The sequence below is a fragment of the Haliotis cracherodii genome, unplaced genomic scaffold (genome assembly GCF_022045235.1).
Source record: "Haliotis cracherodii isolate W230 unplaced genomic scaffold, xgHalCrac1.p SCAF_19, whole genome shotgun sequence".
In the NCBI taxonomy this organism is placed as follows: Eukaryota; Metazoa; Mollusca; class Gastropoda; order Lepetellida; family Haliotidae; genus Haliotis; species Haliotis cracherodii.
Window position 1 is genome coordinate 6,952,059 of NW_027266274.1, and position 144,179 is coordinate 7,096,237.

A 144,179-nucleotide genomic window follows, 5' to 3' on the forward strand; every position below is an offset into this window, starting at 1 on the left:
CAGTGGTAGTAGTAGTAGCAGTAGTAGAAGCAGTAGTGGTAGCAGTAGCAGCAGCAGCAGCAGTAGTAGTAGTCGTAGCAGTAGTAGCAGTAGTAGTAGTAGTAGTAGCAGTAGTAGTAGTAGTAGTAGTAGTAGTAGTAGCAACAGTAGTGGCAGTAGTAGTAGCAGTAGTAGTAGTAGTAGTAGTCGTAACAGTAGTAGAAATATCAATTGTGTGCAGTAGTAGTAGTAGTAGTAGCAGTAGCAGTAGTGTGGTGGTGGTAGTAGTAGTAGTAGTGGTGGTAATAGTAGCGGTAGTAGTAGTAACAGTAGCAGTAGTGTTGTAGTAGTGGTAATAGTAGTAGTAGTAGTAGTAGCAGTAGTAGTAGTAGCAGCAGTAGTGTTGTAGTAGTAGTAGTAGTAGCAGTATTGTTGTAGTAATAGTAGTAGTAGTAGTAGTAGTAGTAGTAACAGTTGTAGTAGTAGTAGTAGTAGTAGTAGTAGTAGTAGTAGTAGTAGTAGTAGTGTTGTAGTATGGTTATAGCAAAGGCGTATATCTATTTGTGTCTATATTTACTAAACAGAAAGAGAGTAAATGAAGGTTGTTTGTGCAAAAATCAGCTCTATTTGCATTGTTTACCTGGTAAAACGTGAAGAACGAGCAGATGGAATGTCTCTGGCCTGCCCACGTAACAAGTAAATCCTACTTTCTGTTCATTCCATTCGTGACCAACTCGTGTTATTCCGGGACAAGCCGAATGAAGATTCGTCCCCCGCCCCACAAATCGTCACCACTCGCCCCTTTCCGTGACCTGCAAGAAGACGCTATTCGGCTTGTCCCGGAATAACACGAGTTGGTCACGAATGGAATGCCACCCAACTACTTCAAACATGAACGATAACTCTTATTCTTACCACATCGTATAGTAAAATTGATGGTTGGCGGTATAGCAGCACTCGCTTATTCCTGTTGTAAAAGTATTGACCTCTCTGATATAAATACTCGTATAATCTTTTGTACAAAAGTATATTGGGCAAACCATTCAACTCATTCATTCTCAGCTGTTCATCTTTTATTTGTAAATTATTATTTTTTAAATGAGATATTAAAATTAGTTGAGGAAAACTGACAAGACGAAGGTGTTTTAAGTATTTTCAGCAATGGATTTCTCTGACATATTCAGTTAAGGTAGTCAATTTGACATTGCCCTTTCAATGCTTGAAACGACATTTTTAAACCTAATTTATTTCATGTTTGTTTATGTATATGAAGGCGGTCTGTAAATAATCGAGTCTGGACCACACAATCCAGTGATTGACATCATGAGCATCGATCCACGCAATTGGGATACGATGACATCCATCAACCAGCGAGCCTGACCTCCTCATCCCGTTAGTCGCCTTTTACGACAAGCTTAGTCGCCTTTTAGGACAAGAATGGGTTGCTGAAGACCTATTCTACCCTGGATCTTCACGGGTGAATTTATTTCATGATTGAATCTGTCCATGCATATCATGGACAGCATTCACAAATAGTACACACATTTTATTTGAATTAATTACAATAAAATTATGAAGGAATGCCATATCCACCATGTCTAAGAGATGTATTGAAGTATTTCTAAACACATATCAACAACATAGTGAGACTACGTTGATATTTAAACTACTACTAGTAGTAGTAGTAGTAGTAGCAGCAGCAGTAGTGTTGTAGTCGTAGTAGTAGTAGTAGTAGTAGTAGTAGTAGTAGTAGCAGTAGCAGTATTGTTGTAGTAGTGGTAGTAGTAGTAGTAGTAGCAACAGTAGTAGTAGTAGTAGCAGTAGTAGTAGTAGTAGTAGTAGTAGTAGCAGTAGTAGTAGTGTTGTAGTATGGTTATAGCAAAGGCGTATATCTATTTGTGTCTGTATTTACTAAACAGAAAAATGAGTAAATGAAGGTTGTTTGTGCAAAAATCAGCTCTATTTGCATTGTTTACCTGGTAAAACGTGAAGAACGAGCAGATGGAATGTCTCTGGCCTGCCCACGTAACAAGTAAATCCTACTTTCTGTTCATTCCATTCGTGACCAACTCGTGTTATTCCGGGACAAGCCGAATGAAGATTCGTCCCCCACCCCACCAATCGTCACCACTCGCCCCTTTCCGTGACCTGCACGAAGACGCTATTCGGCTTGTCCCGGAATAACACGAGTTGGTCACGAATGGAATGCCACCCCAACTACTTCAAACAAGAACGATAACTCTTATTCTTACCACATCGTATAGTAAAATTGATGGTTGGCGGTATAGCAGCACTCGCTTATTCCTGTTGTAAAAGTATTGACCTCTCTGATATAAATACTCGTACAATCTTTTGTACAAAAGTATATTGGGCAAACCATTCAACTCATTCATTCTCAGCTGTTCATCTTTTATTTGTAAATTTATTTTTTTTAAATGAGATATTAAAATTAGTTGAGGAAAACTGACAAGACGAAGGTGTTTTAAGTATTTTCAGCGATGAATTTCTCGGACATATTCAGTTAAGGTAGTCAATTTGACATTGCCCTTTCAATGCTTGAAACGACATTTTTAAACCTAATTTATTTCATGTTTGTTTGTTTGTATATTTGTTGTTTAACGCCGCACTCAGCAACATTCCATCTATATGAAGGTTGTCTGTAAATAATCGAGTCTGGACCACACAATCCAGTGATTGACATCACGAGCATCGATCCACGCAATTGGGATACGATGACATTCATCAACCAGCGAGCCTGACCTCCTGATCCCGCTAGTCGCCTTTTACAACAAGCATGGATTGCTGAAGACCTATTCTACCCTGGATCTTCACGGGTGAATTTATTTCATGATTGAATCTGTCCATGCATATCATGGGCAGCGTTCACAAATAGTACACACATTTTATTTGAATTAATTACAATAAAATTATGAAGGAATGCCATATCCACCATGTCTAAGAGATGTATTGAAGTATTTCTAAACACTTATCAACAACATAGTGAGACTATGTTGATATTCAAACTACTAGTAGTAGTAGTAGTAGTAGTAGTAGTAGTAGTAGTAGTAGTAGTAGTAGCAACAATAGTAATAGTCGCGGTACCGGTAATAGAAGCAACAACAGCAACAGTATTAGTTGCAGTGGTAGTAGTAGTAGCATAAGTGGTAGCAGTAGCAGCAGCAGTAGTAGTAGTCGTAGCAGTAGTAGTAGTAGCAGTAATAGCAGTAGTAGTAGTAGTAGTAGTAGTAGTAGTAGTAGTAGCAGCAGCAGCAGCAGCAGCAGCAACAGTAGTGGTAGTAGTAGTAGCAACAGTAGTGGTAGTAGTAGTAGCAGTAGTAGTAGTAGTCGTAACAGTAGTAGAAGTATCAATTGTGTGTAGTAGTAGTAGTAGTAGTAGTAGTAGTAGTAGTAGTAGTAGTAGTAGTAGTATCAGTATCAGTAGTGTGGTGGTGGTAGTAGTAGTAGTGGAGGTAGTAGTTTGTTGTTTAACGCTGCACTCAGCAACATTCCATCTATATGAAGGCGGTCTGTAAATAATCGAGTCTGGACCACACAATCCAGTGATTGACATCATGAGCATCGATCCACGCAATTGGGATACGATGACATCCATCAACCAGCGAGCCTGACCTCCTGATCCCGTTAGTCGCCTTTTACGACAAGCATAGTCGCCTTTTACGACAAGCATGGGTTGCTGAAGACCTATTCTACCCTGGATCTTCACGGGTGAATTTATTTCATGATTGAATCTGTCCATGCATATCATGGACGGCGTTCACAAATAGTACACACATTTTATTTGAATTAATTACAATAAAATTATGAAGGAATGCCATATCCACCATGTCTAAGAGATGTATTGAAGTATTTCTGAACACATACCAGCAACATAGTGAGACTATGATGATATTCAAACCCCGTGAGGATTCCCAAGTAGCGCAATGCTTGTCATACGAGGTGGCTTAATGGCTGGGTTGGTCACACTTGTTTGTAACTTGGTTGACCCGTGCCATCGTACCTCGACCGCGTGGATCGTTGCTTACAATGTTATTTACTGGTTCACCTGATGATGTCTCGATTAAATACGAGCAGCCGTCATATAGGCGGAATATTGCTTAGTTTAACAACAAACAAGTTTTGATATTCAAAGCTCGTTCACATTTAAGATCTGACATCACACAGAGGTATTTGTGTGGGGGTAGCTTAGAAACCAAATAATCACCCAAATATTTAATTATACGAAGTATATCCGTTTACAATATATAAAACAACCCTAAATTTTATATTTATAATCCATCTACACGAAATTGATCGAAGTACCCATATCCTGACGCGCCTTCTGATTGGCTTGCGCCGTTTCGACGCATGGCGGCCTTCGAGACGGGGCCTTGTTGTTGGTTACGGAAACATGCGAATGGTGGCGAATGCTTTCTGGTTAAGGGGCATTCACACGGTACAACTAGTTGTATACAATTTGTTGTATGCAATTAGTTGTACGAACTGAAGTTGTATACAACTCGGCATTCACACGGCGGCGAGTTGCATACAACTCGGGTCTCGCGAGATCTCTGACAAAATGCTTGTAATTCACGACATTACCGATGGAATCCTGGTTGCCGAGTAATGTTCAGACGCATAGTTTTGAAAAATCAACGCTTTGCGAGAATTGCGGTCGCTGGTTTCTAGGCCAACCTCTGACTCTGACAATTTATTGAATGTTTCAAACGCGCACCTGATGCAATCTTTAGCTGTCAATGTTCCGCCAATTAAACGATAAAATGGAAAAAAATAGCTGTGCAGACATGAGTTAGACAGTAATAAAAATATAACGTGACGAATTTCCTTCAGGTATAATACATTTACTTTAATTTAGGAAAAGAAGTGCATGTTTTATTCAACCTATCTATATAAATATGCCACAATGAATGTTTCACAATTCTCCAAAAGCATCATTCACAAAGCATCTTATATAGGAAGAATAACACGATGAATGTCAATTTCTATGTTCAAACGAACAGCTTATTATTAAGAGTTTCATAAATTCTTTGGCATATTAGATTATATTTGTAACAGTACCACATACATGTAGATCTACCCATTTTGCAGCAGTGTATTATTTTACGGGGTGAAAATATATTGAAGAGATATTCAAATTATGATTCAAGATTGAAACAGTAAACTACTTAATGAACTGAATGCGTTGTGTACCAGTTCACCCGCACCTCAAAGAAAGTAACAAATATGTACAACGATGTTGATGTTGATGTTGACGTATACTAATATGACATCACTTCCGGTAACCCCCCGTCACAACATCGCGAGTTCACTGATAGCAGTACGCGGAATGTTTGGAGTAGGTTTTACCGTGATGCTTGAATCACATAAATGAGTCATTTAAGTTAGGTAATCAGAATCAATCTGAAATCAACAAGTTCTGTTTGTTTTTATGTTCCCATTTTCGCCTTGATACTACGTGGAAAGGCAGGCCAATATACCGTCGTCAGTGTGCCATCTTCCCGAGGCAAGAGAGTCAACTGACTATTAAAGTCCAGTTTCCACCCTTGCCGAACTAGGCTTCTATTATGGAGTTACATTTTGGCTGGACTAACGAGTCTTTTTTTTTTCCATAGTCCAATCAAAATCGCGCACCAAAATCGAAATCCGGTTCGTAAACTGTCGTGCAGATTTCGGTCGATTGCAGGATTTGCAAAGCATGTGCACCGCCAACTCGTTGTCAGCAGATATTTTCCAAATCTTTTCCTGTTTTTAAACAAAGGTGCTCACGTGATTTGATGCATTTCGCGATGTAAGACGCGTTTTATCACAGTATAGATCTTGATTATCGATCAGATCGTCCTGACTCGGCGCCACCATTTTGTGTGAAGCAAACGCAAGTGATACGAGAGGTGGAATCTGATTGGTCCATAGGAGAGGTTTAAAGGGACGTAACTGGTAATAGCCACTGGTGGCGCTACGATCGAGACCAGTAATTTCAGCCTAGTTCGGCAAGGGTGTAAACTGGACTTTCATAGTCAGTTAACTCCCTTGCCTCGGGAAGATGTCAGTGTGCGTGTTTTTGCGTCAATCATGGCGTCACGTGGAACGATTTCTGTTGACTTTTCCAAATAAGTATCTAGACTAAGACTCTAATTATTAATTCCCCAATTCTTGCAACGATTATCGACCCATGCATATTCGATTAATCTAATGTATGCAACAAATTGACGACGGAACAGTAGAAAATGTTAAGTAAAACTCGAAGTTTGCTGAGTCTACATTTTCAAATCAGAAGGCCCACTGGTAGGTTTCAGAGCACAGGGTTTGGTTTCACACTTAAATATTTCGGTTGATTTCATTTGGACCGTTTTTATTAGTGACCTAGACTTGATTGTTAATGGTATGATGAATTCAGAAATGTATGTATCGTAGCTGAGTGTGAAATACATGTGATGTGACAGGCATCTCGCCTGACGCGAAAAGAACCGTGATTTTGCAACGCTATCCAACATGGAGGTTGGGTCCAGAGTTTTTATGTTTCGAAAACGAATATAGGGTTTAGGGCTGGGACGAGTCCACAATTACTACCTGAGTACCCGACACCCTATTACCCGGCCCTATCCGGATACCCGCTATAGGTCTCAAGAGTTGGGTACAAAATGTCTGAATGGAATTTGTTTTACCGCAGCCCTGGCAAAAACTATTTAGATACACGTACAAAACGATCTGATCATGCATACACTGAAGTTGATAGACGCTTTATCCTTACTCGAACATATTGAAGACAGAACGAATGTTTGCGTTGTCAGAAAGAAATGTGAACGTTAGCTATACTTGTAGTGTAACCATTAGGGCCGGGACGGTTAACTCGGGTACTCGGGTCGGGTGGGTACTGAGTAGGACCCGGGTACCCACAGGACTACCCGGAGCCGTGGTTAGTCACGTGATATATTGTTTAATGACAAATATTATCTAGAACTCTATGGTTACACTACAAGTCGCTAATGTTCGCATTTCTTTCTGACTATGCACTCATACCTTCTGATTTTTTCTTATGGTTGAATGAAATAGATTGTTTAATACATGTATCTGAATATATTTTGCCAGGGCTATTCTACAAATGTTCCGAATCGGATATTTTGAGACATCTCCTGTGACCTACAAGGGGTACCCGGGTAGGGTCAGGTAATAGGTGTGTGGGTACCTGGGTAGTAAATCTGGACTCGTCCAAGCCCTAGTAAGAAAGACTTTTATTGTTGATGTCATTTAACAGTATATCACGTGACAAACCAAGGGTCCGGGTAGTTGTGTGGGTACCTATTGGTCAGTAGGAGGGACATTGAAGGGACGTAACTCGTAATAACCACTTTAATTTGAAGCAAATGCTAGTGATATGGGGGATGGAATCTGATTGGTCAATAGGAGGGTTGGTTAACTCGCTTGCCTCGGAAAGATGCACGCACAAGACCCATTCATAACAACTCATGTCATTAAGGCAAGTCGAGTTCAGTTACCCAAAGGGGCAAGTTGTTTTGAATGGCACACGATCCTTCCAGCACAGGAATTAGTTCAGTAAATAAAAATATATACCCCCTACTGACCAATAACAAGTTCCTGTGCCTTCCAGCCATTCAATTCCAAAGGTTTGGCAACTGATACGTTGTTCAGTGAGTCCGCTGTTATGACAACCATGGAGTATTGAGGATCTATTTTGCCCCTGAATCCCTTCTTTGAGTACAGCAGATAAATAATCCTGGTAAACTGGTCCATAAGTAGTTGAGCTCTACACATCATACATCATGTTTGTCCTGACACACTGTCTTTTGACAGACCCGTGAAGATCCGGGGTAGAATAGGTCTTCAGAAACCCATGCTAGCTGTAAAAGGCGACTATGCTTGTCGTAAGAAGCGATTAACGGGATCGGGTGATCAGGCTTGCTGACTTGGTTGATCCATGTCATCGTATCCAAATTGTGTGGATCAATGCTCATGATGTCAATCACTGGATTGTCTGGTCCAGACTCGATTATTTAAAGACTGCCGTCATATAGCTCGAATATTGCCGAGTGCGGTGTTATACACCAAACAAATACAAACAAACCTTTTGACAACACAACATTCATATCTGGTGAGTTAAAATCCACTTTATTCTACATATCTATTATCATTCTTGCACAGGGGTATTCCAGAATGAAGGCCATGAAAAATAATACAAATGTTTCTCATTATAAGCTCATAAGCAGTTATTCAAACAAACTTGTTCGCAACCATGGTGGCACAGCTTATTTCATTCTATACTATACACGATAAGGACAATTTTACTAGTCAAAATAACAGACAATAGAAAAGAAAAAAAATACCAGATAAAGTTAAACAATTATCATGCACACTGTTTTTAATGTTCTGTATAATGACAAGAAACATATTTTCAACTTTTCCTGGTCTTAAATGTGCACTGATTTATAGGTGAGTGAGTTGGGTTTAACGCCGCTTTTAACAGTATTCCAGTTATATCACAGCGTGTCAGCTTAATGTGGGAGGAAAGCCCAAAGTGATGCAGGTCTCAGACATTTACCACTTCGGAGAAACCCACGAGCACGGGTATGGTGCTGACAAACCTAGAAACATAATCGGGGTGAACCGGAATTCAAACCCACAATCATAGGTTTCTGGCGTGCCCAAAGGACGCAACTCTGCACAGCGAATTGCGGGGCCTTAGACCTGTGCCCCCTCACTGATTCATAAATGTACATCTCAGTTACACATATAACATAATATCCTCGCATGAAAAATGTCATAAATACTTGGGATTATATGCAGTGATCAAATAAATAGTAAACACGTATCAGTGCTCATCATTACAATATACAGGCAAACTTAACAAGAATAGTTGTCACTCTGCATACCACACATACACACTAATATTCAGGAATATGCCGCACATTTTCTCAATTCAACTTTTGAGACCATTTCCATAACATTCGTTTTCCTGTAAATCAGTTTGGACATAAAAACCCTACTAATGACTAAAGGGAGTCAACCTGATCTACAAATAACTCTTTAATGGTACATTTAGATAAAATATTGTAAACATGATGTTAATGATGAAAAACTGAGTGTGGAGTGCTCGCATTAATATTGTGACACACTTGTATCTCTACTAGGTTGTTGTCACACCAGGTTCATTGCACATACAAGAACTGAATACAATGTAGGGCTGGGACAAGTCCAGACTTACTACCCGGTACCCGCTGTTGGTCTCAAGAGATAGGTACAAAATGTCCGATTGGCAATAGTTTGACTGCAGCCCTGGTAAAAAGTATTTAGATACACATATTAACCAATCTGGTCATGCATACACTGAAGTTGACTGAGGTTAAATCTTTATTCAAACACATTAATATCAGAAGGAATGGGTGTATAGTCAGAAAGAAATGCGAACAATAGTCACTTATAGTGTAACCATAGAGTTAAGATAATTTTTGTCGTTAAACAATATATCACATGACTAACCATAGGTCCGGGTAGTCCTGTGGGTACCTAGGTCCTACTCGGTACCCACTCTGAGTACCCAAGTTAAATATTAGACCAGTTCCCATTAATATCAACTTACATTTTCATCTATAGATTGATACCATCTTTAATTTGATTTTGCTTTAATTTCATGATCTTGAGTAATATCTTGTCAAAATTTGTGTGAATGTGATTGTATGTTTTACCCTCAATTAGCAATAGTCCCCCTATCACAACATCTACAGCATTGTTTGATAATAACAGGAACTTCAAGCCTCACTACACTACTTGGAGGATCAAAGAGAAAATTTATGTTTTCATTTCAGTTGTTTTGGCATTATGTTTGTTGATTGTTGTGTTCATATACAGATTATCATTATCAGTGAGTTTACCAGAATAAAAGTGTTGTTCACTGATTGTGTTGCATGAATTCTGCCAAACACGAAAAATGAAGAACAATTGAGGTGAGGTGAAATGGGGTTTAATGTCACGTCTAAGACTATTGCACTTCTATAGCGACGCGCATGCACATGTAAGTGTGTGGCTGCTTGTACTCGTCCGGACGAATACCGATTTTATAGTGCTAGCCCACTGAGATACCATGCTGCAGTTTAACATAAATACACCACTCAGACAGTATACTGACTCCGTGCCGACCAATCCTTGTTTTAGCCCCTTAATGCCGAGCGCCAGACAGGGTAACAACAAGTACCAACTTTAAACGTCCTTTGGTATGACCTTCCTGGGATCGAACCCTGGACCTTCCTCTCTTCGGGCGGACGCTTTACCACTGGACCAGAGGCGATCGAAGAACAATTGAAAGATGACTGGATATGACTTATTTACCAGTTTCATCAGTCAAAAACTAAATCAACATGGAACAAATACTGTCTCAAAAGTTCATTTGCAAACTATAAATTCTGGAGTGAGTGAGTGATTGAGTTGGGCTTAACACCGTTTTTAACAGTATTCCATTTTTTTCACGACGTGTCAGCTAAATGTGGGAGGAAAGCCCAAAGTGATGCAGGTCTCAGTTTACTACTTCGGTGAAACCCACGAGCACGGGTATGTTGCTGACAAACCTACAAACATATTTGGGGCAAAACGGGATTCAAACCCACAATCATAGGTTTCTGGTGTGCCCAAGGGACGCAACTCTGCACAGCGAATCGCGTCTCCTTAGATGAGTGGGCCACCCGTGCCCCCATAAATTGTGGAGTTAAGCACAAGTTGATATCTATGATATATTGTCAGGGAGTTCCTGTTAAATGCCTAAATAAATACAATTGACATAAGATCATTACCACGCACAAGATATTGTGACACTCCTTTCAAAAACAGTTCTTGGTTCATATAAAGATGTTGATGGAAGATGAACCTTTACTGGCTCAATAACTATGGAGACTAGTTTGATGTAAAAAGATTTATGACGGTTTGCCAACTGTACAACTGAAATATTTACCCCTTTTTCAACAGAATGGACGCCGAGAGTAGTGAGTTTTAGCAACCTTCCAGCAATATCACAGCAGGGACACCAGAAAATACACAGTGTATCCATGTGGGGAATCGAACCCAGGTCTTTGGCACGACAAGTGAACACCTTAACAATGCAGCTACCCCATCGCCCCTCTAGAGAAAGTAAGTTAGGTTTAATGCCGCTGTGAACAGCAGTGTTTGAACTGCAAAATGTATCATAAGCATGGTTACTTGGTCTTTCTTTCTTTAAAAAAACATTTTTAAAACATTGAATATTAATATCAGAACATATCCGCCTTAGTAAAGGTTCTTTTATTGGGATATATAATAGAATGCTTTGAAATTCAAGTCTTCATAATCATATGTACAGAACATAGCTCACATAATGCAACAAAGGCCTTTTCTTTTCACAAGTTGGTTTACAGATTTCTTCTCTCAAAACTTCAGTCAGTGGTCAAAAATAAGAAAAGAAAAAACATCACTTTCAAATATATTTTATTGTCTTTTGTGTAAACATATGGTCGGTAGGATTTTTTTTTAAAATGTATATATATGTCATGATCGCCAAGATCCTGATAAATTAATTAAACATTAATCTTGGACATGCATGAAAACATTTTGTAATGTTTTTTATTGCTAAATGGGCTTTTCATACTTGGCAGTAATGTTAAAAACTAAATAAAAACATTTTTTTCTAATTTCCTGATTATTACATTCGGCAGATCCATAAACCAATCAATAACAAAAACCTGCCTAAACAGCCGTTCACATCAAACGTCATGAGTTGCTTTTCACAATATCACATCACATTAAGTTGTACAAATATTTACACATTTCAAAGACATGTCTTGATTTTTGTTGGGTATAGGTCAGTATCACAATATAGTCCATCTACCTAGACTTGCAATGAAGAGTGAGTGAGTTGGGTTTTACGCCACTTTTAACAGTTTTCAGACATTTACCACTTCGGAGAAACCCACGAGCACGGGTATGGTGCTGACAAACCTAGAAACATAATCGGGGAGAACTGGGATTCGAACCCACAATCATAGGTTTCTGGCCTGCCCAAGGGACGCAACTCTGCACAGCGAATCGCGGCGCCTTAGATGACTGGGCCACCCGTGTCCCCTGCAATGAAGATGGTTCTCTGCATATCACAAAAAGCCAAATTATAATTACTGTATTAGAAACTCATGCCCACTAGCCTCACTAACAAACACAATGCCACATCAATGTCTTAACACTATGTATCCAGACAAAGAAGTCACCACACGTTCCCTTCTTTCTCTACTTGATGAAATACACTAAACATATATAATCCTACCCAAAGTTCCTGCTTTGTGTGAATCACATCGATGGAGATGTCTTGAATATTTTGTTCGTAAAAACAACAAATAAGAAATGAACACCCTCTACTAACATTGTATAAAAAATTGGATGAAAGCATTATTATTAATTTGTGATGGCATAATTTGTGTTAGCAAATAGAAGGGGCCTGATTTAGGGTGCTGTATTTTGATCTCAAGATCCTAAAATCTTAAAACTTTATTGAACACCCAAGGGTAGCCAAAAATGTCCAAGGTCATAGATACTCGCTACTCTGGTGAAATCCATGATCATGGTGCTGACAGACTACGGATCATAATTAAGTCAAATGGAATATGAACCAATGACTAGTAGATCCTGCCATGGCTAAGGGATGCAACTCTGTCAAGCATCAGAACAAAATACCACTCAAAGGCATACAAGGATTAGTTCAATTTGAAACCTGATTCTGTGCAATGTGGCACTCACACATCCAGCTCCAGGCTTGTGTAACAGTGTGGGCTAGCTTAACTTATGTAGGCGAGTCTGCTGGGTTAACCACCTGATTGAACAATATTCCAGTTATATCATGGCATTTTAGCTTCAGTGAAGCAGGTCTTAGATGCCTATCATCACAGGTATGGTGATAACAAACCGAGAATCATCATACGGGCAAAACTGGTATTCAAGCCCACTCTCATCAGATCCTGTCAACCTAAAGGGAAGCAACCCTACAGAGCAAATTGAGATCCCCAAAATCACCCCCAGTACAAATAAAACTATCACAATGGGTTTACCGGAAAGTTATTGTTCGAGTTCAATAAAAGAAATTAACCAGAAGAACATCTTTCATTTTTCACTAAAAAGTCATTCTCTTGCTGAATCAAAAATTTCTTTCCCAGAGGGGACACCTGTTATTGGTAAGTTTCACTGATTGGCTTGTGCAAGACCATTGTTCATTTATATTGAATGTCTGAGATATGACCCTCATCAACATGGTGACTTGTCAGTGTATTGTCACAAGTAATTGAGGAGGACTTTATCCATTATCCACTCATCCACTCTGTCAATACACTGACCTAGGTTATACCTCTTTAGTGTTCGGGAAACACATATTTTCTAATATTCCTGATTATATGTAATACATAGAATAACCTACTGTCAACTCAGAATTACATACTAACTATTCCAAGTTGTTAATGTTTCACGCCAAAGCTCAGGTCTTAATTTATCCACACTGGAAAGATATTCCATGGTGCCTCATACCTCATGCTCTAAATACATGGATAGATACAGAACAATCTTGGGCTGCCTGTCTTGTACATGTTGTCAAATCACTGAAGGACCAGTGACTCTCCGTCTACAAGTAACCAGCCTTGTACAATACAATAAATACATGAAAAGCGAAGTTGTTGTGTGATTATCCAGTCTGTTGTCGATGTTCCAGCTCCTCCTCGATCTCCTGCTGTCTGATCAGCTCCCAGTACAGGCCCCTCTTCTCCTTCAGCTTGCTGTGGGAGCCCATCTGGGGACAAGGAAAGTGAGTGAGTGAGTGAGTATGGTTTTACGCCGCTTTGAGCAATATTACAGCAATATCACGGCGGGGGACACCACAAATGGGCTTCACACATTGTACCCATGTCGGGAATCGAACCCAGGTCTTCTCCGTGAAGAGCGAATGCTTTAACCACTGGGCTACCCGACCGACCCGGGACAAGGAAAGATACTGGGGAACTAGGATGGGTCAAATTCGAGTCCTTGGAAGGCAGATTCAAGTCTCTCTAACACTGTTTGATTTGCAAGGAAGAGAATCTTTGGATGTCAATTTTTTTATGAGGAACACAAAATTTGGGAGTATTTCAGGTGATGAAGGAGTAAGTATATACTCCGAAAAGTGAGAAAGTGGGTATGGTTTTACGCCTCTTTTAGCATTATTCCAGCAATATCACGGCAGGGGACACCAGAAATGGGCTTCACACATTGTACCCATGTGGGGAATCGAACCCAGGCTCGGCGTGATGAGTGAAAGCTTTCACCTCTAGGCTACCCCACCGCCCTCTTCATAATAAAGAAGTTGACATCTATTAAAATTCTTTTCCTTGTGTTTCACTTCTAAATGCTATTCAAAGTCTGTTCTTTGTGTTGGAAAAATTAAATTGTATGTCTAACAGTTAATGATAGTCCTAATTGTACAGACACAAGTCAAGTTCCACACAGGACACAAATTACATCCAGAATGAGAAAGGAAATGGGCACCAGACCCTGGAGTAGTCTCCCTTTAATCTAGTCCTTCGCGATGACTGACGCAATACACTGAATTAATACCAGTGTAGATGACAAAATAGGTAAATCCAGCTAGCTATATTCCAGAGCATTAGAAAAACTATCCCAGTTTTCTATCGGTTTAATCAGCACTCATTTTATCTAACAAGGAAAATAATGGTGTATTGGGCCCAGCTTGATAGAGTGTAACAATACACTGTCACATCCATGTATTGCAATATGATTTCCCTGTTTGTTTTACACCAAGCAATATATCAAAGACAATCCAGCAATGGATATTTTGGTCAACGACCCATGCCATCATGCAGATCAGCTAGTCTGAACATGGGCACATCTAAACACCTTCATTAAAAAAATTATTTCCATCCCAGACTACCCCTTGTGAGTCCTTACAATTTCAGTCCTACAACCATTGTGATTGACTGACTGACAAAAAATAGTTTAATTCCCATGATGCTATCACTCATCTATTTATCACTCTATTGTTTTTTTCCCAAAATTAGTGAACATTTTAAGATTTAAAAAAAAATGAAATAATGTTTAAGATGTATATAACTGTTCTAAACATATAGGCTTGACTTGTAAAGTAAATTAGCTCGTAATTATGTCTCAGAAATTAGGTCCTTTGTACACATGCTGAAAAAGCTTCATTTGGTATTTACACGTGCTGTTTGAGATTTTCATTTAATGCATGCGTTTCTGTACGCAAGTTACTTGAAAGTAATTGGGTTTTTAATATTTTGGGGGGTATTTTACGCTGCTTATTTGTAGTTGTGTTTAAGTGAGGCTAGACTCAATTAGCAGTGCTAGCAAGATGGTTCAGGTCAATCAAACAACACTTTCCTGTTTTGCTTATTCCATTTTATGTGTCCTGTATCTATTCAGTAAAATATATAACCCTAATCACAAAGACAATGTTCAATTGCACACTAGTCATTAATTTACAACATCTCGCACTGTACAGCATTAAATACTACACACAACAACGATGAAATAAATAGAGTCAAGTGCAAGACTTCCTACCTCATCTTAAGTTTATTGGAATATTTTGAAAAATACATGTAGATAAAAACTATCCTAACAAAGAGGTAAACAACAGACACAAAAGCAAGTAACTAAACTTTAGATTGGTTCAGTGATGAGCAAAAATGAAGGCTGACTTTGTTTGAAATCAGATCGTAATTCTCTTAGAAATTTTCAGAGACACCATCGCTGGGACTAAACAAAATTTTAACTTCACAGGCCAGAGATCTAAGAAGGGATGTTGTAAATTCAGGAAATATATCTAAATGAGATATTTTATGGTAATTCCCTTTTTTACATGCTTCCGTAATACCACTGAGTTATCTCAACATATACGAGGAAGGTGGAAACACTGGTCAAAAAGTTTAGAATAACAATCCATCAGAGAAACGAGGCACAACTTTGTAAGTCACCACCTGACAGCAGCCATGTTCCTCTCCATCTACAAACTGCCCAAATAGAATTCTAGCCATGGGACAGAACACTTACTCTCAACAATCCCCATCACATATCATCTGGGGATTCTAATGGTCAGGTGTCAAAGCGACTCTACTAAGGATAGATGCCAGGTGTCTTTGCTCTCCCTAGCACCAGTTTGGCGTAAAAATGAGAAAAGCTAGTCTGACGACCCTAATCTGTTGTTTTGAAGATGGACAACGGACGACAGACAGTGCGTCACAAGAAAAGCTCACTTTGATTTTTGTTTCTATGTGCTGAAAATCTCAACTTATTTGAGAACCCACCTCAACTATCTTTCCATGAGAAACAACTGCTATGACATCTGCATCTCGTATCGTGCTGAGCCTATGAGCAATCACCAACACTGTTCGCCCTGAAACAGGAAGTATGTACAGAAAATAGGAAGTATGTGCAGGAAACAGGAAGTATTTTCTGGCTTCATGTTCAACCATGTCCTAACAAATAATGAAGGAAATCAGTGTGATGAAGAAATGTTAAACCTGTTTCCATCACTTTACTGACATGTTTTTCAAAAACCATAAGTTAGTTGGTCCACACCTATTTCTAAAAACATGTATTTTTTCAAAACAATGATCTCAAACAATAATTGCCCACCAGGTGAAATAAAAAAATACATTAAAAATGTTATCCAGGTACCTGAAAGACAAATGCTTCAGAAATCAAGAATACATAACATATTCGACGTAATAAGCACCCTGCTCTAATAAACGCACAGGGCGATATTTGCTGATATATTGGCTTGTGAACAATCCCAATTAGCACCCCTTCCGATTGATCAATGTACACAAGACTTATTTATTCGTGTATAATACGCACTCATGCGTTATATGCACCCTTAATTATGGGCAATTAAATTCTGGAAAATATATCTGTCGTGTATGATACGCACATAATTTTCTTTTGTATCATTTCAGGCTGTCAGCATAAACTATGAAATTCACAATCTTTCAACTCTGTTGTATTTCTCACCAAAATTGTATTCTAATAAGAGCCCCCTATTTCTAATTTTGAGAGCGCCCTGGATGCTTATTACGTTGTATACGGTAATAAATGAAAAGGTACATCCTTTTTGTAACCTGTCACTGTACTATTGGCCTCAAGGCCAAAACATATGAATAGAATGTCTGTCTGTCTCTGTGTCTGTCTGTTAGTCAGTCTGTCTGTCTGTCTGTCTGTGAGAAAGGGACAATTGTTTGCTTGTTGTTTAACTCAGCAATATTCCAGGTATATGAACCCAGCCTGGTAATAATTTAGTCAGGACCAGACAATCCATTGACTGATACCTTGAGTACCAATCCGGACCAGCGTGGTATGATGACACACAATCAACAAAGTAACATCAACATAATTCATTTTTCTCCAACCGGTTTTGTCATATCCACATATATATATGATGACGTACCTTTAATGACTTTATCCAAAGCTTCCTGAACAATTCTCTCAGATTCAGCATCAAGAGCACTGAAAACAAAGCGAGAAAAAGATTTACAGAAAGTGTTGATGAACTTAGTGCTGACTGTATACCAGGAGTTGTCTCCCCTTTGACCACAACCCTAAAAGGACTCTGGCGACATTACAGGTTGATATTGGGTGAAAACCATTGTAAATGATGCAAAGTAGGAGTAAAATGTCCCCATCCTCATCTCATACTTTTATAATACATTAAACAACTGCACTAATGTTTCATAATACATTCAGCTACAAAACAAATTGGTTTTTTTACTTGTGCAAGTTTGGGAGGTGAAACCACTTATTGAATTGGTCTCCTTGGAGTTCATTAAAATATTTCCTTTCACATCTCCTGTTTCAGTTTTCTCAAATTGCACTACAAGCTGCTCTGACTTCATAAATTCTGGAGTGAGTGTGTGAGTGAGTGAGTTGGGTTTAACACAGCTTTTAACAGTATTCCAGTTATATCACAGCATGTCAGCTTAATGTGAGAGGAAATCCCAAAGTGATGCAGGTATCAGACGTTAACGACTTCGATGACACCCACGAGCATGGGTTTGCCACTGACAAACCTAGAAACATAATCGGGGCGAAGCGGGATTCGAACCCACAATCATAGGTTTCTGGCGTGCCCAAGGGACGCAACTCTGCACAGCGAATCGCTGTGCTTAGACAACTGGGCCACCCGTGCCCCCAAGTGACACTGTGAGTAAATCTTTTTGTATTTGACCCTTTATATTTGACTCCTTTCATCTTAAAATGAATCAGCTGAATTAATCAATTTGATCTATGAATGTGTCCTGCCTGCATTGTCTCATTTAACAAATGGTCAGTTGGCAATGACCTTGTTAGCATTCAGATAAATCAGATAAAGAAATCATTCATCACCACTCGCTCTTTCCGTAACCAACTCGATGAATGTTATGAGTGAAAATATGACAAACTAAAGCTTAAAAAATTAAAAGAATTGGTTCTCAGGTGATGGTTTTTTTAAAAATAGTCTCTTTTTTGGGGGGGGGGGCTGTGTTCAAACTAGTATGTAACCAATAAACAGTTGTGTAATCAATAAACAATTGTGTACAATCAACCTGGGAAAGGGCCTCCCCACATAAATGTATCCCTTGATGAGTAAAATACTGGAATACAGTATTTGACTATCGTTGGACTTATTTTTTAATTTTTTTTAAATGGAAATAAAAACAAAACATGCAGCGAACTTGATGATGATGTGGGCGGTGCCTGAGAACCAAGACCTTTATATTTTAGCCTAATCATAATGAGTGTACGTTTTAAGTTACTTTGATAACAATAATCTTAAAATAGTTATGCCATTATGTCATCAATCAATAAAAAAATTATTTTCATTATTACTAGTGGACTCAAAGAGAACTTGAGTTATTGTTCTTGATTGAAATAGTTCTTATGTCCATATGCCAATATGAAGTCCTTCTAAAGGGGCACACATCGCGATTCAGCTTGTCCCAGAATGACACAAATTAGTCACAAATGATAAAGAAATACCCAGAGTTATCTCCCCTTTGACCATAACCCTCATGGACCTGTTAAGTTAATCTTGAAAATTGCCCTCTTACCCCATATGTGGTAACGTTGATACTTTTGTTTATGTCTTTGGGAATGCCATCATATATCATTTTGAAAAGGTTTACGACTGACCATGTTTTCCAGATGAATTTACTTTGTTGTTTGTATAATCAGATCAGTTCTAGATTGCAGACTAACGGAAAAACAACCAACTTCTCCTTTACATTCTTACTATATCAATTAAAGATGATAGTTTTAATTAAATAGAAATTCAAATTGACAAACAAAGATGGTAATTTATCATCAGTAGGTGTATACGGCGTCAAGACAATCGTCAATTGTTTGTAAACATAACGGTCATTCGGTTGCGAGTTCAACTCCAAACATGGTTGGGGTTACCTATCACAGTGGTGAGTTTTGACTGGTGGCAGCGATAGTACAGAGAGCTCCGCGAACGGGCTACGGCTGCGAGGAGCTTGCATAACCCTCAATGACAAAGTTACAGATTGATATTGGCATGCGCTGTTTGGTTTAACAAATGGTCAGTTAGTGGAGCTGATTATCATACAGATAAGTCAGATAAATAAATAACCAGAGTTATCTCCCCTTTGACCATAACCCTGAAGGACCTGGGCAAAGTTACAGATTGATTTTGGCATGCGCTGTTTGGTTTAACAAATGGTCAGTTAGTGGAGCTGATTATCATACAGATAAGTCAGATAAATAAATAACCAGAGTTATCTCCCCTTTGACCATAACCCTGAAGGACCTGGGCAAAGTTACAAATTGATTTTGGCATGCGCTGTTTGGTTTAACAAATGGTCAGTTAGTGGAGCTGATTATCATACAGACAAGTCAGACAAATAAATAACCAGAGTTATCTCCCCTTTGACCATAACCCTCAAGGACCTGGGCAAAGTTACAGATTGATTTTGGCATGCGCTGTTTGGTTTAACAAATGGTCAGTTAGCGGAGCTGATTATCACATAGATAGGTCAGATAAAGACATACCTAGAGTTATCTCCCCTCTGATTGGTTGGTTGGTTGTTTGGTTTGCTATATGACGGCGGTTGGTAAATAATCGAGTCTGGACCAGACAATCCAGTGATTAATATCATGAGCATCGATCCATGCAATTGGGATAAATGACATGCATCAACCAAGTCAGCGAGCCTGACCACTCGATCCTGTTAAGTCACCTTTTACAACAAGCATAGTCACCTTTTACGGCAAGTATGGGTTTGCGTCTACACGGGCCTATCTCCCCTTTGACCACAACCCTCATGGACAAAGTTACATACTGATATTGGTATGTGCTGTTTGGTTTAACAAATGGTTTGTTAAGCTAAAGAAAAAAAATAATAGTCTTGGTTCTCAGGCACTGCCCACATTCTCATTTAGTTCATTACAAGTTTTGTTTTTGGTTCCTTTTTACTTTTTATTTTGTGCATCGTGTTTAAGTATTAGGATTTTTATATTTTTTTGAAAATGGAAATAAAAACAAGACGTGTGGCAGACTTTATGATGATGTGGGTGGTGCCAGAGAACCAAGACTATTATATTTTTAGCCTTAGCTGAGCTTGTTATCAGACAGATAAGTCAGATAAAGAAATACCCAGAGTTATCTCCCCTTTGACCATAACCCTCATGGACCTTGGCAAAGTTACAGACTGATATTGGCATGCGCTGTTTGGTTTAACAAATGGTCAGTTAGCGGAGCTGATTATCATACAGATAAGTCAGATGAATAAATACCCAGAGTTATCTCCCCTTTGACCATAAAGCTCATGGACCTGGGCAAACTTACAGAAACATTGGCCTGCATCGGTTGGTTTAACAAATGGTCAATTAGCTGAGCTGATTATCACAGATAGGTCAGATAAATAAATCCCCAGAGGTATCTCCACTTTGACTCTAACCCACCAAGCTCCTTCCCAGCGCGTGACACCCTCGTTACACTCTCGGTAACATCGCTGCCACCAGTGTGGGCGCGGCCATTACAAAAATCTTGAAAATTGCCCTCTTACCCCATATGTAGTAACGTTTATACTTTTGTTTATGTCTTTGGAAATGCCATCAAAATTCATTTTGAAAAGGTTTACGACTGACCATGTTTTCCAGATGAATTTAAAGATAAAGACTAACGGAAAAACAACCAACTTCTCCTTTACATTCTTACTATATCAATTAAAGATGATAGTTTCAATGAAATAGAAATTCAAATTGACAAACAAAGAAAGTAATTTATCATCGGTAGGTGTATACGGCGTCAAGACAATCGTCAATTGTTTGTAAACATAACGGTCATTCGGTTGCGAGTTCAACTCCAAACATGGTTGGGGTTACCTATCACAGTGGTGAGTTTTGACTGGTGGCAGCAATAGTACAGAGAGCTCCGCGAACGGGCTACGGCTGCGAGGAGCTTGCATAACCCTCAATGACAAAGTTACAGATTGATATTGGCATGCGCTGTTTGGTTCAACAAATGGTCAGTTAGTGGAGCTGATTATCATACAGATAAGTCAGATAAATAAATAACCAGAGTTATCTCCCCTTTGACCATAACCCTGAAGGACCTGGGCAAAGTTACAAATTGATTTTGGCATGCGCTGTTTGGTTTAACAAATGGTCAGTTAGTGGAACTGATTATCATACAGACAAGTCAGACAAATAAATAACCAGAGTTATCTCCCCTTTGACCATAACCCTGAAGGACCTGGGCAAAGTTACAAATTGATTTTGGCATGCGCTGTTTGGTTTAACAAATGGTCAGTTAGTGGAGCTGATTATCATACAGACAAGTCAGACAAATAAATAACCAGAGTTATCTCCCCTTTGACCATAACCCTCAAGGGCCTGGGCAAAGTTACAGATTGATTTTGGCATGCGCTGTTTGGTTTAACAAATGGTCAGTTAGCGGAGCTGATTATCACACAGATAGGTCAGATAAAGACATACCTAGAGTTATCTCCCCTCTGATTGGTTGGTTGGTTGTTTGGTTTGCTATATGACGGCGGTTGGTAAATAATCGAGTCTGGACCAGACAATCCAGTGATTAATATCATGAGCATCGATCCATGCAATTGGGATAAATGACATGCATCAACCAAGTCAGCGAGCCTGACCACTCGATCCTGTTATGTCACCTTTTACAACAAGCATAGTCACCTTTTACGGCAAGTATGGGTTTGCGTCTACACGGGCCTATCTCCCCTTTGACCACAACCCTCATGGACAAAGTTACATACTGATATTGGTATGTGCTGTTTGGTTTAACAAATGGTTTGTTAAGCTAAAGAAAAAAAATAATAGTCTTGGTTCTCAGGCACTGCCCACATTCTCATTTAGTTCATTACAAGTTTTGTTTTTGGTTCCTTTTTACTTTTTATTTTGTGCATCGTGTTTAAGTATTAGGATTTTTATATTTTTTTGAAAATGGAAATAAAAACAAGACGTGTGGCAGACTTTATGATGATGTGGGTGGTGCCAGAGAACCAAGACTATTATATTTTTAGCCTTAGCTGAGCTTGTTATCAGACAGATAAGTCAGATAAAGAAATACCCAGAGTTATCTCCCCTTTGACCATAACCCTCATGGACCTTGGCAAAGTTACAGACTGATATTGGCATGCGCTGTTTGGTTTAACAAATGGTCAGTTAGCGGAGCTGATTATCATACAGATAAGTCAGATGAATAAATACCCAGAGTTATCTCCCCTTTGACCATAAAGCTCATGGACCTGGGCAAACTTACAGAAACATTGGCCTGCATCGGTTGGTTTAACAAATGGTCAATTAGCTGAGCTGATTATCACAGATAGGTCAGATAAATAAATCCCCAGAGGTATCTCCACTTTGACTCTAACCCACCAAGCTCCTTCCCAGCGCGTGACACCCTCGTTACACTCTCAGTAACATCGCTGCCACCAGTGTGGGCGCGGCCATTACAAAAATCTTGAAAATTGCCCTCTTACCCCATATGTAGTAACGTTTATACTTTTGTTTATGTCTTTGGAAATGCCATCAAAATTCATTTTGAAAAGGTTTACGACTGACCATGTTTTCCAGATGAATTTAAAGATAAAGACTAACGGAAAAACAACCAACTTCTCCTTTACATTCTTACTATATCAATTAAAGATGATAGTTTCAATGAAATAGAAATTCAAATTGACAAACAAAGAAAGTAATTTATCATCGGTAGGTGTATACGGCGTCAAGACAATCGTCAATTGTTTGTAAACATAACGGTCATTCGGTTGCGAGTTCAACTCCAAACATGGTTGGGGTTACCTATCACAGTGGTGAGTTTTGACTGGTGGCAGCAATAGTACAGAGAGCTCCGCGAACGGGCTACGGCTGCGAGGAGCTTGCATAACCCTCAATGACAAAGTTACAGATTGATATTGGCATGCGCTGTTTGGTTCAACAAATGGTCAGTTAGTGGAGCTGATTATCATACAGATAAGTCAGATAAATAAATAACCAGAGTTATCTCCCCTTTGACCATAACCCTGAAGGACCTGGGCAAAGTTACAAATTGATTTTGGCATGCGCTGTTTGGTTTAACAAATGGTCAGTTAGTGGAGCTGATTATCATACAGACAAGTCAGACAAATAAATAACCAGAGTTATCTCCCCTTTGACCATAACCCTCAAGGACCTGGGCAAAGTTACAGATTGATTTTGGCATGCGCTGTTTGGTTTAACAAATGGTCAGTTAGCGGAGCTGATTATCACACAGATAGGTCAGATAAAGACATACCTAGAGTTATCTCCCCTCTGATTGGTTGGTTGGTTGTTTGGTTTGCTATATGACGGCGGTTGGTAAATAATCGAGTCTGGACCAGACAATCCAGTGATTAATATCATGAGCATCGATCCATGCAATTGGGATAAATGACATGCATCAACCAAGTCAGCGAGCCTGACCACTCGATCCTGTTAAGTCACCTTTTACAACAAGCATAGTCACCTTTTACGGCAAGTATGGGTTTGCGTCTACACGGGCCTATCTCCCCTTTGACCACAACCCTCATGGACAAAGTTACATACTGATATTGGTATGTGCTGTTTGGTTTAACAAATGGTTTGTTAAGCTAAAGAAAAAAAATAATAGTCTTGGTTCTCAGGCACTGCCCACATTCTCATTTAGTTCATTACAAGTTTTGTTTTTGGTTCCTTTTTACTTTTTATTTTGTGCATCGTGTTTAAGTATTAGGATTTTTATATTTTTTTGAAAATGGAAATAAAAACAAGACGTGTGGCAGACTTTATGATGATGTGGGTGGTGCCAGAGAACCAAGACTATTATATTTTTAGCCTTAGCTGAGCTTGTTATCAGACAGATAAGTCAGATAAAGAAATACCCAGAGTTATCTCCCCTTTGACCATAACCCTCATGGACCTTGGCAAAGTTACAGACTGATATTGGCATGCGCTGTTTGGTTTAACAAATGGTCAGTTAGCGGAGCTGATTATCATACAGATAAGTCAGATGAATAAATACCCAGAGTTATCTCCCCTTTGACCATAAAGCTCATGGACCTGGGCAAACTTACAGAAACATTGGCCTGCATCGGTTGGTTTAACAAATGGTCAATTAGCTGAGCTGATTATCACAGATAGGTCAGATAAATAAATCCCCAGAGGTATCTCCACTTTGACTCTAACCCACCAAGCTCCTTCCCAGCGCGTGACACCCTCGTTACACTCTCGGTAACATCGCTGCCACCAGTGTGGGCGCGGCCATTACAAAAATCTTGAAAATTGCCCTCTTACCCCATATGTAGTAACGTTTATACTTTTGTTTATGTCTTTGGAAATGCCATCAAAATTCATTTTGAAAAGGTTTACGACTGACCATGTTTTCCAGATGAATTTAAAGATAAAGACTAACGGAAAAACAACCAACTTCTCCTTTACATTCTTACTATATCAATTAAAGATGATAGTTTCAATGAAATAGAAATTCAAATTGACAAACAAAGATGGTAATTTATCATCGGTAGGTGTATACGGCGTCAAGACAATCGTCAATTGTTTGTAAACATAACGGTCATTCGGTTGCGAGTTCAACTCCAAACATGGTTGGGGTTACCTATCACAGTGGTGAGTTTTGACTGGTGGCAGCAATAGTACAGAGAGCTCCGCGAACGGGCTACGGCTGCGAGGAGCTTGCATAACCCTCAATGACAAAGTTACAGATTGATATTGGCATGCGCTGTTTGGTTCAACAAATGGTCAGTTAGTGGAGCTGATTATCATACAGATAAGTCAGACAAATAAATAACCAGAGTTATCTCCCCTTTGACCATAACCCTCAAGGACCTGGGCAAAGTTACAGATTGATTTTGGCATGCGCTGTTTGGTTTAACAAATGGTCAGTTAGCGGAGCTGATTATCACACAGATAGGTCAGATAAAGACATACCTAGAGTTATCTCCCCTCTATGACGGCACTGCCCACATTCTCATTTAGTTCATTGCAAGTTTTGTTTTTGGTTCCTTTTTACATTTTATTTTGTGGATTGTGTTTAAGTATTAGGATTTTTATATTTTTTTGAAAATGGAAATAAAAATAAGACGTGTGGCAGACTTTATGATGATGTGAGTGGTGCCCAAGAACCAAGACTATCATATTTTTAAGCCTTAGCTGAGCTTGTTATCAGACAGATAAGTCAGATGAATAAATACCTAGAGTTATCTCCCCTTTGACCATAACCCTCATGGACCTTGGCAAAGTTACAGATTGATATTGGCATGCGCTGTTTGGTTAAACAAATGGTCAGTTGGCAGAGCTGATTATCATACAGATAAGTCAGATAAATAAATACCCAGAGTTATCTCCCCTTTGACCATAACCCTCATGCACCTAGCCAAAGTTACAGATTGATACTGTGTGTAAACGTATTTATAACCAAATCTGATCTTATGACCTTATTAATAAACTGATTGGAAAGGCTAACAAACCTGTTTAGGATTCCCTCTATAAACCAAACACATTAACATGGGCGAAGGATGTGTAAGTGATTGGGTGAGTGAGTGAATGTTGTTCAAACACTGCGACATCAATATTCCAGCCACATCAGAGGATGCTGTTAATGATTTAGCTAACAAAGAGTAATTCACAGCACAGTACTAACCCACGATCGCCATGTTGGGAATCAAACCCAGGTCTTTGACCTGAGACCCCGAATACTATAACCACTAGGCTACCCCATCACCCCACAGGCTTAGGACCCTCGGAACTGAGGCTTTGTAACCTAGGATGTGTGTACCTTGTGGCCTCATCCAGTATGAGCACAGAGGGGTTCTTGATGAGAGCTCGGGCTATAGCTATTCTCTGTTTCTGTCCCCCAGACACTGTCACGCCTCTCTCTCCCAGTACAGTTCGGTAGCCCTCAGGGAACTTGGAGATAAAGTTGTGTGCGTTAGCCTGCTTAGCAGCCTCTATCACCTGAAATAGCAGCATGAAGACAAGGAGATATATGACATACACAGGATCACACCCAGATCTTATAAGAGAGGAGCATTAATCCAGCCATATCACAGAAATAAATGTCTTCAACATGATACAGGTCTATTACATGGGAAGAGAGTGAGTGAGTGAGTGAGTTGGGTTTAACACCGCTTTTAACAGTATTCCAGTTATATCATGGCGTGTCAGCTTAATGTGGGAGGAAAGCCCGAAGTGATGCAGGTCTCAGACGTTTACCACTTTGGTGAAACCCACGAGTACGGGTATGATGCTGACAAAACTATGTACTAGAGATCAATGTACTGGAGACCTATGTACTGGAGACCTATGTACAAGAGAGTACTGGAGACCTATGTACTGGAGACCTATGTACAAGAGAGTACTGGAGACCTATGTACTGGAGACCTGTGTACTTGATACCTATGTACTGGAGACCTGTGTACTTGATACCTATGTACAAGAGAGTACTGGAGACCTATGTACTGGAGACCTATGTACAAGAGAGTACTGGAGACCTATGTACTGGAGACCTATGTACAAGAGAGTACTGGAGACCTATGTACATGAGACCTTATGTACAAGAGAGTACTGGAGACCTATGTACTGGAGAACTATGTACTTGTGACCTATGTACTGGAGACCTATGTACTGGAGACCTATGTACAAGAGAGTACTGGAGACCTATGTACAAGAGAGTACTGGAGACCTATGTACAAGAGAGTACTGGAGACCTATGTACTGAAGACTATGTACTTGTGACCTATGTACAAGAGAGTACTGGAGACCTATGTACTGAAGACTATGTACTTGTGACCTATGTACAAGAGAGTACTGGAGACCTATGTACTGAAGACTATGTACTTGTGACCTATGTACAAGAGAGTACTGGAGACCTATGTACAAGAGAGAACTGGAGACCTATGTACTGGAGACCTATGTTCTAGAGACTGTAAGTACAAGAGACCTAGGCCACATTCCTACAAGTGGGCTACCAGCATACCTCTTGGTCACTTGCATCAGGTCGTCCATATCGGATGTTCTCCATCACAGATGTAGCAAACAATATCGGTTCCTGAAGGAAATTCAAATACACACTGTCATATCACCATGGTTACAAGATGTAACATTTTCATTGGTCACTTTTAGGGATAGCACAGCAAGTAAATAATTATGAAGAGGGTGGGTGATCTAAACATTTTCCTGTCAGGAAAGCAGACATCGGCTGCAGTTTAAACTTCCTGATTCCTGAGGAAAGATTTGTCTCTGCTATAAAACACAATATATATCTGACATCAGCAGCACGTCTTGTTGTGACCTGTGAAGATCCTGGGTAGAATAGGTCTTCAGCAACTATGCTTGCCATAAAAGGCAACTATGCTTGTCGTAAGAGACAACTAACAGGATCGGGTGGTCAGACTCACTGACTTGGTTGATGCATGTCATCGATCCCAATTGCGTGGATCAATGCTCATGATATCAATCACTGGATTGTCTGGTCCAGACTCGATTATTTACAGACCATCGTCACATAGCTGGAATATTGCTGAGTGCAGCTTTAAACTACAAACAAACAAACAAAGCAATTGTTGTTTCACAATATCAATTTCACCTCATAAACTTGTTTTTTACTGTAGCAGATGACACGTTCTTGGCACAAGAACAGATATGATTTTAGCTTGTTGCTTTGTAAGATGCACCTAACACATGTTGTTTAACGCCACTCAGCAATGTTCCAGCTATATGATGGCTCCCTATAATCAAGTCTGGTCCAGGCAATCCAGTGATTGACATCAGGCCATGCAATTGGGATAAGGTACCATGCAGTCTCCAAAATCACAGTCTGACAAATTAAATAAAAAACAAGACAGCTAGCTTAAAAGAAAACACTACCAAATATACCAGATTAATTCCCAGCTATTTATGCACCATGAAAACAGTAAACTACAATCATAACAAACTCAAAGGCACCACTCATTTTAGTTTGTTCTGTCCGTTGTTCGTTATACCATTTTGACCGTCAGACATCTTTTATCAAGCCATGTGACATCATGTTACTTCATAAATAACAAAAGTGTGCACTGTACATGTACAGAATATATCCAATTCAATCACTGTGTTACTATGTTAATTGAGGATGTAATTTGAGGACAATGTGTCAGAACTTAAAGAGTAAATCAATTGCCTTCAATTGTTTATTGATGCTTTGAACAGCAGCGTTTGGCCGTGGATGTTTTGATGGCAGATTGGTGACACGTGAGAAGCTCAGCTTAGGGATTAACAGTTTGTTATACACTTAAACATTATCGTTGACACACCGGGCCACAAGGTGAGTTCGCTATATTCGTTATGTTCTTATAAGCGTGTTCGTTATATCCATCAACTTTATATGATAAAAACCCCAGAAAGATTCCTGAGTAGAATAGGTCTTCAGAAACCCATACTTGCCGTACAAGGCGACTATGCTTGTCGTAAAAGGCGACTAACGGGATCAGGTGGTCAGGCTCGCTGACTTAGTTGATACACGTCATTGATCCCAATTTGGGTGGATCGATGCTCATGATGTCAATCACTGGATTGTCTGGTCCAGACTTGATTATTTTACAGACCGCCATCATATAGCTGGGATATTGCTGAGTGAGGCATTAAACAACAAACAAACAAACATTTGATAAAATATATGGCAAATGACCAGGACCAAAAGAACAGTTCGTTATATCCGTCAGTTCGTTATAAGTGTGTTCGTTATAAACGTAGTTTACTGTATTTTCATCTACAAAGTTTTGAATGAAGCAAAGACGTATATAGATCAATATACATCTTAGAATGAAGCAATGATTTCAATAAACAAAAAGTAATTAACAGTGATCTTATGAATAGTTATACACGCCTAACCCGTACCCAACAGTCACCTGGTTAATATAGCCCAATGCCCTTCCTCTCAGCCATGTTGGATCAAGATCTTGTATGTTGATTCCATCTAGAGTTATCTCCCCTTTGGTCACATCGTAGAATCTCTCCAACAGAGCAGCCACTGTAGATTTTCCTGGAAGATGGCTTGATATGGTCAACAGTGTCTTAGGACAGAGTATGATAAGGGCCCCTTTTGGCCCACAGCATCTGCATAATTTAAGATATGAACTCAACTTCAAGCAATGGTTATGAAAGTCATGAGACAGAGAATCTCACCAAAGTGTCTCCTGATATCAAACAGAACAACATGAGATGATATAAGTTTTAAACTCAGATGTTTGCTTAGGACTTGTAAACTTTAATCAACATGTGTTGATATTAAAAGACATGAGAGTGAGATGCTATTTATCATTCAAAATCATTCTTTCAACTTTTCTTGAGTGTCTTGAGTGTAGAAAGTACTTATAACCTGCTTCATCATCAAAGCACTGTGATGCAATTACATTACTATATGTCCTAGGAATCCAGTTTGGGATGATAAATGCTTATATAAATGAGATAGATCATGACACACAATGCCATTTAGAAAGCGGTCTAATGTAACAAATATTTATATAAATAAATATATATTTCGGATAACACTTTCTTAGTAAAGTAAGGATTCTCGTACTTGTTTAGGTCCCATCTGGGATTCAAACCACACTGCCAGAGTGAGGCACCTAATCGCCATCAAACACAGTCAGCGATCTAACCCACTCAGCCACTGAGGCTTCCACAAAAATGAAAGTCCGACAACTGGTAGTCTAGATCACGTACTTTGTGTACACCTCTGAAAATTGTAAATTGGCACGGCTCCCATGGCCAAAAGCTATGAACAATGCCATTTAGAATGTGGTCAAATGTAACAAATGTTACAAATGATAGATCATGTCGTTAACACAATTACACATATGCAGACATTACCGCTACTTACCTCCCCCTGACAATCCAACAAGGGCCACAACAGATCCCCCCTGTATCTTGAGATTGAAGTTTTGAAGCACTTCCTGTTCGGCTCGGGTTGGGTACGAGAAGCCGACATTGTGAAACTCCAAGTTGCCCATCAGAGCATGGAAAGGAATTCTCTTGCCACCGTGAAGGGGGATCTTCGCTTCATGATTAATGAACTGAAACATTTGAGATCACACTGACATGCTTTCATGTATTTACCTTACACTACAGAAGGTGAAATGGGGTTTGTCCACTAGGCCTTATAATGATAACGTATAGCAAAACCCTTAAAATGGGCCAATTTCTACAAGTCCTTAGGATACCTTTACTATTGGGCAGTTTGGTAAGGACTACAGGACTAGTGCCAATTTTTTAACGCTGAAAGTGCTAGCCAAATGATATATAATGCCACAATTCAACATGGAAACCCCCCTCAGACACAGTATACTAACACCGAGCTAATCAGCCCTTGTCCTCTGGTGTATGATGACAGCTATCAACAAGGCCACATATTGTGACCACTCAACCATTAATGCTCTTTTGACAAGAGTTGGCTCCTGGGGCTTTCTTCTGACCAGGAAAAATCATGGGAGTAAGATTCACAAGTAAACAATTCTTCGAAGTAGGCCACACATCTTGGTATAAAAAAAAGTTGAAAGACAGTACACAGATATTACAATCTTTTGAACGACTGAAATACATTGACATTCAGGATTCAGTTAATAAATCTACATAAGAAAGCACAACTTTAAGTTGGTGACAGACACAATATTCCTACCTCAAAGACCCTGGCTCCTGCGCTCACTCCCTTCACAATCTGACCAAACAGGAGGGACATTTGTGCCAGGGACCTGAAAAGACATTCCCGTAATACAGAGACTTGCATTATGCTATTTTGTCACACATTGGTGGCTAGTCATCTCAAGCAGCAGTTGGCTCCCACAGCCATGCTGGATCTGCTGTTTCCTGGTCCCAAATCCCGGATCAGACCAGCTAATGATCCTTGTTGTGTTAGTGAGTGAGTGAGTGAGTTAATAATTGACGTCACATCGGCAATATTTCAGCCATATTGTGACGAGAAGTTGGATATTAATAATGCATATATTTAAACTTTATAAAAACCTGTCATTGAAGCACAGTACGATAACTAGCATATCACAGACTAGATTTAAAACAAGTTGAGGCACATTTAAAAGAAGAAAGAATGAGTTGACATCACAATATGAAAATGGGCTTGAGATCGTCAGTAACTAAAGGGAGATCACCATACCAGGGACCATGGGGACTTACAGTGCGTTTGCTTCCTGCATGGACTTGTTGTGTTAGTGTCAAAGGTTATCTGTTCCTGTAGTGAAATTGTTCCTTTGTACATTTTTCTTTGGGAATAATTCCCACGGAACACTTTTTACGAGGAAAGATTTTCCACAATACATTTACGCTATATTTCCTCTGGATGGAACTATCATCATTCAATGTAAAACTGATCATTGTTGCCGAACTAGGCTGGAATTCTGGAGTTCTATTTTGGCTTGACTAATGAGTCCATGCATAGTCTAATCAAAATCGCACTTCGCGGTGTAAGACCCGTTTCATCACAATATAGACATGGATTATCGATCAGATCGTTTTCACTGGGCTGCCATTTTGTTTGAAGCAAATGCTAGTGATATGAGAGATGGAATCTGATTGGTCAATAGGAGGGACATAGGAGGGACATAACTCGTAATAACCACTGATGGTGCTACGATCGAGGCTTCAAATTCCAGCCATGTTTGGCAAGGGTAGAAACTAGACTTTTACACTCCTTTGCCTTAGGAAGATGCATAATACACTACCCAAAGGCTTAATCAAAGTAGTAAACGTCTCTGAAATGTATCACCTTGGCATTTCCTCCCATTGTATTGACAAGCCATGAAATAACAGAGATACTGTTCCAAGTGGCCTAAAATAACAATTTGTATTGAAATACACGTTTAATACTGTAATTGCCGATCATGAAACATCCAGTTGTCCTACACTGACCTCTCAATGGTCTGGGTTGCCACCAGGAAGGACATGAGATCTCCAGCATTCAGCTCATGCACAGACATCATCCAGCCACCAGCAAACATGGTTCCTAGGACAACACCTGTAGAGAGAGAGATGTCAGTCTAACTACAGTCTACCAAATATACACCAGCAAACATGGTCCCTAGGACAACACCTGTAGAGAGAGAGATGTCAGTCTAACTACAGTCTACCAAATATACACCAGCAAACATGGTCCCTAGGACAACACCTGTAGAGAGAGAGATGTCAGTCTAACTACAGTCTACCAAATATACACCAGCAAACATGGTCCCTAGGACAACACCTGTAGAGAGAGAGATGTCAGTCTAACTACAGTCTACCAAATATACACCAGCAAACATGGTCCCTAGGACAACACCTGGAGAGAGAGATGTCAGTCTAACTACAGTCTTCCAAATATACACCAGCAAACATGGTCCCTAGGACAACACCTGGAGAGAGAGATGTCAGTCTAACTACAGTCTACCAAATACACACCAGCAAACATGGTCCCTAGGACAACACCTGTAGAGAGAGATGTCAGTCTAACTACAGTCTACCAAATATACACCAGCAAACATGGTCCCTAGGACAACACCTGTAGAGAGAGATGTCAGTCTAACTACAGTCTACCAAATATACACCAGCAAACATGGTCCCTAGGGCAACACCTGGAGAGAGAGATGTCAGTCTAACTACAGTCTACCAAATATACACCAGCAAACATGGTCCCGAGGACAACACCTGTAGAGAGAGAGAGATGTCAGTCTAACTACAGTCTTCCAAATATACACCAGCAAACATGGTCCCTAGGACAACACCTGCAGAGAGAGAGAGATGTCAGTCTAACTACAGTTTTCCAAATATACACCAGCAAACATGGTCCCTAGGACAACACCTGCAGAGAGAGAGAGATGTCAGTCTAACTACAGTCTACCAAATATACACCAGCAAACATGGTCCCTAGGACAACACCTGCAGAGAGAGAGAGATGTCAGTCTAACTACAGTCTTCCAAATATACACCAGCAAACATGGTCCCTAGGACAACACCTGCAGAGAGAGAGAGATGTCAGTCTAACTACAGTCTACCAAATATACACCAGCAAACATGGTCCCTAGGACAACACCTGCAGAGAGAGAGAGATGTCAGTCTAACTACAGTCTTCCAAATATACACCAGCAAACATGGTCCCTAGGACAACACCTGTAGAGAGAGATGTCAGTCTAACTACAGTCTACCAAATATACACCAGCAAACATGGTCCCTAGGACAACACCTGCAGAGAGAGAGAGATGTCAGTCTAACTACAGTCTACCAAATATACACCAGCAAACATGGTCCCTAGGACAACACCTGTAGAGAGAGATGTCAGTCTAACTACAGTCCTCCAAATATACACCAGCAAACATGGTCCCTAGGACAACACCTGTAGAGAGAGATGTCAGTCTAACTACAGTCTACCAAATATACACCAGCAAACATGGTCCCGAGGACAACACCTGCAGAGAGAGATGTCAGTCTAACTACAGTCTACCAAATATACACCAGCAAACATGGTCCCTAGGGCAACACCTGGAGAGAGAGATGTCAGTCTAACTACAGTCCTCCAAATATACACCAGCAAACATGGTCCCTAGGACAACACCTGTAGAGAGAGATGTCAGTCTAACTACAGTCCTCCAAATATACACCAGCAAACATGGTCCCTAGGACAACACCTGTAGAGAGAGATGTCAGTCTAACTACAGTCCTCCAAATATACATCAGCAAACATGGTCCCTAGGACAACACCTGTAGAGAGAGAGATGTCAGTCTAACTACAGTCTACCAAATATACACCAGCAAACATGGTCCCTAGGACAACACCTGTAGAGAGAGATGTCAGTCTAACTACAGTCTACCAAATATACACCAGCAAACATGGTCCCTAGGACAACACCTGTAGAGAGAGAGATGTCAGTCTAACTACAGTCCTCCAAATATACACCAGCAAACATGGTCCCTAGGACAACACCTGGAGAGAGAGATGTCAGTCTAACTACAGTCTTCCAAATATACACCAGCAAACATGGTCCCTAGGACAACACCTGGAGAGAGAGATGTCAGTCTAACTACAGTCTACCAAATACACACCAGCAAACATGGTCCTTAGGACAACACCTGTAGAGAGAGATGTCAGTCTAACTACAGTCTACCAAATATACACCAGCAAACATGGTCCCGAGGACAACACCTGTAGAGAGAGATGTCAGTCTAACTACAGTCTACCAAATATACACCAGCAAACATGGTCCCTAGGGCAACACCTGGAGAGAGAGATGTCAGTCTAACTACAGTCCTCCAAATATACACCAGCAAACATGGTCCCTAGGACAACACCTGTAGAGAGAGATGTCAGTCTAACTACAGTCCTCCAAATATACACCAGCAAACATGGTCCCTAGGACAACACCTGTAGAGAGAGATGTCAGTCTAACTACAGTCCTCCAAATATACATCAGCAAACATGGTCCCTAGGACAACACCTGTAGAGAGAGAGATGTCAGTCTAACTACAGTCTACCAAATATACACCAGCAAACATGGTCCCTAGGACAACACCTGTAGAGAGAGATGTCAGTCTAACTACAGTCTACCAAATATACACCAGCAAACATGGTCCCTAGGACAACACCTGTAGAGAGAGAGATGTCAGTCTAACTACAGTCCTCCAAATATACACCAGCAAACATGGTCCCTAGGACAACACCTGGAGAGAGAGATGTCAGTCTAACTACAGTCTTCCAAATATACACCAGCAAACATGGTCCCTAGGACAACACCTGGAGAGAGAGATGTCAGTCTAACTACAGTCTACCAAATACACACCAGCAAACATGGTCCTTAGGACAACACCTGTAGAGAGAGATGTCAGTCTAACTACAGTCTACCAAATATACACCAGCAAACATGGTCCCGAGGACAACACCTGTAGAGAGAGATGTCAGTCTAACTACAGTCTACCAAATATACACCAGCAAACATGGTCCCTAGGGCAACACCTGGAGAGAGAGATGTCCGTCTAACTACAGTCTTCCAAATATACACCAGCAAACATGGTCCCGAGGACAACACCTGTAGAGAGAGAGAGATGTCAGTCTAACTACAGTCTTCCAAATATACACCAGCAAACATGGTCCCTAGGACAACACCTGCAGAGAGAGAGAGAGATGTCAGTCTAACTACAGTCTTCCAAATATACACCAGCAAACATGGTCCCTAGGACAACACCTGCAGAGAGAGAGAGATGTCAGTCTAACTACAGTTTTCCAAATATACACCAGCAAACATGGTCCCTAGGACAACACCTGCAGAGAGAGAGAGATGTCAGTCTAACTACAGTCTTCCAAATATACACCAGCAAACATGGTCCCTAGGACAACACCTGCAGAGAGAGAGAGATGTCAGTCTAACTACAGTCTACCAAATATACACCAGCAAACATGGTCCCTAGGACAACACCTGCAGAGAGAGAGAGATGTCAGTCTAACTACAGTCTTCCAAATATACACCAGCAAACATGGTCCCGAGGACAACACCTGTAGAGAGAGATGTCAGTCTAACTACAGTCTACCAAATATACACATGCAAACATGGTCCCTAGGACAACACCTGCAGAGAGAGAGAGATGTCAGTCTAACTACAGTCTACCAAATATACACCAGCAAACATGGTCCCTAGGACAACACCTGTAGAGAGAGATGTCAGTCTAACTACAGTCTACCAAATATACACCAGCAAACATGGTCCCTAGGACAACACCTGTAGAGAGAGATGTCAGTCTAACTACAGTCTACCAAATATACACCAGCAAACATGGTCCCGAGGACAACACCTGTAGAGAGAGATGTCAGTCTAACTACAGTCTACCAAATATACACCAGCAAACATGGTCCCTAGGGCAACACCTGGAGAGAGAGATGTCAGCCTAACTACAGTCTACCAAATATACACCAGCAAACATGGTCCCTAGGACAACACCTGTAGAGAGAGATGTCAGTCTAACTACAGTCTACCAAATATACACCAGCAAACATGGTCCCTAGGACAACACCTGTAGAGAGAGAGATGTCAGTCTAACTACAGTCTACCAAATATACACCAGCAAACATGGTCCCTAGGACAACACCTGGAGAGAGAGATGTCAGTCTAACTACAGTCTACCAAATATACACCAGCAAACATGGTCCCTAGGACAACACCTGTAGAGAGAGAGATGTCAGTCTAACTACAGTCCTCCAAATATACACCAGCAAACATGGTCCCTAGGACAACACCTGTAGAGAGAGATGTCAGTCTAACTACAGTTTTCCAAATATACACCAGCAAACATGGTCCCTAGGACAACACCTGCAGAGAGAGAGAGATGTCAGTCTAACTACAGTCTTCCAAATATACACCAGCAAACATGGTCCCTAGGACAACACCTGCAGAGAGAGAGAGATGTCAGTCTAACTACAGTCTTCCAAATATACACCAGCAAACATGGTCCCTAGGACAACACCTGTAGAGAGAGATGTCAGTCTAACTACAGTCTACCAAATATACACCAGCAAACATGGTCCCTAGGACAACACCTGTAGAGAGAGAGATGTCAGTCTAACTACAGTCTTCCAAATATACACCAGCAAACATGGTCCCTAGGACAACACCTGTAGAGAGAGAGAGATGTCAGTCTAACTACAGTCTTCCAAATATACACCAGCAAACATGGTCCCTAGGACAACACCTGCAGAGAGAGAGAGATGTCAGTCTAACTACAGTCTTCCAAATATACACCAGCAAACATGGTCCCTAGGACAACACCTGCAGAGAGAGAGAGATGTCAGTCTAACTACAGTCTTCCAAATATACACCAGCAAACATGGTCCCTAGGACAACACCTGCAGAGAGAGAGAGATGTCAGTCTAACTACAGTCTACCAAATATACACCAGCAAACATGGTCCCTAGGACAACACCTGTAGAGAGAGATGTCAGTCTAACTACAGTCCTCCAAATATACACCAGCAAACATGGTCCCTAGGACAACACCTGTAGAGAGAGATGTCAGTCTAACTACAGTCTACCAAATATACACCAGCAAACATGGTCCCGAGGACAACACCTGTAGAGAGAGATGTCAGCCTAACTACAGTCTACCAAATATACACCAGCAAACATGGTCCCTAGGGCAACACCTGGAGAGAGAGATGTCAGTCTAACTACAGTCTACCAAATATACACCAGCAAACATGGTCCCTAGGACAACACCTGTAGAGAGAGATGTCAGTCTAACTACAGTCTACCAAATATACACCAGCAAACATGGTCCCTAGGACAACACCTGTAGAGAGAGAGATGTCAGTCTAACTACAGTCCTCCAAATATACACCAGCAAACATGGTCCCTAGGACAACACCTGTAGAGAGAGATGTCAGTCTAACTACAGTCTACCAAATATACACCAGCAAACATGGTCCCTAGGACAACACCTGTAGAGAGAGATGTCAGTCTAACTACAGTCCTCCAAATATACATCAGCAAACATGGTCCCTAGGACAACACCTGTAGAGAGAGAGATGTCAGTCTAACTACAGTCTACCAAATATACACCAGCAAACATGGTCCCTAGGACAACACCTGTAGAGAGAGATGTCAGTCTAACTACAGTCTACCAAATATACACCAGCAAACATGGTCCCTAGGACAACACCTGTAGAGAGAGAGATGTCAGTCTAACTACAGTCTTCCAAATATACACCAGCAAACATGATCCCTAGGACAACACCTGTAGAGAGAGATGTCAGTCTAACTACAGTCTACCAAATATACACCAGCAAACATGGTCCCTAGGACAACACCTATAGAGAGAGATGTCAGTCTAACTACAGTCTTCCAAATATACACCAGCAAACATGGTCCCTAGGACAACACCTGTAGAGAGAGAGATGTCAGTCTAACTACAGTCTACCAAATATACACCAGCAAACATGGTCCCTAGGACAACACCTGCAGAGAGAGAGAGATGTCAGTCTAACTACAGTCTACCAAATATACACCAGCAAACATGGTCCCTAGGACAACACCTGGAGAGAGAGATGTCAGTCTAACTACAGTCTACCAAATATACACCAGCAAACATGGTCCCTAGGACAACACCTGGAGAGAGAGATGTCAGTCTAACTACAGTCTACCAAATATACACCAGCAAACATGGTCCCTAGGACAACACCTGCAGAGAGAGATGTCAGTCTAACTACAGTCTACCAAATATACACCAGCAAACATAGTCCCTAGGACAACACCTGTAGAGAGATGTCAGTCTAACTACAGTCTACCAAATATACACCAGCAAACATGGTCCCTAGGACAACACCTGGAGAGAGAGAGATGTCAGTCTAACTACAGTCTACCAAATATACACCAGCAAACATGGTCCCTAGGACAACACCTGTAGAGAGAGAGATGTCAGTCTAACTACAGTCCTCCAAATATACACCAGCAAACATGGTCCCTAGGACAACACCTGTAGAGAGAGAGATGTCAGTCTAACTACAGTCCTCCAAATATACACCAGCAAACATGGTCCCTAGGACAACACCTGTAGAGAGAGATGTCAGTCTAACTACAGTCTTCCAAATATACACCAGCAAACATGGTCCCTGGGACAACACCTGTAGAGAGAGATGTCAGTCTAACTACAGTCCTCCAAATATACACCAGCAAACATGGTCCCTAGGACAACACCTGTAGAGAGAGATGTCAGTCTAACTACAGTCTTCCAAATATACACCAGCAAACATGGTCCCTGGGACAACACCTGTAGAGAGAGATGTCAGTCTAACTACAGTCTTCCAAATATACACCAGCAAACATGGTCCCTAGGACAACACCTGTAGAGAGAGAGATGTCAGTCTAACTACAGTCTACCAAATATACACCAGCAAACATGGTCCCTAGGACAACACCTGTAGAGAGAGATGTCAGTCTAACTACAGACCAGACAATCCAGTGATTGATATTCTGAGCAACAATTCATGTCACTGGACATGATTACATTCCAACCAAGTCACCGAGCCTGACCACCAGATCAATTGGTAGCCTCTTATCATGCTTATGACCAGCATAGGTTGCTGAGTAAAAATGTATTGGGATATTATTAGTTATGGTGTCTTTAATTGCCGTATACGGTGTAATATTAGGTTAACTGAAAAAAATTCTGCTAACCTTATATGACACCGTATACGGCAACTCAAGACAACATAACAAATTTATTATACCGAAAGTTTACACAATCTTATTCTTACACTACTTAGTATCTTTATCTGACATGTCATATCAAAATGAAAACGTTCACTTACAACCTGTATATATGACAGGACAGGTACATATGTTTCCGATACAACACTTTAATGTAAACACAAACGTTAACAATGGAATATATAATGCACTAAATGTGAACATTTAAACAAGTATTATAGCTTGATAGCTGTCCTTGTCTTTGCAACAATTGGCTGCCATCTATTATTTGGCTATGTGACGTCATTAGCGTTTGTGACGTCATCCTATATTATGTCCTAAATCAGTGACCTCCAATGTGAGCTTTCTTTCTCTATAATTTTTATAAATAAAGTCACGAACGTGCTTTCTTTAATAATCAGTGTCTTAGCACATCACAATTAATGATATTTAAACACAAAACAGTGTTGAATAAAGAATTTCTGTACCAGAATTTTCATGTGAAACATGTGAGGTTGGTGCTGGAAAATTCAAGATGGCTGTTACTGATGGTATATGGTCTCATATTTGGTCAGCAACAACCATCTTTTATTTTTACTGATGGTATATGGGCTATTATGGGGTTAATAGTTCTGCTCTCTGATTGGTCAATCTCACCTCAAGGCATAATAAATTGTGATATGTAGTGACGTTAAAAGAGTCACATTACGGTACTTCTATACCATGCATACAGAAAACATAGCCAAGATGCTGAGCTGGGTAATGCCTCGTAGTTGTTTAGATATGGTATGTCAAAGGTCAAATGGTAAATACTGCAATATAAGTATAGGCATCATTTTGAAACGTTTGTTGATCATCAAAATAAACATGTTTAAAGAAAACAACTTTCATTTTTAGGAAAACTAATTACAAACATATGTATATGTACTTAATGAGTGTATCAGAATGGCTTCAGTGTGTTTATGATAATCCGATGTGTGTGTCCTCCTACCATTGAGAGCAGCATTAGCCAGACCCTGGAACATGCCGATACCGATGCCCAGCTGTGTGTTGAGGTGACACGCCTTCTCCACCTGCTGGCTGTACAGCCTGGACAAAACATCACATGTCAGAACCATCAGGAATAGATAAAGAGGTATTCATACGGTACAACTAGTTGGTACAGCTTGTTGTATGCAATGAGTAGTACGAACAGAAGTTGCATACAACTCGGCATCCACGCGGCGGTGAATTGCATACAACTCGGATCTCACGAGATCTGTTTTTAAGACAATATTTACACTACGTCATGGTCACACATTTACCATTTTGGTGACGACCCACGCAAAGACATTTCTGTGAGCAGATAACACTATAAATACCACGTCAACAAATAGTACGCAATGAAATCATGAAGTTACACTGTCTGGTCATAAAAAGTGACTTATGTTTGTAACCTATTTCATTAATTTTATTTAAAATTTCATTCAATATCATTGGGTAAGTTTTAACCCAAATCACAGGTAGATTCGAAGAAAAACGTATATACATCTGATTGCTGTTTCCAGCTTAGTTTACGAGAAAATACACATGGTAATTTTAATCTCTGCATGTAAAACAATGCCTAGCAGAACTGAAAATACAATTTAAATGGCAAATCAACATGTCTGGTGATTTGTTATCTCAAATTTCAAATTTGAACTGACCAAGTTTCCTATCACCTGTTTGTTTACCTGAATTCACTGAGTGAGTGAGTGAGTTGGGTTTAACGCCGCTTTTAACAGTATTCCAGTTATATCACAGCGTGTCAGCTTAATGTGGGAGGAAAGCCCGAAGTGATGCAGGTCTAAGACGTGTACCACTTTGGTGAAACCAACGAGCATGGGTATGGTGCTGACAAACCCAGAAACATAATCGGGGCGAACCGGGATTCGAACCCACAATCATAGGTTTCTGGCGTGCCCAAGGGACGCAACTCTGCACAGCGAATCTCGGCGCCTTAGACGACTGGGCCAACCTTGCCCCCTGAATTCACTGAAGGGGTCGGTGTAATTTATTTTGGTGCACTCAAAAAAGAAATTCTTCCAAAATACTGAATCCCATAGAGGGGGATACGCATTATACTTTGGTGCACACGATACTCGAGAAAATACAGTACTCACTTATTTAACTTACTATTTTCAGCCTCAAAGATGTTACAACACAACACCTAGAGGAGCAGGGTACCCTACTCCCGGTCACACATTTACCATTTTGGACCCATGCTTGCCGTAAAAGGTGACTCTGCTTGTCGTAAAAGGCGACTAACGGGATCGGGTGGTCAGGCTCACTGACTTGGTTGATGCATGTCATCGATCCCAATTGCGTGGATAGATGCTCATGATATTAATCACTGGGTTGTCTGGTCCAGACTCGATTATTTACAGACCGCCGTCATATAGCTAGAATATTGCTGAGTGCGGTGTTAAACAACAAAGCACCAACCAAAAGCAACCAATTTACCATTTTGGTACCAACCCACTGGTACCAACTAATTTTTATACCCGCCTACCTTATCCAGAGTCCAAAACTTTATCTACTAGCCCAAACATGGCTCTAAGCATCACTATCAGCAGATTTTAGTCTTATCATATGGACTATTAAAGGCTTAGCTTACTAGACCAAACAGAATTGTACTAGACTCGGTCCTCTGACAAGTGACTGAAGTCACGGACTGCTATCTAACCCCCATCACATTGACAACAATCACCATCTAAATAAGTGCTTACTCGTTTTCCTTTGATTCCATGGCAAAGGCTCTGACAGTCCGAACATTTCCTATGGCCTCGTCCGCAACAGCTGTAGCTTGAGATACCTGTAAATATTGCTCTGTTGAATTACAAAGTACAAATACAGTTTTACTTGAGACAATACAAACAGCAAGAACATTTACACTGTATAATACATACCGGTACACATGTGAGTCAGTGAATCAGAGATTAATGTGTTTGTTTGTTGTTTAACGCCACACCCAGCATTATTTAAGCTTATGACGGCGGTCTGTAAACAATCAAATCTGGACCAGACAATCTGGTGATTGATATAAGCATCGATCTACGCAATCGGGATATGATGACATGCATCAACCAAGTCAGCGAGTCTGACCACATAATCCCACCAGTCACTTTTGAGCACTTAAATTTTGTGAAAGGAACACTACTTAAATTTGACTGCACTTGCAGGGCTAGACATGGACCAAAGTTAATTAGTCCAAGACTATTTTTCCCTATCTCGCTATTTACATAAACAACTTGTTCAAAATGAGCTATGGATAGGGCCGTGACAAATACATTTTGATACGTATCACGAATATAGGGTAACGAAAACGAATATTCATTCACAAATACAATAACAAGTTACTTCCGGTGTTACATGCTCACGGTAATCAGCTGGTATTGTGTTTGCGTTGGGGGAAAAACAGTGTGTCAGTGTAAAACAGTGTCCGTTTTTTAACAATGTACGTAAATGTATGTTATGGAATTGCTTTGGTTGAAACATTTCAGTGATAGTTTTTGTGAGTGAGTGAGTGAGTTGGGTTTAACGCTGCTTTTAACAGTATTCCAGTTATATCACAGCGTGTCAGCTTAATGTGGGAAGAAAGCCCGAAGTGATGCAGGTCTAAGACGTTTACCACTTCGGTGAAACCCACGAGCAGGGGTATGGCGCTGACAAACCCAGAAACATAATTGAGGCGAAGTGGGATTCAAACCCAGAATCATAGGTTTCTGGCATGTCCAGGAGACGCAACTCTGCACAGCGAATCGTGGCGCCTAAGACGACTGGGCCACACGTGCCTCCTATTTTTTGTTAAACAAAAAAGCAATACATTGGGACAATGCTGCTTATAGCCTCATGTTTTGGTTGACAGTGCCATGAGGGTCCTTGGAAAACTGACACAAGTTATGCTACTGCATGGCATGTATATATTCCATTTTTCATATCTCACTTTGATAAATAACAGATGAGTTCAAGGGGGAAAATCACTCTTTACAAAATCTTTTTACATAATCGATTCTAGTGGCCATGATTAACAAATTTAGTTCATGCAGGGATACAGTTCGATTCACCAGATGCGCGAGTGAATCATAACAGCCCTTATGGACGAGTTGGATGAGTACAATCACTAATGTTATCAGTTAACCATGTTAACTCTCAGTGATCCATAGCCAGGACCAGTCAAATTTACAAGAGTCTTCATGAGACAATATAATACCTGCCTGTGCAAAGCATCAGGAACAAATATGAATAATTTTCAGATAATTCAAGACACAGAATCAATTTTAATAATTAAAGGATCAGATAAAAAATGACCTGTTCCTGAGCTTTCCTTGACAATGTACGAAGATTGGACCCAAGTGCTGTTCCTGCGGAGATGATTGCTGGGACGACAATCAGCATGATGCCGGTTAGCTTTGGTGAGATCATGAGTAGACTTGCAACACAGCCAACAGTCTGAAAACATGGAACACGACCATGATCCCTCCTTCTCATGACATATAGTTTGTTTCTTGTTTAACCATTGCTACACAAAGACCCATGTCTGCTAGTCCAAAACCAGTGAACAGTTAGAAGGACTAGTGGTTTCTCCCCAAATAGTGTTACACAAACCACAAGTCCAAATGTTGGTTTGTTTGTTGTTTAACGCTGCACCAACCAAGTCAGTGAACCAGGGCCCCGTTCCACAAAGCGATCGTAGCGCTAAGATGATTGTAACTCCCATACTTTAACATAGACTTACGACAGACTTAGCGCTAAGATCGCTTTGTGGACCGGGGCCCTGACCACCTGATTCCCTTAGTCGCCCAATACGACAAGCTTAGTTGCCCAATACAACAAGCTTAGTTGCCCCTTGAAACAAGCAAGGGTTGCTGAAGACCAACTCTAACCCCGATTTCCATGGGTCTACCACTTTAATGATATCTGGAAGCATGAGCATGGTGCTGACAAACCAATGACTACAAACAGGTCCATCTGGGTTCGAACCTACAACCAGCAAATCCTTGGTGTTCTAAGTGATCTCTGCACAGTTAGTGCACCACCTTGGACCACTGGGCCACCCTTGTGGAGAGAGAAAAGAGCAACCCCAAATATCAGAACATTATTACACATGATCATTTTACTCTAATGGGTAATGTTTGTTTGTTTGATTGTTTGTTATTTAACCCCGCACTCTGCAATATTCCTGCCATATGACGGTGGTCTGTATATAATTGAGTCTGGACCAGGCAATCCAGTGTTTGACATCATGAGCATCAACCTACGCAATTGGGATATGATGACATGCATCAACCAAGTCAGTCAGCCTGACCACCCGATCCCGTTAGTCGCCTCTGACAACAGGCATAGTCGCCTTTTACAGCAAGCGTATGTTGCTGAAGACCTATTCTATCCCGGATATTCACAGGTCTATGGGTAATGTAAGTCAATTCACAACAGTATTATAATCACGAGATAGATGGCACTACAGTCAATAAGTTAAAATTAAACAAAGTTTGCCTATATATGCTACTACAGAAGGTATGTCAAACCTGTGTGGTAGCCCGAAGACCTTGAGAAATACACAACTTGAATGAACTTTTGAAATCTTGAATATCAGTGGTGAGTCTGAAAAAAACCGAATCATTTGGACCAGTCAAACTTGTGCGAGTGTGTGTGAGATAGATAGTGTTCCAGTTACATTACAGAGTGTCATCTAATGTGAGAGGAATGTCATTCGACACATGTCACAGAAATTTACCAGTCTGGTGAAGCCAGTGCTGACAAACCAAGGATCATAATCATGTTGAATATGGAAACACCCATGGTCAGCAGATCCTTACATGACTAAGGGACATAACTCAGCACAGTGATGTGTTAACTCAAAATCAAACATTTAAATTGTATTCCTAAATGGAGATTATTAGTGTTTCTGTATCGTAAATATCATATATAAACTGTATTCGTAATGTATGATAGTTACGATACCGAAAGAAACGTGGGTACTAATATCTTTATCTGACAATAACAGATGTTTAAGATATAATTTCACTCAATGAAGTAGCTTGAGTTATTGCAACAATGCATGGAGCTTGAAAGTAGTTCCTAGTACGTGACCTTATTTGTTTATTTATTGGTTAGTAGGTTTAACAGATTGGTTTACACAATAATACTACTTACTATGTGATAAAATGTAAATTTGATGATGTGATGATCTTTTGGTATCACAGCCCACTTCTACTTAGAAGGAAAGCACCTCGACTCTTCACAGATGTATGTATACTACTCAAAAGAAGTTAAGGATCACCCGATTCTTTCATACTGGTAATGTTAATATGTCATGGCATGAGAGATTAACTATTGTAATATGAAAGAATCAGGTGATCCTTAACTTCTTTTGAGTAGTATACAAGATGAAGACAGAAAGTTTACCATGTTAATGTACATGATGCATGTTACCTGTTGATCAGCTCCCCAGTCTTGTGCCTGTCGTAAAACTCTATGTCTTGACTGAGCAGAGATTCAAACAACTGTATCTTCATCCTGGCGGCCACATTCTCCCCGACAGTGGACAAAAGCGAGATATACCCGAACGTCAACAAACCCTGTACAGAAAATATATACAGTGAAACAGCGACAGAAACTAAAAGTTTTAGTCAACTAGTCCTTATAATGATAACATATAGCAAAACCGTTATAAAGGGCAAATTTCTACTAGTCCTTAAATTTGGCAAGGACTATAGGACTAGTGCCAATTTCTAACGCTGGTAAAACCTGATTACCACGAGGCCTTCCAGATACTCACTACTGGAACCATGAAGATCCGGGGTAGAATAGGTCTTTAGCAATCCATGCTGTAAAAGGCGACAATGCATGTCGTAAGAGGCGACTAACGGCTCACTGACTTGGTTGATGCATGTCATCGATCCCAACTGCGTGGATTGATGCTCATGATATTAATCATCACTGGATTGTCTGGTCAAGACTTGATTATGTCATATAGCTGGAATATTGCTGAGTGCGGCGTTAAACAACAAACCAACCAAAACCAATTACTGGTAATGATGACAAATGTACAAAGGGACATTACTCTGTACCTGTGATTCAGTTATCCAGACATTCATTAATCCGGACAATTAAACAGGGAAGCTACCCTGGGACTTATCAAGTACATTTGTATTCCAAACTATGAGTCCATGGCAGGTCGGTAAAATTTTGTTCGAACTGACACTTCATAAAAGTTCTTTTTTTAAATATCATTTTATCGTTTGTTGTTTGACACCACACACAGCAATATTCCAGCTCTTTGATGGAGGTCTGTAAATAAGCGAGTCTGGACCAGACAATCCAGTGATTGACATGAGCATGAATTCACACAATTGGATATGACGACAAGTTATAGAGACAGACCACCCGATCCATTTAGTTGTCTCTTATGTGAGTGAGTGAGTTTGATTTTATGCCGCTTTTAGCAATATTGCAGCAATATCACGGTAGGGAAACCAGAAATGGGTTTCACATTGTACCCATGTGGGGAATCGAACCCTGACCTCAGGCGTGAAGATCTAATGCTTTAACCAATAGGCTACCCCACCCTCCCTTGTTGCAATAGGTTGCTGGAATGCTATATCCATACCCAGATTCCAGGCAAAAATAACAACAGTCATGGCTATGTTTGTATTTACTGATTTGTTGAAACAATTCATCAAGACTATAATAATGCGAAATGTACTTGACAAAATGCATTGCCTTTAACCAATACAATTTCATACAGTTACATGCCTATGATGAGATAGCATCACCTGCAAGCAATAGATTCCCAATAGCTTCATAGCAGGCTTTTTGATGTCATCAAAGAAACTGGCCGCTGTGTCTGTCGTGAACTTTGACACCACGTTCACAAGGTCACCCAGCATTAACGGAATGTTGATGTTTACAACTGCTACTGCAAGGGCACTCTGGGAAAATAAGCATAATTATGAAGAGAAAGAAATTCCTGTAATGGATTCATTCTTCAGATGTTTTCTGAAGAAAGGAAACAGAATAAATACAGACAGCAATAGTGGTGAAGGTGAGGTGAGGTGAAATGGGGTTTAATGTCGCGTCCAAGATTATTGCACTTATATAGCAACGTCAATCTCATTAAAATCAGATCTTAGTTTTCGCTACTGCGAAACAAAGATCTGAGGACATCCCATTATGGGTCACGTCAGAAGGACCTTTCGTTAATTTTGACCGACCAATGAAATGACTGACAAGAAATTGACATTAGCAAATCAGAAGGCAGCTTTCTCAAGCTTTACGACGCTAGTTTCAAACTGGTGACTACGCTTTGAAACATACTTTGACATATTCTCGATAAAAATACCATCTGTTAAATATTTCATGGTTGCATGATTAGAAGACACATTCCGACTGTCACTTTCATGATCTGGTAAGCGACACTCTGATTGGTGGGATGAAAGGTCGTTCTGACGTGACCTGTAATCGGATGTCCTCAGATCTTTGTTTAGCGATAGCGAGAACAAAGATCTGATTTTAATAAGATTGATAGCAACCTGCATGCACATGTGTGTGTGGCTGCTTGGACTAGTCTGGACTGATTTATAAATAGCGCTAGCCCACTGAGATACCATCCCACAGTTTAACTTGCATACCCCACCCAGACACAGTATACTGACTCTGAGCCAACCAGTCCTTGTTTAAGCTCCTTAATGCCTAGTGCTAGACAGGGTAACAACAAGTAACATCTTTTAACATCTTTTGGTATGACCTGGCTGGGGATCGAACCACAGACCTTCTCTCTCCGGGCGGACACTCTACCACTCGACCACGGAGGCGGTCGACAGCAATCGAAACTTCTAATCATAGATAGTTTGAGATGAGCTTGATATACAGCTTCTGTCAGCATGTTTAGATATACCAAACAAACATCAATGATTATAAGAAAGAATAAAAAATGCTGATAAAATATCAGTTAACTCCATAATAGCATAAAATGTTGAATGTCACACACAAAGTAAATGATGACCACTTTTAATCCATAAAGTGTACTTGGAAGGCATACACATGATGCTGAAGTAGAATGTTGTGTTTTTTAATTTATTATTCATAAATCAATTAGGACAAAACAAATATTTTATTATGGATATTATAAACAAATCATTTGCTTCATAAGCATGATAAGGGAGCAAATCAAACCAGCCATGGAAATATAAGTAAAAAAAGGATAATAGAGAATGTCAAAACAGCCATGGAAATATAAGTAAAAAAAAGGATAATAGAGAATGTCAAAACAGCCATGGAAATATAAGTAAAAAAAAGGATAATAGAGAATGTCAAAATTGCCATGGAAATATAAGTAAAAAAAAAGGATAATAGAGAATGTCAAAACAGCCATGGAAATATAAGTTAAAAAAACGATAATAATGAATGTCAAAACAGCCATCCCAGAAGAGAATTCAATAAAAAAAATCTCAACTCCCCAAGCGTAGACACCATTGGTCATATTCAACTACCGGTAGTCCAGAACTCATTTCTGACCAGTGGTTTTAGCAATATCTCTCGATTGTGGTAGAAACAACTAGCCCCTCTGGATTTTCACAAGTCTCAGAGTAACTGACTAGTGGCCATGTCTAGCCCTGGGGTCTCCCAACAGAGATTATCTAACTTTTAAGACAATGACACTGATTTTCTCATGCATAAACAATGGTACGTCCACTTACTGCCACTGCTGCTATTAGGTACCATATCTCAGGAAGCAAGAGCTTCCACAGACCTTTGTGATCAAAACTCGGATCTGGCACCGATTCATCTTTGTTGGTTCCCACCAGTCTGGTTCTGTGGTGCTGCTGTTTACAGTGGGCATGATTTCCCTGATGGTGGTACCATGCTAAACTAGTTCCTATCACACCTATACAAGGTATACTCAGTCTTCCACATAATGTTATCGTTTTATGTGTTGAACGCAGAGAGAGATTTCTCAGGTGAACAGCCCAGCTTCCATTGCTCGTGATTTGTGATACATGGTGAGATTTGGTTGAAATCCTTGCAGCACATTTGACACAGGCCCTTAGAGCTTCCTTGCTGCAAAGTGCCCTGTAAAAACATAAGTGAGTTTGGTATTATGCCACTTTTAACAGTATTCCAATTACCATATTCGACATAATAAGCACCCAGTGCGCTCTCAAAATTATAAATATGGGGCTCTTATTAGAATATAATTAATATAATTAAAGACTAGAATTAGAACAGAGTTGAAAGATCGTATTTTTGTGGTTTATGCTGACTGCCTGAAATGTATATATACGATAGACATATTTTTCCAGGATTTAATTGCCCATAATTAAGGGTGCATATAACAAAAGTATTATACACGAATAAATAAGTCTTGTGTACATTTATCAATCAGAAGGGGTGCTAATTGGGATTGTTCACTAGCCAATATATTAGTAAATATTGCCATAGGTGCTTATTAGAGCATGGCACTCATTATGTTGAATACAGTATATCATAGTTTGTAGGAGAAAAACTCGAAGTGGTGCAGGTCTAAGGCGTCTACCACTTTGGTGAAACCCGAAAAACATAAGTACCTGTACATATTTCACTATATTTATATACACACACAGCAGGAATTTCTCTGCTTGAAAAGGTAGATTCAGCAAAAACAACCAAAAATGTAAACAACAAATTTGTTCCACAATCTGATTCAAAATATCACCTTGTTTTAAAATCCATGGAAATACATTTTAGATTCCCAGCCCTGGCTGATGCACACTGCAAACTTTCAGAAGATATCCTTCTGACGAAATGGTGAGTTAGTGGGTTTTACAGAAATATTAAAGCAATGCCATAAAAACAAGTTCTGTAATTTGTGCAATAACCCAACCTCTCAATAGTTATTAGTAAACAATTAAAACAGCTGATTATAAAACCTTTAATCTGAAATATACCAGCCACTTACTAACTAAAATATCTAAATAATTAATTGCTCCATATTTTACCCTTTAATGTACATTAAATTGTAGAGGTAGAGATGAATAAGATACATAACTTGTCATGTTAATGCAGTCACAAAATCCTATAACTGCAATAACTTGGATACAAATTACTGGTCAAAAACAAGCCGAGTACCGTATTCGACGCAATTAGCTCCCCGCTCTAATAAGTGCCCATGGCGATATTTGCTAATATGTTGGCTAGTGAACAATACTAATAAGCACCCCTTCCGATTGATAAATGTACACAACACTTATTTATTTGTGTTTAATACGCACTCGTGTGTTATATGCACCCTTAATTATGGGCAATTAAATTCTGGAAAAATGTATCTCTCGTATATAAACATTTCAGGCAGTCAGCATGAACCACGAAATTTATCTTATAACTTTTCTCACCAAATTTTTTTTCTAATAAGAGCCAACTATTTAAAATTCTAAGAGCGCCCTGGGTGCTTATTATGTCAAATACAGTATTTGGGTAAAAATCATTATGTACAGATAACCTACTCGGCCTGCTCAGTAAGAAATTACCTACAGCCATTAGTTGTGTAATGATGTGGCAATACAGTATTGCTTTGCGATACGAGGACCACAATACATTGATTTACAACTCCTGTATCGCGATATATACAATACATTACAATACACAATAAAAACATAATAATAACAGAAACTGTTGAACAACCAGTTAACGCAGATTCTCTAGTATTTTTCTCGGTTAGCTATACATTGCATAACATTCCCAATACCCTCTAGCCAACATGTTTGTGCCCTACAATATCCCATCTTTGATACCTGAAATCTAAAAACAAATGATTTAGGGTTGTAAATCACCAGCAAGAAGAAAGAATATCAACTTATGAAATGTAAGTACTGCATTGGGATACAAATAGTATCGCACCCGAAGTGTCAGAATATGTATTGTATTACGACTCCACCATATCATTGCATGTCTGACAGCCAGGGGGCCACATACCGATCTCTGTAACAACCTTTGTATAAACAGGGGAATAAAAAGGACTGAAATTTGGACAGCAGGCAAAATGAACCATCGCCAAAGCAGACTGACTTTGACAAACAGTGATCCATTTTGGCCTGACAAATGGATCACTATGATAAAATTATCCAATCTATTTTGGTTATGGTCAGGCTTGACTGACACCCTGAAATTTAATAACTGTATTGTAAAATGTAAATGAACAAAAACTATTGACTTAATACTTTTTTTAAACTCACTTTGCCCGCAAACAAGCAGAATTTGCCATATTTACAAGGAAATAATTTTGGACTAGCCTTAGAGAATATTCAGAATATTGTCCTAACTGACAGCTGAAGTGAAGATATGATTATCACAGGAGCGGATATGACTAGGATAGGAAATATATACCAATCCGCGCAGCGTAGGATAGGTAACCGTGTGTTCTTTCCTTAATCACTAATAATCAATAATTTACAGTATTGTAAGGAGTGACATTGCGCACAGATATCACCTCGGAGGAAGAAAACTTGCTGCCAGCGAACTGAGTAGACGATATTTAGCAGACGATGCTCTTCTCATGAAGACGCCACCACGGATGAAACTCATGTTGGGAGCTGTGGTTTCAGTGTGATTTCTGTCTAAAACAAATCACTTTGATGTTATGCTTTCACTAATTGCGAATTGTACAAAAATACACATTTTCTGAGCTCTTTATTTGCTAAGAAACATTTAGAGGGCAAAGAGCAATTCGCCGCATGGAGAACGCCATGTTTACAAAGCTAGGGCTTGGAAGTCAGTTTCGTATTAAGAGAGAGCACAGTCACAAGTCATAACGTTCCAACATTATTATTTTTGTTAAAAAAAAGAAGTTTTGACTGTTTCTCCTGTCAACAATAGTATTGCACAATACCATGTAAAACGAAAGTACCACTTTGGTTGGGTTGATCAATAGGAGATGTTGTTATCCGAAACGAGATATATATATCTTTTAACTCAGCTGGTATGTAAATCTATTTGTAGTGACTAAGGGATATTACAACTAAATATTTATTTCATTTTAAATAAGAAACATTATACATTAGATCTAGAGACATAAATGAACAAGCATATAGATACCAGTTTCGGAAAATATATTTCAGTTTTAGAACAAACCGCGAAGTCTAGCTTTACTTATTTTACAAGCACCTGTTTTCATCTTTGTGAAGTTGTTACTGATAGGTGTATTTATGCCTCTTTCTGGGATACACAGGTAAAAACGAAAGTAGGAAACGGAAGTGCTCGAATTGTTTTCTCCAGGCCCAGTTATTAGAGTATGTCGTCGGAGTCAGGCGACACTAAAGAGATTGAGGATAAGCCCGAGTCTCCGGATAATGTCAACACAAACGCGGAGCCCATGGTTGTAGATGGTACAACGAATGGGAACGAGGGAGTAGAAGTAGCAGACGACGAATTGCCACAAGAAGGAAGCAAGTCCGAACAGCAGAAGACAGAACAGAAAGGTAAAACAGAAGACGAGGCGACTGACGAGACGCAGAAAGCTGACGAAGAAGAACTCGCTGACACACAGGAATTGACAGAACCTGTCGATCATCAGAAAACAGAAGAGGAAGAGTCAACACGGAAAAGTGATGAAGACATCGATTTTGAAGACAATAGCGATGGTTTAGATACATTTTACCCTTCTGCTGACAGTGATAGTGAAAAAGAACTTGAACCATTGAGAGAAGGCATGGGTATCACTAAGTCCAAGGACAAAACGAAACCTGGAAAGAGAAGTGGGGCTGCTTCCTACCAAGATGTAAGGCATATTTGATGATACCATTAGCATTTCTGCTATTTCTGTTGAACCAAAAACTTCTTTTTTCATTTCACAAGTATGATGATTTATCCTTGCTAAAGGCCAATTATTGCCAACACCCCTTTATCATTGTTTATAGCATGCACATGACCTCAACTCTTGTTATTTGTTATGTTTTCTTTAATCTCTTGTTAAGAAACATTAATCAAATTTACCAGATAAGCAGCCTGCATAAATATGACTTGACAAAATACATGTTGGGGTGTCAGGTGACTTATTCACATTAACAAAAATTTGACAGCAAGAAGATGCACATGTATTTACCAAGTAATTTCAACTCCTTGTATTACGGATCCGCCAAACTAATTTTTCCTGATTTTCAGAAATAACATAATGTGATGGTGTTTTTTTATAGTTTACCAACAATCTAAAATATTGATCGATTTGAAATGTAGTTCACCAACAATATAAAGTATTGATCTATTTAAAATGTGAATTTTGCAATGAGACATCACTAGGCATGATGAATTACCATTTCAATTGTAATTCCTGCTATGATAGGCATTGTTTTATATGCAGAGATTAAGTATACCATGTGTATTTGCCTTTGAAACTGACCCAGAAATAGCAACCAACTGTGCACACATTTGTTACCGGTGATCCAGTTAAGAAAAACTTAATGATTTAACTTCAGCATTTTGATGCAATGATCAGAAGTAAATGTATCTGAAACTGTTGTGTTACTATGAATAATGAATACCAATATCGTGTGTTATTTTAGTTGCAGTTTTTACTATAACATGTTTAAAATATTAATAGCAATAAGCGTAGCATGTTAGTATTTTGCCATGTGTATTTTATGTGGTTAAGTTTGATTGGTCATCATTTGAGGGTTCGCACAGTCTTGATATTTCTATAGTGAGTACAATATGTAGACATATTGTCAAACAACAATGAATATGACTTTTAATGGGCCAAGGTATGGTATTTGTGATATGATTTCCATTCCCTGACAACCAAGGTTTGTTTCAAGGAGTCGATTGCAGTGCTGTCAGTTTGGAATAAGAGGGATAAAATAGATTACAAGAACATATTATGTTAAATCCAGATGAAAATGAACACTTTTTATAATCAGATCATGCAGATACCAGTATGGATTTGTTGACATGGTATTTCTGGTGTCACATGCAAATCATCTCACGTTAATGTCTTTGCTTTCGAGAAAAAACACCAAAACTCATTGTATGCGTGTATGCGCACGCTGTTCTTCATAGCTGTATTTTTTGGGGAAAACAGTGCACACTATACACAAGAAGATGCAGTAGTTAGCATCATTAGCAGTGATAAGTCAGGAAATGATTCAGATTTTCTAATTTGTTGTTTTTTATTCCTCCATCAACATGTTCAAACCAAGTTGGCCCAATAAATCTGTGATGTCAATTTGTTTTAATTGATCTAGGCATTTTTATTTTTAGTTATTTTTTCTCGCCTCCATCACACCAATTGGTCCCAAGAAACTGTTCATGTGGAACAACATAAATTTCACAATGTTTGTTTGTTCTGATTTCATTTTTTATATGTCACTATTGTGAGTTGGTTTTGTAAATCAACTGATAAAATATAGTAGGCCTGGTTAACAATGGTTAAACATCAACAAGTACAAAATAACATCATTTGCAAAACATTTTTCCTTAAAACTATTCATGTGAATATAATGCTAAAAGACATGACAGGAACATGATAAAGACAAATATGATAAATTTGACAAATATGAACATGAAAAATATTTTTTTTATTTTAGACATAAGAATAGGCCTTAGAATTTTGTGGTGGCTCAGCATGTTTCTCACATTCTTTCTATGAATCTCATATGAGTTGCTTGAGCATGTTGAGCAATGTCCTTCTCTTACACCATACACAAATAGGGATTAATCCTGCAGAATGAAACAAAAAGAACATTAATGTAATAAAGATATAGACTTTTGTCTTGGGATATTTGAACATGGTGAACCACCACAAATATTTTAGGCCTAGAGGCAGAAGAATAACTTGGTAAAATCAAATTATATTCGACTAACTTAATGTTCTTTATTGGTGTTATTATGCCTAGCTTAATGCTTCTAGTTTAACATTGTCTAACATTATTGATTCCTAGTATATATAAAAACCTCTGTATTCAGCTTGGAGATTTGGTCATTTTACGTCGTGTCTGTCTATGACTGAAGCACATGTATTGTTTCTTCAGTCATCGAGTGACGAGTATGAGGAAGCATGGTCCAAACCCTGGCGATCTAGTACAGAAAGGGTAGGCACCTTCCATGAACAATGGTGTAGGACTGCTCCATTTTCTCCCTCTATTTGCGCTGACTCTGATTCTTTCGTGGTAGTAAGTCAATATAGATAGTAGAATGTCTTGAGGTTTTTTTTGCTCTTCGGTGTTCAGGTCTAATGATGAAAGTTTGTTGACATGGTTACATTAATGCCTTGAGTAAATTCTCAGCACAGCATTAGTGATTAGAAATGGCCCTTTCCTGAATAACATATGATTTGTGCATTTTACATGTTGTAGTATCCATCCTTACTAATTAAGAGTTTTATATCTCCATTCTATAATGATATGTGCTCTGTACCCATTTGTCACCATACAGGCTTGCCGTAAAAGGCGACTATGCTTGTCGTAAGAGGCGTCGGGTCGGGTCGTCAGGCTTGCTGACTTGGTTGATGCATGTCATCATATTCTAATTGCGTAGGTCAATGCTCATGATGTCAAACACTGGATTGTCTGGTCCAGACTCAATTATTTAAAGACTGACGTCATATAGCTGGAATATTGCTGAGTGCGGCATTAAACAACAAACAAACAATTTGTCACCATAGCTTCCTTTTGTGTCCAGTATACAACTTGAAAATAGCCATCCAATCAGAATACCCCTGTGAGCAGATGCAAAGTGTGTGCAAAGTTGCTGATATAAAGAGATGGGGACAGTGTTCGAAATAGGAGCCTGCTCCTAGGCCCATTGCAGGTACATCTCGTGTCAGGACCGAAGTTTCAAATTTGTATGGGTGCTTATAGCCTGCAGTTAATTTATGCATATATTTGTCCCAATAACCGCAGGTTTTTGCTTTCAAATGAGGGCCTGAAGAGTTTAGTCAGGGCCTTCAGCTTCTAAAGTTTGTGAGTCCTGATAGCAGCCCGACAATTTATTTTTTTCAAACACCGGATGGCAGTGTCTTTCACAAAACGAGGCTATGGTAGGGAGTTAGTCCTGGGTATGTATTTGTGGTGGGAGGATACATTGATGCATCAGTGAATCGTGATATTTTAAGTATTGATCACAGTCACAAACAAAGAAAAAAATATTTTATTCTTACCATAACTGTTTGCTTTAATAACCGTTACACCAAACACCAGGTAATAGTGAACATTAGTGGTGACAACATAAATATTTTCATCCTTTATGTCATACTTGACTGCCAACTGTAAGTCATCAGTGTGCGAGGTATTTGGTCATCTTGTCCATAAAAAAGAATGCTTATGCACCACAGATAAGAGCACATGCATGTATGGTTATACATATTGGATCGTGAGCAAGGTATCGTGATATGTATCGGATCACACAGTTGGTGTATCGTCCCAGCCCTAGTATGGATTATGGATTATGGAATGAAGATATGATACCCTGGATTATTGTCGATGAGTCACCCTTGATTAGCATGATTAGTAGTGCTCCTTGCTTAAGCATACTTCACTTTTATAGACATGAACACATGATGATTGCCTGTCTGTCCTAACATGCCTAATGCACACATAACATGCTTGGTCAGCATGATCAGTCAAATATATAACTAGTTTAATACATAGCATGCCCGAATAGAAAGACAGAGCTCCAGATAAGCTTTTGGTATTGTGGGTATTTTACCCATGCATTTTAAAATCATTGGGTAATTCAGTAATTCTATCTGGGTATTCAAATTTCTGTTACCCACTAGTTTTTACACATGTGGATATTTAAGTTAAATATTTAAAAACATTATTCATCTAGTCCCTGCAATCTGGTGTCGTGTGGGTTCGAGAGCTTTATAGGACTAAAATATACCACGATACTTCCACAAGAAAGTGTGATGGCAAATGATCATGATGTAACTGTCATTGTGGAGTTTGGCAAGGTTGACAGAATGCTCGTTTAATTTCAAAATAAGTTGCTGATTTGCTAATCGAATACGCAGGCTTACTACACAATACGCACAAGTTTTATTTTTGTAGCGTATCTGTAATGTTCGTTGCGTATTTGATACGCTTGGATTATATTTTACTGTCTATTTCTGCATTTCTGATGCGTATTTTACGCAGATACGCAGCTTATCTGGAGCTCTGGAAAGAATATTCAGGAATTTTGCTAAGGCATTAACATATGTTGTAATGATTGCAATCAATAGAACACCATTATATTTTCCATTCAAGCAGATGTGTTTGTATGTGATAGACAGGAATAACTATCCTTTGTGAAACTGCCAGGCAATGTCTGCATCAGCAAAAGAATATTCATTGGGACTTAGTCGTCTAAGGCGCCACAATTCGTTGTGCAGACTTGCGTCCCTTGGGCATGCCAGAAACCTATGATTGTGGGTTTGAATCCCGGTTCGCCCTGATTATGTTTCTAGGCTTGTCAGCACCATGCCTGTGCTTGTTGGTTTCATTGAAGTGGTAAACGCCTGAGACCTGCATCACTTTGGGCTTTCCTTCCACATTAAGCTGACACACCACGATATGACTGTAATACTGTAAAAAGCAGCATTAAACCAAACTCACTCACTCTTAATTAACAGCTCCTTTTAACCATGTTAACCTCAGTGCCAGTGCTAACAAATCGTTTTTCCATATAGATATATTCTTGTTGTGTTACAGAATGAAAACTTTTCTATTTTAGTCTAGAAATCACTTTGGGCTTTCCTTCCACATTAAGCTGACACGCCATGATATGACTGGAATACTGTTAAAAGCAGCCTTAAACCCCACTTAGTAGGACAAATTTTCATATAGATGTATCTGCTTTGTTCTTATCAATGAAGTCAAAAACATATTCTGTGTCATCACAGTCATATGAATTGGCACTAAGGCTTGAAAAGATAAAAGAATTGGTTCTGGGGCAATGGTTTTTGAAAATATAGTGCATCTATTTTTTTATTATTTTTTTTAGTTGTTCAAAACTAGATTAACAGTTGTGTAACCAAATAAACAATTACAATTGTGTACCATCAACATGGGAAAGGGCCTCCCTACATAAATGTATTCCTTGATGAGTTAAATACTGTAATACAATATTTGACTACAGTTGGACTTGGAATATTTAAGGATTTTCTTTTTTAAATGGCAATAAAAACGAATAGTGCGGCAAACTCTATACTGATGCAGGTGGTGCCAAGACTTTTTTTTTTTTTGTCTAACAAGGATGCCCCTCCTGCGTGTGAGGAAGTGACCCATTCATCTTCAGCCTGGGGAAACATAAAGCAAGCACATGTGAATATAGGGATGGAAATTGAGCATGTTGTTCATCTCTGCCTCATTGATACATATCCTCTTCATCCATTTTATCATCAGCATTTACATAATGTTTATAAGCACCTGTTACAAAGCCTGTAGATTTACATGACAATCCACATTTTATTGTGCACATAAGTCTTTTTACATAAAACAAAGCAGTGTATAAGGGGTATTTTACTGCTCAGTAACCATGGTAACTATTATTGAAAAAGTTTTAGTTTCATGGTCATTTGTACCAAGTTTAAGCTTGTTTCTGGTTTTAATATGACTGTTAAAGTTAAAGTTAAGTTGTTAAAGTAGTGTCCAGGAGGCTTATTGTCACGCCTATGGCCGATACAGTACATGATACACACAGAAGGGACGGACCATTTGCTAATCTTGGGAGATGGAGGACAGATTTTATCGAAAAGAGTCTTCCCAGAATAATGTTAAAAAAAGGAATGATATTTCAGTGTTGAAAACAAATTTGTCTGCTAAAAATCCATTATTGTGAGGTGTGTTTTTTTCTTCCAAATGAAATATTTAGGCTCATAATTTTAATTATCTGGGGCTGAAAAAATATCTAGTCTCCATAAGTCCCAGATACTTGATAGACATGGAGCATTTCACCTCATCATGCTATTGCCAAATACATACAGATGGGTGTGGCTTGTGAGGAAATGATCACTTGTCCTGCCCAGTAAAGCTCTACTTGTTTTGAACCAAGCTTGTCCTAATGGCTTGTACCCAAATGTTTTGGATTTTCAAGGACGTTTGTATCTTATCATGCTTATCTATGTTAGCTTGGCGTTTGTGGAGGTCACAAAAATATTTTATCCTTGACATCCAAGACAGCCCCACACCTGAATGGCATGTTCCTAGTACAATAAAGAAGTGATTTAATGCTTTTTCTGTGAAGTGAAATTAAAAATTCTACATGTTTGATAGATAAATCGGGTAGCTTCATGGTTAAGGCGTTCCCTCGGGACACTCAAGGCCCAGGTTTGATTCCACTCATAGGTACAATATAAGCCCTGTTCAGTTCTCCTCTGCCATTGTATTGCTGGAACATTGCAAAAGACGGCGTGAAACCTCTCTCTCTCTCTCTCACTCACTCACTCACTCACTCACTCACTCACTCACTCACTCACTCACTCACTCACTCACTCACTCACTCGATATATGAATAATTCACCTGGTCCAGTATCTCAAACTGTATGTTTGTGTGTGTGAAAGATTGTACATTATTTTCATCATTCTTTATTAAGTCTTAATAAACAGGGGGCACGGGGTGGCCCAGTCATGTAAGGCGCCGCGATTCGCTGTGAAGAGTTGCGTCCCTGGGGCACGCCAGAAACCTATGATTGTGGGTTTGAATCCTGGTTAGCCCGATTATGTTTCTAGGTTTGTCAGCACCACGCCCGTGCTCGTGGGTTTCACTGTAGTGGTAAACGTCTGAGACCTGAATCACTTTGAGCTTTCCTCCCACATTAAGCTGACACGCCACGATTTAACTGTAATACTGTTAAAAGCAGCATTAAACCCAACTCACTCACTCACTCTTAATTAACAACTCCTTTTAACCTCAGTGCCAGTGCTAACAGATCGTTTCTCCATATAAATATATTCTTGTTGTGTTACAGAATGAAAACTTTTCTATTTTAGACTAGAAATCCACGGAAACCTGTGTTCACGAGGCGATGGAGTCAGAAAGACACAGAGGATTATAGGAAGGGATACCCGGTAAGTGTACCAGCCAGAAGGCTCCTAGGCCCAGACGAGTGTTTACGTTTCACAAGGAACACTAAACATGTTAAAAATACTTCAATAAGAAGAGAAAGGTATTATTCTTTCTAAGTGGTTGGATGTATTGAAAGGCTATTTTAAATTAACTGGAATTACTTTTGGAAGAATGTCCTTTAACATGTCAAAATAAGTTCATTAACTTCGTGCCACATTTTAGGCTAGGGTTCGACGTTCACATTAATTTAGATGATGCCTTCATTTCACGATTTACAGTCAGCTGTAATTAGCATGGTCAAGTGGCAAGTCAAGGACTGAGCCAAGAGTACCTACTTATCAGGTTTGCCATTTGTCCAGTTTACTACTTATCTGAGAAGTGTGTTTCCATCTATTGTCGTCAATGGTTATCACTACCGTAAGTTTAGCAGCATTTAAAATAAGCCTGTCTTATTAGTTATTCTCAATGGACGCAGTAAGCAGAGACGACAAATAGCACCGGTGTTATTGTATTGTTGGGCATGGGTGGCCCAGTCGTCTAAGGTGCCGCAATTCGCTGTGCAGATTTGCGTCTCTTGGGCACACCAGAAACCTATGATTGTGGGTTCGAACCCTGGTTCGCCCCGAATATGTTTCTAGGTTTGTCAGCACCATACCCATGCTTCTGGGTTTCACCGAAGTGGTAAACGTCTGAGACCTGCATCACTTCGGGTTTTTCTCCCACATTGAGCTGACATGCCGTGATATAACAGGAATACTGTCAAAAGCAGTTTTAAGCACAACTCACCCCTTGTAAGTTGATCGCTTCTATGACATGAAATTCATGAACCTTGGTTTGCATAAAAGTTAAACAGAGTGTCAGAATGGTTCATTGTCATCTCAAATGTCCTTCAGATAACTTTGGTTATGATATAGATGAATGACCTATGAAAATTTTCTAAAATCATGAAAATATCCAAAGCAGGGTTTTACCTTGACTTACAAGAGTTGGGTCCAGATGAGTATTGATAAGGGTCCTTGCAGGCAGCATGGGGGTCCTGTAAAGTAATGAAATGGTGTAGTGAACTATAAGTTGACATAATTCAGAGCTCCAGATAAGCTTTTGGTGTTGTGGGTATTTTACCCATGCATTTTAAAATCATTGGGTATCAGTAATTCTACCTGCGTATTCAAATTTCTGTTACCCACTAGTTTTTACACATGTGGGTATTTAAGTTAAATATTTAAAAACACTATTCATCTAGTCCCTGCAAACTGGTGTTGTGTGGGTTCGAGAGCTTTATAGGACTCAAAAATACCACGATACTTCCACAAGAATGTGTGATGGCAAATGATCATGATGTAACTGTCATCGTGGAGTTTGGCAAGGTTGACGGAATGCCCCTTTATAATTTCAAAATAAGTTGCTGATTTGCTAATCGAATACGCAGGGTTACTTCACACTATTTTGACGATACGCACAAGTTATATTTTTGTAGCGTATCTGTAATGTTCGTTGCGTATTTGATACGCTTGGATTATATTTTACTGTGTATTTCTGCATTTCTTATGCGTATTTCACGCAGATACGCAGCTTATCTGGAGCTCTGTAATTGCTGGAGAGCCTGAAATGAATCAATGGTCATGATTGATGGATAAAATAGCAGACACCGATAACCTGCTCTTGATGTGCTGTATGTACAATGCATATTATTGCACTTATGTTGGGATGCAGTATATTCTTTTCCTGCGTCCAATCCCACATTTGTGCGTGACGTAAAACCCTGGTCCAAAGGACATTTGTCTCCAGCAAAATCAAAATCAGTGGTAAACGATCAATTTGACTCAAGTAACCTAGGAAATTATCAACGTGCTGCATTTTTGTCCAGTTTATAGTTGGGGGCATGGTTGGGCCAGTCGTCTGAGGCGCCACGATTTGCTGTGGAGAGTTGCGTCTCTTGAGCACGCCAGAAACCTAGGATTGTGGGTTGGAATCATAGTTCGCCCCGATTATGTTTCTAGGTTTGTCAGCACCATACCCGTGCTCGTTGGTTTCACCTAAGTGGTAAACGTGTAAGACCTGCATCACTTCGGGCTTTCCTCCCACATTAAGCTGACATGCCGTGATATAACCCATTTCACTCAAGATGAAGGTGTAGATCCAATTCTCTGGGTCCGTCTTAGGAATGGGGACTCATTGATAGTATTCATGTTTAGTTGATTGTTTTTCAGTTTAATCTTGTCACTATGAGTGATTGTAATGCATGTTCTGAAAATATTTGCAATGTTTCCCAATCCACGCTCTCATGTGCTGTTTACTACCAACTGTTCAATTGTGGACATCTTCCCGAGGCAAGGGACTTAACTGACTATGAAAGTCAAGTTTCCACCTTTGCCGAACTAGGCTGGTGTTATGGAGCTATATTTTGGCAGGACTAACAAGTCGATGCATAGTCCAATCAAAATCACATAACGAAATCAACATCCGGTTCATAAACTATCGTGCCAATTCCGGTTGATCGCAGGATTTGCAAATCATGTGTACTGCTAACACAGTGTAAAGTTGTAAACAGATATTTTCGAAATCTTTTCATGTTTTTAATCACCTCACCTGATTTGATGATGTCAGACCCGTTTTATCACAATATAGATCTGGATCATCGATCAGATCATCGTGACTGGGCACTCAAGTGATATGAGAGGTAGAATCTGATTGGTCAGTAGGAGAGACATATGAGGGACATTACTTGTAAGAGCCACTGGTAGTGTTGCGACCAAGCCCAGAAATTCCAGCCTAGTCAGCAAGGGTGTAAAACTGGACTTTCGAAGTCAGTTAACTCCCTTGCCCTGGGAAGATGCACATTTGTATGAACATGATGAATGACCTACTAACAGAGCCAGACATCATTGGTCTGATCCTAGTCTACAGTGTCCTTCAGACTAGCAGTTTTTGTAATCTAATTAAATTTTGTGAGAATCAACAAGTCCTAGATTTTCTTCTGCTTGTCACATGAGACTACTTTGTGACAAGGTTTATTGCATCTCATGGTACATGGACATTTTCACTCTACAGTAAGGGACATTTCGCATTATATCATACGCGTACTCATTGATCTGGCACGATGTACAGGATGTCCTCTCTTGGTGCCCCCGCCATGACAGTGTAACTATGGTGAACATGGGATAAATCTGATCAAGCTTGTCATAAATCATGTACATATACTTGGTTTTTGTTTGTTCTTCACATTATTCAGTAACACAAAATAACTGTTTTAGCCCACTAGTCCTTATAATGAAAACATATAGCAAAACCCTTAATAATGGCAAATTTCTACTTGTCCTTATGATACCTTAACATTCAGGCAGTTTGGCAAGGACTATACATGTAGTGCCAATTTCTAACACTGATTTTTGTACTTGTCTTTGAACAATTTTTGACAGTAGCCCAGATTAGACATAAATCTGATTCCAGCAAGAGTTACATCCCTTACCTTTTACAGGCATATGTCTCTGGATCCTGTATTAGTACCAAAAGAACAACAACATAGATCTATAATATAAACGTGATAAATGTATGTTATTGTAGTGAAGGAACTTTTGAACATGTTGAAGTCAGGGACAGGCGTTAGTTGTTGGTTGGTTTGTTTGTTGTTTAATGCTGCACTCAGCAATATTCCAGCTATATGCACCTGTCTGTAAATAATCGAGCCTGGACCAGACAATCCAGTGATTGATATCACAAGCATCGATCCATGCAATTGGGATCGATGACATGCATCAACCAAATGCATCAACCAAATCAGCGAGCCTGACCACCCAATCAGTGAATCCCGTTAGTCGCCTCTTACGACAAGCACAGTCGCCTTTTACAGCAAACATGGGTTGCTGAAGACCTATTCTACCCCAGATCTTCATGGATCTATAGGCAGACGTGAAAGTCTTAGACATGCAGTGACACATTAGACTCAGCATGCTCAGTAGTAATTGCAGATAAGTATGTGTGTATTCTGTCTTCAAAGTTACATTGCTGCTATCACGACTACATTCCTGGCATCGGTACTAGTTGTAGACACATTGCTTGTTGATTAGAACAGCTGATAGAATGTGTGACTGAGATTTGAAAGGATCATCCAGACTGTGATAAATTGGTCCTTTGTCCCACAATTTCTGTCTGTCATCCAGAGAGATGGAAGTCTGCATTAGGCAGATTTAACTTGATGATAAGTTAACATTGTAAACTCGCATCAATTGTGTCTGGTACTGATGGAAATCTGGAATAATCTGGAGTCTGTTTCAGAGAGACATGAAGTTTTCTGTATGTTCTTTGGCTTGTTCCAGGGGAAGAAGGACGTTTCTGGAACACTCAACTTAGACTTTTACAGAAACTGCATCACATCACAGCCAAATGGTATGTACATGAAGACTTGATAGCATCGTTTGGAGATGTATTGTCACTAAATTTTATTTAATGGCAGACAGCTCTCTCTCTCTCTCTCTCTCTCTCTCTCTCTCTCTCTCTCTCTCTCTCTCTCTCTCTCTCTCTCTCTCTCTCTCTCTCTCTCTCTCTCTCTCTCTCTCTCTCTCCCCCAGATGAATTCTGCTGCTGCAAGGAAAACATTATGTGGCACAACATAACCAGTTTTCCTCAAACATCAATACAAACTCATTTATATATGCAGCTCTGCAGACTTCCCTCCAATGTTAAGCTGACATGCCATTAAATGACTGAAGGGGTGGTCGGGTAGCCTAGTGGTTAAAGAGTTCGCTCGTCACGTCAAAGACCCGGATTCGATTCCCGACATGGGTACAATGTGTGAAGGGCCCATTTCTGGTGTCCCCCGCCGTGATATTGCTGGAATATTGCTAAAAGCGGGGTAAAACCATACTCAGTCAGTTAAATGACTGAAGAACTGTTCAATACGTTCAAGCCTCATTGGTTTTGTTGGCTAGATCAGATGGATGGTTTTGTTATGCTTCTCAGAATATGGTTGCAACTATTATCCTGTATTGCAGGTGACAAAATTGATGACATACACGAGAATTGGTATGGAAAGTACGACATCCTTGAGAGTCATCATGGTTACATACAGTGGTAAGTTGTCCAATAATTTGATGGCAGTAACAAAGTGATAGCAAAAATATTAATTCTTCTTTGAAGGTTTTTTCCTTTGGTAATAATTCCACATATGAAAATAACACAAATACTGGTTCTTGAAATGCGGGAAAAAACAAGTTATTTGTAATTCATTTTTTTATATCCGCTGATATCCGCGGCATGTGATCATCCACAGTCCATTCATCCACACATCCTAAAATGTGGTCATTACATTTTGTATATACAGCTCACAGTCAGTGTCAGAAAGAGTCTACTATATGTACTTGCCCGAACAGTTTCAGTAAACTATGGTGTAAAGATATGGGCCAAAATAGGCAGAACTATTAGAACAATCTTTATTTTAGTCATCATTTTCAGAAGATTTCTGTCTTAGTATATACATTGTATACTAGTATATGCTGATATTACTAAATCAGAAAAAATTTGTGGCGGTCGGGTAGCCTAGTGGTTAAAGCATTTGCTTGTCACGCCGAAGACCTAGCTTTGATTCCCGACATGGGTACAATGTGTGAAGCCCATTTCTGGTGTCCCCTGCCATGATATTGCTGAAATATTGCTAAAAGCGGCGTAAAACCATACTCACTCACTCACTCACTCACTCACTCACTCACTCAGAAGAAATGTGACTAAACTCGGGCTTTGGACTAGTGACTGATGTTGCTGCCTGCCCATGATGACCAAATACCTTGAGGATCACTTGTCATGTTTGTGAAACTTTGAACACATATCAAAGCACATTTCAGGACCATGATCACAACTATTCTGTTATTTATTTAATAGGGGAGCACAGGTCGCCAGTGATCTAAGTTCGCTGTGCAGAGTTGTGTTCCTTTGTCATGCCAGGAATCTATGATCAGGGGTGCGATTTCCTGTTCACCCTGATTGTGTTTCTAGTTTGTTAGCACCTTACCCGTGGTCTTGGGTTTCACCAAATTGGCGAACATCTGTGACTTGCTTTACTTGGGCTTTCCTTCCACATTTAGCTGACAAGCTGAGATATAACTGAAATACTCCCACATCAAGCTGACACGGCCGTGATATAACTGGAATACTCCCACATCTAGCTGACACGGCCGTGATATAACTGAAATACTCCCACATCAAGCTGACACACCGTGATATAGCTGAAATACTCCCACATCTAGCTGACACGGCCGTGATATAACTGGAATACTCCCACATCTAGTTGACAAGCTGTGATATAACTGAAATACTCCCACATCTAGCTGACACGGCCGTGATATAACTGAAATACTCCCACATCTAGCTGACACGGCCGTGATATAACTGAAATACTCCCACATCTAGCTGACACGGCCGTGATGTAACTGAAATACTCCCACATCAAGCTGACACACCGTGATATAGCTGAAATACTCCCACATCTAGCTGACACGGCCGTGATATAACTGGAATACTCCCACATCTAGTTGACAAGCTGTGATATAACTGAAATACTCCCACATCTAGCTGACAAGCTGTTATATAACTGAAATACTCCCACATCAAGCTGAAACACCGTGATATAACAGGAATACTCCCACATCAAGCTGACACACCGTGATATAACTGAAATACTCCCACATCAAGCTGACACACCGTGATATAACTGAAATACTCCCACATCAAGCTGACACACCGTGATATAACTGGAATACTCCCACATCAAGCTGACAAGCTGTTATATAACTGAAATACTCCCACATCTAGCTGACACGCCGTGATATAAATGAAATACTCCCACATCAAGCTGACACACCGTGATATAACTGAAATACTCCCACATCAAGCTGACACACCGTGATATAACAGGAATACTCCCACATCAAGCTGACATGCCGTGATATAACTGGAATACTGTGACTTGCTTTACTTGGGCTTTCCTTCCACATTTAGCTGACAAGCTGAGATATAACTGAAATACTCCCACATCAAGCTGACACGGCCGTGATATAACTGGAATACTCCCACATCTAGCTGACACGGCCGTGATATAACTGAAATACTCCCACATCAAGCTGACACGGCCGTGATATAGCTGAAATACTCCCACATCTAGCTGACACGGCCGTGATATAACTGGAATACTCCCACATCTAGTTGTCAAGCTGTGATATAACTGAAATACTCCCACATCTAGCTGACACGGCCGTGATATAACTGAAATACTCCCACATCTAGCTGACACGGCCGTGATATAACTGAAATACTCCCACATCTAGCTGACACGGCCGTGATATAACTGAAATACTCCCACATCAAGCTGACACACCGTGATATAGCTGAAATACTCCCACATCTAGCTGACACGGCCGTGATATAACTGGAATACTCCCACATCTAGTTGACAAGCTGTGATATAACTGAAATACTCCCACATCTAGCTGACAAGCTGTTATATAACTGAAATACTCCCACATCAAGCTGAAACACCGTGATATAACAGGAATACTCCCACATCAAGCTGACACACCGTGATATAACTGAAATACTCCCACATCAAGCTGACACACCGTGATATAACTGAAATACTCCCACATCAAGCTGACACACCGTGATATAACTGGAATACTCCCACATCAAGCTGACAAGCTGTTATATAACTGAAATACTCCCACATCTAGCTGACACGCCGTGATATAAATGAAATACTCCCACATCAAGCTGACACACCGTGATATAACTGAAATACTCCCACATCAAGCTGACACACCGTGATATAACAGGAATACTCCCACATCAAGCTGACATGCCGTGATATAACTGGAATACTGTGACTTGCTTTACTTGGGCTTTCCTTCCACATTTAGCTGACAAGCTGAGATATAACTGAAATACTCCCACATCAAGCTGACACGGCCGTGATATAACTGGAATACTCCCACATCTAGCTGACACGGCCGTGATATAACTGAAATACTCCCACATCAAGCTGACACGGCCGTGATATAGCTGAAATACTCCCACATCTAGCTGACACGGCCGTGATATAACTGGAATACTCCCACATCTAGTTGTCAAGCTGTGATATAACTGAAATACTCCCACATCTAGCTGACACGGCCGTGATATAACTGAAATACTCCCACATCTAGCTGACACGGCCGTGATATAACTGAAATACTCCCACATCTAGCTGACACGGCCGTGATATAACTGAAATACTCCCACATCAAGCTGACACACCGTGATATAGCTGAAATACTCCCACATCTAGCTGACACGGCCGTGATATAACTGGAATACTCCCACATCTAGTTGACAAGCTGTGATATAACTGAAATACTCCCACATCTAGCTGACAAGCTGTTATATAACTGAAATACTCCCACATCAAGCTGAAACACCGTGATATAACAGGAATACTCCCACATCAAGCTGACACACCGTGATATAACTGAAATACTCCCACATCAAGCTGACACACCGTGATATAACTGAAATACTCCCACATCAAGCTGACACACCGTGATATAACTGGAATACTCCCACATCAAGCTGACACACCGTGATATAACAGGAATACTCCCACATCAAGCTGACACACCGTGATATAACAGGAATACTTCCACATCAAGCTGACACACCGTGATATAACAGGAATACTCCCACATCAAGCTGACACACCGTGATATAACAGGAATACTCCCACATCTAGCTGACACACCGTGATATAACAGGAATACTCCCACATCAAGCTGACACACCGTGATATAACTGAAATACTCCCACATCAAGCTGACACACCGTGATATAACAGGAATACTCCCACATCAAGCTGACATGCCGTGATATAACTGGAATACTGTTCAAAACAGTGTTAAACCAAACTCAATCACTCACTCTCTCACTGTCAATTTAATGGAAACACTAAGATCAAACTCTGTTTAAAGTAGGATTAGGATTGTTTCTGGAACAAAGTTCTTTGTTAAATTTGCTCTTGAGTGGAAAGTTGACAACTTCCAAATGTTAAGACACTAACAGAGCGGTCTCAGGGGGGACTGGGTGTTTTATTTTTCTCACTTTTGTTGTATTTTCAGTTTCCATGGAAGTGTGTTTGAGTGTATTTAAATATCATTCCAGGTTCACGAGGCATGGTAGCTAGTGGTTTGTTTGTGATTTCTTTTTGATGATCTCTGAATGCTCTGTTCTAAAAGGAATAAAATCAGCAACTTCAGTTTTCACGGCTTGTGTTCATATTTGTCTACATTCAGTTCAATTAGAATGTAAACATTATGTAAAATATTGTTCTCTTCATTGAAACAGGTTGTTTCCTATCCGAGAGAATGGAATGAACTTGTATGCTCAAGAATTACGAGTTAAGGAAGCTGAGGTATGATAACATTCAACATGTAGAGTTGAGAATGCCTTCTATCAGTGAGCCATATGGCACGCTTACTGTCATATAGGCTTAGTTACAGTCAGTTTGCTGCAAAATCGTACCGATGAAATGCAAAATTGATATAAATCTGAAATCAACAATTCATCTTAAATGGCACAAAAGTTACTGTTTGTTATAATTTCAGACATTGTCGCGGAAGGTTGAAAAACTTGTTTAACAAGCTCTCATTTAATTGTTGGTGTTTTAATGCCTGTTGTTACAAGGGGGTTTGCGCAATAATCATAATAGCTGAAGGGAATCGCGAAACACAGGGATAGTCTCAAAACTTCTATTTTGAAATATTTCCATTGTCACTGTCACTGTCAAACGTCACTGTCAACTGAAATAACAATTTGACTGACAGTTGCATGTTCCAAACCCTCTCTTTTACAATATGAAGCCTTAATTCCGGTCTCAACTTTGTCATTGCACCTCCTCCGACTTAAAATAATCATAAATGTGAATACCAAGGTTTTCCAATCATCTGTGAATTTAATCATGTACCATATTGAAATGCTATATTGAGATTGTTCTGTTTACTGGATTATTTGCATGTGAAGCTAGCTGAATAGCAATACTAAGAACATCACCAACATCACTTTGAGGATAGTTTGCAGATTCTCCTTGTATATTTCGCTTTATCACTACTACAGAAATATACGCTTCTGATTTAGATTTTTCATTTGACAGCATTTAATTACAGAAAAGGCAGTGGTAGTTTGGCAACATACAAATTTCACATGCTTATGTTGGGCTGTTCAGTTTACAGTGCAGACTCCCTTGTATAACAACAGTCATTAGAACACCAACGCTTACATGATGGGTTGTTAAACAACATTTTCTCCCCTTCATGACAATGTCTGGAATTATGGTGATGAGTTGGTATGGACAAATAAATAACTTTTACACTGTTTAAGACAAATTGGTCATTTCAGATACCGTATTCGACGTAATAAGCGCCCCGCTCTAATAAGCGCCCACAGAGATATTTGCTGATATATTGGCTAGTGAACAATCCCAATTAGCACCCCTTCCGATTGATCAATGTACACAAGACTTATTTATTCGCATATAAATCACACTCGTAGGTTATTAGTTATGAGCAATTTAATTCTGGAAAAATATATCTGTCGTATGTAAACATTTCAGGCTGTCACCATAATCCACGAAATATATCTTTCAACTCTTTTTTTCACCAAAATAATATTCTAATAAGAGCCCCCTATTTCTAATTTCGACAGCGCCCTGGGCGCTTATTACGTCGAATACGGAATATATAATTTTAGGCATTTCACGGAAGATAAGTTCCTAGTGCCTGAACGGCTCATTTAGAATTTTTAATTCGTAAAAATATATTGTTGATAATTGATGTTATGTCAGTTTTAAATTTGAGCATTTATGCTCCTGTCTTTTCATAAGAAATAGTTCAACACGAGTCGGTAAAAGTAAAAACTGTAATTTGGCAGAAAAGATCCATGATCAAACAAATAAAACTGTTGTAAGTCTATGTTAAAGTACAGGAGTTACGATTGTCTTAGTACTGAGACTGTCATAAGTCTATGTTAAAGTATGGGAGTTACGATTGTCTTAGTATTGAGACTGTCATAAGTCTATGTTAAAGTATGGGAGTTACAATTATCTTAGTACTGAGACTGTCATAAGTCTATGTTAAAGTATGGGAGTTACGATTGTCTTAGCACTGAGACTGTCATAAGTCTATGTTAAAGTACGGGAGTTACGATTGTCTTAGTATTGAGACTGTCATAAGTCTATGTTAAAGTATGGGAGTAACGATTATCTTAGTACTGAGACTGTCATAAGTCTATGTTAAAGTACGGGAGTTACGATTGTCTTAGTATTGAGACTGTCATAAGTCTATGTTAAAGTATGGGAGTTACGATTGTCTTAGCACTGAGACTGTCATAAGTCTATGTTAAAGTACGGGAGTTACGATTGTCTTAGTATTGAGACTGTCATAAGTCTATGTTAAAGTACGGGAGTTACGATTGTCTTAGTATTGAGACTGTAATAAGTCTATGTTAAAGTACGGGAGTTACGATTGTCTTAGCACTGAGACTGTCATAAGTCTATGTTAAAGTACGGAAGTTACGATTGTCTTAGTATTGAGACTGTCATAAGTCTATGTTAAAGTATGGGAGTTACAATTATCTTAGTACTGGGACTGTCATAAGTCTATGTTAAAGTACGGGAGTTACAATTGTCTTAGCACTGAGACTGTCATAAGTCTATGTTAAAGTACGGGAGTTACGATTGTCTTAGTATTGAGACTGTCATTAGTCTATGTTAAAGTATGGGAGTTACAATTGTCTTAGCACTGAGACTGTCATAAGTCTATGTTAAAGTACAGGAGTTACGATTGTCTTAGTACTGAGACTGTCATAAGTCTATGTTAAAGTATGGGAGTTACGATTGTCTTAGTACTGAGACTGTCATAAGTCTATGTTAAAGTACGGGAGTTACGATTGTCTTAGTATTGAGACTGTCATAAGTCTATGTTAAAGTACGGGAGTTACGATTGTCTTAGAACTGAGACTGTCATAAGTCTATGTTAAAGTATGGGAGTTACGATTATCTTAGTACTGAGACTGTCATAAGTCTATGTTAAAGTACGGGAGTTACGATTGTCTTAGCACTGAGACTGTCATAAGTCTATGTTAAATTATGGGAGTTACGATTGTCTTAGCACTGAGACTGTCATAAGTCTATGTTAAAGTACGGGAGTTACGATTGTCTTAGTATTGAGACTGTCATAAGTCTATGTTAAAGTACGGGAGTTACGATTGTCTTAGTATTGAGACTGTCATAAGTCTATGTTAAAGTATGGGAGTTACGATTATCTTAGTACTGAGACTGTCATAAGTCTATGTTAAAGTACGGGAGTTACGATTGTCTTAGTATTGAGACTGTCATAAGTCCATGTTAAAGTATGGGAGTTACGATTGTCTTAGCACTGAGACTGTCATAAGTCTATGTTAAAGTACGGGAGTTACGATTGTCTTAGTATTGAGACTGTCATAAGTCTATGTTAAAGTACGGGAGTTACGATTGTCTTAGCACTGAGACTGTCATAAGTCTATGTTAAAGTACAGGAGTTACGATTGTCTTAGTACTGAGACTGTCATAAGTCTATGTTAAAGTATGGGAGTTACGATTGTCTTAGTACTGAGACTGTCATAAGTCTATGTTAAAGTATGGGAGTTACGATTGTCTTAGTACTGAGACTGTCATAAGTCTATGTTAAAGTATGGGAGTTACGATTGTCTTAGTACTGAGACTGTCATAAGTCTATGTTAAAGTATGGGAGTTACGATTGTCTTAGTACTGAGACTGTCATAAGTCTATGTTAAAGTACGGGAGTTACGATTGTCTTAGTATTGAGACTGTCATAAGTCTATGTTAAAGTACGGAAGTTACGATTGTCTTAGTATTGAGACTGTCATAAGTCTATGTTAAAGTACGGGAGTTACGATTGTCTTAGTACTGAGACTGTCATAAGTCTATGTTAAAGTACGGGAGTTATGATTGTCTTAGCACTGAGACTGTCATAAGTCTATGTTAAAGTACAGGAGTTACGATTGTCTTAGTACTGAGACCGCATAAGTCTATGTTAAAGTATGGGAGTTACGATTGTCTTAGTATTGAGACTGTCATAAGTCTATGTTAAAGTACGGGAGTTACGATTGTCTTAGTATTGAGACTGTCATAAGTCTATGTTAAAGTACAGGAGTTACGATTGTCTTAGTATTGAGACTGTCATAAGTCTATGTTAAAGTACGGGAGTTACGATTGTCTTAGTATTGAGACTGTCATAAGTCTATGTTAAAGTACGGGAGTTACGATTGTCTTAGTATTGAGACTGTCATAAGTCTATGTTAAAGTACGGGAGTTACGATTGTCTTAGTATTGAGACTGTCATAAGTCTATGTTAAAGTATGGGAGTTACGATTGTCTTAGTACTGAGACTGTCATAAATCTACTAAACAATACTTTTAGTTTCAAAAGTATTGTACCTTGTTTGTTGCTTAGGAAATTAAGAAGGACCCAAAGACTTATGAACGAGTTTTAACGTCGTACAAGATGATGCTGAACTTCTACGGGATGAAGCTGAAGGATAACACCGGGGAACTAGAGAGAAACCCAAACTGGCGACAGCGGTACAGCCATCTCAACAGGTCAGTTGATTCAGCATTACTGTATGTGATAGGCTCACTTGAGAGGTAGTCACAGAGCGCTTATTCTTAATCCCAAACCGAGGTTAATGGTATAGTGCTATGTTTGGGATTTTCTTCATATAGGCCTGGCTGGTGTTCTGTGCAGAAAAGGAATTCCATTTTTACAGATTTAGATATTCCAGGTTAATCTACCATGATTCAGTCCGAGGCTTCAAATCACAATAACCACCTCTACTTGAAGCTGATTTGATGGCAGTATGACCAAAGAAGTTTACGTTTATAGGAAAGTACTTCTTTCTCAGTCATTGTTTGAAATTGTAATATATGTACAATTATAGTCCACAGTATACAGTTGCAGTTGCTATAATGTTCAAAGTGTGTGTTGCAATACATTTGGGTAGAAAAACGATAAAATTGTCTTCGAGAGTATTTTTCAACTTTTAGGGACACATACACGTATGTAGCCAACTGTGACGTCATATCTTGTTAGGTTTAGGGGCAACAGAGACTTGGATGATTGTGGCATTCTGTATCCGACTGACGTCATCCCTGTTGCATCATAATCATGTCAGTGATTGATGTTGTTTGGTTGGTTGGTTGTTTTACGCCGCACTCAGCAATATTCCAGCTATGTGACGGCGGTCTGTAAATAATCGAGTCTGGACCCGACAATCCAGTGATTAATATCATGAGCATTGATGACATGCATCAACCAAGTCAACGAGCCTGACCACCCGATCCCGTTAGTCGCCTCTTACGACAAGCATTGTCGCCTTTTACGGCAAGCATGGGTTGCTGAAGACCTATTCTACCCCAGGACTTCATGGGTCTATTGATTGATGTAACCTCATGATAGTGACATTCAGTGTACAACTAAACTTTAGGGCTCGTTTTCCTTATCTTAAGGTGTGTCCACTTGGCTTTAGAAGATGTTTGTTTGTTTGTTTGTTTGTTTGTTTTGTTGTTGTTGTTGTTGTTGTTTAACGCTGCACTCAGCAATATTCCATCTATGTGATGGCTGTTATAAAGTAGAGGTACTGTATACATTCAATATGTGTCCTATAGGCGAGTAAAGAATTCTTATCAACATCGATGTTTGAGCATATTGAGAGCCATACTAAGGTGAAAGAGTATTTAATTAGTATTTCCTCAATTCAAATTGACAACCCACTAAAATACTTTGAGTCCAACAATGCCTCTTCACTCAAGAGTTTAGTTCCAAATTTAATTTAATGCAGTTAACTAATATTGAAAACATTATATGTTCATATCCTAAATGGCTTCCTTCCACTGACCTGTCACACAAACCCATCTTTAATCTTTTTATGTTAATTTTTTGGTTACGTTTGTAAAAGGGAATTACTCTCACTCACTCACTCACTCACTCACTCACTCACTCACTCACTCACGGTACTTGTTGTTACATGCCTGGCACACATCATTAAGGAGATAAAACAAGGACTGTTGGGCTTAAGAGTCCGTACACTGAGTGGGATATCCATGTTAAGCTGCGGCATAGTATCTCAGATGGCTAGCACTATAAAATCGGCATTAGTCCTCACTAGTACAAGCAAGCACTCACCTCACCTCACCTCTCCTCACCTCACCTCACCTCACCTCACCTCACCTCACCATTTCTTGAAAGAAGCCAATTTCTCTCTGTTCGTTCCAGTGAAGGGTAGAAAAATCGCAATTTTTGAAAAGGGAAGTAACTCCATTCAGCCTAACATTTGTGGTCATTGTACAGCAGAGAGCAGAGTGGAACATTGTTGCTTTGTATCATTTTTGGACCCGTATTTTTTTTATCCCCGCCATCAATTGGGGTTGGATATTGGACATGTAGGAGTGGGGTCTGTCCATCCATCTGTCATCTGTTGTTCAGAAGTATGCTCAGAAACCTTGTCATTTCCATGTTAATTTGGTTCAAATGAGTGTAGAGTTGGTCTCTGGAGCATAACTCAAAGGCCGTCCATTATTTCTTGATGAACCTTTACACATATCAGTCCAGCCTTGAACTGATGCCCTTTGCTATTTAGGAATTTCTGAATATTTTATATTTTTCCCGTTTCTATGTTAACATTCATTGAACATGTTGAAGGTTTACTTCCAGAGTACGACTCATGAAGCAAGTCAACCCTAATCAGTGGAGTGCTCAGCTGGAGACTTTCACACTTAGTGTTTAGGTTTTTTTAAAGAATTGTGTAAATCCATTGAAACATTCAGGTTTTGGTTCAGTGTCACTAGGTTAACCCCTGTAAGTTGGAGGTTATATCTTTTTTAATAGCCTATGAGCAGGTCTATGTAAACCCCTGTAAGTTAGAGGTTATATCTTATATATCAGCCTATGAGCAGGTCTAGGTAAACCCTGTAAGTTGGAGGATATATCTTATATACTGGCCTATGAGCAGGTCTATGTAAACCCCTGTAAGTTGGAGGTTATATCTTATATATCGGCCTATGAGCAGATCTAGGTAAACCACTGTAAGTTAGAGGTTATATCTTATATAACACCCTATGAGCAGGCGTAGGTAAACCCCTGTAAGTTGGAGGTTATATCTTATATATCGGCCTTTGAGCAGGTCTAGGTAAACCCCTGTAAGTTAGAGGTTATATCTTAGATAACACCCTATGAGCAGGCGTAGGTAAACCCCTGTAAGTTAGAGGTTATATCTTATATATCGGCCTATGAGCAGGTCTATGTAAACCCCTTTAAGTTGGAGGATATATCTTATATATCGGCCTTTGAGCAGGTCTAGGTACACCCTGTAAGTTGGAGGATATATCTTATATTTCGGCCTTTGAGCAGGTCTATGTAAACCCCTTTAAGTTGGAGGATATATCTTATATATCGGCCTTTGAGCAGGTCTAGGTAAACCCTGTAAGTTGGAGGATATATCTTATATATCGGCCTTTGAGCAGGTCTAGGTAAATCCCTTTAAGTTGGAGGTTATATCTTATATATTGGCCTATGAGCAGGTCTATGTAAACCCCTGTAAGTTGGAGGTTATATCTTATATATTGGCCTATGAGCAGGTCTAGGTAAACCCCTGTAAGTTAGAGGTTATATCTTAGATAACACCCTATGAGCAGGCGTAGGTAAACCCCTGTAAGTTGGAAGTTATATCTTATATATCGGCCTATGAGCAGATCTAGGTAAACCCCTGTAAGTTAGAGGTTATATATTATATATCAGCCTATGAGAAGGCGTAGGTAAACCCCTGTAAGTTGGAAGTTGATATGTTTCATATTGACCTCTGAGCAGGTCTTGCTAGACCCCTAAAAGTTGGGGTTTTCTTCTTTCATATTTCGTATCACCATCTCTTCCATCTATCTGCCAAGCAAACGTTTCAGTTCTAATTGTTTCAAAGTAAAGAAGCAGTTGACACTCAGGCCTTGAGAACATTCACAATCATTGAGCCAATTTGCAGCTTCTTCTCACAACGATAATACACTTAGTATAGACAAATATGACAAAACCCTCCTTTTTGTGGGGATCAATTGTCCACACTTGTTTGCCCAGAAAGGTCCTCACCCTTCTGAACTTTAAGACCGTAAAACAGCCGCCTCCTTGACCATTGGGATTGTCCGTCTCCATGTCCTGGTGTTGACTTACACCTGTCGTGTGAAATCTACAAAAACAGAAAAGGCCACACCAATTTAGAAACTTGTTTGTAACCCAAAGCCCTCATCCAGTACATACATGATATAAAATACTGTTTGAAGAAGACTAGGTAAAGTATGAGGGAAGAATAACTAGTTGTAGCTAGAAGGTTGAAAACTGTTGGTGAAATTTATTGGATTATATGTTTTCAATTATTACTGATAATGCCTATGTTATATTGTGGAACTATTTCTGATGACAGCATTTACCCACAATCTTGCTTCCATTGACCCCTGTGGAGATTGTTTTGTTTGTTTGTTTTGTTTTTTTTGTTTTTTGTTTAACATTTAAAGCTGCACTCTGCAATATACCAGCTATAGGATGGCGGCTTGTAAATAATCTAGTCTCGACTGGACAATCCAGTGATTGACAACATGAGCATCGATCAACACATTAGGATATATATGATGACATCAGTCAGTGAGCCTGAACGCCTGACGCTGTTAATTGCCTTTTATGTCAAGCAACTGTTGTTGAAGACCAATTGTAAGCTGGATCTACATGGGGTTTGTGGGGATTCCTGGCTTAATGGTACAGAACTGCAGTACCCTTGTTTGTTGGGTACATGGTACAGATCTGCAGTACCCTTGTTTGTTGGGTTCATGGTACAGATCTGCAGTACCCTTGTTTGTTGGGTTCATGGTACAGATCTGCAGTACCCTTGTTTGTTGGGTACATGGTACAGATCTGCAGTACCCTTGTTTGTTGGGTTCATGGTACAGATCTGCAGTACCCTTGTTTGTTGGGTACATGGTACAGATCCGCAGTACCCTTGTTTGTTGGGTACATGGTACAGATCCGCAGTACCCTTGTTTGTTGGGTACATTGTACAGATCTGCAGTACCCTTGTTTGTTGGGTACATGGTACAGATCTGCAGTACTCTTGTTTGTTGGGTACATGGTACAGATCCGCAGTACCCTTGTTTGTTGGGTACATGGTACAGATCTGCAGTACCCTTGTTTGTTGGGTACATGGTACAGATCTGCAGTACCCTTGTTTGTTGGGTTCATGGTACAGATCTGCAGTACCCTTGTTTGTTGGGTTCATGGTACAGATCTGCAGTACCCTTGTTTATTGGGTACATGGTACAGATCTGCAGTAATCTTGTTTGTTGGGTACATGGTACAGATCTGCAGTACCCTTGTTTGTTGGGTACATGGTACAGATCTGCAGTACCCTTGTTTGTTGGGTTCATGGTACAGATCTGCAGTACCCTTGTTTGTTGGGTTCATGGTACAGATCTGCAGTACCCTTGTTTGTTGGGTACATGGTACAGATCTGCAGTACCCTTGTTTGTTGGGTTCATGGTACAGATCTGCAGTACCCTTGTTTGTTGGGTTCATGGTACAGATCTGCAGTACCCTTGTTTGTTGGGTACATGGTACAGATCTGCAGTACCCTTGTTTGTTGGGTTCATGGTACAGATCTGCAGTACCCTTGTTTGTTGGGTACATGGTACAGATCTGCAGTACCCTTGTTTGTTGGGTACATGGTACAGATCTGCAGTACCCTTGTTTGTTGGGTACATGGTACAGATCTGCTGATAGATAGTGCTGAGGACAAGTAAGGATCCCATAATGGTAGTCCTCATTGTCTAGTAGCATTTGTGCCAGTCCATGGATGCTTCAATTTTGTTACAAAGTGGAACTAAATAATACTGACAGAAAATATGAACTGGGTACACAATTTGTCTTGTTTATGACCAGCTACGAACTGGGAAGTAAGCTTCACACAGGTGCTGTTAACTAGACATTAAGACATTTCTAAGATTGCTAGTTCAAGGTGACATATAACATGTACAAGATACCATAATGACCCATCCTTAATGTCAAACACTGCCATGAACAAAAGGCTGTAAAGATCAGGTTTTGTTGGTCCTCAACCAGATTCGAACTCATCTTTACAGGTCTGACATTGTACAACAGACAACCTTTCTACTTCTCTGTTATTGAAGATTGTGTTACAGTTAAGGGAATTAAGGCAAGAAGCTAGTATGGGTTAGTTATTTGTCTAAAATGAACATGCTCTGCAATTTGATTGGTAGTTATACATGATAAAATGGGATTAATAGCCCGGATGTCTCTTGATCTATTCACAATGCATGAATACTTATCTTGGGAAGTATTTTTATCTCAATCCCACATAGGAGAAATATGACATTTTGCTTGTGAAATGGATGCCACACTAATTAAATATTTAGAAGATAAACAGGTGTTTTCAGATTTGTGTCTTTTGTCAAGTTTTTAATGCCCAGACATTTTAACATTGGAAACCGCTGTCTAACGCTGTCGGTCCCATACAAAATTTCAGGGCACCCAATCCTCAGTACATCCTGCAAATCTGGAAGCACAGAATGTTTATCTCCTGAAAGATTGTGAGTGTTCTGCCTGTATCAGGGGTAGAAACTAACAGCTTCAGTTCACTAGTCCTTATAATGATAACATATGTCAAAACCCTGAAAAATGGCAAATTTCTCCTCGTCCTTATGATACCTTAACTATTGGGCAGTTTGGCAAGGACGACAGGACTAGTTCCAGTTTCTAACACTGTGTATCTGTCTGGCTGTCATGTATCCCATAATTCCAAGTCGTGGACGTATGCTATCTCCAAGTCTGATCGTAAACCTTCAAACCAGCGGAGTGGGGAGGTCGTGTAGTTGCCTGTCCAACCGGTCATCTCCTAATCTCCTTGTAGCTCTTGCCATCACTAAAGTAAGGCAAATGTAAATTAAATGGATTAAGTATCAACCCCTGGTTTTTGTTAGTGTGAGCATAATGACACTGTAGTGACAGCTCGTTTGTGGGACTCGGAGAGCTTGTGACTTCAAATGATCGTTTGTATAGTAGGGACGACCTCGAGGGACGTTGTTTTGGTTACGTCTGTATGAAGTAGGCGCTGGCGTCATCCGGATTATCATGATGTATTGTCTTCATATTATTGTCCAGTTTAGTGAGTCTTTGAAGAATTTCTGAGTCAAAAGGTCAAAATGGTTCAGTTGCGTGGATCTGTTTCAGGGTTTTACACATATGCGGCTAGTCTACTGTGAGGGCAACCCATTGGTATTGTGGGTAGGGAGGGGGATAGTGCACCAAAATCTTTTTCAAAACAAACAGGGTATTTTTTTCTGAAAGGAAACAAACAATGGACCCACAACACAATTATTTTCAGGATGTATAACATGTCCAGTGAACAATATATGACGCAAAGGTTATTTTTTAAATATTTCCATAATCCATTTTATTTTTTTTAATCTTCACTGTTCACTATTTTAGCACAAATGCATTTCGTTTATTGAGTAAAGGATATAAATAAATAGAAGGAAACGACATAACTAGGATAACAGTATGTTCATTCTAAATGAGGAAGACATTAAAAACAGTACATCTCCTTGATAATCCAGTGCGGATATGATGTCACTAGACCGCAAGGTCAAAGGTTAGGTGAAATTGTGGTATGTTTACAGAGATTATTCTGTAGTGCCTTTGATCTTGTGCTTTCAACGACTCACTAGGTGGAGCCACTTTAATGCAAGAGGCTGGCTAATGCAAGGTCAAGTTGCGATATTTGGTTGCTCAATAGACATGATAGCGATAGTGTCTGTAATTAATGTCTGCAGTGTGGGTTGTTAAATGGGAGGGGGCAATCAGACTTAATTAAAGTGGTAACATTTGGCGTGTTATCAGCGTTATTTCACACTTGTCCAACAAGGAGTGTATTCGTTTGGTCGTAAAATGACAAAATATGTCTTGGTTTTGGTGGTAGTTAATTTGTGGTGTAATAAAAACCTGTTTTCTTTGTTTTCAATTCGAATGAATTAATTCTGGTTTGATATATGAGTCTTGTTATTTCAGCAATTAGCCCTAAAGTTGTAACCTTTGGAAATTATTTCGAATTACTTTTCCAGTACGTCTTCCGTGACTTCATTGCTTTGTCTCACGAGTTTGTGGGTAAAGTTGTATTATATTCCCGAATTTTCAGATTATACATTTAGTTACAATGAATCGAGGTGTGACAAACATGTTAAGCTTGAAATGCCTCTCTGCTTTACAAATAACTTTTCTTTGGCTGTTGAACTTGTACATGAAATTTTCAATTCCTGTATTTAGAGGTTACCATGGTTACCAAATTTGCCTCTGGGTGACTTAGAAAATTGACAATGGTGGGGAGCTTATTAAAACTATACAGGACAAGTTAAGTTTAAGGACAGAATTTGAGCGACAGAGAAGAAACCTAGTTGGAACATTGATGGACACCTCTTGTTAGGGTTATGGAGCAGTGTGTATCAACGCGATCAAAGACAGAAATTCCTACCCACCACTGTGTTCAGTAGATCACCTGGCAGTTGTTATAGTTACGGGGCAATTTGACGAGCCAGCACTATAACCAAGAATTGATTGTAAAATAGAAAACACCCTTCTATTACTGGTGTTAGTATGCCAGCGGTAATATGTTTGCTTTGGGAAAAACTGAATGTCTGAACAAATAATATGCACCCCATTCTACACAACTGTATTTTCTGTGTTTTAGCATTAAAACAAGGACTGTCATTTTAACGTTGGAGTATGTGGCTATTCTTGAAAAACCTTTATTGCAGATTGGTCTAATGTTGGTCAGGGGGTGCTTATGCAATGTTAAAATATATATGAATACACAATTCACAATGAACAGTTTCAAAATTTGGACAAAGTGGCAATTTGTTATCATCACGATCTCAGACGAGACCAAGGAACGAGTGTAAAGGTCAAATATACTATTAGTATCAGGTTTGTCCAAAGTCAAGGTCGGGGGCACAGGTGGCCCAGTCGTCTTAGGCGCCGCAATTCACTTTGCAGAGTTGCGTCCCTTTGGCACGCCAGAAACCTGTGATTGTGGATTTGAATGCCGGTTCGCCCTGATTATATTTCTAGGTTTGTCAGCACCATACCCGTGATCGTGGGTTTCACCGAAGTGGTAAACGTCTAAGACCTGCATCACTTCGGGCTTTCCTCCCACATTAAGCTGACAAATGGGATATAACTGGAATACTGTTAAAAGCAGCGTTAAACACAACTCACTCACTCAAAGTCAAGTCAGATATACTAGTAGTACTAGGTTTGTCCAGGGTTCATAACCACAGAGCCTCTATATCTAAATTTGGAGAATTTATACTCAGAAAATAACAAACTAATACCTTAATGTTTCGGCTTGTATCCCAGAGGTTTAGATGACTTAACTCCTATCAGATGTGAGGAGTAAATTGACTCGTAGACAAACATAATATCCTCAAACCCTAAAATGACATTCCTAGTTGAACACATGATCTCTTTATGAAACAAAACAGATTTTATCTATAAGGTGTGTTCCAAAGGAGAAACGTGGATTTAATTGTCAAGATGGCTTCCCTATCTCATTGCTATGGTCCTCTGCAAACAGATATAAACACATTAGAGGATATTAATTTCCTGTGCTACTTTGAACTTTATCACAATTGTCCATATGATAACAGGTCGAGTACAAATAGGCTTTTCATATATGGCAAATGGGTGTTAACGATGTGTCAAGGAACTTGGTCACTGCTTTGCGATTATTTCCCTGATATAATTTGTTGACTACCCTTCACATATTTGTGTGTCATCTGTTCTGTATTCAGATTTCTTTGTATCGTCCGTATCATTAACTTTGTGTCGTACTCTGCTTGTGTGTTATTTTATGAAATATGTGATGTCAGACTTTGAAATGGTTGTATTTTAGCGATGGTAGCATGGTTATAATTGTAATGGCACTGTAAAAGTAAGTTCCTGGTGCCTGACGGGCACACTTAGAAATCCTGTTTGAAAGTCAGGTTCGTTTATGTCGTGGCCTGTTTACATGTCTGGCATCAGTCGTGCTTCGTAAGAAACCACTGGATCAATGAAGCTGAAACTTCACAATCTTCTTCCCACAAATGACACATGGATTTTTGAAAGAGGTTTGAATCCAATTTTCAATATAGCAGCAATGTTGAAAAAAGGCTATTTATGGCCATAACTCGGTCGTTATTGTTCAAAATATTATGAAAGTTGGTACATATGTAGTTAGTAGTTATCAGCATCGGGTGCACTCGACTTGGGCAGATCTGTCTGCGCCTGGCACTACAAAGCCAAGTCAGTGCGTCCCGTTCTGGTCAGCGCCCGGTGTTCCCATGTTGGGCGCACCCGTCTGCGCCCGGCGCTACCAAGTTAGCACATCCTGGTGCATACGCATGTTATCAGATATGAGCGGGCCACTATAACTTGATAATATTGCTCATATTGCTTGATGACAGGCTGTTATCACGCCTGTTGTTAGGTGACGTCATAGGGATAGGTTAATCAACAAACAACAACGACAACCTTAAACTGGACCTATGAAGCTGAAATTTCTCATGCTTTTCTGCACCAATGGTGATCTGATATATCCCATCCTCCTGATTAATAATGTATTTCCTTCTCTTTGTGATCATCTTTGTCTAGATATGTAAAGACGTTTGTATAGATTTCTCAAAGTCTCAGGAAATGTCAAACTGGCTGTTTCAAATTTATCGTGTTCGCCATGTTCACAGGGTGGAGGAAAGAACTTGAATTCTTTACGATTCACGGGGGTTATGTTTGAAGTAGGTGTTGGTATTCACTAATGAAATATGTTGCTTTGCCTTTCACAATAGCTTTTTGAAAGAAAATATTGAAGATGTTCACCAAAAGCAGATTTGAATGAAAGTAGCATGGTTGCTTTGATTTATAAAGGACATATATTGTAAACTTTACATGCAAGTGTGAGAATTGTAATAAGAGATGTGTTTGTGTTATTTTGCAACTATCAGATGCCTTGCACAGAATGTTTATGTTACAAATAATACGACCGTATAAGGCATTACCTTATGGGATTATTCAAGTTCAGGGTTGTTAAGAGTTTTGATGATGTACTGCCTAAGTAAATTGATATTTCTTGAAAACAAAGAGCGTCTTATGTCATTGTGTTTTGAGTTGACATTGGTTTTCATGTTCAACTGCAGCATGGTATCTCAGCACAATAACCTTGTGATTAGTCCAGATTAGTCCAAGCATGCAGGCACACACGCTCACACGCAGGCACTCGTGTCAATATGAAAGTGCAACTGTCTTGAACACGACATTTCACCTCTCCTATAGTTAGGATGAATCCAGCCCTAGAAATGTGGGGGGTCTTTAACACTAGTCCAGTTGGGGATAAACAAGGAATGTATTTCACGGATCTTCCTTGTTTGTAGCTTGTCCTGTAGACTGATTAGTTGTATAATCAATGCATGGAGAATTGGTAAAGAATTATAATCTTTGTGTGTGTCCAATCTAACTAGTCATTTAGGACAACCAGCATTGAATTTCCTCGCCACAATCTAGTAGTCTCAGGCTAACAGAAGTAGCTTGTTTCAAAAACATTGGGGTCCCACTTAACCTGGACATTTGCTGAACTTAGTTGTATCATTTCCATTATGGTGGTAAGATTTGGACTTTTGCTGCACTTACTAAACAGAAAGAAATGTGACTGTACTCAGATGTCCACGTAATGGCAGAATGCTTAACGTCGTTCACACCTGGTTAGGTCCGTCAGGAGTCCACTCATCACAAATCGGCTTGTTGTAAAAAAGTGTGACACAAGCCAATGACAGAGTCCAACAACATGTGCAATTTTCTCATTGAAAATCGTGAAGAAATCCAGTCCTGTTTTCTTCACAACCATGTGAGTTGAATCCTGTCTAGAAGTGTGTTAAATCACATAATGAACTAACAGCAGGTGATGAGAAATTAGGTTACACAATGAGAGGCAATACAGTTTTTGTTTGCTTTGGAAAAAAGTAGAAAGAATGCTGGGAACAGGGAATGAAAGATAAAGAGCAGGTGTGAACAGACAACTGTGCAGAAAAAGACCTTCAGAATGTTCAAAGACATGTACATACAGTCTAATTATTGTTGAATAAACACTTACTTTTGAAAGAAATTTGGTATACTGTTGTTGTGTTTGTAAGTAAATCTTGGAAGCCAGGGATAATGTGGGATAAATGGTCTTTATGTGGTGCGCCCAATTACATGGAATATAGAATAAGTGTCCGTGGTAAGGCGAATTATGTGTTTTGACATATTTACTTCCAAGCTCAAATTCAGGATAAAATTGTATTTGTCATTATTTTAGTAAAAAGTATAAATACCATTTTGAGGCTTGGCACAAAGAAATAGATGGAGTAATCTGGATATGTGGATGGTATTACACTTTATTGTGTATCAGCAATGGTGGCAGTGGGAAAGATCATGAGGAGAGTGTCTGAAACGATTTTTTTCCTAAAAAGTTGGTGACTTGTAATATAAGGGTAACGCTATCATTTCAGGCTTTATCAGGCCCGAGGTCTTCCATTAACTGCCCGACGAAGGAGTGAAGTTGAAAAGACTGAGGGCTTCTGTAAATGATAATGCCCTGAAAAATAGCATTTCCGTTATTATAGCTAAAATGGATAGAATTTGTTATTAAATATACATGAGAAAAGGAAACAGCAATATCGGTTTTGAAACATTTACTGCAATCAACACGAATGTCACTGACCCACTTTTACAAATATGGAAACGTCATTGAACAAACCAGATGACGTCACTTTTGAACGTGACGTCAGCTTTCCCTATCCCCATGACGTCATGCAGATAAGGGGCGGTCGGGTAGCCTAGTGGTTAAAGCGTTCGCTTGTCACGCTGAAGACCCGGGTTCGATTCCCTCTTGATATATTCTGTTTAATAAATGATTAACAAACCTATGCTTGAGAAGGACAAAAGTAAAAAGTTGAATAATTGTGTTTGAAATTTGTTTTGCTTCAGTGCCGTGTTTCGGTACAGATGCTACTACCTTTATCATAATTCCATATGTTCAGAAAAGGGTGGTCGGGTAGCCTCGTGGTTAAAGGGTTCACTCGTCACGCCAAAAACTCGGGTTCGATTCCCGACATGGGTACAATGTGTGAAGCCCATTTCTGGTGTCCCCCGCCGTGATATTGCTGGAATATTGCTAAAAGTGGCGTTAAACCAAATTCACTCACTCACTCACTCATGCAGATAAGCATGAGAAATTTCAGCTTCATAGGTCCAGTTTAAGGTTGTTGTCGTTGTTTTTTGTTGTTTAACCTATCCCTATGACGTCACCTAACAACGGGCGTGATAATGGCCCGTAGTCAAGCAATATGAGGGCATTATCAAGTTTCAGTGGCCTGCTCATTTCTGATAACATGTGGTCGGTTTAATGATAATTCTATTCATTTTAGCTGTAAACCTAAATAGCCTACCTTTAAAGTTGTGTGGCCAATTTTGACAATGGCTGTAGACCATGGTAGACAATTATGATTTATCCACTTTTGTTTGCTTGTTGTTTAACGCCGCATTCATCAATATTCCGGCTCTATGACGGCAGTCTTTAAATACTCAAAATCTGGGCCAGACAATCCAGTGATATATATCATGAGCATCAATCCATGCAATTGGGATACCATGACATGTATCAACCAAGTCAGCAAGCCTGACCACCAAATCCCGTTAGACGCCTCTTATGACAAGCATGGGTACCCAAAGACCAATTCTAACACGGAATCTTCGCAGGATCACGCTTATTGATGTCATCCAATCTGATGCTTTGAAGTTTGTAAATATGGAAGCTTATAACAAGGTAATATTAGCACAACTCAGAACAGAAAACAGTAGCAATTTGCAGTAAAACAAAAATAAATTTATATCTATTTATTCTACACTGGCTGTGAAAGTAAATGCAGATTGTACCAGATGGTGTTGATTGATGTTCATGCAATCAAACTCTTGTTTGCCTGGTCCATCTATGATTATTTACAAGCCACTGTGATATAGCTGGAATATTGCCTGGTCAGGATAGGATTATTTACAAGCCTGTGTGATATAGCTGAAATATTGCCTGGTCAGGATATAATTATTTACAAGCCTGTGTGATATAGCTGAAATATTGCCTGGTCAGGATAGGATTATTTACAAGCCACTGTGATATAGCTAGAATATTGCCTGGTCAGGATAGGATTATTTACAAGCCACTGTGATAGAGCTGGAATATTGCCTGGTCAGAATAGGATTATTTACAAGCCACTGTGATATAGCTAGAATATTGCATGGTCAGGATAGGATTATTTACAAGCCACTGTGATAGAGCTGGAATATTGCCTGGTCAGAATAGGATTATTTACAAGCAACTGTGATAAAGTTTGTAGTTGTAATATGGCTGACTAAAATGTAAAAACAATAGTCTTGTTGTACAGACAGACAAAGCTCTATTTGTTATTCAGTCTACAGGAATTGCAATAACAGAGCTTAAATTATCTTGTTCACAAGTAACGAATATGTCAAGTCTGTCTTTTTTTTCAACTCCTTCATTTCCGGCACAGATTACCGTTCCTTAATTTCTGGTGCCAGCTGGGAGATTGTTTTGTTTGCTAGAAGCCAATACTTAGTAAACAATACATACATCTTTCATGCAGGCTGTGTCTGACTCAGAAGTCAAGCCCTCAGTTAAGAGGGTTCAGATATCTAAAAAACCTCACTTCCGAAGGTTCAAAACCTCTTTCAGTGTCAAGAAGGTGAACATGATATATTTGTAAATGTCAGGAGTGTTCACCTGACTTTCAAGAAGTGTTTACATACTTGCAGTGTGATAATTGCTTGTCTTAGCAATGGTAAGATTTTAAGCCTTGATGTTGAGACATTGTACACATGCATTATATGATTAATGCTGCTGCTGTGCATTTTCTTTTTGTTTATTTTCTAGTATACAATAATAATAAGACTTTATTCTGTGAATCATGTTGATCAAGCATGTCACACCTCAAATTTGCTTTTCTTTTCCAACCGCTCTACAGACTGCAGTGGGGAATGAAAAAGGCCAGACATCTCACCTTAGCCTAGTGTAATATACCATGATATACGTTAATGTTAACTCCCAGAAATAAAGTAATTATTATATTATCTACAACATACAAAAGAAAATCCAAATGGAGCCCAGGACAATGCTTAATTTCAGGAGCTAGGCAACCTAGACTTGAGAGGGATTCATTTTTTATACCCCTATCAAATAATCCAGGGGGATATAGTCATCGTCTGGTCTGTCTATCCGTCCGTTCATATTTTGTTTCCGGAGCATTTGAAAACAATGATAGATTTTTCATCCCAAATTGGTGCACGTATTGAAGTGGTGCCTTTTGCTATTGTGGGTGGCGGGGGATATTTGTCATCTTCTGATGACTCTTGTTAATTTATGCTCAAGGGCCTGGGAGACAAACTTCTTGTTCTTGTGTAGAGATCACAATGATTGTCTTTACCTTGGTATATTTTTACAATTACAATGCATGGATAAATTGATCATTTATCAATTAAGCCATCATTGAGCCCAGGTTTTGAATTTTTTATTGGCTTCAATATTTAAGGAATATTACAGACTGCAGTGTAGCTCATTTATAAAGTAACATGCTCTGAGAATATCTTTTTGTTATAATAGATGCTAATTAGAGACTGACAGTTAATCATTATGATATATGTAATGGATGATACTTGACCAAAAGTCGGCAGCAAATGGGCATGAAAACTTTACTAAACATGATGGCTTAGTCAAGGTGATGTGTAGTTTACTGATAACAGGACCAGAAAGGATAAAGAGCCTTGAACTCTTACATGTGTAAGTATTGAATTGAATGCATTGTTACAATACAATGTTAAAATGCCTCTGAGATTATGAAAATATGAACTTCAAGAAACAAGAAATTGCAGAAATTACTATTTTGTTCCCAATTGCTTTTCAAGAGCAATAACTGTGGAATCATGGAAAAATCCCTTAATAGTGCATATTGATAATACAGACTTTTGGAAGTCATCAAAGCTTTTCTTAGCATACTCAGGAGGGTTGCAGGAATTTTTGGAATTAAGAGTGATCTCTTTGTTGGCAGCATCTGACTGACAGTGTAATACAAGAATTACAAATGTGAATATCTTATCCAGCTTATTTTACAGGTCTGCTGTCAACTAGGGTATAAACACATATATTGTGTCATGTGGTTACGGCCTGTAGCGCACATGTGGTGGGAACGACTGTTTAACACAGCTACGGTACCCCCCAAAATGACTTTGATTAATATCAGAGGGTTATGTAATCTGTATGTTTGTCACATGTAGTGCACTTTTTACCCCTCCATTCAGGAGTGGTAGTGTTTTTCTTCAATGTGTTACACAGAAGATGAATAATTACAGAATTCCTTCCGTCAACTTCAGTTTTCTGACACATGTGCTTTATGAGGTCTTGGCACTTTGGGCCCAGGTGGAGGCTGTTTTTGTACTGATTGCCGATTTGTATGTTGTTGTTGTAGAATAGAAAAATGTGTGTGAGGAACAAGTTTTGGATTGGCCTGTGGACATCCAGGCAGCAGCATTGTCTTACGATGTGTGATTGGTAGATACACATTCTTAAATAATGCTGAAAAGAGGAGACTAGTTGACAAACAAATATTGTTAATGCTGATGTCTCGGAGACAATATGAATTAATGGCCGCAGTAGATTCCTTAATAGTGCAGGGGACTCTGGGTTGGAATATTGTTTCCCAGCAACGATGCTCGTCATTAGGGGGAACCAAATGAATTGGGTGGTCTGTAGGGCTGGAACTGGTAGCTCGGGTACTCGGGTAGGGTGGGTACTGAGTAGGACCCGGATACCCACAGTACTACCCGGACCCATGGTTAGTCAAGTGATATCTTGTTTAATGACAAAAGTTATCTTAAACTCTGTGGTTACACTATAAGTCACTAATGTTCCCATTTATTTCTGACAATGCACCCATTCCTTCTGACTTTTATATGTTTGAATAAAGATAAAACTTTATGCAGTAAACTTCAGTGTATTCAAGACCAGATTGTTTTACACGTATATCTAAATACATTTGGCCAGGGCTATGGTCAAACCTTTCCAAATCGGTCAGTTTTCTATCTCTAGATATCTACAGCGGGTACACTAAGGTCGGGTTATAGGGAGGTGGGTACCCGGTAGTAAATTTGGTCTCGTCCCAGCCCTAGTGGTCTGACTTGTTAACTTGTTGATAATTTGGTTGGTTTATCATATCCGAATTGTATCGATCAATGCTCATCATGTCAATCAGTGGATTGTCTGGTCCAGATTTGATTATGTACTGACCCCGTCATATAGCTGGAAGGTTGTTGAGGAAGATGTTGAACAACAAACAACAACCATACCACCATGTAATGACGACCCTTGTCATGTTGAACAACAAACAACAACCATACCACCATGTAATGACAACCCTTGTCATGTTGAACAACAAACAACAACCATACCACCATGTAATGACGACCCTTGTCATGTTGCAGGTCCATGCATAACTATCTTCGAATCACGCGGATCTTGAAGTCACTGGGAGAACTTGGCTATGAACATCTGAAAGCTCCTTTTGTGCGCTTCATCCTGAAGGAAGCCATGGAACAGAAGACCCTGGAAAATACACTTGATAGTTGCTACAACTACTGGATAGAGACCATCAAGGACGACAAGACCAGAGAGGAACTCCGAGACTTTGCAGATAATCTCATTTGTTCTGATTGATAAAAACTGTTTCTTGTCATATTTTTATAGTTTTTAGAGGGTTTTCCCTGATAAATTCATCTTTGATAAAGTAGTGTCAGGAAATGGAAGCTGAAGTTTCTCTTATGTTTGAACAGTACCGTATTCGACGTAATAAGCACCCAATGCGCTCTCAAAATTAGGAATAGGGGGCTCTTTTTAGAATATAATTTTGGTGAAAAAAACAGACTTGAAAGATAAATTTCGGGTTGATGCTGACAGCCTGAAATGTTTATTTACGACAGATATATTTTTCCAAAATTAAATTGCGCATAAGTAAGGTTGCATATAACACACGAGTGTGTATTTTACGTGAATAAATAAGTCTTGTGTACATTGATCAGTTGGAAGGGGTGTTAATTGGGATTGTTCACTTGCCAATATATTAGCAAATATCACTGTGGGCGCTTATTGGAGCGGGGCGCTTATTACGTCGAATACGGTATTCCAAAGAACATTCAGAGAATGCCTTTGAATACATCCAGAATCATTCAGGGTTATTAGTTGAATGGAAGATAAGATTCAAGAACCAAGAACTTGCTCATGTAATAAGCAATAATAATATTTTTTAAATAGTATTAAATTAAATCAGATCATTTTGTACACATTAAAAAAAAATGTTTGTTTGCCATATCCAACTTGCTGTGTAAATTGTTTGTCATGGGTTGGCTTTATTTTAAGTATTGGGAAGACATAATTTTGAACTTTCATTATCAAAACTTGTCAATGGATTCTAGATTTCCTGTTGATGTTCTACTGTGAAATATCAACAGCAAATAAACCTAATTTTATGAATATTTGCAAAGAAATTTAGTCAGAATGTTTTGGATTCTGAAGTATCAGTTAGCAAACATTCATCTTGTTCTTCTCCAGCAGGCAAGTTCTGTCCATTATAATGTTCTATAGTTCTCTGTAAGAATATTGGGATATTAGCATGAGTCCTGCTTCACAAATACCCTGTTCTCACATATCACAGGTTGTGCATTTCAAACTGTATGTGGATTGTCCGACTTTCACTAATTATTTGTCAGCTTTACAATTGTGATTATCACTGATTTTTCATTTCTATGTTGATTTTAGTGTGTGTTTCATATTTACCTTTCCTGTTTAGCACCAGCTTTGAATTAATAAGTTTGGAGTCTTGGTGCAGGTAACTGACAGTAATTTTGAGTACATTCAAACCTTGTTATGTCAAACTTGGATGTGTTGACATCATGGTTGTCCATGAACCCATTTGAGAGCCCCTAATGTCCAAATTTAGCCTAGTCCCCCACCCCCGATGTCTTGAATTCTTGGTAACTCCAACATTTTTCCAGGTCCCCTCAAGTTCGACACGAGGTTTGACTATATATACACTATTTCCCCTGATCAGCATAGCTTTCTGATATGGACAATTTGAAGATCAGTTTATTACACTCAGTTGGAGATAAACCTAGTGTGTTTTGAAATTTGAAACCCTCTCACCATACTCACTGTAGAATCAATAGCTCTTATTTTTAATTTGGAAGCGAGCGCTTTAGCCTGTCATCAAATCAATATGACTATAAGTACCCTGGAGTGTCACTAGGGGACACTACATCTATATACAGAAACCGTCCATATTTAAGTAATTTCAGTGGGTGTCATGGATATATTGGCATTACATACATCTGGTGGGACACATAGGCCTCGTACAGTATATATCTGTGATAAGTCTAAGCTTTGAGTAACGACCAACTATTTCATTTCCTTGAGGGAACCAGAGATTTTCGTATTATTTTTTTGTCCCTGTGGGTTTCAGGGTTAGAATTGTTCCCACGATCTATCCTAGTAGTAAGAGGCGACAATGAATCGAGTGGTCAGGCTTCGTGTCGTAATACCCTGATGGTGTGGATTGCTGCTCACAGTATCAATCACTGGATTAAGTGGTCCAGACTCAATTATTTATAAGCTGCTGTGAAAGAGATGGAATAATGCTCCGTGCAGCGTTAAAGAACGCACGCACGCACGCACGCACGCACGCACGCACGCACGCACGCACGCACGCACGCACGCACACACACACACACACACACAGCTCTTAGTTTTTGCCAATTTAGCATTAAGTGATGTAAATGACTGACAAGACCTATAGTATCCAACAATTATCTAATGTAACTATTTGAGACAGTTAGGATAAGGTTGTGCAGATGCTACACATTTGGTTCTGGGTTTAACACAGACATGTTGCTGGAATATTGCTGAATGCCGCATTTAACAACAAACAAACATCATCCTTTAGAAAAGATTTTATTTCAGATAATGGCATTGAGCAGGGCCTTTGTTGTTGTTTTCTGTGTTCATTACAAGTGCCCTGAATGGTTTCCAGAGTTGCGTCCCTTGGGCACACCAGAAACCTATGATTGTGGGTTCGAATCCCGGTTGGCCCCTATCATGTTTCTAGGTTTGTCAGCACCATACCCGTGTTCGTGGGTTTCACCGAAGTGGTAAACATCTGAAACCTGCATCACTTCGGGCTTTCCTCCCACATTGAGCTGACACACCGTGCTATAACTGAAATACTGTTAAAAGCGGCGTTTAACCCAACTCACTCACTCACCAATCCAATGTGATGAGACACTATTGTCAAACTAGCCTCCTCTTCTGCATGTTAATGGCAGGCAGTATGGTACCCCAGTGGTTAATGCATTTACCGCTGAATATGGCTAAGTGAGGCGTTAAACAAACAAATCTTGTTTTGGATCTATGTGTTGTTGATTCATTCATTTTAGGTAGCGTACAAGCTGTATCATTAATCACTATAATAATAATAATAAAATAATAATAATAAAAATAATAATTAAAGCTGCAAGCAGCAATGGTGGGCTCCAAGTAACACTGCGCACAAACATCCATGTTTGAATCCTCAAAGGGTTTCCTTGTACCAAATCCGTTTAATGTAGGCACCACTTGCAGGGTATCGCCGCTACAAAATTGTTGTATGCCAGGGTGTCCAAGTACCCATTTCTGACATCGAACATGTTCAAATCCACAAAAGGTTTGCTTGTACCAACTCTGGGAAAAGATAGTCACAGGATATCGCCGCTACGAAATTGGCGTGTTCCAAGGGTGTCCCAAATATTAATCAGATATTACCACCAAGTGGTGTTACTTTTAGCATGCAACCAAGAACAAACAATAGGATGCATATGGCACACTAACTTCATGAAAACTTGCAATAGTTTCTGTCAACAACTATACAAGATATGACCTTTAAAGTAAAATTTCAGTGAAAAAAATCATCAAAAGCAAAATCCAACAGGGCCATCAGTAAGAAAGATATCCAAAAACGGCTAACAGAGTTTGATGTGTTGTGTGTGGAGACAATTCTCAGAAAGTTTAAAATCATTTCATGCAGTGGACTCGGAGGTGTTTGCATTCGAAGACATGTACCCAAAACACACTGAAAACATTGAATCCAATATTGCTGCCAAACCAACAAACCAATGACCAAAGTTAAAGAACTACCGAAAGCAGCAGACACAAAGTTTTTAAGTAATCTGACTTGCGGTTGCCAAGCAATAGGGCAAAAGGTATATTCAAAACTTTAGTTATCCGCCCTTTGTCGTTGGGCCTACGGCCTTGGGATTTTTTTCATATCTAAAACTCAACTGGCTCCATACACATACAAAATTTGAATGGAATTGAGCCAGTGGTTACTTCGCTAGCTCTGGCACAAAAATCAGCAGAAATAATATTAATAAATAAATCGGCCGATTACAATAGGGCTTCCAGCTTTTCAGCTTGGAGCCCTAATGATAATAATGGAATTTCTATTCCACCATATCCACCCAGGTGCATGCTCATAGCACTACATAAAACCATCACTGTTGTTTGTCATGATAGTGCAGAAAGTGGCATAAATACATACTCACTCACTCACTCACTCACTCACTCATCCACCAGCAGCTGCAGCAAAGGTATGATTGCTCTGGTAGTTATTATTGCACCATCATGAAGGTTTCCTGTAAAGAGATAACAAATATGTTTCATGTAACAGTACTTGTGTCTCAAGTGCCTAACAGTTGCTTATGAAGGATATATATATGAAGGAAAGAATTAACAGAATTAAGGAATTGATATCATGCTATCTATGTAAGAGTGTATATAAAGTGTATGAAGAGGCTGGATAGTGTCTATAATGGCTGTAAATGTTTTGTGTCTCCTTTTCAGTTGAAAATGTAAAAAACAAAGTGAAAATTCTCTGTGCAGAGTATTTTCCCTTTGACATGTCAGAATCCTATGATCATGGGTTTGAATCCCAGAATCGTCCCAAATTTTATTCATGGTATCTCAGCTCCAGCACTACAGTCTTCCTCCCATGTTAAGCTGAAGCATCATGAAGTAACTGAAAAACATGTTCACAGCAGCGTTAAACCCTAACACATACACTCGCCTTGTGCACTATCTCTGTCTAAAGCACGACACATCTCCTCTAGTGCTGTACTAGTTCACCAAGATCCAGTCATTACTTTGACTAATGATACTTGCATCATTTGAGGAGGCCGTGCATTGATGAGAAAAGTTGCATGTATACATACAGAGCACCTGTTATTATTATAAAACAGTATGAAAACTACTTGTTATATTAATATACTGTTTTCTGATGGTATGTGAGTGAGTGGCCAGCATTGTAAATTTTATTGGTTTATCTTGTTTGGTTGGGCCAATTGTCATTGCAGTGGATGGTGTAATAGTATGCCAGTGTCAGAGTGTGTTGCTACCATAGCTACAGCCCCAGTTCTAGACTAACATCTAGTCTCTGAAATGAACATATTTTGCAGAAAAAAAGAGTTATATATTATAGGTATAAAATATTATAAAAAGGAGCCCAGAGACTTTCTTCATTTTCAGATAGTGCAGTAATCTAGACTTGCCAAACATTATAGACTTGCATGGGCTGTATTGGATGTAATTGTTTCAAGGTCTGTATGACCGACTACCCCAGCTCCATCTCTAACTGATATCTGATTGGAGCACCAGAAAAACGGTTCCTTCAGTGGGAATGATAGTCTGTCTCAAGACCCTGATACAAATATATCAACTACAGCCCATGCAAGTCTATAATGTTTGGCAAGTCTAGATTACTGCAGTATCAAATGAAGAGAATCACTGGGCTCCCTTTTTATTATATTTTTATTAAGATAACTGAACAACTGTTTTTTCTGTACGATGTGTTCATTTCAGAGACTATATGTTAGTCTATGGAAATGAGAGAAATTCCTGAATTGTTAGTGATAGTGAAAGTGATAATGAAGAGTGATTTAGTCCCTCCCTGTACCAGTAGCTTTCACGTATGGATTTATTTTGATTTATAAAGAAAAGAATCTAAACTTGATTATTTATTTAATTCAAACTGTTTATGAACATAATGGGATTCTGCTTGTCCTTGTTGTTTCTGCTTTATACATATATAAGCTGTATATTAGTTTATGTGTTTTTGAAAATGTTAAGTATACCAACTTTACTTGAAACTGTGAATGTCCTGATATAATTTACATTAATAAGAATAAACTTTGTCTTCATTTTTGTAGGCCCAACCATATGGAAGTGTACCTTAATGTAAATGTTTCATGATATCAAGTGTGCATGGACTTAGGAGGTTTCGAGTGAATAGGTGTCCTACGTCCTACCTGTGACGTAGGAAGAGGCGAACCTCGATAGGAAACTTGAAAACTTTCTTGATTTCTTAGAGGGTACAGTGTGTTGAAGCCTATTCTTGATGTCTGCCATGATCTGGCTAGAATACTGGTAAAAGCGGTATAATACCCAACTCACTCACTCACCTGTTCTCAGAGATAATCAAAGTGCAACACTTTCGGTGGTCGTATTTATTATAAGTTTTGTGTCCATTGCGTCATTTGTTAGTCACTTGGTATCCGGTGTTATTTCAGTATTGTGTTTTTTCGGGGTTGTTTCCTAATTGTCTAACAATTTTCACCATTTTCAGGGTAGAAGGGAACCCCGAGATCCTAGTTTCGAGAACGACTATCGACGATGGTGGTTACAATATCACCTAGCTGTTTGTGTGTCGTCGTGCCACAACAGTGTGAGCCAGATGCGGGCCTTGCCCAGATTCTGTTACTCACAGGCCTTCGTATAGTTGCTGTATTGCCGATTGCGGCTTAAAACAACATTCATTCCCCCATTAGTTGATCTTCACTGATATATATTACATCTTGGCAAATCTACTTGAGAAGGGTGTAAGTTCTTCAGAACCATGATTGTCATCTCGCCGGTAATTGTTGCAAGTATGCAGATGCAGCAATATTTACTCACTTGATTCGCAATTGTCTCACATGGTGCCTTCAGATTCTTCATTTGATCCTGCAAATTTCTGCCATTTCAAGAGCCCTGATAATGCTCTGCATTATTCATAGGAGGATGCACATATCAGGCTCTGTCTTTGGAAACACCGATAACAAATCTACTAAAATTTCTTGTTTAATAGTTAATATAGAATATAAATAAGACATACTTTGTACAGTAAGCTGTATACTTGTCTTTTGTCACACTTTGTAAATATTTGTTTTGAATAAAATTATTAGCCAAACAACCATGTACATATGATATTTATGAGCATAATTCCAAATAAAGTTTCACATCAAACTGTCTTATTGTGTTTTGTGTGCCGTATCAAGTTTCAATGATGCACGTCATATCGACGACAAACCATCTTCCCGAGGTAAAGCAACTAGGCTGGAATTTCCATGCTTAATGGTAGTGCCACCAGTGGCTATTACAAGTTATGTCCCTTCTGTGACCCTCCTGTTGACCCGCCTGATTCCACCTTTCATATCACTTTTATTTGCTTCAAAACAAAATGGCGGCGCCCAGTCAATACGATATGATCGATAATCTAGATCTATAATGTGATAAGATGGGTCTTACCCCACAACGTGGCTCAAATCACATGAACACCTTGATTAAAAACATGAAAAGATTTGCAAAATGTCTGTCGAGGCCCAGTTTGACAGTCCACATGCTTGGACTTATATAGTTAACTGACTTGCCTCAGGAAGTTGACACAAACTGTCTGTTCATACATACTGACATTGAATGTAACCAAAAATGAACTGAGCCCAGATCAGATCAGATCAGATGTGCCCTGTCTTCAACTGGACTCTATCTTAACTTTTGAGAGATATTCATTTTTCACTGGGACAAAACCTGAGATTGGTTTGCACAGTCTTCAGGTCAGCTCTCCTCTGTAAAGATAAAATGTGAAGCTATAATTAATCTGAAGTAATATTAAGGGATCTCTTCAGATTTTTACAGTTCATAGCTCGCCGTGACCCCATTGACTGAGGTACTCGGCCAATTCCTGAAGTTAGTCCATGGACCTGAGACCCTATCCTCTGTGCTGCGTCCAAACCACAAGAACCAAGGCCCTTGAAGGTTGTGGGATGACTAGCCTTCACCAACACAACTGTTGTGTCACCCTGGAACGCCACTTGGTGGGATCAGCATTAAATCCTGATAACTGGGATTTACTGTGTCATTTATCATGTTCAGAATTGTGCTTGTTTTTGAGAATTCTGGTCTGTCCATTTTATGGAGCTATAATCCAACAAACATGGTGATAAACCTCACTCACTGACCACCATGGGGGCCCCCTTAATGCTTCACAAAGCCCAACACATTTATTAGCAATACCACTGAAAAGGGGGGGTCAAGTCCATCTTCACTAAAGTCCTATCAATGGATCAGCAACATTGTTGAGATACCTGTGATAATCTACTACAGGAATGGCTTTATGTGTTATCGTAGGTTGGCTGTACGTTATCAGGAACATGCATAAACTACACCAGTGTGATCCTCGTGTGACCAGAGCTAGCACCAGTGATTTATAGAAGAGGTACTGGATTAGCATGTTGTCAGAATAAGTTGCTGACTCATCAGATTCTTCAATTACTTGTTCGTCAGCCAGATGTTAATCTGGACAGTTCCTTTAATCTGAAACCCTAAACTCGATCAACATACAGCTCTGAGACTGCCATTACACTTAGATGTCCATCACTAGATCCAGCTGGAAATATAAATTGTCAATGCAAGAGAATAAACAGCCTAGATTTTCTGCCGAAACAGATAAGGCTGGTATAACACAAAGATGGCTAACACTAGGCCCAGCTGTAAGACTGGTATTACACAAAGATGACTGACACCTGGCCCAGCTCTAAGACTGGTATTACACAAAGATGGCTAACACTAGGCCCAGCTGTAAGACTGGTATTACACAAAGATGGCTGACACCTGGCCCAGCTCTAAGACTGGTATTACACAAAGATGGCTGACACTAGGCCCAGCTGTAAGACTGGTATTACACAAAGATGACTGACACCTGGCCCAGCTCTAAGACTGGTATTACACAAAGATGGCTAACACTAGGCCCAGCTGTAAGACTGGTATTACTCAAAGATGACTGACACCTGGCCCAGCTCTAAGACTGGTATTACACAAAGATGGCTGACACTTGGCCCAGCTGTAAGACTGGTATTACACAAAGATGGCTGACACTTGGGCCAGCTGTAAGACTGGTATTACACAAAGATGGCTAACACTAGACCCAGCTCTAAGACTGGTATTACACAAAGATGGCTGACACTTGGGCCAGCTGTAAGACTGGTATTACACAAAGATGGCTGACACTTGGCCCAGCTGTAAGACTGGTATTACACAAAGATGGCTGACACTTGGCCCAGCTGTAAGACTGGTATTACACAAAGATGGCTGACACTTGGGCCAGCTGTAAGACTGGTAAAACACAAAGATGGCTGACACTAGGCCCAGCTGAAAGACTGGTATTACACAAAGATGGCTGACACTAGACCCAGCTGTAAGACTGGTAAAACTCAAAGATGGCTTACACTTGGCCCAGCTGTAAGACAGGTATTACACAAAGATGGCTGACACTTGGGCCAGCTGTAAGACTGGTATTACACAAAGATGGCTGACACCTGGCCCAGCTGTAAGACAGGTATTACACAAAGATGGCTGACACTTGGGCCAGCTGTAAGACTGGTATTACACAAAGATGGCTGACACCTGGCCCAGCTGTAAGACAGGTATTACACAAAGATGGCTGACACTTGGCCCAGCTGTAAGACTGGTATTACACAAAGATGGCTGACACCTGGCCCAGCTCTAAGACTGGTAAAACACAAAGATGGCTGACACCTGGCCCAGCTGAAAGACAGGTATCACACAAAGATGGCTGACACTTGGCCCAGCTGTAAGACTGGTATTACACAAAGATGGCTTACACTTGGCCCAGCTGTAAGACTGGTAAAACACAAAGATCTCGTACATTGACCTCAGCTGTATTAATCTAAAATGTTTTCCACTACACAGGCAAGTGATGTGGTTTAGTCCATGTGATATCGTTCTAGTCCTATGTAAACTTATTATCATAACATTTTACTTCGGCCAAACGTAAGGTGATATTCTAGGCCAAGCTGTGAAGGGGGTTACCCTCCACTCACGTTAAATAAATCATGTTTCGGTTTGTCAGATTTTTTTGTAATCTCTGTTGATTGTTCACACCAAGTCCTGTCGAAGAACAGGCGTTTATGGTCATTTCGTGAAGAAAGCATGCCACGTGACTTGAATTGACAAAACAGCGTGACGTGTGACGACGACGACGAGTAAATTAAACCTGTCTTGACAGTCTCATATGTCAAGAAATAAATTGTGTCACAAATTAAGTGTTTAATGTTTTGAAATAACAGCCCTGTTGATATTCTTTGGGGCCCTTTTTGACCTTCCTAATTTATGAAGGTATTTAATAGATGGTTCACACGTGGTCGTGTTTGTACGACCATTGAGTCTACGCAGTTATAGATAGTGACGTCGTTATGAAGTTGTGTGTTTCGTGGTGGTAAATATATCACCGCGTTGAACATACATGGCACACAGGTGTCAGTAAACAAAATGTTTACGAATATTCTTGTGAAAGACGGCTCATGACATTAAAGACCCTTGACATATTGTGGGTAAATTTGTATAAATGTGTGAGGTGCTTAGTGGACTACAGTAGCGGATTGTCACTCCCTTTGCAATGCAGCAGGATACTCTGTACATTGTCCTGTCCTGTACTTGTGTCTGTCTGTCTGTCCGATGTGTCATGTAACATTGATGTGTCTTGTGTCTGTCTGTCTTTCTATCTGTCTGTCTGCCCGGTGTGTCACGTAACATTGATGTTTCTTGTGTCTGTCTGTCTCTCCGGTGTGTCACGCAACATTGATGTGTCTTGTGTCTGTCTGTCTGTCTGTCTGTCCGGTGTGTCACGCAACATTGATGTGTCTTGTGTCTGTCTGTCTGTCTGTCTGGTGTGTCACGCAACATTGATGTGTCTTGTGTCTGTCTGCCCGGTGTGTCACGCAACATTGATGTGTCTTGTGTCTGTCTGTATGTCTGTCTCTCCGGTGTGTCACGTAACATTGATGTGTTTTGTGTCTGTCTGTCTCTCCGGTGTGTCACGTAACATTGATGTGTCTTGTGTCCGTCTGTCTGTCCGGTGTATCACGTAACATTGATGTGTCTTGTGTCTGTCTGTCTGTCTGTCTCTCCGGTGTGTCACGCAACATTGATGTGTCTTGTGTCTGTCTGTCTGTCTGTCTCTCCGGTGTGTCACGCAACATTGATGTGTCTTGTGTCCGTCTGTCTGTCCGGTGTATCACGTAACATTGATGTGTCTTGTTTCTGTCTGTCTGTTCAGCGTGTCACGTAGCATTATGTGTCCTGTACTTGTGTCTGTCTGTCCGGTGTCTCATGTAACATTGATGTATCACATTCTTCGTTGTAACACTGGTGTGTCTTGTGTCTGTCTGCCCGGTGTGTCATGTAACATTGATGTATTCCATTCCTCGTTGTAACATTGATGTGTCTTGTGTCTGCCCGGTGTGTTATGTAAAATTGACGTGTCTTGTGTCTGTCTGTTCAGCGTGTCACGTAGCATTGATGTGTCCTGTTCTTCGTTGTAACATTGTTGTGTCTTGTGTCTGTCTGTCTGGTGTGTCACGTAACACTGATGTGTCATGTGTCTGTCTGATGTGTCATGTAACATTGATGTGTCTTGTGTCTGTCTGTCTTGTGTGTCATGCAACGTTGATGTGTCTTGTGTCTGCATGTCTGTCTGGTGTGTCACGTAACATTGATGTGTCTTATGTCTGTCTGTCTGATGTGTCATGCAACGTTGATGTGCTCTGTACTTTTGTCAGTCTGTCTGTCTGTCAGTTTGTTTGCCTGTCTGTCCGTCGTGTCACGTAATAATGTGTCCTGCACTTAATGGTGTCAATCTGAGCGACGTGTCGTGTATACGAAGCACTGCCATGTCGTGTGCTTGTATTGTGTCATGTAACATTAACTTGTCTGTCTACTAGATAGGTATAGAAGCATCACTGTATAACACCAGCACCACCAGCAGCAGCAGCAATGGTAGTGCTGTCGTATCAGTGTAGATCACGCCAGTGAATTAGTGAATGCTGTTTTACGCCAGTCAGCACTATTTCATCTATTCCATCTATGTTTCTCAGATGTTTGCCGTGCATCTGTGCGTAAGAAATTCGCACTAATAGTTTTGTTTGTTTGTTGTTTAACGCCGCACTCAGCAATATTCCAGCTATATGACCGCGGTCTGTATATATATAATCGAGTCTGGGCAAGATAATACAGTGATTGACACATGAGCATCGATCCACGCAGTTGGGATACGATGACATGCATCAACCAAGTCAGCGAGCCTGACCACCCGATCCCGTTAATATGCATCAACCAAGTCAGCTAGCGAGCCTGACCACCCGATCCCGTTAGTCGCCTCTTATACGACAAGCATAGTCGCCTGATATATTCGGCAAGCATGGGTTGCATGCTGAAGACATATTCTTCCATGGATCTTCACGGGTGGATTAACTAGTATTGACAAAAATGGCATCCGTATCTGTGGGACATTCCGGGTCAGGAAACTCACATTTGTTGTGAAGGGAATTAAATTGGATGGTCAGTCTTTTGGGATTCGCTGATTGTGTTTCATCGTCCCCCAATATCGTGGGTCGTCGCTCGATCGTCTCAGACTCGAATATGTACACCCTTAAAAAGCCTCATATTCCTGATAGCGGCGTCAAACAAAATGCACTCAATATGGTAGAGCAAGAGGTAGCATCTGGTTGTTTGATGTTTCTTGTTGGTACAACTGAAATATTGTTCAAAGCGGCGTTTAACACAAGTCACTCGCAACTAATTTGCAGATGTGGTTGCGTGCACGATTAGAAATATTTGTATAGTGTGTGTGTGTGTGTGTGTCATAGGCACATGTGATTTTATTGAGGTTGTGGGTATCGTTTTCCAGACGCCAGGTTCAAACATTAGGAAGGCATGCATGGGTCACTCACTACACATGATACCAATATCGGGATTCGAACACGGGAATTCCCCTTGACAGACACCTGAACCAGCAGGCTTCTCCCAATAATCTTTGATTACGTGCAACTATTCTTGCAGGCCATGCTTAAAATGTTTTAACTAAGGCTGTATATTCCTCAGGTAGATTTACGCTGCCTGCCTAAACCCCTTGGCGCAAACGCTACTCCAGAGAGAATCCTATTTCGATCGTGTTTATTGCCAGTGCGATTTACAGATTTAACAAGAATGAGAAGCACGTCCAAAGTTTATCTTCAAAAACATTTTTCGATTGACTAATAACGCCAAGGGTCATTAAAACACAAGCTTAGACGACGTTTTAAAAAGACTCCGATCCAGGGGTTAGATATCTTGACCTCTGGATTTGATCATAAGTCATTTACATCGATATAAAGTAGGGCAAGGCAGCCCAGGTGCGCGCAGAACGTTGTTTCCTAGCAACGGATGACGTCATAGGCATGACGCCAGCATTTGCACGTGGAGTGGATTTTCCCGCAGTGCGGTGGCCTGTTGGTTCAAAATGAGATTTATAGAGGATTTGAAAGAAAGGAAACCGACTTAAAAACACCCCGGATAATTACAAGAAAAACCCCGGGGTGCCAGAAACAATATCTACACTTAATGCAGTCTCCAGGTCGTATAAATAGCTTGAAGGCTTGATACGAAAGCGGAGACAGTAGAAAATCCATACATGGCATGAATAGATCTATATTGATACTGTTTGATTTTAACAGTTAAAATATGTAGTTTATTTGTAAGACCAGTAGTCCCTGGTCACGTGGAATTTTACGGTCTTGTATATCAAGGTTTAGAGATTAAAAGAAGGATTTTTTTAATTTTTTTCAAAAATAAATGTTTTTGGACTGATATCAAGTTTCTTGTTCTAAATGTTCACATAACACACTTATCAAAATACTAAAGTAACTAAACACTTTTCTGGACGTTTATTTTCCAATATAGTACGATAAGGCGATCGCTAAAAGTTAAGTTTCATTCTTTTCTTTTTTTTTTTCGTGGCTTTTTTCATTCTTTTGTTCCATCACTACCATCCATATTCGATGAAAACAATCATTTTCATTAATTAATTAATTAGATGTGTGGAAGAGGAACTTGAATGCTCTATCTATAAGTAGAGGCAGAGGTATTTTTGAGCCACCGAATTCATTTTTTATCCCTATTTCTTAACAGTAGAATCCCCAGTCAAACTGAACAGCAACATTGTAACATGACTGAACATTGTCGTTTTTTCTCATAATTAAAATTAACAAAATATCCAAATCTTTAAATGGTATGTTATAGTTACAACTCAACAAGACGCTCGAGTTGTTTGGGCAGTAAGAGCACGGTTTGGCTTGACATTTGATTGACAGACAAGAGGATCACCTCGGGGCGCGAGTTTGTGTAAAATTTAGTGACGTATAATATGACGTTAAATATGACGTCACATGCTTTCTGCCTTCGAACCGTTTTTACCCTCTTGGTGCCACGGGACCATATATGGTCCCTTACGTTTCACACCCGCATACTGCCAGGTGACCATATATGGTCTCGAGAAAATGCCCTTTTTAACCCTCTTGGTGCCACGGGACCATATATGGTCCCTCACTTTTCACACCCGCATAGTGCCAGGGGACCATATATGGTCCCGAGAAAATGCCCCTTTTAAACTGTGAATTTTGATATTCAACACTGAGTGCGCTAAGTCAAAACTATAACCATCATCACCCAAATCATCTTAGCTTTAACATCGTGTAACTCGTACTTTATACAGTGCTACGGATTGCGAAATATGGCGAGATTAGTAAAGTGGCTACCGCTCTTCTCGGCCTTTTTCTGCCATGTTTGAACACCAAGCGAATGACGGCGAATTTTGATTATGCACCCATGTCACATACACGTAAATATTTTCAGACAAAATCCTTGTTCATAAGAAAAAATATGACCTGAGTGATCAGAAAGACATATTTTTCCCAACTGTATACTTATTCACGTAAATACAATTCTGTTCACTCCTTATGAACAAGTTTATTTACACGTTTTGTATACTTTTATCGACTATCGGTAATGGCGGAATGGTCGGTACACATGAGAAAACGACAGTGTATATTTCCATTACATTTATGACGTACATTGAATGAATTTATAACCATCATCACCCTAATCATCTCAACTTTAATATCGTGTAACTCATATTTTATGCAGTGCTACGGATTGCGAAATATGGCGAGATTAGTAATGTGGTTACCGCGCTTCTCGGTCTTTTTCTGCCATGTTTGAACACCAAGCGAAAGAAGGCAATGTTTATTATGCACCCATGTCACATACACGTAACTATTATTATATCAGACAGCCAATTTGAAAAAGAAATCTGATCGTGCTGATCAGAAATGATTTACTTGTCCCCACTGTACAGTTATTGGCGTAAGAGTACTAACGTTTAGTCGGCCACGGTAGTTTTTTGTTCCAAGTATTGCATATGTTTATCGACTGTGTGTCATGGCGATTTAGCACGGCGCTACATACCAACCGACAGTGCAGATTGTCTTCTTATTTATGATGCTGAATTACAGAAAATATTCAAATCAAAGATATGGAAAGATAGCTATAATCGTTAATATTAAGTTGGTATTGTGTATATTTATGGGCAGGAGGTTCATGATCAAAACCTAAACATTGAATGGCCAAGCCCGAAGTGATCGACAGGGCACGTTCGCCTCATATCTGTGCCGCGATTTCTTGTTTACAGGTTGTCCTACATACTTGCCCGTTCAGACAAATAACTGCTACTTTTTTCATATGAAATGACTAAGAGTCATGTGTGATTGCTCAAACTACCTGACCGTGTGAGTGACTTGCCCTAACTGTTTCACATTTTGTCGCAAATGGAGATTTCAGAAGTGTGGCCACGACATCTAACGTGAGTCGACGCCATATTGTAAACAAATTGTGTCAAGGTCGGTTCCACATGTGGTAGCTCAGGCCCCGTTTCTGTCGATGGTGCACGCGATACAAACATAATGCAACTACTGAAAACATCAACATAACTTCTACAATGATGACATCAATACCTTTTTGTATTGGATTAACCGCTTATGGATACGCTGTGCTTTTAAGTTCAATTTCGATTTGTTTATCCTCTCATTGAAACTGTGATAATGGCGGTGTGATTGGTTTGCTGAAATAGTATTTTCCATGAGTCTAATGTACATAGTACATGTTGTGATTGTAGAAGATAATTGATAACCAATTGTGTATGCATATATATCATCAAATACACATTACTAATCTCTTCAGAAAATGGAATATATTATAGCTCGTTTTCAAACATTCTGCTATGGATATTAGATCAAAAAATGATATTAGATTTACAAATTATTTATGTACACTGTACTCTCGATTAACGTATGATAATCTATTGGAAGTCTTCAACTCTTATTTGATATGTCATCTGAAATGTCAGCAATGAGTACAATTAATTTTATTTCGTTACAATCTGCAATTTTATTCAAATAGGCTAATAGACTGTCGGTGATTTCCCGCCGCTGTGAATTTGTCGTCTGGACAGGTGCGCGTGATTTGACCTCGCGTGTTGTGACGTGGATGACGTCACTTGAAACAGCTGATCTAATGTTGTGGTAGTATAATGGATACACGTGGTTTCATTTTCCAAATAACAATATTCTCTTTGACTGAACTAGAAAGCATATCTAGTACATCACGATTGGAAAATGTCTACGGCGACCGAATAGAATATTTAGAATATTTGGCGCAGTTTTCTAATTTTGGTATGTTGACATGTGCTTTTCATATATGTTTGAAGGCTTAAATTGATATTCCAAAAAAATAATATGCATTTAGTTGAGTACAGTGAGAAAGCTGTCAAAATGGATCCAATATTAAACCACCTAGATTTTAAAATATTTTAGCTTCATCTATTGGAATCTCGAATGGTTCAATTTATAACATAAACAGTAAAAGTAATTAGATCTTCTCACAATATATAGATAATCAATTTCTGAAAGACAAAAAGTTTTTAGTGTAAATGTGACTTCGTTTTGATGTTTTATATAGTTATATGTATGTCTTTTTTCACTCTGCATTATCTAAATTACCAAATACTTCGACCAGTGACATATAGTAGTAATTAGATTCTACTTTGTTTTTTATCCTAGGTATGAAATAGATTTTCTTTTTCTTTTTAAATAAATATTTGTCTAAGAGCAAAATCAATACATTCTTGTGGGTTTTTTCACCATTTTAATTTGTATATCTTCCCTCCAAGCTGTTGTTTAGCTAGGCCAAAATTAAGAAAAAAAAGGAAAGACATAATAAACCATTTTTATTAAAGATTTTGCTTGTTAAATTTTCGGAGTTCAATACCAAGAATATATTTTTCCTTTTATGACAAATAATTCCATTACTTTCATTGACCTACGATCATTATCTATTTCAAACTTTTCCTTCTGTAGAATGGGATGGAATGGGAAACTAGTGGAAATAAACTATCACGTATGTCCTTTAATGTACATGTACATACCTAGCTATAGGTGTAAATACACTTCTAAAGTCGTATTTATAAATCAAATGAATAAATGAAAGAAAAAGTGGTATTTCATGGACTGGCCATACAAGTATATTTTGAGCAAAGGTCTAAGTTAGGCAGCCAAGTGCGAAATACGAGCTGATACGAGGATGTATGTTTTCTGGTGTTCATAGTGAAACAATGACATATGGCGCCCGAGTTGCGAGTGATCGAAAATAGGTTTGTTGAATAGATTTGCTGCCCATGAAAACGTTTCAACAATTTTGATTGAATCTACATGTACTTACTCTTGGGTGGTATTACGTTAGTATAATCTTGTTAATTATTAAGAAATAACAATGATGCCCGATATTGAGCGATGTCAATTTGAGTATTGTCAGGGCTGTTTAGCGATCTTTCACATTTTGTCCTTTGAAAATGTACGATGTCAATTACCCCGAAGTTGTTTTTATCACTAATAAAAGAGCACGGTCATTGAAACATACATGGACGTAACCGGGATTTCTTTAAGATATACATTCCAAACTGTCATTCGTTTTGTGACTTAATCTTTGAAACAGTCTGCGTATGAATTAATCACGACCACTTCCGTCAATTTTGTTTTGACGTCAAAAACACGCACAATTTCATCGGGTTTTTTTATCGGTAAATATAACTCACGGAAAATTCTCAGTGAATGTGTACTTCAACATAAATATCATATGTCTATCACTGTTAGGACATGTACTTGCCAATGATATGAATTATTGGTCATTTAGATTTCAAACAAGGGCGCTTACTTGACTTTGCTTGCCATATTCGGGAGCGTTCATATTACGATTAATGTGGAAAAGTAGGAAACTTATAATACCAGCACATTTATCGATGGCTGGGCAGTGCATAGATCTTTTGGATTTGGTGACTTTAGATACTGTTGGAAAGACAATCAACTCGAGTTGCATGTTATACAATTTGGTTACATTGTGTGAAGAAATAAAGACGTTGCAACACTTTTGATACAATGTACACGTTTTTGTAACCGCGACGTCAGCATAGTGCGGCACTGAGCGGTTTGCAGGCTGACTGACGTCCAGGCACCATGAGGGTTAAACTGTGAATTTTGATATTAACACTGAGTGCGCAAAGTCAAAACTATAACCACCATCACCCCAATCATCTTAGCTTTAACATCGTGTAACTCATACTTTGTACAATGCTACGGATTGCGAAATATGGCGAGATTAGTAAAGTGGCTACCGCACTTCTCGGCCTTTTCCTGCCATGTTTGAACACCAAGCGAATGACGGCGAATTTTGATTATGGACCCATGTCACAAACACATAAATATTTTCAGACAAAATCCTTGTTCATAAGGAAAAATATGACCTGAGTGGCCAGAAAGACATATTTTCCCCAACTGTATACTTATTTACGTAAATACAATTCTGTTCACTCCTTTACGAACAAGTTTATTTACACGTTTTGTATATTTTTATCAACTATCAGTAATGGCGGAATGGTCGGTACACATGAGAAAACGACAGTGTATATTTCCATTACATTTATGACGTACATTGAATGAATTTATAACCATCATCACCCTAATCATCTCAACGTTAATATCGTGAACTCATATTTTATGCAGTGCTACGGATTGCGAAATATAGCGAGATTAGTAATGTGGTTACCGCGCTTCTCGATCTTTTTCTGCCATGTTGAACTTCATGCGAATGAAGGCAATTTTTTATTATGCACTCATGTCACATACACGTAACTATCATGATATCAGACAGCCAATTTGAAAAAGAAATCTGATCGGACTGGTCAGAAAGATTTACTAGTCCCCACTGTACAGTTATTGGCGTAAGAGTACTAACGTTTAGTCGGCCACGGAAGTTTTTTGTTCAAGTATTGCATATGTTTATCGACTATGTGTCATGGCGATTTAGCACGGCGCTACATACCAACCGACTGTGCAGATTGTCTTTTTGTTTATGATGCTGATTTACAGACAATATGCAAATTAAAAATATAGAAAGATAGCTGTAATCGTTAATATTAAGTTGGTATAGTGTTTATTTATCGGCAGGAGATTCATGATCAAAACCTAAACATTGAATGGCCAAGCCCGAAGTGATCGACAGGGCACGTTCGCATCATATCTGTGCCGCGATTTCTTGTTTACCGGTTGTCTTACATACTCGCCCGTTCAGACATATAACTGCTACTTTTTTCATATGAAATGACTAAGAGTCATGTGTGATTGCTCAAACTATCTGACCGTGTGAGTAACTTGCCCTAACTGTTTCACATTTTGTCGCAAATGGAGATTTTAAAAGTGTGGCCACGACATCTAACGTGAGTCGACGCCATATTGTAAACAAATTGTGTCAAGGTCGGTTCCACATGTGGTAGCTTGGCCCCCGTTTCTGTCGATGGTACACGCGATACAAACATAATGCAACTACTGAAAACATCAACATAACTTCTACAATGATGACATCAATACCTTTTTGTATTTGGATTAACCGCTTATGGATACGCTGTGCTGTTAAGTTCGATTTCGATTTGTTTTTCCTTTCATTGAAACTGTGATAATGGCGCTGTGGTTGGGTTTGATGAAATGGTATTTTCCATGAGTCTAATGTACATGGTACAAGCTGTGATTGTAGAAGATAATTGATAACCAATTGTGTATGCATATGTATAGATCATCAAATACACATTACTAATCTCTTCAGAAAATGAAATATATTATAGGTCTAGCTCGTTTTCAAACATTCTGCCATGGATATTAGATTAAAAATTAATATTAGATTTACAAATTATTTATGTACGCTGTACTCTCGATTAAGTCTCGTAAGTCATCAACTCTTATTTGATATGTCATCTGAAATGTCAACAATGAGTAAAATTAATTTTATTTCGTTACAATCTGCAACTTTATTCAAATAGGCTAATAGACGGTCGGTTATTTCCCGCCGCTGTGAATTTGTCGTCTGGACAGGAGCGCGTGATTTGACCTCGCGTGTTGTGACGTGGATGACGTCACATGAAACAGCTGATCTAATGTTGTGGTAGTATAATGGATACATGTTTCATTTTCCAAATAACAATATTCTCTTTGACTGAACTAGAAAGCATATCTAGTACATCACGATTGGAAAATGTCTACGGCGACCGACGAGTGAATGAGACCGCTTATCATTTGACTAACAGTGTTAGAATATTTGGCGCAGTTTTCTAATTTTGGTATGTTGACATATGTACTTTTCATATCTGTTTGAAGGCTTGATATTCCACAAAAAAATCATGTGTATTTAGTTGATTACAGTGAGAAAGCTGTAAAAATGGATCCAATATTAAACAACCTAGATTTTTAATATTTTAGCTTCATCTATTAGAATCTCGAATGGTTCAATTTATAACATAAACAGTAAAAGTAAAGATCTACTCACAATATATAGATAATCAATTTCTGAAAGACAAAAAAGTAGTCAGTGTAAATGTGATTTCGTTTTGATGTTTTATATAGTTATATTTATGTCTTTTTTCACTCTGCATTATCTAAATTACCAAATACTTCGACCAGTGACATAGTAGTCATTAGATTCTACTTTGTTTTGTATCCTAAATATGAAATAGATTTTTTTTTAAATAAATATTTGTCTAAGAGCAAAATCAATGCATTCTTGTCTTGTTGTTTTTCACCATTTTAATTTGTATATCTTCCCTCCAAGCTGTAGATCTAGTTTAGCTAGGCCAAAATTAAGAAAAAAGGAAAGACATAATAAACCATTTTTATTAAAGATTTTGCTTGTTAAATTTTCGAAGTTCAATACCAAGAATATATTTTTCCTTTTATGACAAATAATTCCATTACTTTCATTGACCTACGATCATTATCTATTTCAAACTTTTCCTTTAGTAGAATGGGATGGAATGAAAACGTTTCAACAATTTTGATTGAATCTACATGTACTTACTCTTGGGTGGTATTACGTTAGTATAATCTTGTTAATTATTAAGAAATAATAATGATGCCCGATATTGAGCGATGTCAATTTCAGTATTGTTAGGGCTGTCTAGCGATCTTTCACATTTTGTCCTTTGAAAATGTACGATGTCAATTACCCCGAAGTTGTTTTTATCACTAATAAAAGAGCACGGTCATTGAAACATACATGGACGTAACCGGGATTTCTTTAAGATATACATTCCAAACTGTCATTCGTTTTGTGACTTAATCTTTGAAACAGTCTGCGTATGAATTAATCACGACCACTTCCGTCAATTTTGTTTTGACGTCAAAAACACGCACAATTTCATCGGGATTTTTTATCGGTAAATATAACTCACGGAAAATTCTCAGTAAATGTGTACTTCAACATAAATATCATATGTCTATCACTGTCAGGACATGTACTTGCCAATGATACGAATTATTGGTCATTTAGATTTCAAACAAGGTCGCTTACTTGACTTTGCTTGCCGTATTCGGGTGCGTCCATATTACGATTAATGTGGAAAAGTAGGGAACTTATAATACCAGCACTTATCGATGGCTGGGCAGTGCATAGATCTTTTAGATTTGGTGACTTTAGATACTGTTGGAAAGACAATAAACTCGAGTTGCATGGCATACAATCTGGTTACACTGTGTGAAGAAATAAAGACGTTGCAACACTTTTGATACAATGTATACGTTTTTGTAACCCTGACGTCAGCACAGTGCGGCACTGAGCGGTTTGCAGGCTGACTGACGTCCAGGCACCATGAGGGTTAACGGGATCGAGTGGTCAGGCTCTCTGACTCAGTTTATGCACGAGGCCGCAACTTTTATAACAAATAACATCTCAACGCACACAACCAGTTCAGCTAATAATTTTAGCATCCATTTTATTTTAAATTGTATTTTTTATAAACAAACTGATCAGAACATTAACTGTCGCATGATATGATTGACACGGAGCGTGAGTTAGGACTATGCATGGTGTGTTTCACGAAGTGAGTGAGTGGGTGGGAAACTAGAACTGGGTTACATTGTACCCATGTGGGGAATCAAACCCGAACGAACGCTTAAATACCTGCCGGGCTTCCCAACCGCCCCATCAAGTAAAGAAAGATGACACAGACACACACAGACAGACAGACACACACACACACACACACACACACACACACACACACACACACAAATAATTTATTATGGCCTAGCGGTCACTTGTAACTAATTATAATCACAATTTCCGTCTCCTATTATAAACCATGTAGGACCAGGCCTGAGAAAGTGGGCATTATAGCTTCCCTCACAGTACCTGATACAGTGATAAACTACATAATTCGGTCACACAAAATAGTATCAAGGTTTGCGTGGGCTGTTTCCACTTGAGTTCGGCCCCTGCTCCAGTCAGAAATAGCCATAGTACTCAACGTTTGACAGGGACACCCTTTGTGTTTTCCACGATTCCCGAAACTGGTTGAATAATATGCAAACATAGTTTCATATATATCGGCAAGTTGTAGCACGGGTTGCGAGGGGTACCTTTGATCATGGTAGTAAGAGCACGGTTTGTTAAAGATTATTACCATTGGCTGATGCCAAGGTCAGCAAATCCCGCCTACTGGCTTGAGAAATTTCAAACTTACAACAATGTTTCTTTAGTGTTGTACACAGTGTCCAAGAGTAATAACGTAAATAAACAACAAAAAACAATAGAAATGTTTATAACTTTTTTAAAAGATTACAATGTAATTGTCAAATATAAAAACAACTGGACACAGAACGCATAAATTTCTAATGTTCCTGTGAAAATTCCAAAGTTTACACTTGATTTAACAATTTAGATTAAGCTTACGACAAGCATAGTCGCCTTATACGGCAATCATGGGTTGCTGAAGATCTGTTCTAACCCGGATCTTCACGGATCGCTTATAAAGTAATAGCTGTGGTCAAAACTATACATTATTACACTCTACAAACTTTGTATTCTAACTATTGCCTTTCATCTTATATCCTTTAAATCAGACATATAAATTCATTTCCAACTTAATGTCAAAGAAACACCTGAAGTCACTAACTATGCTGAACAAAATATATATGGGATCATGAATAGGATGTTTTTTTAAGTGCAGACTGAGCACCCAATTTATGAAAAATACCCCAACAAATATTCACGATTCCTAAGTATACCTGTTCAATATAAAATGACCTTCCTGAAACACGTGCCAGTTGCGAAAATTGGCAAGCTGACACTTTCAAGGGTGGGTGAGTGAGTGAGTATGGTTTTACGCCGCTTTTAGCAATATTCCAGCAATATCACGGCGGGGGACACCAGGAATGGGCTTCACACATTGTACCCATGTCGGGAATCGAACCCGGGTCTTCGGCGTGACGAGCGAACGCTTTACCCACTAGGCTACCCGACCGCCCCACACTTACGTGGGCCATGGTTGAGAAGATTTGTTTGTTTGTTTTTTAACGCCGCAGTCGACATAATTCTCGCATTATGACGGCGGTCTGTAAATAATCGAGTCTGGACCAGACAATCAAGGGATTGACACATGAGCATCGATCTACGCAATTGGGATACTGTGACATGCATCAATCAAGTCAGCGAGATTTTTTTTTATAGAAAACAGTTTTATTTGAATCAAGTTGGGGACATGTGATACTTGTACAAATACAAATATTTTCCCCGCCCCCCTGTCAAAAAAAAGTTAACTTGATGATAGACTATTTGCAGTATGACCTGGTGATTAGTCGAAATATGGACGACAAGAAAACATTTCAGACTATTATTGCTGGAATGGATCGACGTCTGACGAAATATACTCGTTACAACCCTTAACACGATCGGACATTTCTGCTGAAAAAGATTGCGGAAAGAGGCGAGGTGTGCTGATTGAACTATCCCGAGACGAGCCGAAAGCAGTCATTTTTCTTGAGACAAATGTTATTAATATGGTATTTTCATAATTTCATCACCTTTTGACAGGACAATCTTCTATATTAATGTTTAAGAAATTCTGGATGATAATCAGTCGGTGTCATTTCAGAGAAATGAACCGATCTGAAACTCAAGTTACGGAAAATGCCGAGTCATCGAATGACAAGCCACTTTGAGACCCGAATGCCTGCAGGGAATGTGAATGTAAGGTCGTCAGTATTACGCACTGGCGTTACTGCAGGCACTAATTGGTGTCAGACATAAGTTTAATAAGTTAAGCATTTGTTATGGGAGTGATGCAAAAGTGTTCTGCCCTCTTACTGAGAACGGAATGTCAAGAGAGTACGAGATAGACGCACGTGTATACAGACACTACTCTAAGTCTTGTTAAACTCGCATTAATACAGCGTACGTGACGTAGTCCATTAACTGTGGCATGCCTTAACAAATAGATGGCGAACTACATAATCGCTGTATTTTATCATTCGCTGGTCTAAACGTACAAGTACAGGGTTGTCCATTACAACCATTATCTTCGTCAATACATAGTTAAAGGTAGACACCAAGTGGCCATTTAATAACAACAATAACTATAATAAAAATGATAACAATAATAATAATATTTGTAGTCGGTGTTGTGAGTGATTATGGTTTTATACAACTTTTAGCAGTATTCCAAGTTTGTAGGGGCGGTCGGGTAGCCTGGTGGTTAAAGCGTTCGTTCGTCACGCTTAAGACCCGGGTTCGATTCCCGACATGGGTACAATGTGTGAAGCCCATTTCTGGTGTCCCCCGCCGTGATATTGCTGGATTATTGCGAAAAGCGGCGTCAAATCAAACTCACTCACCCACTCCAAGTTTGTACCCAATGGGGGGAATCGAACCCGGGCCTAAGGCGCGACGAGCTAACTGGAATGGTTTCTGCTTTGACTTAAACATCACTCACTCACTCACTCTATGTACTAATGATTGCAAGTAAAGTTTACATATTAAAGCACCCTGGGTAACAGAGGCTACAAACTCTCACGTTTTACAATACACTGTTTCAAATTTGATCCATACAATCATTTATCCTACCATAAACTTACAAATTCAAACAAATTCCTTGTATATTCAACCAAAGTCAAATTTGAATAGTGAAGAAATAGTTAAGAAATGGGCGTGGTCGATCTTGTGCCGATGACGGTGTACTTAGATGTAATCCTTTGTTGAACTGTCGGCCACGCCTAGATTTACCCCCCTCTAAGAGGTCATTGGCACATGACGAGATGGGGTGAGGGGCGTTGGTTGGGTTTTCCTTGTCAAGTTGTGAAATCGTTGGTTGTCTCTGGGTTGTTGTTTTTTTCGATTTTTTTTAAAATGATCAAAAGTGTCACAAACATTTCCAAGAATATACCGTTAATTTTTAACCGTCGGCTGTACCGAATTATCATCTATGAGAAAGTTCATTCTCATCATCAAGTTTGTAGGAATAACGTTATTGTGATATCGTACTTCGGCGAGTGTTTGTTTGATTGTATGTTGTTTAACACCGCACTCAGCAATATTCCAGCTTTTTGACGGCGGTCTATACATAAGCGTGTCTGGACCAGACAATCTTGTGATTGACATCATGAGCATCGATCCTCGCAATTGGGATACGATGACATGTATTAACCAAGTCAGCGAGCCTGACCACGGGATCGCGTTAGTCGCTTCTTACTCCGGCGAGTGAGTGAGAATGGTCCTGTGGCGCATTTCGCATGCAGTATGACGGCAGGATGATCAAGAATGGGCATTTAACATAATTACCTTGAGTGGAATTGAACACAGATTTTAGGCTTGACGAGCGAACACTTGAACCACACGGCCATCCCTTCACCCAAGGTAGTTCAGATGTAACGAGCTAAATATAAGGTGCCGCGAAGTCGCGTACATCCTAACTGACCTGCGAAGATCCGGGTTAGAATTCTTCAGCAACCCATGCTTGCCATAAGAGTTGACTGTGCTTATCGTAAGAGGCTACTAAGGGCATCGGGTGGTCAGTCTCGCTGACTTGGTTGATACACGTCATCGTATCCCAATTGCGTGGATCGATGTTTATGGTACCAATCACTTGATTGTCTCTTCCAGACTCGATTATTTACCGTCTGGCGTCATATAGATGGAATATTGCCGAGTGCGGCGTTAAACAACAAACAAACAACATCCTAATTGTAAAACATATACATATATATATGCCGCTTTTAACAGTATTCCAGTTATATCACGGCGTGTCAGCTTAATGTGTGAGGAAAGCCCGAAGTGATGCAGGTCTCAGACGTTTACCACTTCGGTGAAACCCACGAGCACGGTTATGGTGCTGAAAAGCTAAGAAACATAATAGGGAGAACCGGGATTCGAACCCACGATCATAGGTTTCTGGTGTGCCCAAGGGACGCAACTCTGCATAGCAAATTGTGGCGTTTTGACGACTTGGCCACCGTGCACCCTCTTGTCAGTGAAACACTGGCCTCATCATGCTCAGGCTGCGAAGCGAGTTAACCCTACTTGTCAGGCTGTCAAGCGAGTTAACCCTACTTGTGTCACGTCCATGGGCGCCTCTTTGAACGCATCTTACTCAGCCTAGTGATGTAAACCTTCTTAGGAACGACAAGTCTTTTTGAATCACAGTTTAGTTGAGTTTCAGAAGACGGATTAACAAGAGACAAACAAAGAGTTATAAATGAAATAATGTGAGATTGACGATGCCAGCTGAAACAGTTTACTTCAAATACGCGCTTGTGCAAAAAGAGATCACTCGGACAACTAGATTATCTCAAGTGTGATTGGGCCCTGTTGATAATTACACGTAATCCTGAAAGTAGTGGCTAAGAATGTAGTATTAAAAAACATGAGCGTCACAGGTATGTTATCGCGGCGTAAAACAATAAACACTTGAACAAATAACAAAACTTTGAAATAACAAACAATTGTATGGATGATATCTGTACATTTTAAAACTTATTTTTTAAATCTACATATTTCCTGTATTTGTGGAGACCATAAGTGTATTCGTAAAAACATATTTTCTTTACCATTGATTTCTTAGGAACATCTACGCCATAGGTGTTCTACTCTCTACCCCTGTACATGCAACGCCCTAGATTTTCTACTCTCTACAGCTGTACAACGCCCCTAGTGTTCTACTCCTTACAGCTGTACGACGCACCTAGTGTTCTACTCCTTACAGCTGTACGACGCACCTAGTGTTCTACTCCTTACAGCTGTACGACACCCCTAGTGTTCTACTCCTCACAGCTGTACGACGCACCTAGTGTTCTACTCCTCACAGCTGTACGACGCACCTAGTGTTCTACTCCCTACAGCTGTACGACGCCCCTAGTGTTCTACTCCCTACAGCTGTACGACGCCCCAGGCGTTCTACGCTCTACAGTTGTACAAGGCCCTAGGTGTTCTACTCTCTACAGCTGTACAACATCCCAGATGTTCTACTTTCTACACCTGTACAACACCCTGATGTTCTACTATCTACACCTGTACAACACGCTGATGTTCTACTATCTACACCTGTACAACACCCAAGGTGTTCTACTTTCTACACCTGTACAACACCCAAGGTGTTCTACTATCTATACCTGTACAGCGCCACAGGTGTTCTACTATCTATACCTGTACAACACCCAAGATGTTCTACTATCTATACCTGTACAACACCCAAAGTGTTCTACTATCTACACCTGTACAACACCCAAGGTGTTCTACTATCTATACCTGTGAAACACCCAAGGTGTTCTACTATCTATACCTGTACAACACCCAAGGTGTTCCACTATCTATACCTGTACAACACCCAAAGTGTTCTACTATCTACACCTGTACAACACCCAAGGTGTTCTACTATCTACACCTGTGCAACACGCAATGTGTTCTACTATCGACACCTGTTCAACACCCAAGGTGTTCTACTATCTACAGCTGTTCAACAACCAAGGTGCTCTACTATCTACACCTTTACAACGCCATAGGTGTTCTACTATCTACACCTGTACAACGCCATTGGTGTTCTACTATCTACACCTGTACAACGCCACAGGTGTTCTACTATCTATACCTGTACAACACCCAAGGTGTTCCACTATCTATACCTGTACAACACCCAAAGTGTTCTACTCTCTACACCTTTACAACGCCACATGTGCTCTACTATCTACACCTGTACAACGCCACAGGTGTTCTACTATCTACACCTGTTCAACACCCAAGGTGTTCTACTATATACACCTGTGCAACACCCAAGGTGGTCTACTATCTATACCTGTACAACACCCAAAGTGTTCTACTATCTACACCTGTACACCACCCAAGGTGTTCTACTCTCTACACCTGTACAACGCCATTGGTGTTCTACTATCGACACCTGTTCAACACCCAAGGTGTTCTACTATTTACAGCTGTTCAACACCCAAGGTGCTCTACTATCTACACCTTTACAACGCCATAGGTGTTCTACTATCTACAGGTGTTCTACTATCTACACCTGTACAACGCCACAGGTGTTCTACTATCTACACCTGTACAACGCCCAAGGTGTTCTACTATCTACACCTGTACAACGCCCAAGGTGTTCTACTATCTACACCTGTACAACGCCGTAGGTGTTCTACTATCTACACCTGTACAACGCCGTAGGTGTTCTACTTTTTCCAGCTGTACAACTGCCAAGGTGTTCTGCTTTCCACAGCTAAATAACGCCATTCGTGTTCTGCTCACGTTTGTTCAACGCGTACCTGCATCCCTATCACGCAACCTTAATACCAGGTATGTCTAATACCCAAATACCCCCCTTGGCATCGCTGGTATGCCAGCGTCTTTCATGTGTCCCCCCCTGACCCCGAGTTGAGTGCTACTCAATATTTTCGTCACGGCACCCTGCAATGCTATACCCTCCCACTTGAAATTCCATAAACAAAGTTTTTACATTTTGAGATCCTAAAACTCGCTAAGACGCTTAAAGGGCATGTTGTTAGATAACACATGGTATAACAATATATTGAATGTAACCTTATGTACAAGCCACCCATACTATGCATACACGAAGTGCACGGCCAGAACAAGATACACCTATATCCGATATATAGAACACATGGTAGGGGCGACACGACTTCTTTACTGGGCCCCTACTTGGTATTTTCAATCACGAATGTGAAACTGTCAACACATACCGTCAGTACCTGTCTCTTATACAAATGTACTAGAGTGCCGATAGCTATAAGCTTTATTTCACCATGTTTAGGGCCAATGTTTTCATTCGTATGGCCCTGATTGATTAGCTGCATTAAGATTGAAAAATTCAGTATTTTGGTTTGTATTAATTTTAAAAGCGTCAGTTACTCTGATGCGGGTATCGGTGTCTAAACTACCATGTGAGAGGCATTTCGACATGGCCCTCAAGTGGACGGGACAGATTGTACAGATATAAGCTAGAGCTACAGAAGCCTTTTAGGGCCATTTGGTTTTTTTTCTTGTTATTTTTCTTGGAATTTCAAGATACTAAGTTGATATTTCAAGATACTATCTTGAAATTTCAAGGTACTATCAAAACATGTACACCATATAAATGGATTCCGAGGTTGCTCATTATCTTGAAATTTCAACTTCTGTATCTTGAAATTTTAACTTATGTATCTTGAAATTTCAACTTAGTACCTTGACATTTCAACTTAGTATGTATCTTGACATTTCAAGAAAAAAAAAATGGCCCTAAAAGGCTTCCGTAGAGAGCGGCAACGGATCGTGTTTTTCACGGACAATAGTGGGTTGGTTTTCTGTTCTTAGTATTACCATAACAACAACATAAAATGACATCGCAAAATTATATGGGTGTCATAAATATAAAAACAAGTTTAGCTGTGACAGCATAAGATGGTGAAATAAACCGAATAGTCCCTTTTTCGAAAACTCTGATTGCCCAGACAAGGTCTCTCCGTTTACTTAACGTTTATTCATCAGTAGTAAATGGGTACCGGGTAGGATGTGACTTACCTTCTTACAAGTAGTTCTGTTGTAACTCCCAAGAAGTTGAGAATGTGAGACAGGTGCACACTGATACATTGGCTGGGGTAATTATAATTCAGTGCTTCGAGCATACGTTGGGTACGAAGTTACACGTTGTACAAGCGGAGTAGTAGTAGAAGTAGTTGTAGTAGCAGTAGCTGTAGCATTAGTGGTTGTAGTTGTAGAAACAATTGTAGAAGAAGTAATTGTAGTAGTTGTAGTAGTAGTTGGTGTTGTAGTAGCAGCTGTAGTAGTAATAGTAGTAGTTGTAGTAGCAGTTGTAGTAGTATTTGTAGTAGTAGTTGTTGTAGTAGCAGTTGTAGTAGTAGTAGTAGTAGTTGTTGTAGTAGCAGTAGTAGTTGTAGAAGTAGTAGTTGCATGCACGTGTGTGTGTGGCTGCTTGTACTAGTCCTGACTGATGGCGATTTATAGTGCTAGCCCACTGAGATACCATGCCGCAGTTTAACATAAATACCCCACTCAGACACAGTATACTGACTCCGAGCCGACCAGTCCTTGTTTTAACCCCTCAATACCGAGTGCCAGACAGGGTAACAACAAGCACCATCTTTTAACGTCTTTTGGTATGACGTGGCCGGGAATCGAACCCCGGGCCTTCTGCTCTCCGGGCGGACGCTCTACCACTAGACCACAGAGGCGGTCTTATCTCAGAAGAAGGATAAAGACAAGGACTGCTCGGCTTGGAGTCAGGATATTGTGTCTTAGTGGAGTATTCATTTCAAACTGTGCCATGGTGTCTCTGTGGACTAGCACTGTCAAACTGGCTTTAGTCACACGCACGCACGCACGCACGCACGCACGCACGCACGCACGCACGCACGCACTCTATGAGGCCAAACGATACATATGGATCCAGAAAATAAAATTAATTTTATATTCACCTCACCTACTTTTGTTGCTAAATAAAGTAATCTGATAATGTGATAAAAGAAATAAAACAAAGCCTACGACTGACGTTCAAACGAACTAGTTAATTTATTTGTTGTGGCCTATTTGTATTGCAAATGTCGATTGAGAGTTATCTCCCCTTAAGGAGCACCTGTCCTATTCGCTTTCGAGAGATGCCTTACGATGAAGCGTTCTCATTTCATCTATCGTAAACTTTCAAGTATATTTATACAAACATGGGCTATCTCAACCAAACACTTCTTATAGAATAGTTGCATAACGCCCCTCTATTGCACTGCATCAAGGAGCACATACCCTGCCTAGATATTTGTTCGAGATGTTATTGAAACTGTCCAAGCACTGAGAACTGAAGCCTTGAAGATTTAACTATCACATCAAAGGGAGAGGGGTAGACAAATTTAAGCAAGGCGCCCTCATATGAATGCCATCACATTGGTACTTGTAATTTTATTTAAGGGAATGCGCTTTTGAATTTTTGAAGACAATATGGAACATCTGCTGCATACCACATCCGCCCATGATTGTTAGATTTGTTAACGTCCAATAATACTCCCACTCTCGAACGCTGAATGTAATTTCTCTCGGCGATGTTTTCAGTGTGGATAACATAATATGTGTATGATCCCACGGTCGCGACAGATTGACTGACGTTAATATAGGATAACACTCTCCGACAAGTATGTATGGCCTCTTGAAACATCGGTAATATTTTCACTGCTAAAGAAATGATTTGCGCGCATTATGGAGCATTGTGGGATATACACTGCAGCAGTAAATGGTTTACGGGTGTGTACTTGTGAGTGATTGGATGCCTCAGAGATCATCTTTAAATTTGTTTTGAATTGAATCTCGATGAGAAGAGCTTAAATGATGTAAGTCCCTCTTGTTCTGTGTCTCTGTTCCCGTTTCTCGTCTCCTTTCACTTCTTCTGTTTCAATCCATGTAATTATTTCCCCCTTGATGAAGATTAAATGATGAAAGTCCCTCTTTTTCTATACCTCGATGCCCTTTCCCTTCCTGTCACAACCCTCTCTCTCTCTCTCTCTCTCTCTCTCTCTCTCTCTCTATCTATCTTTGGACGAGACTCCACTGTCTCCATGCAGTCTTCAGGTCACCGTGCATATAGCTCAAAATAATGGCATAAAACAACATGCACTTATTCTGTTCTCCCACTCGAGCCGGCAATTATGTCTCTCACCTTTTTTATTCCCATCTCTTTAAGACTTACTCTCCTCACTCCCATCACTTTTTTCCACCATTAAAAAACATTTTTGACCCAAGCCTTTCTTACTACACAACGAATTCTGTACAGCGAAACCTTGTTAATCTGCTTAATCTCGTTAAACCCTGGTCATAATGAAGAATCTGGACTATCCACAGGCCATGGATTCAAGAGTAAAGAAATCGGCACCATCTACATGTATATCTTTCCGGAATACAGAGCGTCCGTATTAAACAGGGTCCCCCACAATACATTCCTTGTGCACCGAGCGACCCGTCACTGTTACAAACGTCACAAGAAATACCCCGCTAATCCCACTAGGTGACTACAGTGAAGTTGGAGGTGACTTCAACTCACGCATTGATTGTATCAGCGACAAAGAGCACTTCATGACTCGTCAAAATTACCCCCGTAAATACACTTGTAATGTGACAAAAATATTTTAAATAAAAAATATCAGTGCGATTGCGTTGCAACATCACGATCTGGTTTGGGGGTTTAGGCCGACCCCGCCTATCTGATGTGTTACACCAAGCACACATGCATGCACAGTGAAGAAAAGCGTCTCTCAGTCAGTGTGGAATCGCCGAGGCTACAGGTGTACAGTGTTCAGGCCAGTGCATTCGTACAGTGCATGAGGAGAAATGACAAGAGTACGGAAGCCTTTTAGGGCCATTTATTTTCGATCCTATCTTGAAATTTCAAGAAACTAAGTTGAAATTTCAAGATTCAATCTTGAAGTTTCAAGATTGTATCATGAAATTTCAAGATACTGAAGTTGATACTAACTTGAAATTTCAACTTATTGTCTTGAAATTTCAACTTGATATCTTGAAATTTCAACTTAGTATCTTGAAATTTCAACTTAGTATCTTGAAATTTCAAGATAGTATCGATAAAAACAAAAAAAACAAATGGCCCTAAACGGCTTCCGTACAAGAACCCTTATAGGCCCGCAGGAAATAACAAAATTTAAATTTACGGCGAACTTGAAATTAAGTATGAAAATTAACAGACAATTTGTTCTTTCTTTCTTGTACATTTTGCAGGCCAGCAAATCGTACAGTAAAATATGACAAGATGACCTTTAAGGTGAGGTGAAATGGGATTATTGCACTTATATATAGTGACGTGCATGTACGCCTGTGTATTTGTGTGGCTGCTTGTAGTAGTCTTGACTGATACCGATTTATAGTCCTAGCTCACTGAGATGCCATGCCGCAGTTTAACAAGGATACCCTACTCAGACACTACTAGTATACTGACTCCAAGCCGACCAGTCCTTGTTTTAGCCCCTTAATGCCGAGCTCCAGACAGGGTAACAACAAGTACCATCTTTAAACGTCTTTTTGGTATGACGCGCGCGGGGATCGAACCCCGGACCTTCCGCTCTCCTGGCGGACGCTCTACCACAGGACCACGGAGGCGGTTGTTGACCTTTAAGGCCCACTGAAAATGCCAAATTTTAATTCACGGCAAACTTGAAATTTACTAAGAAAATTGTCAGACGTTTCTTTCATCTTTTTTTCCCTGTACATTTTGGACTTCTCACCTGATTGTTTTACATAGGAGATGTGAAAAAGGCAGATTATTCCAGCTTCAAGAGAAAACTCTACCCTTGAGCAATTAAGTCCGTTACCCAGGCTAGTTAGATAACCATCTGCGGGTTGTTTTTTTAATTTCTCAATAAAAGCAGCTTGCATAAAAAAATGCTGATCTTCAAATATAAGAACACTGGGAAACTTTGATCGCAAATCAGACTTTTTGACACATTTTACCCTTACCTTTTAATACATTCAGTTTTTAATATGGAGTCCAAAACATAAAGGTGTTGAAATAAACAAATTAATTGTAATCTCTATGAATAAACACATATTATACTAACTTTCATAATGATTGCGGTTTCCCTCATGTCTTTGGTCTCACCATATGGGAATACGTGTGAAGCTGTACACACATATTAGTCTATATAGTGTGGTGTGGTGTCGCGTGGGCCAAATAGGCCTTGCCCTCTTGCGTTATTTTATCTGTTTGTTTGCTGTTTAACGCTGCACTCAACAATATTTCAGCTGTATGACAGCGGTCTGTAAATAATCGAGGCTGGACCAGACAATTGAGTGATTGATATCACGAGCATCGATGATCCACGGCATATGATGACATGCATCGACCAAATCAACGAGCCTGACCACCCGATCCCGTTAGTCGCCTATTACGACAAGCATGGGTTGCTGTAGACCCCGGATCTTCATTGGTCGTCATAAGTACTGTTTCCATGGGATTCCCAACCCCCCACACACTCCTGAATCCCGAATACCATCCAGCTTTTCACTAAGGGTCTCCATTGCTTACCCCTGAATCCCGAATACAACTGAACGCAATTTTCAAAAGCAATTAATGAGAAAAAAAGTGCGATTTGAAGTTATTAATCACTGAAAACATATTGAGAAAATAGAATGTAGATCTATTTAGAATTCTTTTACGTACATCATTTAATTATTTTTTACATGTTGAATCTTTATACAAAATATAATTCCTTCGTACATTGTACCTTGCTGACGTCACGGTTTCAAACACGTATACATCGTATTCTACTATGACTTTGGAAAATACTCGATTTTAAAACACTCTGATTGAAACAACCGATCTGACGGCCGAATCACCGAGGAAGCTAATATTTTTTAGAATAAATCTAGTATTTCTTTAACAGTCATTGTTTAAATAATTATATGTACAGTTATAGGCTATGTGAATATATTCAAATGTAAGGCAATGCATTTAGTGCAGAAAACACGACAGAAATTCTAAAAGATGATGTATTTCAAGTTTTGAGGACAACAGTGAGCTTGCTTTTTGGCGCTTTTCTATGTAAGCCTGGGGCGTCATATCTTTTGCGTCACAATGGCCAATATGACGTCATAAGAGTGACGTCAGAGGCGTGTTCAGGAGGGCGGGCGCTCGCGATATTACGCGAGCACGCGCTGTTGAACACAGCTAACGGCGCGAGCGCACGCGTGTACTCGCGATCGAGCCCGAGAGGTAGTTCGCCTCGTAATCTAAGATGGCGTCGCACATTGAACAAATGTTTGCCTTTGGCGAGAATGGAACCGATGTCAATAGAATAATCTTTAAGACTAGATCTACCATCAAAAAGTTATTTTTGCATTTTCAATATATTGACCCGTGATGATCAGGGAAGACAATAGGTCTTCCGCAACCCATATGTTAGGATCGAGTAATAAGACTCGCTGACTTGGGTGATGCATATCATCGTATCCCCATTGCACAGACCGATGCTCATGTCGATTGCTGGATTGTCTGGTCCAGCACAGGGACATGTAACTAATAATAAAAATAAACACTTTGTTATCATGAACATCAAAGTATGAACGGGAACCAGTCTAGCTTTTTGGCGCTTTTCTATGTAAGCCTGGGGCGTCATATCTTTTGCGTCACAATGGCCAATATGACGTCATAAGAGTGACGTCAGGTGTAGTACGAAATCTTTGCAAGGCTTAGTTTTCTGTAGGGATGCCCGGATCTGACGCCGCTCGCACAAATTCCCGAAGTCCCCGTTGGCAAAATGGCCGCAATTAGTTTTGGAAAATGATATTAAATTTGTAGTTTTACATTTATGATATCATGCAATATATCAAATGAAAGCTCTTTTATGAACTTTTACACAATACTTAATCATCCTTGTGCTATAATTATGATTTGTTTATAAGAATTATATTTTTGCGGAACACCCGATAATAGTGTTGTTAGATAATGATAAAACAAACTATGAAAGAAAAAAAGCTTTTTCTGAACTTGCAATACTTTAAGCAAACTGTTAAACAATAGAAAACACCCCCCGTGTCAATGCAAGAGTTTAAATACTTTCTTAAATTATAGTAAGATAGCCAAGTACTATTAATATCAATCAACAACCCGCCACCATATACGACTGGTCTTGACCAAAATGTCACCGCCGATAAGTCGCATCCGCTGAAGCAGTTGTTTGTTTGTTTGTTGTTAACACCGCACTCAGCAATAATCCAGCTATATGATGATATAATAGTCGAGTCTGGGCCAGAAAATTTATGAGCATCGATCTACTCAATTTGGTTCGATGACATGCATCAACCAAGTCAGCGAGCCTGACAACCCGACCCCATTAGGCGCCTTTTACAAGCATTGTCGCCTTTTACGACAAGGATGGGTTGCTAAAGACCTATTCTACCCCGAATCCTCACAGGTAATGACACACAGTCAATAAATATGCTTGGCAAAACCCAATTCTTACGCCAATAAGTGTACAGTTGGAAAAAATACGTCTTTCTGACCGGTTTGGTCAAAATAAGCTTCCTACCTGATACTAATTGTTTAGGCGTTGCAACAGGGATGCACATATATAATATATATATAATCAAATTTCTTCATCATTCGCTTGAAGTTCAAACATGACAGAAAAAGGTCAAAAAGCGTGGTAACCACTTTACTTATCTCATCATATTTCGCAATTCGTAGCACTGTATAAACTATGAACGATACGATATTAAAGTTGAGATGACTGGGTTGATGATGATTGTTATGATGTTGATTTTGTTCACACAGTGTTTAACATCTTAATTCACATTTGAAATGGGACCATGTATGGTTCCATGGTACTGAGGGGGTTGCATTGTGAGGGACCATACACAGTCCAGGGGGACCACATCAGAGAGACCCGTGAAGAGCCGGGGTAGAATAGCACTTCAGCAACTAAACCCATGCTTGCCGTAAAAGGCGATTATGCTTGTCGTAAGAGGCGACTAACGGGATCGGGTGGTCAGGCTCACTAACTTGGTCGATGCATGTCATCGATCTCAATTGCGTGGATCGATGCTCATGATATTAATCACTGGATTGTCTGGTCCAGACTCGAATATTGCTGGAATATTGCTGAGTGCGGCGTTAAACAACAAACCAACCAACCAACATTGGAGAGGGTTAAACGGATTGGGTGCTCACAATGGCTGATGGTGTGGGTCGTTTATCATGCGTTCATTGGTTCGCCTGGTCTTAATTCGATTATTCTCACAGACTTCTGTGATATAGCGGGAACGATGCTGTAAGCGGCATAAACAACATTCACTCACCATCTATAAACTCAGAACATTAAATCGTTTCCATTTGCCAAAAAAAGAAATACAAACACAATAAACAACGCAATAATTTATGGTAAAATAAGACGATTTTGTAAAATTTAATTTGATAAAATATAATTTAAAAAAGACTGTTTCTATGTAAGTCAGGATCCCAAACCTTCCCTCCACAGGCGGAGCCGCGACCATGAGATTCTGACTTACACTGTAATTTATACGGTAATGGACTACGCTGGCGCTGACACTAAGAGCCGTTGTTGTATCACAGGTCATGGCAAAATATTCCTTACTTGCACAAAGGGAAGAATGTTCTGAGTTACAACACGAGCGGTTTCTTTGATTTGTCTCTGTGCTATGTGCATGCTGCGAGATAGACGCGCTGGGCTATTTGTTATCTCACAAAGAAACTTTCTAATCCCGCTTTTACAGACCAACCTTCGAGATAAGAGACCTGTGATGTGACAGATATGCGCAGTGCACTTGTATATACTGGTGTTATACACACAAGATGCACTCGACGGTTTCACGGGTTCTATATTTAGAGTGATCTCCCTTTGAGAAGTTTATCAGTCGTGACATTGATATCAGACACGTCCCCAGTAGAGTACTTCAGCTTAACATAGGAATATCGCGTGTGTGCTTCATAGATACAGGTATGTTTGTGAACTAGGAATCGCGAGATGTACATACTCATGTTGGGTCAATAAAACAGGGTAACCAGGCAAGCCTGACTACTGATTTCATAAATCAAACATTCATGAGAGTTATCGCCCTTGATTTGCTTTATGACGTCTCGAACTCTACGGTCAGTTTGTTGGGGTTATACCTTTGAAACAATTGAAACATTCGAAAGGTAATTTTTGTTTTATATGACACTACACGTTTTTCCGCTTGTTTGTTTGAAATTATATTTTCGTATTTTCATAGAAATAATAGTGCCTGTATTTAATAATCTTGGAAATGAGACTGACTGCAGTCTATTTTAATAGGAGGACATTGTCACAGAGGAGGTAGAGGCTCGCTATAGTCTATTTAGTAGATGATCACACTGTAGGTAGAGACTGGCTATAGTCTACTCAGTAGATGAGAGGACTGAATGACTATCACACTGCAGATGGAGAATGGTTACAGTCTACACAGTAGATGAGAGAACTGAATGACGACCACATTTCAGATGGAGATTGGCTACCCAGTAGATGAGAGGACTGAAGGGCGATAACACTGCAGATGGAGACTGGCTACAGTCTACACAGTAGATGAAAGGACTGAGAACTGTCACACGTCATATGGAGACTGTCTACAGTCCACATATTAGATGAGAGGACTGAGTGACGATCACACGTCAGATTGAGACTGGTTACAGTCTACCCAGCAGATGAGAGAACTGAATGACGATCACACATCAAATGGAGACTGGCTACAGTCTATACGCTAGATGAGAGGACTGAAGGACTATCACACTGCAGATAGAGACTGGTTACAGTCTACACAGTAGATGAGAGAACTGAATGACGATCACACATCAAATGGAGACCGGCTACAGTCTATACGCTAGATGAGAGAACTGAAGGACTATCACACTGCAGATAGAGACTGGTTACAGTCTACACAGTAGATGAGAGAACTGAATGACGATTACACATCAAATGGAGACTGGCTACAGTCTATACGCTAGATGAGAGGACTGAAGGACTATCACACTGCCGATGGAGACTTGCTACAGTCTATACGCTAGGTGAGAGGACTGAAGGACGATCACACTGCCGATGGAGACGTGCTACAGTCTATACGCTAGGTGAGAGGACTGAAGGACTATCACACTGCAGATAGAGACTGGCTACAGTCTATACAGTAGTTGGGAGGTGAGAACATGTGGGGAGGAAGGCCCCACGCTTGTACCTTGTGTTTATCCTCAATATACACCTTTGACAACCCTCACCCGAGTAAATAGCACTCCAGCGTGCGAGATCTGACATCACTAGAGGTAAACAGCACGTTGACGATATACCTTGATGGTTGACAAAGTGAGCCCCTCATTTAGCTCGGGAGCCTGACCGTGGACCTCTGACCACAGTGTAGCCCGGAATTTGACAAATGTAATTCAAATGATTAAAGCTATCCCCCCTCCTATACAAGTACGTAAGGCAGTGTCACCTCGTGCCTTGCAAAAAATGTCTCCTCTAGAAATCTGAGGATGCTTGATAAAAAATGTTTACGAATGAAAAAGGCTAGGCATACGTATACCGTACGACCTTTCTCGGGGCTTGAGTGACTGGGTGAGTGAGTGAGTGCGTGAGGCCACTTTTAGTAATATTCAAGCCATATCAAAGATGGGGGACGTCCGAAATTGGCTCATGTGTATACCCATGTCGGGAGTACAAAGCCGGTACTTCGGCGTGACGAGCGAACGCTTTAACCACTGGGCTATCCTTCCGCTCGTTGGATGGTGTGTCCGATGGGGTGTTCTCCCCAAATAATGAGTGGTGTTTAGTCCGCATTTAGCAGTATCCCATTACACTAGCGTGGTTATCAAATAGGCTGTACACATTGTACCTGTGTTGGAATCGAACTCAGTATTCAGCTTGGCGAGCCGATGCTTTTCCCTCTAGGCTATGGAACGACCCGTGAGTGAGTTGGATATAACGCCGCTTTTAAGAGTATGCCAGTTATATCACGGCGTGCCAGCTTAATGTGGGAGGAAAGCCCGAAGTGATGCAGGTGTCAGACGTTTACCACTTCGGTGAAACCCACGAGCACGGGTATGGTGCTGACAAACCTAGAAACAGAATCGGGGCGAACCGGGATTCGAACCCACAATCATAGGTTCCTGGTGTGTCCAAGGGACACAACTCTGCACTGCGAATCGCGGCGCCTTAGACGACTGGACCTCCCGTGCCCCCAGAACGACCCGTGAGAGCCGGGGACATCATCATCAATTATTTCTCATGATTCTTTTTTGCAATGGTGAAATATAATATGTAGTGGTGATCAAGATATGACGAGCCCACCGGCCCACCGGCCCATCGGCCCACCAGCCCACCGGGCCACCGGCCCATATAATAAATTACTAGTCCTCAAGAAACCGCACATTTGTCATCTTCCCGAGGCAAGGGAGTTAACTTACTATAAAAGTCCAGTTTCCACCCTTGCCGAACTAGGGGGCGGTCGGGTAGCCTAGTGGTTAAAGCGTTAGCTCGTCACGCCGAAGACCCGTGTTCGATTCCCGACATGGGTACAATGTGTGAAGCCCATTTCTGGTGTCCCCCGCCATCATATTGCTTGAATATTGCTAAAAGCGGCGTAAAACCTCACTCACTCACTCACTCACTTGCCGAACTAGGCTGGTATTATGTAGTTACATTTTGTCTGGACTAACGAGTCTATGCATAGTCCAATCAAAATCGCGAACCGAAATCGAAATCAGGTTCGGAAACTGTCATGAAGAGTTCGGTTGATTGCAGGATTTACAAAGCATGTGCATCGCCAACTCGTTGTCAACAGATATTTTCTTTATCTTTTCCTGTTTTTAATGAAGGTGCTCACATGATTTGATGCACTTCGCGATGTAAGACCCGTTTTATCACAATATTGATCTTGATTGTCGATCAGATCATCCTGTCTGAACGCCGCTTTTTTGTTTGAAACAAATGCAAGTGATACAAGAGGTGGAATCTTATTGGTCCACAGGAGAGGCATAGAAGGGACATAACTCGTAACAACCACTGGTGGCGCTACAATCGATCCCATGAATTCCAGCCTAGTTCGGCAAGGGTGGAAACTGGACTTTTAAAGTCAGTTAATTCCCATGACTCGGGAAGATGCGCATTGGTATTAGACCCGCAGAATTGGCAATGGTCGATGGAATCTCTAATTTGGCCCCAGTTCCCCGTGGCAAGCAGTACGATACATATCTTTCTCCTGTGTTAGTGTTTTGTAATTACATTTGTTATATGTTATGTCTGCGCCTCCATGTTGCCCGTAACACGAGTGCTGCTACGAACACCTCCCGACTCTAGCGACGTCACTGTGGGATAGGCATGTTGGGTTTCGACCTCGCTCCATGTTAGGACCGAGCCTAGCACCAAATGTGCCCATGTTCGCGCGCTGGGTGCATATATCATCACTATTTAACGTCATTCGCTACCATTGTGGTCAGTCGGAACCATTCCACAAATAACTGACACGAGCGTTGCTTTTGCGGAGTGCACAGACGTTCCGAACGTTCCCGAGGTTTCCCGAATGCACACCGCTATCAGAGGCGTATGGCAGCAGAACTGTATCTGCCGTGACAATCAACTACCTTGGTATTCAACCATTGTGGGAGCGTTAGAAGTATGCCGTTGTGCACTGGCCGATTACTGCAAATGAGAAATTAAAAGACTTTATCAGTCAAGTCTTTTCCAAATATTTCGCGGGGTTACAGTCATACTGCACCAACGTCTTTTTTCTGCTGACGATTAACATAAAGTGCGTTTTGATAGTTGTTATACGACTTCGGGTGGTATGTAAATCTGACTTTGATAGCAACTTACGACTCCCATGTCAGTTTGGTATTTAGTTTATGCCTGCTCACTATACTTGGAGCCTGTTACAGAAGATTATGTCCCAATGCGTGCTGATTTATTCGTGATTAACCTACAGAAGTACCCACATCGACCAGCACGCTTCCTGACTCTGTGTTCCTCTGGTGTGGATGTCAAAGACATAAAGTCATGATCTCTGACTCCTCAATTAGTGATCTCTGACTCGTCAATTAGTGGTCTCCGACTCCTCAATTAGTGGTCTCTGACTCCTCAATTAATGATCTCCGACACCTCAACTAGTGGTCTCTGACTCCTCAATTAGTGGGCTCGGACTCCTCAATTAGTGGTCTCTGACTCCTCAGTTAGTGGTCTCTGACTCCTCAATCAGTGGTCCTTGACTCCTCAATTTGTGGTCTCCGACTCCTAATTGAATGGTCTCTGACTCCTCAATTACTGATCTCTGGCTCCTCATTTTGTGATCTCCGACTCCTCAATTAGTGGTCTCTGACTCCTCAATCAGTGGTCCCTGACTCCACAATTTGTGGTCTCCGACTCCTCAATTACTGATCTCTGGCTCCTCATTTTGTGATCTCTGACTCCTCTATCAGTGAGCCCTGACTCCTAAATTTGGGGTCTCCGACTCCTCAATTAGTGGTCTCCGACTCCTCAACAGATGATCTCCGACACCTCAACTAGTGGTCTCTGACTCCTCAATTAGTGGTCTCCGACTCCTCAACTAGTGGTCTCTCACTCCTCAATTGGTGGTCTCTCACTCCTCAGTTAGTGGTCTCTGACTCCTCAGTTAGTGATCTCTGACTCCTCGATGAGTGGTCTCTGACTTCTCAATAAGTGATCTCTGACTCCTCAATCAGTGGTCCTTGACTCCTCAATTTGTGGTCTCTGACTCCTAATTGAATGGTCTCTGACTCCTCAATTACTGATCTCTGGCTCCTCATTTTGTGATCTCTGACTCCTCAATCAGTGGTCCCTGACTCCTCAATTTGTTGTCTCTGACTCCTCAATTACTGATCTCTGGCTCCTCATTTTGTGATCTCTGACTCCTCAATCAGTGGTCCCTGACTCCTAAATTTGGGGTCTCCGACTCCTCAATTAGTGGTCTCTTAGTCTCCGGTATCATTATCACCTTCTGCTCCTCAATTTGAAATCTCTGTTCTGCCAATCTCTCGTTTCTTAACCTCCAATGTGAGATCGCTAAATGATAATGGGGTATTGATGTCACGGTAGAGCGTGTTTCCTTTCCAACCTGTGCGATCTCTGTCCCCTCGTGAGATTTCTGTCCTTGGAGTGCCAGATCTCTTCGGCGAGATACATGTCCTCTTAGTGTGAGATCTCTGTCCCGCCAGTATGAGATCTCTGATCCTTCTTTTCCATACTTCTCTTCGATGGCTCACCAATGTGAGATCCCTATCTCGCCAAAGTGAGATCTCTGGCTCGTCTTTTCTCTGGACCATCTGTCCCTCAAGTTAAAGTCCCTCCTCTCTTCGAATTATCGAAAGGTTTAAGATTCCATAAAATCTTTTTATACAACTCAAAGTTTGCTAAGGATCACCACTTTGAAAGGTCATACGCCACATCTGTTGAAATAGCCAATGACAATGATGCGCGAAGACATGTTCAATGAAAAAAGTCCGTTATCATGTGCCACAAAATGCCAAAAAAAGACAAGTGGCCAAAAGTCAGTTAGACAATCCGTCAAAATGAGAGTATCAAAACTGACACGTCACCAAATCACGATCACGAAAACAATTCATTGTCAACAAAAACAACTCTCAGTAGTGCGTATGTGATCCATGCGATGCGATCACAGCCTGGCACCATCGTCTCATGCTCCCAATAAGTGTCTGGATGGTTGCCAAGGGATGATTGTTCCACACTTCAGAAAGCGCATTGCCGAGTTCCAAAATAGTTAACGGAAGGACATGGCGTCGTGAGAGGGAGATCTGCTCGTTTCACATATGTTCGACATGGTCGAGGTCTGGTGACCGAGCTGGCCACTCCACGCAGACTATGGTCTTCTGCTCTAAGTTGGCATCAACGACCCTGGCACGATGAGGTCGTTCGTTATCGCCCATGAAGTCAGGTCCGATTAGACCATCATACGATCTCACGTACACACGACCCGTGAAGTATCGGGGTAGAATAGGTCTTCAGCAACCCATGCTTGCCGTAAAAGGCGGCTAAACTTGTCGCAAGAGGCGACTAACGGGATCAGGTGGTCAGGCTCGCTGACTTGGTTGAAGCATGTCATCGATCCCAATTGAGTGGGTCGATGCTCATGATATCAATCGCTGGATTGCCTGGTCCAGGCTCGATTATTTACAGACTGCTGTCATATAGGTGGAATATTGCTGAGTGCGGCGTAACAAACCAACCAACCAAAACACGTACACATCCAGAATGGCATCCCTGTAGCGCACACCAGTCATCGTGCCCCGCTGAAGGACATGGAGTTCGGTTCTTCTAGCGCTACTGATCCCAGCCCACGTGCCTAATTCCTCGGTCGTCAAACGACGTCTTTGACGTTGAGGGGGGCATAAGTGCATTCAGTTGCAATCCTCAGTAGCAAATGTCGTTGTGCTCCTTGATAATCATGTGTAACGGTTCTGTCATGTTACAAGCACCTTGACTGCATGTCTCTGTCTGTTCATCATGAAATTGAGGTCCGGAAGGGATATTTCAATCTTATTTGTTGAATGATTTTTTATACCATCATAACTGGATCCTCAGCAAACTTTGAGTAGTATAAATATAGTAGTAATTCTCGCGCAACAATATCGCTTTCTCGTCTCGTATTATCTCTTTCTCGCGTTCTCGCGGCCCTGACTGAAGTCGATAAAACGATGTCCCCTCTCCGCGACCATAAACATATGCCACTGACATTACCGGGCACCTGCGCTGACCCCTATCACCTGGACACCGTGGAACCTCCGGAACTGACCTCTGCCATTGCAGAAGCTGTCCGGAGATGACTGACCGCTGTCCAGATATAAACCCCATATCGCATGTACATGTGTTAACATAGGTAACTTGACGATGGTTAGATGGTGATCGTGACGATGATGGTGATCGGCGTCCATTAATATTTTACTCAACATTAGTTAGGTGTCAAACCATATCTTGATAAACCTCTTGCGACACGCACTGGTATATGTTTGTTTCTACAGTATGCAATCATGAAGTGTGAACAAGAGGTCACGTGTGGATTGGTTAAAAATACATTGACACACCTGTATTATTTTTAAGCATCAATACACCTGGAACGTCCCTGATTGGTTTTGACCTGGAATGACTGAGTTTTGTTTTAAGTCGGCTTTAGCAATATCCCAGTCATATCACGACAGCGGGGGGCGATGTGTGTGTGTGTGTGTGTGTGTGTGTGTGGGGGGGGGGGGGGGGGAGGAATGTGGGGGGGGGGGAATGTGGGGGGGGGGGGGGGGGGGGGCACAAGGAATGGGCTTGACACATTGTCCCCCTCGACTAAGAAATGAGGCCAACACGAACTGACGGCTATGACCAAAGCATTTGATATGCAATCGTTTTCATCATGTAGACGGTTTATTCATGTTTGCAGTACATTGTGATTTTAAAATTATATTGTGAAATGATTTTAAAAACGTTCTCCTAATTACTGTGTACGCCTTTTCGTCTGAATAACTTGACACTGGTGTGCGTCATCTGGAATATTGGTGAGAGTGGCGGAGGAGCAAGTTTCACTCATTCATATCCATGTTTATTTTCTGACACCCATACATACGCTAATGAATGAGTTGGGTTTAACGCCGCTTTGGACAATATTCCATTGATATCACATGTCAGCTAAATGTGGGAGGAAAGCCCAGATTGATGCAGGTCTCAGATGTATACCACTTCGGTGAAACCCACAAGCACGGGTATGGTGCTGACAAACCTAGAAACATGATCGGGGCGAACCGGGATTCGAACCCACAATCAAAGGTTTCTGGCGTGCCCAAGGGACACAACTCTGCACAGCCAATCGCGGCGACTCAGACGACTGGGCCACCCGTCCCCCCGAACGACCCGTGAGAGCCAGGAATATCATCATCAATTATTTCTCATGATTCATTTTTGCAGTGGTGATCAAATTGATGCAGGTCTCAGATGTTTACCACTTTGGTGAAACCACAAGCAGGGTGAGAAGCAGACAAACCTAGAAACAGAATCGGGAGGAACCGGGATTCGAACCCATGATCATAGGTTTTCTTGCGTCTGAAAACATAATACATCGATAGGTGAGTGAGGCGAAATTTCAGCTCTTTCAGCAATATTTCAGTTACATGGGATCACAAATAATAAGTGTCCCACATGTATTTTATGTTGGGGAACTGTACACTCTAAGGGTTAGCTATACCTATGTAGGTACATCCGCCATGAAACACAAGTACCGACGTCCAGGTTGAGTGGAAATCGATATTTCACTTTTCACCGCATTGTTTTTTTTATTTACCATTATACATTCCAGAGACGTCGGCTCTTCCATACTCAGTAGTACCCTTACCGACCTGTGATGTATTAATAAGGGCGGCTTGTCGCAATACCTATAGCTGTCCCTTTAAGTCAAAGTATCGTCTGGCCACTCCGGGAGCAGACGCCCCGTGCGAGCAGACGACAGGTGGGCAATGACAGTCGCACAGTTTGAGTTGCATCAGGGTAGAATATCTACTACTATACGGTGACGAAGCACGGCTGGAGTCTCGCGACAGGCAGACGATACTCCTGTATAGCAGACGACACTTCGTCCGGGAGGCGGGAAGTGGTAAGAGTCGGCAAACAGTTGTCCTAATAAGCACATAAACAGTGGACGGATTTTTATAATCGTGTAGAAGAGGATATATAATTGTGAATCTTGTGACACAAATTGGTGTTTAATATTTCACGGATTTTGTGTCAAGACAAGCATGAGATCTACTGGGGTGTAAGAAAATCTGGTTGGACTTTTTTCTTCTCGTGGTTGGCCTTGTTCTTAACACACCAGCATCTGGTACAAGACACAAGGTAAGATAGAAGAGTTTTCGGTTAAAATATTTTCCTGCAATTATCACAGAAATATTTTTCAGCACGTGTGTCGAACAGGATTTGACGCAAAATGAAGTGTGAAATGACCCAGTCAACGCTGATTCTGCAGTCGGAAACCGGAGGTGGATGTATATGTACTTCAATCATTTAATTACGATAATTTTATCAACTTAGATAGACATATTCAAGTATATGCTTTCACAAAGACTGCTTGAGAAATTGACATGACGTCATTGAATTTGATATATTCTCACGAAAATGAGAATATGTTTGTTTTTAATCCTCATAAACCAAATCAAATAAAGAAATATCTCTAAATCACTTTCCGGTGACGCTTTTCATTAAACGACTTAAATGAAGGCAATAATCTCAATTTTGTTATACTCATAAACATCAAAACAGACTGCTTTGTACACAGTCATATTAAACTTTAAATATAATTACATACACCCCATGCCAGACCTGTCGACAAACAAAAAAGTATCTATGTATACTGTTATCGCATCGATGCAACCATAACGGTACATGATTTATACACGATGCAACTCATTATGGGATGAATAGCGTTACCTCGAACGCAGATATCTATGATAGATATTGGACATTTCAACTCAAGCCACACAGCCGGGGCCCAAATACGTGATGATATCTCCCTGGTCGCCTCTCGCCGACCCTGCCGCGCTGAACGCATACTCCAGTTGTTGCTGCCACGGCTTAGCAAATTAACTTTTTAATATGTACAGTGTACATATCTGGCATACTGACGTTATCGGGGTACTTGCACGCTGCACGGAACGAAGCATAGAGGAATAGCTAAGAGGGGTGGCTAATATCGTTCTGCTATGGACTCTTGTTGGGCCTTATAAACCTTAAGCAGTTTATATCACTTGACAAAGGTTGTAATTATATCGCCTGGTGTGTTTAGGACACAACCTTTCACGTTATGGCCTATTTGATATTTCTTGACTCGAGATAATTTACCACCCAACATATATTCGCAGCATATGGTACAATAGATCAGTGCTTCATTTTAGTAATAAACTGCCGAAACAAATAAAGTATACACCCAGGTTTGATGGTGGCTAAATGAAACAAACAAAAAATGATTATTCGACGGATTATATCCTTTTTGTGTGTTTTTGAACTTACGTTTGCAGCGTATCGGTGACTGTTTTCAGCCAGGGAACGTTCTAATACATTTGTAAGTTTTTGTCAAATCCAATTTTCACGTGTATACTTTCTTTTGCACAGCAGTTAAATTTCAAGTAACATTATTGATTTGAACAATTCGAAATCATGACTAAATCCGTATGATCTATTGATGGAGTGACTGGACTATCTGAAACGAACACGGCTATTTTCAAGTAATTTTTCAGGTGCATATATTGTAGTGTGCTAATGTGTAGCGTGTATATGCCGTACTGGGCGCGGTTGTTGAGATGCTGGAGCGGGATATCCTGTAGTACGACGTGATTCTCGGGGTGACAGTTGAGAGAAGGCGTGGTCCTGATCACGTTGACTGCTCTACCCATGTCCCAGATTCGACAACTACTTACAGAACTTTTGAGTGTGGTAAGAAAGAGTGAGTGAGTTGGGTTTAACGCCGCATTTAACAGTATTCCAGTTATATCACGGCGTGCCAGCTCAATGTGGGAGGAAAGCCCGAAGTGATGCAGGTCTCAGACGTTTACCAGTTCGGTGAAAACCACGAGCACGGGTATGGTGCTGACAAACCTAGAAACATGATTGGGGCGAACCGGGATTCGAACCCACAATCATAGGTTTCTGGCGTGCCCAAGGGACACAACTCTGCACAGCGAATCGCGGCGTTTTAGACGACTGGGCCACCCGTGCCCCCGGGTACGAAAGATATACAAGGTATATAGGACACGTGAATCAGTTGTAAGGCGTCGCCATTACATATACAGAGTACCGCCCCTTTGCCCTGCCAGAATCCGCTGTCCCACGTTAATTATGTATTGCAGTTTTGAGCATTATATGCAAGCATATACAACGTATATGGAACAAATAATCAATTGTAAGTCGTTATCATTAATATTAACCATCTCTTAGCCTTGTCAGATTCCGCTTGTCCACGTTAACTTCAAAGAGAGCTAATTAGAGTGTGATTTTTAAGAAATAAACGACACTTAGTCGTTGTTTATCGTACAATAAAACACTGATGGGAGAATAAACCATGAGGGGCGCAGTGTTTTATTGTACGATAAACAATGACGACGAGTCGAGTATTTCTTATATGAGATATCAACATTTTGTACAGCTTTTTTAAGGGTGTCAATCAAATGTACAAGCTTAAAATATATTTATAGATAATGAACAGAATCCGAGCTGTCCATCTTTAGAACAGGGGAGTTAAGTTTGCTATTGCCCGCACATTCTCATAATTCTCACGTTGATTATCAGTGTGTCTACTCCCATTACCGACTGCCATGTCTTGCCATGTGATCTTCTTCATATTTCCACATATAAGACTTTATTTTTATTGTATATCGTGATATTAATATTAATATAACCTAATACATGATTTATAAAAAAAGGTGGAAATGAAATCTTTATTTGCGTATATGTCATAACAAAATAATTTCATTTATTATATGTTATTATATTTATTCTGTTCATATAATAAAGTAGATTTGCTTCAAAAGCGTTCTTAATAGTCTGCGTGTAATTATTTATATTTGCATTTTAATTTTATGGATTTTTAAAAATATCAATAGAATCTATATAGTGTTTAACATTTAACAAGTACAGAGCGCCATCTCTTAGCCGCGCCAGAATCCGCTTGTCGCGGGTTCGAATCCCAGATTGGACCCGTGTATGACCTTAGGTTTGTCGTGGGTGTCCTCAAAGTGGTACACGTCTATAGGCCTGTGTCACCTTGTGCTGTCCTTCACATTGGAAAGCAATATATATACAAGGGGTATCCGTTACACCAACCATGGGTGACTAGTAGTGGAAATAGACCCGTGAAGATCCGCGGTAGAAAAGGTCTTCAGCAACCCATGCCTGACGTGAAAGGCGACTATGCTTGTCGTAAGAGGCAATATTCCTGCTATATGACGGCGGTCTGTAACTAATCGAGTCTGGACCACACAATTCAGTGATTGACCTTATGAGCATCGATCTACGCAATTGGGATACGATGACATGCATCAACCTCGCAAGCGAACCTGACCATCCGATACCGTTAGTTTCCTCTTATAAAACAAATTGGTCAATTTACATACGCTGCACGGAACGAAGCATAGAGGAATAGCTAAGAGGGGTGGCTAATATCGTTCTGCTATGAACTCATGATGGGCATTATATGCCTTTAGCAGTTTATATCACTTGACAGAGGTTGTAATTATACCGCCTGGTGTGTTAAGGAAACAACCTTTCACGTAATGGCCTATTTGATATTTCTTGACTCGATATGGTCTGGACGTGTTTGGTTTAAAACACAAATATTCAAAACACGAGATAATTTACCACCCAACATATATTCACAGCATATGGTACAATAGATCAGTGCTTCATTTTAGTAATAAACTGCCGAAACAAATAAAGTATACACCCATGTTTGATGGTGGCTAAATGAAACAAACAAGAAATGATTATTCGACCGATTATATCCTTTTCTTTATTGTTGGTCAATTTACAGACCGATGGCTGGGTTATCGCTGAACACAGCGATAGCCATCAACACAAGTGCCACGGCTATCGCAAGTCTGCCGAGAGCCACGATCGCTTTTCGAAACGGGTCCAAGAAATACATATTGTGGATAATTCAGTGTACAGACATAATGATCTCCCAATAGTTCACAAACAATCTTCAGTACCATGCGAAGTGTTTGTAAAGAACTTCTTTATTTGAAGGTCGTTATTTACGATGTATTCTAACTCAATCGTTCGCCAAAGCACATCTAAATGCCAATTCCACATGTCAGCGATAAATATATTTTCACTACCACAAATTTTACGTAACATTGAAATAAAAACCTCTACAGTCATACAACTTGTGCGGGCATTTTAAGTATTTCAGTAGATCAAAGAACACTATATATCTTGCTGCAGAACAAATAGTTCGAATCAGTTCAGTCTGGTTGTTTCTCCATGTCAATTGTAAAATACACAAATACTTGAGACCCGTTTAAATGCCCAGTGGCGAGAGGACGTGCTAACAGGGACATCCTAGCTCTTTGATGCGAGTGCACGCTAGTTTCTCCACCGCTCTAACCAAAGCGCCCATCCGAATATCTCGACAGCTAAAACGCCACAATTATTATGTGAAATGCTTTCTGGCTGCGCGAGGTGTCGCACATACCTGAGCGTCCTGCGAATATCATAGATCAAAGAGGGGGACTTCGTGCGAGAACACCACAGCCGGGCAGTCATGGGGCTGGTGTTTACATCGTTCCTCATCCGAGAGACCGGGTTCGATTCCCAACATGGGAACAATACGTGAAGCCCATTCTTGGTGATCCCGGTCGTGATGTTGCAGGACTATTGTTAAAAGCGCGAATGCTTCACAGTCTTACATACACACTGTTTTTCTGATGGACATCGTCAATACTTCACGGTCTAGCATACACTCTGTTCTTCTGATGGACATCGTCAATACTTCACAGTCTAGCATACACTCTGTTCTTCTGATGGACATCGTCAATACTTCACGGTCTAGCATACACTCTGTTCTTCTGATGGACATCATCAATACTTCACAGTCTAGCATACACTCTGTTCTTCTGATGGACATCGTCAATACTTCACGGTCTAGCATAAACTCTGTTTTTCTGGTGGACATTGTCACTACTTTACGGCGTAGCATAACTCTGTTTTTCTGATGGACATCGTCAATACTTCACGGTCTAGCATACGCTCTGTTTTTCTGATGGACATCGTCAATACTTCACGGTCTAACATACGCACTGTTCTTCTGATGGACATCGTCAATACTTTACGGTCTAGCATACACTCTGTTTTTCTGGTGGACATTGTCACTACTTTACGGCGTAGCATAACTCTGTTTTTCTGATGGACATCGTCAGTACTTCACGGTCTAGCATACGCTCTGTTTTTCTGATGGACATCGTCAATACTTCACGGTCTAGCATACATTCTGTTCTTCTGATGGACAGCGTCAATACTTTAGGTCTAGCATACACTCTCTTCTTCTGATGGACATCGTCAATACTTCGCGGTCTAACATACGCACTGTTCTTCTGATGGACATCGTCAATACTTCACGGTCTAGCATACGCTCTGTTCTTCAGATTGACATTATCACTACTTTACGGTGTAGCATAACTCTGTTCTTCTGATGGACATCGTCAATACTTCACGGTCTAGCATACGCTCTGTTCTTCTGATTGACATTGTCACTACTTTACGGTCTAGCATACACTCTGTTTTTCTGATGGACATTGTCACTACTTTACGGTCTAGCATACACTTTCTTCTTCTGATGGACATCGTCAATACTTCACGGTCTAGCATACGCTCTATTCTTCTGATTGACATTGTCAATACTTTACGGTCTAGCATACACTCTGTTTTTCTGATGGACATTGTCACTACTTTACGGTCTAGCATACACTCTGTTCTTCTGATGGACATCGTCAATACTTCACAGTC

General features: G+C 40.0%; 3 protein-coding genes across 3 annotated transcripts in view; 2 read left to right on the forward strand and 1 right to left on the reverse strand.

Moving 5' to 3' along the window:
• Positions 1-11,942: 11,942 nt before the first annotated feature.
• LOC139466720 (mitochondrial potassium channel ATP-binding subunit-like) lies at positions 11,943-52,447 on the reverse strand. Its single transcript, XM_071248366.1, has 17 exons — positions 52,221-52,447; positions 49,456-49,828; positions 47,533-47,688; positions 46,190-46,335; positions 45,283-45,358; positions 44,066-44,206; positions 42,484-42,569; positions 40,728-40,825; positions 32,449-32,554; positions 31,205-31,277; positions 30,410-30,602; positions 29,436-29,569; positions 27,527-27,598; positions 26,327-26,505; positions 17,459-17,517; positions 16,320-16,408; positions 11,943-13,795 (listed from the first exon to the last, which is right to left on the reverse strand). The coding sequence occupies exons 1-17, from the start codon at positions 52,313-52,315 to the stop codon at positions 13,691-13,693; spliced, it is 2,181 nt and encodes a 726-aa protein (XP_071104467.1). The 5' UTR covers positions 52,316-52,447; the 3' UTR covers positions 11,943-13,690.
• A 452-nt stretch (positions 52,448-52,899) lies between these two features.
• Positions 52,900-98,333, forward strand: LOC139466721 (opioid growth factor receptor-like protein 1). Its single transcript, XM_071248367.1, has 8 exons — positions 52,900-53,507; positions 55,753-55,812; positions 60,694-60,771; positions 65,086-65,155; positions 65,761-65,839; positions 70,130-70,196; positions 74,292-74,437; positions 91,491-98,333. Exons 1-8 carry the CDS (start codon positions 53,022-53,024, stop codon positions 91,720-91,722), a joined length of 1,218 nt encoding a protein of 405 aa, XP_071104468.1. The 5' UTR covers positions 52,900-53,021; the 3' UTR covers positions 91,723-98,333.
• Positions 98,334-138,277: 39,944 nt separating this feature from the next.
• The window catches only part of LOC139466722 (lactadherin-like), a 275,034-nt gene continuing 269,132 nt past the window's right edge, over positions 138,278-144,179 (forward strand). Inside the window, exon 1 of the mRNA XM_071248368.1 lies at positions 138,278-138,521. The gene's annotated coding sequence lies outside the window, so the exon portion shown is untranslated. The remainder of the gene's footprint in view (positions 138,522-144,179) is intronic.

Coding starts and splice junctions, on each gene's coding strand:
- LOC139466720 (XM_071248366.1), bottom strand. CDS start 52,315: ATGAGTTTCATCCGTGGTGGCGTCTTCATGAGAAGAGCATCGTCTGCT. Junction 29,570..30,409: donor TGTTGGATTGTCAGGGGGAG/GTAAGTAGCGGT, acceptor GCCATCTTCCAG/GAAAATCTACAGTGGCTGCT. Junction 27,599..29,435: donor CATTGGGCTATATTAACCAG/GTGACTGTTGGG, acceptor AATTTCCTTCAG/GAACCGATATTGTTTGCTAC.
- LOC139466721 (XM_071248367.1), top strand. CDS start 53,022: ATGTCGTCGGAGTCAGGCGACACTAAAGAGATTGAGGATAAGCCCGAG. Junction 53,508..55,752: donor GGGCTGCTTCCTACCAAGAT/GTAAGGCATATT, acceptor TTGTTTCTTCAG/TCATCGAGTGACGAGTATGA. Junction 70,197..74,291: donor TACGAGTTAAGGAAGCTGAG/GTATGATAACAT, acceptor TTTGTTGCTTAG/GAAATTAAGAAGGACCCAAA.